This window comes from Colius striatus, chromosome 7 (genome assembly GCF_028858725.1).
Source record: "Colius striatus isolate bColStr4 chromosome 7, bColStr4.1.hap1, whole genome shotgun sequence".
Lineage (NCBI taxonomy): Eukaryota > Metazoa > Chordata > Aves > Coliiformes > Coliidae > Colius > Colius striatus.
The window spans coordinates 40,511,854-40,631,383 of record NC_084765.1 but is presented as its reverse complement, the minus strand read 5'-3'; the positions used below and the strand labels follow the sequence as shown (position 1 = coordinate 40,631,383).

The window sequence follows — 119,530 nt, the reverse complement described above, 5'->3', positions numbered from 1 at the left end:
CAGCGGCAGCAGGAGCGGAGCACACGCAGCCCCGGCCCCGCTCCCCGGGGGCGGCAGCACCCGGCTCCGCACCCGTCTTTCCCAGGCACCCACTGCCCGCGGGAGCGGGGCGGCGGGCGCTGCCGTGGGAACTGGGCGCAGAAACCACCACCCCGCCCGCCTGGTGACCCCGGGACACGGGTTTTGGTGCTGCCCGGGCCCAGCACCCCCAGCGGTTTCCCCATCGCCAACCACTGTTGCCGGGAAGGGCGGGCTGGGGCGGCGGCGGCCGCGCCGGTGCGTGCCGGGACCTGCGGAGCTGCGCGGGACGGGCCCGCACCGGCCCGCGGGGCGCTGCGCCTGCGCGGTGCGGGGCGGAGCGGGGCAGGGTGCTGCACGGTGCCCCGGCGCTGCCCGCGCTGGCAGGCTGCGTGGGCAAGCGGAGCAGATAAATGAGAGTTTGTGGTAAACAGGCCGGGCTGCCAGCAGCGAGGGGAGTGCCGCGCAGCCTGCGCTTAAAGGCGCAGGCTCTGCCCTCGCAGCGCTGCCTGCTCCCTGCCCGGCCTGCGCCAGGGCTGCGTGCCCCCCTGCCCGCGGGGGAGTCCTGTCGCTGGATGCCATCACAGCAGGGCGCTGGCACGGCACTCCCACCGCCACGGACGGGTCCCCACAGCCCCCCAGGGATCCCCGAGGTGCCGTGGGCCGGGGAGGCCGTGGTGGCAGGGGGAGAGCGGCTGCTCCCACCCCATGCAGGGTGACGTGCCTGTCTGCGTGACGCAGAGCCCTGTCCTGTCTGTGGCACTTCCCGGGCAAAGGGTGCTGATAAGGCAGATGGGGTGGAGCCAGCGGGGCTGTCCCTGGCCCAGGAAGGGACGTCGGCCACCGGCAAGCACAGGGGGAGCAGGAAGGGAGCCAGAGCTGAGGAGGGAGGAAAGGGCACCACCAGCAGCCCCCGTCCCTGAGCACCAGGTGGGCACCATCCGGGAGTGCCGAGCGGGCAGGACGTGGAAACGTAGCTGTAGCTGCCCTGGGAGCATCAGCACAGCCAGCCTGGGAGTGTGGGGAGCATTCCTCCTGGGTAGGGGTCTCACAAGGGTCCCCGCTGGTGGGTTGGTGATGACTCATGGCCAGTGCTAGCCAAACAGGGTAGCTGGGAGCTCTACCCCATATGGAGAGGGCAGGGGTGGGCAGCCTGGGCCTCAGGAGAGCTGCCTGCGGGGAGGAGAGCCCCTTTCCCCCCGTTGCCATGGCAAAATAAGCAGCTGTCATTAATAATGCGTTTCCATGGCAACCACTGGCCGAGCGGGCAGCTCTCTGGGGTCTGCATATGCTTCTGCTGGGGGCTGCAGGCTTCCCCCACACCCTCCAGCCCACCATGGGCCCAGGTAGACAGAGGGTCCTGCCTAGCGCTGCCAGCTCGATGCTGTGCCCATGCCACCCAACCTATGCTGTGTCCCCACCAGGACCGTGTCCCTCCTGGAGCCCCTGGGAGCGGGGCATGGAGCTGGCAGGGATGCATCTCCCGCACCCCGGTGCTGCCCTGTGTGGACACCAGCGCCGGCAAGCTGTGTCCCATGGTGTGGGCTGGCACAGGCTGCCCGGGAGCGCTGGGCTGTGCCGGGGCAGAGGCTGGAGGCAGAGCAGCCGGGAAGAACCTCTGCGGAGAGCGGGGATGGAGCAAAGCTCAGGCTGAGAGGCCGCGGGAGCAGCAGCGGTTCCTGCGCAGCCACAGGCTCTGGCAGCGGCCTTAGGGCCGAGCCGTCCCCGGGACAGACAGACAGACAGACAGACAGACATCCATCCCCGGGACAGAAAGACATTCCCAGGCCGGCCGGTTCTCCCTGCTGCAGGAGGAGCGCGGGTGCGGGGGAGCTGCCGGCTGCCAGCCCCGCGGCTGCTCCTTGGTGCGGGGGACGAGGCACCGTCCGGCCCTGGCCGCGTCCAGCTGCTGCTCGCAGGCTCGGGGCGGGCGGGGACCCAGGGGGCGGCGCAGGGAAGCTCGCGGCACCGTCCGCCCCGCGGGGCTGCCCCGGGAGCGGGCGGCTCGTGTCGGTACCGGGCGCGGGGGGGCTGGGCCGGGCTCCGCGCGGGTCCCCGCCCCGTCCCGCCCCTCTGCCCGGGCAGGGCGGGCAGCCCCGCGGCCGGGGCGGGCGGAGGCGGCGCCGGGCCCCGCCGCCGAGCCCCGCCGCCGAGCCCCGCCGCTGAGCCCCTCTCTCCCCGCAGGTCTGCGGCGCCCGGCCCGGCGCGGGATGGCGGCGCGGCCCGGCCTGGCGCGGGCGCTGCTGCCGGCGCTGCTGCTGCTGGCGGCCGCGCAGGAGCCCGTCCCGAGGGTCAGTCTGCCCTACGGTGAGTGTCTGCGCGGGCTCCGGCGGGTCCCCCCACCCCTAGGGAGGCTCAGCACCCCCTCCGGCCCCTGACCTCCCCGGGGCTCCCCACGCCGCGGGACGGGGCGGCCCCGCGTGGAAACGCCTTGTGACAGCCGTCGGTGCTGAGGCTGCACAACACCCTCCCAGCCAGCCCTGCAAGCCGGGGCTCGCGTCGTGCCGTGGGGCTGGGGCCGGGGCGGGGGCCGCGGCGTCTGCGCTCCCGGGACGCAGGGGCAGTGAGGGGCGCTGCTCGGACAGGCAGAGCCCCGGGGTGCTGGGGGGCTGCACACATGGCAGTCGGGGCGCAGAGAGGCTCGCTTCTTGCACTGGGATCTGCACCGAGGTGTGAGCAGGTCTGAGGCACCCAGGGGTGCTCGTGTCCCTGCACCCAGGGCAGCGGTTGCAGCTACATCCTGTGCGAGCAGCGGATGAGGTGAGCTCTGTGCCATGTGGCCTCATCCTCGTTAGGACAGCTGGGTGCCTGCAGGTCTCTTCCCCTTCCAAGCTGTGTCCCTGCTGTACCCAGCCACGAGCTGCCCTGAGACCTGCTGCAGGGCCATGAGCAGCATGGCCCCAGTAGGGTTTGGGGCTGCACTGGGGCAGGACAGCCAGCCAGAGCCTCTTGCAAGCGGGGGGCCTGGCCTGCAAACCCCTCTTGCCCTGCAGGGAAGCCCCCAGCAGCTGGCATGGGGTGAGTGAGCAGTGGGGCACGCTCCACAGGCAGCTCAGGCTCAGCACCAGCAGCTGCTGGGCTCAGCTCCATCATCTGGTGCTGGGGTTGTGGCATTGGGGGGGCTGCCCACGTGTGTCTGGGCTGGCTGTGCTGCCAGGAGAAGGTGGCTAAATCCAGCTGCTGCCGGCCAGCTGAGCTCGTCCCGTGCTGGCCGCCGGCTGGGCAGCGGGGGAGAGCGCAGTGGTTTGGGCCGGGCCGGCTCTGGCAGCCAGACACGGGCAGCTGGGAGCGCTCCCTGGCTCAGCATGCTGTGGTTCATTGTCGTGGACGTGGCCCTGCCACGTGCTCCCCACGACTGCTGGCCATGGTTGTGGTGGCACCAGTAGACCAGGGACCCACTGAGCTGGACAAGAGGCCCGGGAGCCAGCAGAGCAGCCCAGCTCGGCGTCGTGCCATGCTGTGCCACGCCGTGTTGTGCCGTGCTGCCCGGCCCCGCCTGCACAGACCGGTTCTGCCCCAGCTCTGCCCACCTGCAGAGGCTGTTTTGTTGTGGGGGCTGCACCTCAGGTTGGCTGAGAACCCAACCTGGACCCCCAGCACTACCCCAGGGAGCCAAGCCGGGGGCACGGGCTGGAGGCTCTGCCAGCGGCTCCTGGGGACCACGGCTGTGTCAGGCTTGTGGTTGGTGGGAGGGAGGAGCTGGCGAGTTGCTCCCCTGGAAGTGCTGGATGTGCCTGCAGCAGGTTTGTCTGGAAGAAGCAGGTCTTGTCCTAACAGGTACCCTGGCAGGCAGTACCGGCTCCCGGAGCTCCCCAGGCCAGGACATCTCTGCAGGGCACAGCGGCCCCCACTGCCCCTCCAGTGCCAGCACTGGGCCGTGCCCACCGCAGGCAGCATCATCCTGATGCTGGGCCATGGGACCCCTCATGGGAGGATGCGCCAGGGGGGTCAGCATCCATCCCTCTGCGCTGCTGCAAGGGAGATGGGGTGTGTGCTGGGCCAGGGGCCAGCTGAGCCCCTGCAGATAGGATCAAAGCTGCCCTGTCCAGCAGTAGCTGGGGCTTGTGGAGCGACAGGAGAGGCGGAAAGGAGCAGGGTCCAGCCCCACTGTGTTGCTGATACCTCAGTACCTTGAGCCCTCGAGGTGACTTGCACTGAGTGGGGGCTGTCGGGAGCCGCGGGGCTGTCCTGGCATGATGCAGGAGCTGGCAGGGAGTTGGGGAAGGTTGGGCTTTCCCCGGGGCGTGAGGTGTCAGGGGTGAGGAAGTTGGCAGAGTGAGTCAGCCCGACGTGTCCCGCTGACACAGCCCAGGCCATCTGATTCAGAGTGGCTGTGGGAGAGGAGAGGAAAGGAAGGGCTTCCGGGGCCAGGCCACCCACTCAGGATGGATGCGCAGGTGCTCCCTGACTCAGCTGCAGCCTCTGCCCCGATGTCCAGCATGAGCAGCCGCTGGAGCTGCACCGGGGGCTGGGGGGCAGCTGGTCCCAGCACCCCTCTGTCTTTGTTACCAGCTCAGTGTCACCATGGAGCCAGGCCAGGCTGGGCCACTCTCACTGAGCCCCAGGGGCTGGTGGGGCCAGGCGGGCACAGACATGCCAGGAAGGGCTACAGCGTGTGCCGGGGCTGGGACGAGGCAGTGGTCAGTGCCGGCAGCAGTGCGGGGGCTGCCCATGGGTGCTACCGCAGCCGTGCGTGGTTCACTGCAGTGCCACACTGCCTCAGAGCTGGATCCTGCCCTGGCAGCCCCACGCGGGGCCGGGGCAGAGGGGGCAGGAGTGAAGCGTGACGCGGGGGGCTGGGCACTGACCCACGCAAGGCTGACGCCGGTCGCTTTCCCTCTCCAGACTCAGCCGAGCGGGTCGTGCGGCGGTTCGAGGCGCCCGGCGTGTCCAACTACACGGCTCTGCTGCTGAGCCCGGACGGCAGCACCCTCTACCTGGGGGCACGTGAGCTGCTCGTCGCCATCAACACCAGCCGCTTCCAGCCTGGGGCACCGGCTCGCAGGGTGAGCCCCCGGAATGGTGCTGCAGAGCCCCCGGGGAGGGAAGGGGGCTCTGAGATGGCTCTGGTGCAGGGGGTCCCTCCCCAGCGCTCCTGGGCAGCGTTTGAGATCTGGGTAAAGCTGTGGCGTGTTCAGGAGCCGCTGGGGTTGGTGTGGAGGCAGCTGCGACAGCCATCCTGAGCACAGGGCGCTTGGCCCCAGCCAGTGGCTGCATCACCAGTGCGATCAGGATGGGGAGGACATGGATGCTTTGGGCCAGCCCTGCCAGCCTGAGAAGAGGGGGTGTGGGCACCAGCTGGGGATAGGGACTCCCAGTGACCGTCCTCTCTCTGCAGCTGCTGTGGAGTGCGGATGAGGAGAAGAAGAGACAGTGTGTATTCAAGGGCAAGGACCCACAGGTGAGGCCGGGGACTGCGGCAGGGGCAGGCAGTGCCCTGTGCCATGGCAGGGATCTGAGCTGGGTCCTCTTGCTCTTGCAGAGAGACTGTCACAACTACATCAAGATGCTTCTGCAGCTGAACAGCACCCACCTCTACACCTGTGGCACCTGCGCCTTCAGCCCAGCCTGTGCCTATATCGTAAGCGTGGGGAGCGGGGCTGGGGCTGCAGATCCTGCTGGGGTTCCCAGGCACCAGGGTGGGCGCTGGCAGTGCTGACCCCTCACAGCCCTGTCCCTGTGTAGAACGTACAACACTTCAGCCTGGAGCGGGACGCGTCGGGGAAGGTGCTGCTGGAGGACGGGAAGGGACGCTGCCCCTTCGACCCCGAGTACCGGTCCACGGCCGTCATGGTCGGTAAGGCACCCGGACCCAGCCCCACGGCCTCTCTGCACTGCCCCGGCGCTCGACTAGGCTGAGCTGGGGCCAGGCCAGCACGGAGCCTGGCGGGGAAGTGGGGCTGAACAGGGTGGTGGGGCTGAGCAGGGCTGTGTGGGGTGGTGTGTGCTGCATGGGGTGGCGCGTGCCACGTCCCAGCAGGGGTGTCTCTCTGGCAGACGGTGAGCTGTACGCTGGGACTGTCAGCAACTTCCAGGGCAACGAGCCGACCATCTACCGCAGCCAGGAGAGCCGCATCGCCCTCAAGACAGAGAACTCCCTCAACTGGCTGCAGGGTGAGAGCTGGGGCTGGCATGATAGGTCAGGGGTGCAGGGACGAGGGCTAGCGCCAGCGTCGGGCAATGCTGAGGATGCCTGTGTCCCCAGACCCAGTCTTCGTGGGCTCAGCCTACCTGCGGGAGAGCCTGCCTGCTGGCAACCCTGAGGGCGACGATGACAAGGTCTACTTCTTCTTCAGCGAGACCGGCAAGGAGTTCGACTACTTTGAGAACACCATCGTGTCCCGCATCGCACGCGTGTGCAAGGTGAGCAAGGGGCAGTGGGTGCCGTGCCCAGCGTGTCACTTGCTGCTGGGGTCAGGGGGATGAGGGACCGCATCTGTCCTCCAATTCCTGGACACCTCAGGGGAACACCAGCACCTGGGCTCCCAGACACCCAGCCCAGGACTGTGGCTCGAGCCCGCTGCTCCTACCCGTCCCGTTAGTGCCAGTGACCCTTCCCCGTCTCCTCTGCCCTGTCACCAGAGGGGACACAAGCCCCATCCTCCTCTTGGGTCATGCTTCCCTTCACCTGGACACCTTGGGCGCTGCTTCACTTGTGCCTCTCCAGCACCGGCGCTGCTCCGCCGGGCCCCTGGACAGACAGAGCCCTGTTCCAGGGCGCTCCCTGCTGCTGTGGGAGATGGCACTGCTCTTGTTGTGGGAGATGGCACTGCCCCTGCTGTGGCATTGCCCCTGACCCACTGTGCCATGCAGGGGGACCAGGGCGGGGAGCGTGTGCTGCAGCGGCGGTGGACGACCTTCCTGAAGGCACAGCTGCTCTGCTCTCACCCCGAGGATGGATTCCCCTTCAACGTGCTGCAGGACGTCTTCGTGCTCACCCCGGGGGAGCTGCGCTGGAGGGAGACGCTCTTCTATGGGGTCTTCACCTCGCAGTGGTGAGTGGCTGGCGGAGGCCTGGGAATGCTGACCGTGGTGGCACCGTTAGGCAGGGGTGGGTCGGCTCTGGCCACGCTCAGGTTCCCAGGGTGGCACAGGAGACTTGGCAGAGCTGGGGTGCCTGATCTTGCCATGGGCTTTACCTCTCCCCTGCCAGGAACAAAGGTGGCCTGGGCAGCTCGGCCGTGTGCGCCTTCACCATGCGCAGCGTGCAGCAGGCCTTCAGCGGGCTCTACAAGGAGGTGAACCGCGAGACGCAGCAGTGGTACACAGACACTGGCCCGGTGCCTGAGCCCCGGCCAGGCTCGGTAGGTGCCTCCGAGTGCAGGACACGGGGCCGTCCCCTGTACAGTGCTGGTCCTGGAACCGGCCCTGGCACAGCCAGCCCCTCATCCACTGCCCCGTGCCCCAGTCGAGCCCCCTCCTCTCTCCCCAGTGCGTCACCAGCCACACGCGGCACCTGAAGATCAACTCGTCGCTGCAGATGCCGGACCGGGTGCTGAACTTCATCAAGGACCACTTCCTGATGGACAGCCCCGTGCGCAGCCAGCCGCTGCTGCTGCAGAGCCGCCTGCGCTACCAGCAGATCGGCGTGCACCGCGCACAGGGCCTGCACGGCACCTACGACGTCCTGTTCCTGGGCACGGGTGGGTGCTGGGCTTGGGCTGACCATGGGCCGGGTGCCGGTGTGCCGTGTGCCCCAGCTGTGCTCTAACCACGGCCCTTGTGTTGGCAGATGATGGGCGGCTGCACAAGGCTGTGCGCGTCAATCACGGCGTGCACATCATCGAGGAGATCCGCCTCTTCCCCGCTGGACAGCCTGTTCTGCAGCTGCTGCTGGACCACGACCAGGCAGGGGCCGGGCATGGGGCGTGCTAGGGCGAGGAGGGGATGCTGTGGGTTCAGCCCCTGTGTGCAGGTCCTGCTTGCAGGCTGGGGACCGGGGAGCCCAGGAGGGCAGGGTGTGCGGGAGCCGACCCCATGTGCAGCTCCTGGGCTGGGGATGCCCACTGACCCTGCTGTGCCCCCTCCCACAGGGCCTGGTCTACACAGCCACCTACACGGCAGTGGCTCAGGTGCCCTTCGCCAACTGCAGCCTGTACCGCAGCTGCGGGGAGTGTGTGCTGGCGCGGGACCCCTTCTGCGCCTGGAGCCGGAGCCTCTGCCGCCGGACCACCCCGCACTCCCTGGCGCACCCCCAGTAAGTGCCACCACCTCTCTCCATCCCCCTGCGCCCTGCAGCACCCCGCTGCCCTCACCCCTCTCTGTCCCCAGGCTCTGGGCACAGGACATCGAGTACGCTGACACGGAGCGGCTTTGCCAGCGAACCAACACCTCCCAGCCCCGGCCCCGTGTCCTCCTGCCCCCAGGTGAGCTCCAGCGGCTGCTGGCCCCGAGCTTGGGGCTGCCACCGGCTCAGGGGCTCCTAGGGGCTCCCTTATGCCCCAGGCTCCTGCTCGGCACCCCTCGCTCTCCCCATGGCTTCACTGACATGCCCATGGATTGTGTCCCCGCAGCCTCAGTCACCCCGTGCCAGCGGATCCAGCTGCTGCCCAACGCGGTGCAGCCACTGCCTTGCCGGCTGCTCTCCAACCTGGCCTCACGGCGCTGGCTGCATGACGGGGTGCCCGTCAACGCCTCCTACCTGGTGCTGCCTGACGGGGCCCTCATCCTGGTGGGCAGCGCCGAGCGGGCGGGCACCTACGAGTGCTGGTCACTGGAGGAGGGCTTCCGCAAGCTGATGGCCAGCTACTGCGTGGCTGTGGACGAGCCGGCCCATGGGCCCCTAGACCCCGGCAGGAAGGTGGCCGCCGGCCGGGACGCGCTGGAGACCGTCAGCACGTCGCGGAGCACCTCGGCGGTGGGCAGCGCCGCGGCCCGGCTGGATGGCAAGACCTACTGGACTGAGTTCCTGGTGATGTGCGTGCTCTTCGCCGCCGCCGTCCTCGTGCTGGCCCTCTTCCTCCTGCACCGGCACCGCGATGGCATGAAAGCCTTGCTGGAGCCCGGCGACCCCGCACGGCACCAGAAGCCGCCCCGCAAGCCCGTGGAGAGCCTGCCCCTGAACGGCAGCAACCTGCCCACCGCCGTGCCCGAGCACAAGGGCTACCAGGCCCTGCAGGACAACTACATCGTCAGCACCCCCGTGCACGAGCCCACAGCCCCGCCCCGCGCCTTCTCCGAGTCGGAGAAGAGGCCCCTCCACGTCCGGGACAGCTTTGTGGAGGTGTCTCCTGCCTGCCAAAGACCCCGGGTGCGCCTGGGCTCCGAGATCCAGGACTCGGTGGTGTGACAGGGGCGAGAGCCGAGCCCTCGTCCATGACCGCCTCTGCTCTGCTGAGCCTCGCTGGACCGCGGCCGGGGTCCGTGTTGTCTGTGTGTGCATGCCTGGAGCCCACGGCACCCACCCAGCCTGCGGGGACGGCCCCACCACGAGCTCCCCGGGCACCGCCTCAGCTGCTCCGGTCCCACTCCTTGGGACAGTGCCAGCGGCTCCGGGAGTGAGGGCTGCCGTGTGCCTTCCAGGGACGTGCGGGACTGTTCCTCCCCCTCTGTGTCCACCCCCCCACCGTGGGGACAGACGCGGTGCCTGGTTGGGGCTGCCGGCGTGGCCCCGGCTCTGCCCGCTCCACGGGGCCCTGGCCCCTCTATGCAGAGGGCAGGAGGGGGCAGCCACAGCCCCCTTGCGCCCTGACTCACTGTGATGCCCCATGGCGGGACCCGGAGCCACGTGTGCAGCCGGGTGGTGCCGGCAGTGCCGCTGTGGCATGTGCTGTGTGTCTGTGCTTGGTTCGTTTTTAATACGTTGAAAATGTGAATCGTGTCCCGGGGAGGGAGCGGGGGCCCCGTGCCAGGCTGGGCAGGGACCTGCCCCCGCGGCCCCGTGTGCGTGTGCAGAAACGTCCGTGGTTTTTATATAAAGTCCAGGTGTCTCCTTTGGCTGCTCGTGTGCTGCTGCCTCAGGCTGGGGCTGCCCTGGAGCACTGCAGGCTGCTGCCATGGGGCACTGTGAGCTGCTGCCTGGAACCATCCCAGTGGCCCCACAGAGAGTAGCCGTGCCTGGCTCTCACTGCATCGGGCAAACCTGCCCATGCTCAGCTGCTCCTGATCCAGGCAGGGACAGGGTGAGCAGGGCAGGAGGGTTGTGTTGGTGGTCAAGTTGCTTGCAGACTGCTAAATCCTTGTGTGTTTGCCTGAATGCTGGGCAGGGGTCTGTGGCTGTCTGCCCTTGGGGTGCTGCTGCCCAGGGCTGGTGCCAGAGGGTCCCTGTGACCCCCACCGTCAGGGTGCTGTGCATCCATGGCACCGAGTCTGGGCAGCATTCGGCTGTTTTGGGACTGTGCATGGAGGCAGATGCTGTGGCAGGTAGTCTGGATAGGCAGAGCTGAGTGGTCCCCACAGCAAGGGGGGTGATGCTGCCTCAGCACCACGAGTATTGGAGGAAGGCAGAGGTGACCAGGAGGAGGAAAAGCATGTGCCTGGGTGTGGGAGCAGGGCAGCCTTGTGAGGAGAGGGGCTGTGGGAGCCCCTTCTCCAGCACCATTGTGTTGTACTGCATGTGGGTCCCTGCTGCTGGCCCAGGGAGCAGGCAGGGCCTCGTCCCGCTCGGCTGCAGGCAGACTCTGGCGCTTTGCCAGCAGGACCTGACTTGTGATGGCTGGGACCTGCTGCACGGTGCTGCTCATGAGCCTTCCCGGTGCTTGGGAAGCGCTGGCAGCAGGGCCAGGGGCAGGGGTGGGCTTGGCACTGCATTGCAAGTTGAGGCAGGCACCCCCCAGGGCTCAGTACAGCCCTGCTCCCGCCTGGCCCTGTGCACACAACTTCCTGCCCAGCCTGTTCTGGGACATCAAAAAAGCCACCGGAGGCATTGACTGGTTTGGTGCCAACAGACACGGCCCTGGGGCCACGGTGGGCAGATACCACCAGCACCCGGGGCACTGAGCTGGAGGAGCTGTGGCTGCAAGAATGGGGAGCTGCTGCGGGAGTGGGGAGCTCCCGGGGGGGCTGCTGCAGGAGTGGGGAGCTGCTGCAGGAGTGGGGAGCTGCTGTGGTAGTGGGGAGCTCCGGGGGGGCTGCTGCAGGAGTGGGGAGCTACTGCAGGAATAGGGAGCTGCTATGGGAACAGGGAGCTGCTGCAGGAGTGGGGAGCTGCTGCAGGAGTGGGGAGCTCCGTGGGGGCTGCTGCAGGAGTGGGGAGCTGCACCAGCACCCCGAGACGGCATTGCCTGCCTGCAGCAGCCCCAGCAGCGCCTCGGGGAGTGGCTCTGGCAAAGGGCTCGCAGCACAGCCCCAGCAGGGCCGGTGCCCACAGCTGGCAGCAGGCCAGGGCAAAGCCTGATGGATGAACAGACACAAAGGGCCCCGGCGCTGCCCGCGGCAAAGGTAGCTGCTCGCCTGCCCTGGATTTCCCTTTGTGCCTCTGGCTGGAGAGCCAAGGTCTTTGTGCAGCCCTACTGAGAACAGTCCCAGGGTTTGGAGGAGGGAGGTGGCCCTCGGAAAGGGCTGTCACTGAACAGGACGTGGGCCCCGTCCCCTGGAGCTGAGGCTGGCACAGGGCAGAGGAGCCTGGCAGGAGGCTGAGCCCCAGCACCCCTCATGGCACCACTCCCGGAGCAGCCCCTCACCGTCCTACAGGCGGACAAAGGCAGCACAGAATAGAGGGTGAAACCAGAGCCCTTTATTTTGTCCTCACAGGAGCAGCAGGAGGAAGAGGCCAGAGCAGCTGCTGAGCGTGAGCCAGAGGAGAGGGCAGAGAGGAAAAGTGGAGGAGGAGGAGGAGAGCAGAGCCCGAGCGTCCCTGGGGCGAGCCTGGCTGTGCAGGGCTGAGCCCCCTTGGATGGGGCAGGGAGGAGTTGTCCTGTGTCCTCTGCAGTCCTAGGGGGAGAGTTTTGCTGCTGGGTGGCACAGCTGCAGTGCCACATTTGGGTTATTGCTCAGAAACAGAGCCACATTTGGTTATTGCTCAAAGACATGGATCCACGTGGCAGCAGGGAGGGCCCCTGGAAGACGGGAGTGCTGGGCAGGGGCTGGGGGCAGGCAGCTCTCTGCGTGCTGGTGGAAGGCACAAAATTGCGCTGGGGGCAGAGAGAGGCTGTGCTCGGCAGCATGGTCCCAGCTGGGAGTATCATTGTGCACCTCCCCCCACTACAGAGCTGTCTGTGCTTTGCGTAAGGAGTTAAAATCCGATCCTGGGAGAGCAGAGCTGGGCAGGCAGGGCAGCTCCCCTGGGCCCCACCACTGCACAGACCCTGCCAGCTCGCCTGCAGGCATGGAAAGGGAGCAGGAGGGTGTCCTGCCTAAGGCACTGTGGGAGGCCAGGCTGGTGAGGAGCAGGGCCTCTCCCACTGCTGGCTAAAAGAGGAAACATTTGAGACCACAATGTTGCAAGAGCTGGAGGAGCAGTTCTGCTGCAGAGCTGTGGGGCTCTCACAGGACAATCTTGAAGGAGCTGCAAGAGACAGAACAGGTTCTGTACCTCCTCACTGGGCCACACACAAACGCTCTGTGAGTGCCCAGTGCTACAGGGCACAGCGTTCCTGGGTGCCAGAGAGGCTCTACAGAGCTAGCACAGGCTGCAGTTCCCTCTGCTGTACGGGGCAGCAGCTGCATCTCACTGCTGCCGAGGGCTCTGCCCCAACAGGTCCCCAGGGATGAGCTGTGCCACTGGAGCCACTGTACCTGGCGAAGTCTGGGGAGCGCGAGATGACGTGCTGGAACTCAGAGAGATTGATGGTGCCATCCTTGTCAATGTCAGACTCCTCCAGGATCTGGAGGGGAGGGAAAGATGAGCAGTGAGCTCGGTGTGGCCGGGACCCTGCAGAAGCCTGTGCTCCGCCTCACAGTCCTCACGTTTTGGATGAGCTGCTCCATCTCCGCGGTGCTCAGCCGCGACTCCTCGCCTTGCCCTGTCAGACAGTTCACCAGTTTCTCCAGGTCCTTTCTGTCCAGGGTCCCATCATCATCAAAGTCTTTGGGGAGAGAAAAGTTACATTTCACCAGGGCAGCAGTAACCCCTGAGTCACCAGCACCGGTGCTCAGCGAGGTGCCGGCCTGGCAGCCCCAGGACGTGGCAGCCCCCAGGCTGCGCCTCTGTCCACGTCACTGTGCCAAACCAGCGCTTCCCACAGGCACTTCCATCCCCAGGATGTTCCCACAGGCAGCTGCCATCCCCATGGGCACTCAAGGGCACTGCCAGCCCTCCCCAACACAGATCCATCCCTGTCCCCTGCCGAGCTGTGGGGACCCCGGGACACAGCACCCGTCGCCAGCCCTACCAAAGATGCGAAAGGCATAGTGGGACTTGATGTCTGAGGTAGCGGAGTCACTGAAGACGCTCAGCATGTCGAGGAAGTCTTCAAAGGACAGGCTGTCATCCCCATCCTCCGAGGTGGAGAACACGTGGCAGATGCGGTGCTGGAAGGGGTTTGCCTGCCGACACAGGGATGGCTCAGGGCTGGGCAGTGCCGGGTCGGCTGCCTCGCTCGTGGCAGACAGTGGCTGCAGGCTGCTGCCAACCCCACACACGAGCGGGTGCCCCTGATCTGGCACAAAGGACAAGGCTGTGCCTGCCCTGTGCCTCCCCGGGACAGCAGCCCCACACAGCAAGGATCTGGGGGATCATCTGTGTGGCACAGGGGGATAAGGAAGCTTTGCTGGCACAGCTGATGTGCAGTAACTGGACAGCTTCCCCGGTGACTGTTGGAGCAGCGTGTCGAGGGGAGGGCACTGGCACCGTGGCAGGTAAACAGGGCCCTGCCCAAACATGCCCAGACCCGGGGAGCAGCAGCGAGTCCCGCTGTCTGCCAGGCACCGTACCCGCAGCTCAGGCAGCGTCAGGATCTGGCTCTTGGGAACCCGCGCAGAGAGGTTCTCCCTCTCTTCCCTTGGCAGCAGTTCACTGAACCTCTTGTAGGCACTTGAAGAGGCAAGAACAAGAGATGCTCTGTGGCGTGAGCGGCGCGGGAGGCAGCCCTCTGGGCACGGGCAGCGCCGGCAGCTCTTCCCAGCACGGCACAGAGGCGCACAACTTGTTTCCCACAGCTCCCTGCCAGCTGTGCGCAGAGACGGCCCGGGTGGTCCCGCCAAGGCCGTCCCTCCACGCCTGCTCCCGGGACTCCGACGGCCAGCACCGGGGCAGAGGTGCCGGGAGGAAGGAGCGGGCGCCCGCCCTGCGGCCCCTGCCCCGCTCTGCAGGGCGTCACCGGCAGCGCCCGCAGACCTTCGTCCCCGAGGCGCGGCCGGCGACCGGCACCTCCCGGCTCCTGCCCGGCGTCGAGGAGCGGCTGTCGGACGGGAGGAAAGTCCCGCAGCGGGGTCAGAGCCCTCCGCACCCCCACCCCGCAGGCTCGGTGGTACTTACAGCAGGATCTCCTGCTTGCTCAGGAACGTCAGCTCCTGCGGGGAGAGCGCGGGTCAGCACCGGGCACCGGGGCAACCGGGCACCGGGGCAGCCCAGCGCCGGGACCCCCCGCCCCAGTCCCGCTCCCGCCCCCGGTGCCGGTGTCCTCCACCTGGTACTCGTCCAGCGCCTCGCGCGCCAGGAGGCTGCCCGAGCCCCCCATGGCGGTGCCGCGCTTCCGCCTCGCACGTCGCTCCCCGCCCCCGCTCCGCCCCGGGGCGGGCACGGGGCACCGGGAGGAGCCGGGGGGCGGCGGCGGACGTTCGGGGCTGCACCCGCCCCGCCGGGCCCCGAGGGAACGCCCGGAGCCGTCACCCAGCATGGCAGCGGCGGCGGGCGAAGAGCGGGGCGAGCCGCGCACCCAGGAGTTCGTCTATGGGGAGGAGGACTTCGTGCTGCAGGGAGCCGGCTGGGAGGCCGAGCCGGACGCCGCGCCCGCCTCCCGCTTCGACCGGGCGCTGCTGGAGGGCTGGAGCGACAGGATGGAGCGGGGCTTGTTCCGGTACCGGCTGGGCCCGCTGCCCACCCGCGTCCTGCCCGGCGCCATGCGCCTGGTCACGCAGCTCAACGTGCAGCGCGGCACCGAGCGCCGCCCCCCGCAGCATATCCGCAGCCTGCGGCAGCCCTTCGACCCCGCCGCCTTCAACTTCACCCGGCTCCGCCCCGACGAGCTGCTGCTCCGCCTGCGCAGGACGGGGACCGACTCCAGCTCCGCGCCGCCCGACCCGCTGCTGGTGGCCATCAACGCCAGCCCGCTGGAGCGGGGCCACGTCCTGCTGCTGCCGGAGCCGGCGCGGGGGCTGCCGCAGGCGCTCACGGCGCCGCTGCTGCGCGGGGGGCTGGAAGCCGCGCTGCTCAGCGCCCACCCGGGCTTCCGCCTGGGCTTCAACGGGCTGGGGGGCTGCGCCTCCGTCAACCACCTGCACCTGCACGCCTTCTACCTGGCGCACCCGCTGCTGGTGGAGTCGGCGCCCGCCCGGCCGCTCTGCCCGCAAGGCCGGCTCAGCTTCCTGACCGGCGTCCCCGCACCCGCCTTTCTCTTCTACGCCGCCGGCCCCGCCGGCCTGGAGGCGCTGGCCCGGGACGTGTGCCGGGCGGCGGAGCACCTGACCGACGCCGGCCTGGCTTACAACGTGTTCGCCACGCGGGGCGACCCGCCGGAGGGGCCGGCGGGGGGCTGCGGGGGCGGGCGGGGGCTGCGGGTGCTGCTGTGGGCGCGGCGGCCCAGCTTCGGCGCCAAGGCGGGCGAGGCGTTCAACGTGGCTCTGTGCGAGCTGGCGGGGTACCTGCCGCTGCCCGCCGCCCCGCTCTTCCGCGACATGACGGAGGACGCGGCGCTGCGGGCCGTGCGGGAGCCCGTCCCGGCGGAACCGGAGCTGCTGCGCCTGGGGCACGAGCTGGTGCGGCTGCTGCGGGGCTGAGCCGCCCCGCGCCGGCCGTCGGGAACGGGCGCGATGGAGCCGGCGGGGGCGGCCGCTGTACCGGTCACACCGGGCTGCCCGCTGCCGTGGGCATCTCCCTGCACACGCACCGCCTGCTCATCCCCCAGGCGGGATCCTCCCGGGCGCTGGGTGATGCTCAGCCGCGCCGCTCCACCTCCGCCCCAGGGAGGCTTTACAGGGACCTTCTGGGTCAGAAAATAAACAGTCTCTCCGTTAAACTGCCCCAGTGATCCCAACGCAGCGGGTCCAAGGGAGGGCCCGTGTTCAGGGCCTCTCTGCTGTGTTGCCTCGCTGCTACTGAGCCCATCCTGGCTCCAGACCAGAGTTGCCCTTAGCTCTGGATTGTGAGATGAGCCCCTCAGCACAGGAACGAGGTCGTTTCCCTCCTGGGATGGTCCCTGGTTCCTCACTGAGCATCTGTTTCATCATCTTTCTCAATTCCACTGTTGCCTCCATCAAACTGAGCAGCTTCAAGTACGAGAGCGGTAAGTCACAGCTGCTGCTGAGTGTCCATCTACATCAGCTGCCCCCAGCCCGCTCTCCAGAGCCCTGCTCAGCCCAGGACACGTGCTGCTGCCCTGTCTCCCACACAGTTGCTTTCAGTTCATGTAGTTATTGGTTGTAAGAGAGTTGGGTCCCTGTGAACAGCACAGAGTTCCCACGCTTTGGGCTGAGGTTCCCCTGCTTTAAAGAGACACAAAATGTGCCACAGCAGCAACCAGCCCCATCTGTGCATCTGCATTTGCAACACCTCAGCTAAAGTCAGTGAGAAGGGTTTAGTTGAGGATAGTTATAATGCAGGACTGGTACCTGTGTGCAGAACAATGATGGGAGAGCCCTCTGCTCTCAGGAACTTCTCCCGTTGACGTTCCTCTCCAGTGATGGAGCCTGTCCCCCTCTCCTGTCTCGCTCTTCTTTGCTACTGCAAGCTGTGAAAAAGAACAGGCTCCTGGCTTTTGATGGATGTTGTTAAACAATTTGTTACTGACTGTTCTAGCCATGCAGCCACATGTGTCTTGTTGGAGGTTAGGGCCTGGTCATGCTGTGCCAGGAACATGTTTTTATGTAGAGGGATGGGCACTGTGTAGTTTGCCTGGGCTCTGCGTGGGCAGTTTGGTGACGGGGTGGATGGGGACGTGACACAGGCACTGGAGAGACCTGAACCATTTCACACCAGTTCCTGGCATGTGTTGACCTTCACTGCCTCCCCAGCGCTGTGAGAGGCTACATTCAGAACTAGCACTAACTCTAGGCACCCCAGCAGTGACCTTCTGCTGCAGAGCTTGCATGTCCTGCTGCCAAATAGCTTTGGATTTTGAAGATGGAACTTGTACCTTCAGAAGTCTGCATCTGCCCGTGTGGCATCAGGACGTGGCCCTCAGGGGCTGGCAGCTCACAGTGCACCTGCAAGCAGGGGCTGGGGTGAGTTTAACCGAGTGAAGCTCCTATTTCTGATACCTCCCCAAGGGTCCTGCCAACACCCTTGCCTCTGCAGCTCTTGCTTTGTTCCACGCTCCGTCCCTGGTTACTCAGGGGCTTTGGCAAGCGCTGGTACTTCCACTCTCGTGCCTTGGTGCAGTGCAGTGGGCAACACAGTGCTGCAGGCTGAAGGAAGTGGCAGAAAACAAGGAGCAGGCAGTGTTGGACGGACTGCACAGTCTCTGGAGCATGTCACAGAAATGAGGCGGTTTCAGGTAAACACCCTGTGGAAAGGCTGCCCATGAAGGAAGGGGAGATGGGGGCTGTTAGTGGAACAACGTGCTACAGGATGAAACAGAAATGTCTAAACTAGCACCTATTCCCTTCCCCCCCTGCCTCCCCAGCATCGGTTCCTGAGGGTATGGGTTCACGAGCCTTTACTTCTGTTGTGTCCCTGGCAGAGTGCCATCAGCAACACAGTAGTGCGAAGTGGAGAGCTGCCAGCCCCTTTAACATAGCATCAAATAAATAGTCCTTGATGACAAACAGCTCCCTTCCTGAGGCTCTGGTATTCTGGCGGGGCAGAGCTTCAGGGCCGAGATGGATTGGGCAGATAAATCACACTGATGATGTTCAGATGAAGCAGTTGTAGCACAGTCTTGCCCCTCAGCAGATGTTCAAGGCAGCCACAGGCCCAGCTGCCTGTTCTACGTGCAGGTCTCTCAGCACACGGGTTGTCCCCAGGCCTCCAGGAGGATCCTGATGTTCTTTCCTGATTCTGGGGTGGTTTTTTTGCTAATTCTGCACTTCTTCCAGAAACCAGCCATTTTCCAGCCATGATCAAGACATGCCCTAAGGAATTACTGGCTCACAACCTGACCCGCGTGTGCAAGCTCTTCCCCCAGGAGCACAATGTCCTCCCCGCACCCAATGCCTGGCAGCACCATGTGTTGGTCACATCCTGTGACCCACTGAGGATTTTTGTCTACAAGGAGGGTCTGGCCTGCTTTGCCACCACGAGGTACATGGATCCTGGTAAAAAAGGGAGGTTTCAGAACATCTCATAAAGTATCTGTGTTAGTCCCTGGTTTGTCCTAGGGCTATTCAGACCCTGAAAAGACAGGGACTGGTGGGTTTCATGGGACCCAGCTTTCTTCTTTCCTGTTCTCTCTCTGTACCTCCTCCTCTTCCTCCTCACTGGAGGTATTTATGAGAGTTCTCATGTCCGCACCATTCCTTGTCTGCCTGTGCTTTGGACAGAAAAGAGGTGCCTGGGGATTATCTGATGGTACTGGAGCAGCCTGGGAGAGACAGGGAGGGGAACTGGGAAGGCAAGGTGCAGAGCATGGCCATCCACATCTGTCTCCAGTCAGGAGTCTGTAACCTGTAAAATCCCACCAGAGGATGTAGTGTTGGATTGCTGTGCTACGGCCACGGGCTGCCCTGAGACACCCCGGGCTTCTGGCTACTGCTCACTTGTCACAGAGCTGTGTACGTATGTGCCTTCCCTCACTCTGATGTGCACAGCGGGACAGGGCCGCGCACACCCGCGGGTACCGCGGCAGAGGGGACGCCCGGCCCCGCGGGCACTTGCCGAGGAACCGCGGCCGCCGCACAGGCACCAGCGCGGGGCCGGACTCTGCCGCCGCCGCCCGTGCTCTGCGCCCGGGCCCCGCCGCGCCCCCGGCCCGCGCATCGCCGCGCCGCGGAGCCGAGGCCCCGCTCCGCCCCGCCCCGCCCCGCCCCCGGCCCGGCTCCCCGCTCCCCGCTCCCGGCCATGGCGGCGGTGCTGCGGCGCGGGCTCCGGGCGGCCACGCTCCTCGCCGGGACCCCGCGGAGGGCGGCGGCGGCGGCGTGGCCCGGGGACTCGGAGCCGCCGGACCCGGCGCTGGAGGAGGCCGAGAGGTGCGGGGCGGGCGGGGCGGGGGCCGGGCCCCGGGGCCGGGCCGGGCCGCTCACGTCTCTCCCCGCAGGGCACGGCGGCGGCGGGCGGCGGCGCGGCTGCAGCGGCTGCGGCGGGAGCTGTGCGGGGAGCGCGGCCCCCCCGAGCGCACCCTGACCTGGCAGGCGATGGAGCAGATGCGGTGAGTGGCGGGGCCGGGACGGGCCAGGCGCTGCAGCCTTTCCCCGCTCACTGTGCCCGTGCCCGCAGGTTCCTGCGGCAGGAGCTGCCCGAGGAGTGGCCTGTGGAGCGCCTGGCCCGAGGCTTCGGCGTCAGCCCCGACGTGGTGCGGCGGGTGCTGCGGAGCCGGGGCTGCCCCCCGCCGCGCCGCCGCCAGCGGCAGGACGAGAAGGTTCTGGGCACCACCGTGACACCGGCACCGGGACCGGGCTCTGTCCGCGCGGTGCGCGCTCCCGACAGCCCAGGGCTGTCCCGGCTGCCTCGGGGGCGGGACGGGACGGGGCAATAAATGGATGGAGCGGATCCGCCTCTCCCGCGCTGCTTCCGCCGCGGCGGCCATGGGCTCGGAGGCGGCGCGGCTGCTGGAGGCCGTGAACTTCGCGGCCGAGAAGCACAAGGGGCAGCGGCGGAAGGACCCCGAGGGCACCCCCTTCATCAACCACCCGATCGGTGCGGAGCCCCCCCGGCGCCGGCACCCGCGCCCCCATCCCCGCCCGGGGAGGGCCCCTGCACCCGCCTCCCGCCCCGGGGGGACTCCCGGGAACCTCCACCTGCTGTGGACCCTCGCCCGCCCCCGGTAGCCCTCCACCCCGTCCCCTGGAGAGAGACAGGACCCCTCTCCCGTCCTCTGTCCCTGCCTCGCACCTGGGCACAGCGGTCCCAGAGCACTGGCAGCCCCCGGCCCTGTGTTCAGCCGTGGACACTGCCCACGGGAGCTCATGCCCTCACTGCCAGCCCCTAAGCCCCGCTGCATGCCCCAGCCCCAGGCTTTCACCCCGCAGGACATGCCCGTGGGTACTCCCTGCCCCAGGCACTGCCCACCTGGGGCAGATCTCCGGGGTCTCCTCAGTGCCCGGCGCCCGTCCCCGGCAGCCCCTGGCCTGGCTGTGCCCCCTGCCCACCTCCCCGCTCTGCCTCGCAGGTGTAGCCCGGATCTTGTCCCACGAGGCTGGTGTGACCGACATCGTCGTGCTGCAGGTACAGCCCAGCCGCCCACTCGCTGCGGCGGGGGCTTCCCCGGCTCCGCTTGCCCCCTCCCCAAGCTCCCCTCCTCGCCGCAGGCCGCTCTCCTGCATGACACGGTGGAGGACACGGACACCACCTTGTCCGAGATCGAGGAGCGGTTCGGGGAGGAGGTCCGGCGCGTGGTGGAGGAGGTGACAGACGACAAGAAGCTGCCCAAGATGGAGCGCAAGCGGCTGCAGGTGGAGCGTGCGCCCGGCAGCAGCCCCCGCGCCGGGCTGGTGAAGCTGGCGGACAAGCTGTACAACCTGCGAGACCTCAACCGCTGCACCCCCGCAGGTACCGCGCACCGCGGCCGCTGCCCGGCGCGGCCGCGGGGGTCCCGCGGCAGAGGGGGCGGGGGGACACGGCGGCTGTCCCTCCCGGCGGCGGCGGGACGCTGCTCTCCTCGTGACGCCCCCGCGCCCCGCGTGTCCCCGCAGGGTGGTCCCCGCAGCGCGTGCAGGAGTACTTCGCGTGGGCGGCGCGCGTGGTGCGCGGGCTGCGCGGGCGGAGCGCGCCCATGGAGGCTGCGCTGCAGCAGCTCTTCCAGCAGCGCGGGCTGGCGCTGGAGCCGCCGGCAGCCGCGGCCGACAATAAACGTGCGCAGGTCTGAGCTGAGTCGGGCGCCGCCTCCTCGCGTTTCGCAGCGCCGAGCGCTTCCGCCGCCGGGTTCCGCCGCCGGGTTCCGGCGGGGCCGCGGCCGCGTCCGGGCGTCCCGGGCTCCGCGGCGCTCCCGCCACCGCGCTATGGCCGCCGCCGGCCGCCGCGACGTGCCCGAGCCGCCCGACTTCGGCATCCTGAAGCGACTGGCGCGGGACCAGCTCATCTATCTGCTGGAGCAGGTCCGGGCCGGGCGGCCGTGCTGGGAGCGGGGATCGGGCTCGGCGCCGGGAGGAGGGCGCCGGCGGGGGATGGGGCGGTGGCGGTCCTGGGTCCCGGAGGGATCCGGCGCCGGACGCGGGGGCTGGGAGGGGGCGGCCCTGGGCGCGGGACGGGCTCGGGAGGGGTCCAGTGCCGGCGGGGTCGGCGCCCAGCCCCCGGGGCAGTCCGTGTCGGACGCGCGGGCAGCCGGAGGGTCGCCGGCCCCACGCCGCGCCTGCCCTCAGCTCCCTGGCAAGAAGGACCTGTTCATCGAGGCCGACCTGATGAGCCCCCTGGACCGCATCGCCAACGTCTCCATCCTGAAGGTACGGCGGGGCCCGGGGCGGGCGGGCGCTGCCCGCCGCCTGCTCAGCCCACATGCGCCGCCGCCTCTCCCTGCAGCAACATGAGGTGGACAAGCTGTACAAGGTGGAGACGCGGCCAGCGCCCAGCACCAGCGACCAGTGAGTCCCAGCCGCGGCCCCGCTGCAGCCGCCGGACCGGGAGGGACCCCGGAGCAGGCGGCACAAGGGGCCTCACTGCCCTCTCACTCTGTGGTGGCAGGTTCTGCTTCCTCGTCCGGCCGCGGATCAGGACGATGAGGTACATCGCTGGTGAGTGAGTGGCCCGTGGCTCCGCCTGCAGCTGCCTGATGGGGCACTGCCTGCACTGTGTGTGCTGGGGCACAGGATGGGCTTTCAGCAAAGGCTGCAGCTGTACAGACAGCCTGGGGCTTTCCTCTGCCTGGGCGATTCGGGTCCTGTGGAATGTGGGATGCTGCACATCATCGGAGGAGTGCAGCTGTGCCAGTTCAAGCAGAGTTGCTGCACTCTCTTATCCACAGATATTGTCAATGCTGACAAGATGTCAGGGAGGAGCAGGAAGTACAAGATTATCTTCAGCCCCCAAAAGGTCAGTCTGACCTCGCTCTGCTGCTGGTTGTGGCTCGCTCCTTGTCTGCCCAGCCTTTCTGCCTTCCACTCCTTCTGCAGATACCAAAAATTCTTTGTTTCTAACCCAGAAATAACTTATTAAACCCAAACGTTTCAGTGCCTGAGAATGAGCTAGTCTCCTTCATCACCACATCTCTTCAACACGCTCAGAGCCTGGCTAGGCCCTGAGGGTTTCTCCTTCTCTTCCAGTTTTATGCTTGTGAGATGGTGCTGGAGGAAGAGGGCGTCTTTGGTGGTGAGTGGGGGTGTGGTGGCTGCTCCATCCCCTCCCCAAGGGCTTCTGTAGCTCTGAACACCATTGCATCCCAGTACTGGGATCCCTGAGCCTGTGCCTGCCCACAGGCATGTGCACACCACAGCATCTGCACCTCTCCAACCTCTTCCAGAGGAGAGGGGCTCTGGCCACAGATGCCTGCAGGAGGATCTCAGCTCCCCTCTCCCCACACCCCTGTTTGTGGGGCTGTTTCTGTGGGTAACTAGCCTTTCCCTGTCCTACACTCAGATGTCACCTGTGACGAATGGTCCTTCTACCTGCTCCCTCTGGACGAGGACATCATCAGCATGGAGCTGCCTGAGTTCTTCCGTGACTACTTCTTGGTCAGTGGGACGCTGCCCCGGGGGCTGTCAGCCTTTTCCCTGGAGGCTGTCGGGCTGGGGACAGAAGGGCTGATGCGAGACATCCTTCTCCATCCCTTGCAGTCTCTTATCTGCTGTCCTGGGGTGGCTTTTGCTGGGGTTGGCTGTGCTGAGGGGGCTGTGCTTCCTTCCCCTCCTCTGCACGCAGCCCCTCTGTTCTGGCCTCTCTACTCCCTCCTGAGCAGCTTTGGGGTATTCCATCACGTTCCTGTGCATGTTCCTCCTGAAGCCCCAAGCCCAGGGCAGCTGTGTCCGTGTCTGTTGGTGTCCCTGGCACACCAGCCTTCCCCAGCCTGCACAGCCTCACTCCCAGCGTCCCGCTGTCCCTGCAGGAGGGAGATCACCGATGGATCAACCCTGTTGCTCGAGCTCTGCAGTTACTGAACTCCCTGTATGGGCCTTTTGGCAGGGCCTATGGCATCGGCAGGTGTGCCAAGGTATGGCGCCGGTGCCGGGCTCAGCCGGTGCTGGGGGAGCTTGTCTGAGGGGTGCAGCTCACTGGGAGCCAGGCCTCACCAGCACTGTAGCTGTGGGGGCTCGGTGTGGGGGGTCCCTGCTGTGGGGCCTCTGCCAGCCAGCGCTGCCCGTGCTGGGGTTGGGCAGAGGAGCCGCTGCTCGTGGGGTGTCACAGGCAGCCCCTGCCCCGAGGGGGAAGCACTGGGTCTGCTGCAGCCGGTGGTCTCTGCAGGCTCCTTGGCCTGTGTCGCAAGGGGCTGGTGCAGGGGGAGGCTGTGGCTAATCCCAGGCTCTGCCACGCTCTGCCTTCACAGATGAGCTACGAACTGTGGCGGGATCTGGAGGAGGAGAGCGAAGGTGAGAGCCAGGGCAGGAAGCCTGAGATTGGCAACCTCTTCTTCATGGACCGAGGTAGGCAGGAGCAGGGGCACAGCAGGCGAGGCTGGGGCTGCCTGAGGAGGAGCAGGCTGGGCTGGCAGCCCACCAAGGGGGCAGGGGAGCGGGGAGCAGCCTGGGGAGCAGCTTGGGCACTGTCTCTTGTTGCAGACACAGACTATGTGACGGCGCTGTGCTCCCAGGTGGTGTACGAGGGGCTGGTGGACGACACCTTCCGCATCAAGTGCGGTAGGTCCCTTGGGAAGGCGACGGGGTGACACGGGGCTCTGGGGTTGGTGGCCAGCATTGCCGGCCCTAGGCTGTGTGTGCTGCAGCTCGGGCTGTTCCCGACAGGGATGGCCCCAGCGTTGGGTGCTGCTGAGGCTGTCCATGAGGCTGGCCCTCGATCTGACCGAGTGGCTGGATGGGCACCCCCATCTCTGCTGCCCTTTGCAGCAGGGCTGACACGTGGAGATATCATGAGGGCTGGGGCAAGGCAGTTCTTCATCCTTCCCTGCAGGGAGCGTGGATTTTGGGCCAGACGTCACCTCCTCTGACAAGAGTATTAAGGTGCTGCTCAACGCCCAGGACAAAGTGAGTTGTGCTTAGGTGCCTGGGGGAGGTGATGTCCTCTGCCCTGTGCCCAGGCAGCACTGGGAGCACAGGTTAGGATGGGTCACAGTACAGACATGGAGAAGCGTGGTCTGCAGGTGCAGCTGGGCCTGGCAGAGTCCCCATGTGCAGGGGTGTGTTGTGCCAGACAGTGGTGTTTTGGGGATACCCCCTGCTCTGGCTGCTCCTCAGGAAGCATCAGTGCTGCGGTGCCAGGGGCTGTGGCTGCCTGAGCCCTGGTGCCAGCTGCTGCCGTGCTCTCTGCAGGTCTTCAGCCAGATACGGAACGAGCACTTCTCCAGCGTGTTCGGCTTCCTGAGCCAGAAGTCGCGTAACCTTCAGGCGCAGTATGATGTGAGTGTGGCCCTGGCACAGGGGGCACCCGCGGCACCGGCCCCCCGCAGCACACTCACCTCCCAATGCTCCTCCTGCAGCGGCGCCGCGGCATGGACATCAAGCAGATGAAGAACTTTGTCTCCCAGGAACTGAAGGGACTAAAGCAGGAGCATCGCCTGCTGAGCCTGCGTAGGAGCCGGGGTTGGGATGGCGGGGAGGGAGGGAGAGGCCCTTGGCTGCTGCAGTGGGTGCCTGGGCTTGCAGGGAAAGCAGGGGGTGGAAGGGCAGATGAGCGGAGCAGTGGGCAGTTAGTCTGGGCAAGAGTCTGCAGTGGGGCTGGGGGATCGAGTGATGCACTGAGCCTGTCGTGAGGTGTCTGTCTGAAGTGTCTGTCTCTCTTGGCTGTGCAGATATTGGTGCCTGTGAGTCCATCATGAAAAAGAAAACCAAGCAGGACTTCCAGGAGATGATCAAGACTGAACACTGTGAGTGCTGGTCCCTGTCCCATATCTGTTGCTACCTTCATCCCAACCCCCACTCTCCACCCAGTGACCCACTTGCCCCAGACCTGCACAGCCTCTCGCCTGGTGCCCCCTGTACAGCCACAGTCCTTCCAGGCTATTTCTGTTGGGGTGGCTCACAAGGTCCTCAATAAGGGTCAAGCTGCAATCTCAGAAGGCCAATGCATGGTGGGGTAGGCCCAGTGTCGCAAGCCTGCTCCTTCCCTGGGGCTCGGGGAGGGAAGTTGAGCCCAGACTGCAGCTTGGTTGTGTGGTGAGAGCCTTGGGATGAGTGAAGCTGTCCCTTCCCCACCACAGCTCTGCTGGAAGGCTTCGACATCCGGGAGAGCACCAGCTTCATTGAGGAGCACATTGATCGGCAGGTGAGGGGGAGCCCTCTGAGCTGGGGGGACTGCAGGGGCTGCTGCAGCTGCCCTGTCCCGCTGCTCAGCACCTGCTCCCACACAGGTGTCCCCCATCGAGAGCCTGCGCCTGATGTGCCTCCTGTCCATCACCGAGAGCGGTGAGGGCTCTGCTGGGCAGGGAGGGCGGCACTGGGGCCCCCACACGCGGCACAGAGCTCACCCTGCTGCTCCCCACAGGTCTCATCCCCAAGGACTACCGCTCCCTGAAAACCCAGTACCTGCAGGTGAGCTCTGGGGTTCACATCAGGCGTCCCCTCGTAGCTGCCGCTGCCGTGAGGTGCTGGGCTCCCCAGGGCTGCTCGAGCTGCCTCTGCAGGACAGCCCCTTTGCCATGGGCTCCACACGAGCCCCGAGCTCTGCCTGCCCCTGCCCTTTGCCTGCCGGGCTGTCTCCACAGCCTGTGCCTCCCCAAGGAGGTTGCACCCTGCTGCCTTCCCGTGCTGGCACCTGGGGCTGATCCAGCTGCCCCTTCCCCAGAGCTATGGGCCCGAGCACTTGCTGACCTTCCACAACCTCAAGCGCATCGGGCTGCTGACTGAGCAGTCGGCCGGAGAGACCCTGACTGCCATGGAGAGCAAAGTCAGCAAGCTGGTGACAGATCGTGCTGCAGGTGAGGGCCAGCCCTCTGCCCCACGAGTGCCCTGGGAGCCTGGGCTGTGGGGGGCTCTGGGTCACAGTCCTGCCCCTGCAGATGGAAGCGTGTGGCAGATGATGCAGGCACAGCGTGTCCCCAGAGCTGCTGCTACAGCCAGGGCCATGGGTTCTGAGCTGTTTCTCCTTGTCTTGTTTCCCAGGAAAGATCACAGATGCATTTAATTCTTTGGCAAGGAAGAGCAATTTTCGAGCCATAAGCAAGAAGCTGGGTTTGGTACGTCATTGTGGGGCTGCCGTGCTGCCTGCTGCTGCCAGTGGAGCTCCAGTTGGTCTGTGCCCATGCGCATCTCTCAAGGCTCAGCATCCCCAGAGACACACAATGCACAGGGCAGAGCTGCTCCTGCCACCCCAGGCAGCACAGGACAGGGGTCACTGGACTTCTGGGCTGCTCTCATTGGCCCCACTGGCCTGGCAGAGGGTTAGGTGCAGGGGCCAGGGCTCACCGTGCCCCCACAAACACTCCTGCTCCCCTCCAGCTGCATGCAGCTGCCTGTCCCTGTGCAGGGAGTGCAGCTCTCTGGCCTTGCTCCAGGACAGAGGGGGAGCTCCAATGATGCACAGCCCTCCCAGACACCGTGTTTGGGCACTGGGCCGTGGGATGGGCTGCAGCCAGGGGTTTGCTCTGAGGGTCTGCCCCTTTTGGGGGGTCAGTGAAGCCCCGAGTGGGCTGGTCCTGCAACCCCCAGCACTGCCTGTTCCTGCAGATCCCAAGGGTGGATGGGGAGTACGACCTGAAAATGCCTCGGGACATGGCTTATGTGTTCAGCGGGGCCTACGTGCCCCTGAGCTGCAAGATCATCGAGCAGGTGAGCCCCACACATGGCCCCCCAAGCCCAGCCTGCTCACAGGGGCTGGTGGGGTCCTGCTGCCCGGGGCTGGGGCCAGGGCTGGCAGTGTTCTGCAGCTAGTGGGTGCCTCCAGGGTCTTGCCCCTGAGCCCTGCCCCACAGCCCCAGCCTGAGCCCTGCTCTGTCCCTCAGGTGCTGGAGCGCCGGGGCTGGCTGGGCCTGGAGGAGGTGGTGCGGCTGCTCAACGGCAATGAGTTTGCTGTGTCAGGTAGTGCCGGGGCCAGGCTTGGGGCAGGGGGGGCCTAGGGCTGCTGGGTACAACAGGTCTGTGCCTTGTACAGACAGCACCGTGGAGGACAACCCCTCCTGGGAGTCACAGCGTGTCATCCTGGCCGTGTTCCTGGGGGGCTGCACCTTCTCCGAGATCGCTGCACTGCGGTTCCTGGGGAAGGAGAGAGGTAGGAGCTGCGGGGCAGGGGGCGGTGCTGCGGGGCAGGGGGCGGGCAGGGGGCAGTGCTGCCGTCCAGGATCACGGCTCCAGTCCAGCAGTGGTCCAGGGCCGTGCGGCTCGGGGCTGCACTGGCAGAGCCTCTCCCGCAGGCTGCAAGTTCATCTTCCTGACCACGGCCATCACCAACAGTGCCCGCATGATGGAGGCCATGATCGAGGCCAAGACCTGAGCCGCGGCGGGGCGGGGGGCTCAGGCGCCCCCCCGCGCCAATAAAGCTGTGTCCTGGCGCGGATGTGGCCGCTGCTCGTGCTGGCGGGGCGCGGGGTCTCGGGGGGGCTCCCGCGCGCTGTCACGTGGCCGCTGCCAAACACCCGTCGCGCGCCGGGCGGTTGCCGGTTTCGCTTCCGATTGGTTAAAAACCCGCGAGGCGTCTCGCCGCTATTGGCTGGCGTCCGGCTTGGGGCGGGGCCAGCCGCGAGAGCGGCGGTTGTGGGCGGGGCCAGGCGGCACCCAATCAGCGCGCGCTCGGAGGAGAGTTTGAATCGGCGGAGCGGCTGCGGCGCAGAGCGGAGCCGCCGCCATGAGGAGGAGGTGCGGGGCCGGGGGCCGCAGCCGGGGCCGGGGGCCGGGCGGGGGGCTGCATCCGGGACTGGGGCTGGGCCTGGGCCTGGATCCGGGGCCGGGCACTGGGGTGGCGGGCGGTGGGCAGCCGGGGCTCATGCGCCAGCCCCGCCCGGCGGCAGCCCCGCTGACGGCTGTTGGTGCCGCTGCCCTCAGTGAGGTGCTGGCGGCCGAGGCCGTGTCGTGCCTGAACCGCGCCATGGTGGCCCTGCGGGACATCTGGGAGGAGATCGGCATCCCCGAGGAGCAGCGTCTGGAGCGCACCGAGGTGGTCAAGAAGCACATCAAGGTGAGGGGTGGTCGCCCGGGGTACCGCTGCCGGGCTCCACGCCCAATGGACGCTGGGCCCGCAGCCGCAGCGAGAGTCCCCCCGGCCCGGGACCGCGCAGCTCGCCCGGAGCCTCGGCTCAGGCTGCGAGTGCGGGGCCAGCCCAGTGTAGCGGGAGCCGCCGGGGGTGTGTCCGAGGCCCGTCTCGGCCCTGCCGGGCACCTGCAGTGGGCACTACGCTGTCTGCCCCATCCGCAGCCCCCGGCCGCAGTTCTCCAGCTGCGGCCCCGCCGCCGTTCCCGCTCTCCCTGCACCGCCCCTTCTCGCTCTCCATCCCTGCGGGCCGGCCCCCTCACACCCTGACTGTGCCGCAGAGCCTCCTGGACCTGATGGTTGCGGAGGAGGAGCGTCTGAAGGAGCGTCTCCTGAAGAGCATCGCGATGTGTCGGAAAGAGCTTGACACCCTCTGCAGCGAGCTCCAGCTGGACCCCTTAGAGGTAGGATGTTGCTTTTCACTTCCCGGATCCTGCTGGCAACAGGCCTCTGCTGCTGCCTGGTGCCTGCCCGGGAGTATCAGCGAGGCCAGGGCTCACAAGGCAAATACCTGCTCAGAACCCCTTTACCAGAGGCTTGAGACAGATGCAGGCTTTGTGACAACTCGCAGGGTGGGTGCTGAGGGTGACTGTGAGGAGGACAGGAATGTTGCAGCACCTCATCTTATGTGCTGCTGCTGTGTTTGTGCCTTCAGGGGAATGCCTTGCTCAGAACTAGGGTCTGTGTCCCAGTCTTTGTTTCATGAGCCTAAACATGAGAGTTTGGTCTGCATGGGTTGTGAAGAAGAGAACTGACTTCTGGGCTTTTCCAGGTAGAGGAAAAATGCAGCATTCTCCAGATGGAAAAGAACTTGCGCACTCACGTGGAATCAATGTTGAAGCAGAAAAAAGACAGGAAGCAGGAGCTGAAAACCCTGCAAGAACAAGACCGAGACTTGTGTGACATCCTTGGCGCAGATCCCTTCTCCATCGACAGTGTGGCCGTGCCCAGCCTGGATGACCTGGACCGGTACCGGCGCCACGTGGCAGCCCTGACGATTGAGAAGGTGAGCAGGGAGGACCAGGGCTGCGGCCGTGCCAGGGCAGTGCCTGCACTTGCCTGCCAATAATGCTTCTCCGCATCTCCAGGAGCGAAGGAGAGAGGAGTTTGTCACCGTCAGGCGGCAAATCATCCTGCTGATGGAGGAGCTGGACCACACTCCAGACGTGAGCTTTGAGCAGGACGTGGTGTGTGAGGATGAGGAAGCCTTCTGCTTGTCTGAGGACAACATGGCAGCCCTCCAGAGCCTGCTGCAGCGGGTGAGTTGCAGGGGCTGGGCAGGGCTCGTGGTGAGGCTGTGTGTGTTAAGCACCCTGGCAGCGGGGAGAGCCGGGGGGCTGAGCAAAGGGGGCCCTTGGGGCTGTGCTGACCGTGCTCCCTCCCGCAGCTGGAGGCCCAACGAGCCCTGAACGAGGCTGCGTGTGCGGAGCTGCGCTCCAGGATCGTTGCGCTGTGGGAGAGGCTGCAGGTTCCTGTGGAGGACAGAGAGTCTTCTGCAGTGCACATCGCTGGTTCCAGAGCCAAAACCAGGAAAGCTGTAAGGACCATCTCCTGCTCTTGGTGGGGAGGGCTGCAGAGTGGCGGCTCTGGGGTTCCTGCTCCCGTTTGCTTGGAGCAGAGGAGCTGCTTCCAGCTGTCAGGTGCAGGGCGAGCAGCCCAGAGCCTGCTGTTGTGGCTTGAGGAGCTGGAAGCGGTGCTGGCTTTGAGTTAGAAAGTAGTTTAGACAGAGGACAAATCCTGTTCTGTTGCCTTCTCTGAGTCTGTGCTCTGATCTCCTTTGCAGCTGCAGCTGGAAGTGGACCATCTGGAGGAAATGAAGCTGCAGAACATGAAAACTGTGGTCCAGGCAATCCGAGTAGAGCTGGCTGACTACTGGGACAAATGCTTCTACAGTCAGGAGCAAAGGGAAGTCTTCAGCCCTTATTACGATGGTGGGTGCTGGCTCTTCCTGCTCCTTGGCTGCCAAGAAGGGTTGCCCTGGGCTCACAGAGCCCTGGGGTTCCTGGTTGTCTCCTGAACGTGCTGTTTATTGTACCCTCTTCAGAGGACTATACGGAGACCTTGCTTGAGCTCCACGATATGGAAGTCGGGAAGATAAAGGGCTATTATGAAGCACATAAAGAGCTGTTTGAGGCTGTCCAGAAATGGGAGGATAGTTGGAAGCTGTTCCTGGAGCTGGAGGTAGTGTCTGGGCAGGACTGTGCTCTGCCTGGCTCAATGTGGGGTCACTGGGCAGCACATGCTCCTGCTTGCCTGTGCAAAGTGCTGCTGGGAAAGATCAGGAAGGCAGCAGGAACCTGCTGTGGGTGGGCGAGGAGGTGGGATGCTGGATCAAGAGCACTGGTGTGGTTTGCAATAGGGCTGTGCAGTGGGGATGGCCCCTCTAGGGCTGTATCCTGTGGGGTGTGTTGGGCTGTGAGAGTGGGTGGTGTTTGGTTCTTCTCTGATCTCCCTTCTGTGCTAGAGGAAAGCAACTGACCCCAGTCGCTTCACCAACCGTGGGGGGAATCTGCTGAAGGAAGAGAAGCAGCGAGGAAAGCTACAGAAGACTCTTTCCAAGGTAGGTTCAGCCCTGGAGAAGGAGCTGCAGTCCTAGATAGGTCTGTGTAGCACTGAGAAGCGCAGCCCACAAGGCATCTCTGGGTGCAGAGGTGCTGTGTTCAGGAGGGCAGCCTCTACACTGCCCCCCTGTCCTCAGCTGCAGGAGGAGCTGGAGAGCAGGATCCAGGCCTGGGAGCAGGAGCACAAGGGGGCTTTCCTGGTGAAGGGGCAGCAATTCATGGAGTATGTGAGGGAGCAGTGGCAGCTGTACCACCTGGAGAAGGAGAAGGAGAAACAGGAGCGGGTGAGTGTGAAGCTGAACTGTCTCCTGGGCTGCAGCAGCCTCTGCTGCCATGGACTCCAGCCTGGGATTGGGGGGAATGGCTCCTGCCCCGCTCGCGTTGGTAAGAGCAGATGTCTCGCAGCACCTGAAGAAGAGCCGCCAGATCGAGACCGAGATGATGTACGGCAGCACCCCGCGGACACCCAGCAAGCGCCGCGTGCTCGGCCCCCACACGCCCGGCAAAATAAGGAAGGTAAAAACCCTGCCAAGCAGCCCGGGGGGTGCTGAGCCCTGCCTGGACTTCCACCTGGGTTTCGCTGGCGTGGGGCAGCCGCCAGCTCTTGTCTGACACATGCTCTGCTTTTGCCCTCAGCTCAACGGCACGACCCTCTCCAGCGCCACCCCCAACAGCACGGCTCGCTCAGGTTTTGGGGGAACCATCTACCACTCGCCAACAGCTCGGCTGCCGCCTTCCGGAGGGAAGGTCAGGAGCCTCCCAGGGAGTCCCTACCTGTGGGGTGGGCTGGGAGGAGAGGGCAGAGCTTGGGCGGACACAGCTGCAGCAGCCCTCATGCTGTGCTTCGCTGCCTCCCCTGCCCAGCTCCTGGGGTGGAAAAGCACCTGCAGGGCCCTCAGCTGCTGCCATCCTGACCAGTATTTCTGGGACTTGAGGGAGGGTTGTAGGTGTAGGAAATCTTCTCCCAGCCCTGATCATCTTGAGCATTCCCCTGTGCTGAGCCTGCAGCTTGGGGGGCTCTCAAGAAGCAACTGCTGTGTGCCCAGGCTTTGGCCCCAGACCCCAGCAGGCTCCTGGAGCTCAAAGCTACTGTGGCTCTGCAGAGCTACAGAAGCAAAGCTGTCATAGCCCCCTGGCTCTGCCTGCTTCTCACACCCTGTGTGACTCTTGTCCCTGGGCCAGGCTCGGACCCCCAGCTCCGCGGCTGTGAGACCCCCCCATCCCAGGCACAAGGAGCGGAACAAGGAGAACATCTCTCAGCTGAACGGAACCACCCTGAGCGGTGGGTGCACCCCCACAGCCCCTGCCCAGCGTAACCACAGCGTTAATTCTGTTGCCAGCACCTATTCTGAGTTTGCGGTAATTCACCTCTTCTAACACCCCTCCCCTCAGGGGGCTGCAGCCCGGGGCCCCCACGGCCCCACACACAGCTCCTGCCCCTGCCTAAGGCAGCAGAGCTGTTGGCCCGCTGGGAGAGCACGGGATGGAGGTTTGGTGGCTCAGGAGGGCAGGCAGAGGCCCCGAGCAGCCCCATGGGGAAGGGGCAGCACAGGGAACCGCTGATGGTGGGGGCACAGCCATGCGTGTCCTGGGCCCTGGGCACAGTCCCGCTGCCGTGACACAGCCATTCTCCCAAGCTGGGTTTGTCTCCAGCTGCTTGAGCAAAGTGTCCCTCCAGCCCCGAGGTCCAAGGCCCTTGCTGCAGTGTGTTCTGGGCCTGCAGCGTGGTGCCCTGGGCAGCTGTCAGCAGCAGTGCTCTGCTGTCCTAACCCGCTTGGTGGGAGAGAGGAGGGAGGGTCTCCCACTTCCCAGGGAAGGAGAAGCCTTTTCACAGCCCTTTCCTGCTGCTGTGTGGGCTCATTCTGGTGCAGGATGCGGCTGTACCTCCCAGGCTGAGCCCACAGCAGCCCCCTGCCCCACCTCTTTGGGGGGGGATTCAGAGCAGAAGGGGAGCTCTGCTCTCTGCTGATGGCTGGAGCTTTGCTGCCTGTGGCTGGCAGGAGGCCCCTCAGTAGCCTCTGCCCTCCCATCATGATGGGCCGAGCCCAAGCTTTAACATCTTCCCACACCAGAAAGCCATGGGCATCCCTTCCTTGTGGCAGCTTAAGCCTGTGTGTCCCTGGGGCTGTGCCCAGCATTTCCCTGCAGCCGGGCAGTGCTTCAGCCTCAGGCAGGGGAGTGTGATGGAGGCTGTTTCCATGCCTCTCCTATCACCTCCTTGCCCTCCCTTTGTGTGGGGCAGCTCCTCTGCTTCAGGATGGCGCTCTTTAGGCACCAGCTCTTCCTGCTTCTTGGGAGCTGATGGGATCAGAGCTCTTTCTCAACTACTCCATACTAACACTTTCCTGACCCTTCTGAAGCAAGAGGGAGTGGGGAACCCCAGCAGAGGCAGAGCAGCCTGGCCCTCCCCTCCTTGATGTCCTGCAGCAGCTCCTGCCACAAACAGCTCTCTCCCCTCATCCCAGCTCCTGCTTCTTGTTTCCACAGCGAGAACTTTCAAAGGCTTCCCGCTGTGAGAGCAGCTCCCGCATCCTCAACTCCACCACCACCACGGCCTTCTGCTGAGCAGCGCCCACTGGCTGCGTGCCTGGCCCGGAGTGAGTGGCTGCCTGCACTGCCCCCTCAGCTTCCAGCCACGGGCTCTGGGGTGGGGAGTCTGTCCTGCTGCTGGGGGGGGAGAGGGGCACTTTTAAAATCTTTCTTTTATTTGGGGAATTCTTGCAAATGTTTGTGATTAAAGGTTTGTGTACGTGGCCGTGTGACGGTAGCGCAGCGGCTCCTGCCGCAGCCCCCGGGGCTGGTGGGGGTTGGTGTTCAGCAGCAGGGACTCTGTCCCCTGAGCTTGCTCTGGGGCAGATGGGAACTATGTCAGACCTCGGGCCTTTTCCTCTTTGTGGCTGTAGCAATTGTTTATCAGTGTCTTGCTTTCTCAGCACCCAGCCAGCGGGTGTTAGTGGGGGCTGCTCAGCACCCTCACTGGGCCAGGCCCAGGGCACTGGGCTCCTCTCCCACCCTCTTTGCAAGGCTGGAGGGAGGGTGGAGGAACCACAGGGTCCTTCATTGCCAGCAACCCTGACCTGGAGCCCTGAGAGCTGTGCAGCTGCTCTCCTCTGTGCCCTTCTTCCCAGGCAGGGAGGGCCTGACCACATGAAGCAGGACCAACCTGCTCCCTCTGCCTCGGGCACAGAGGACAGCTTCTCCTCCTCTCAGACCTGCTCTGCACCGTCCAGCAGTGCCTGCTGCCCTCCCTGTGCTGGATGAGGATGCCAAGCCCCCTGCTTCAGCACTGTGGCAGTCCCAGGCAGGGCTTGGGCCCCCCTTTGTACGTTGGTTAATGAAGCTCTGTGCCCAATTACAATTGATCTGCACCTTGTTATCACTACACTTCCCCACTGCTTGCTGTTATTTATTCTCCAGGTTCTGGCCCCTTGCTCTGTACCTCTGTATATACTGTTTGTAGGAATAATACATGTCTCTGGATGCAGCTGCTGCTCTTGTTGTCTCTGGGGGGGGGTCTGAGGCTCCCTGGGCCGGGGGGGGGAGGATGGGTGGGCAGGGCTTTAATCCAGGGGGCAATGCTAGACTCTGGCATTGTTCTTGTCCTCACACCAAGCACCACCACAGCTGTTATGGAAAAGCAAATGTAATGTTTGTCCCTGCCCTTAGTTCTTCAACCATCAGGCACCGGCCTCACACTGGGTGTGAGTTGAGGTCACCGGCGCTGAACCCCTCCAGGTCCTGCCCAGGGGCTGCCTGCCCCAGTGCTGAGGGCAGAGCCTGTCCTGCAGTTAGGCAAGAGCAGAGCTCACCTCTGTCTCAGTCCAGGCAACCATGGTGGGGGTCTTCAGGGCCCTCATGGCTCCAGCACGCAGATGTAGGTGGTCCAGGGCCCGCACACCACCTCCTCTGCCCGCAGCCCCTCGGCCACCAGGTACTCAACACGGCGGGGCTGGTCAGAGCTGGCCGTGTCCCCGTGGCCCAGCTGCCCATATTTACCTGCAGACACCACAGCTGTGTCAGGACGGGGCCCGGGGGCTCCCCAGGCCTTTGTGGGGAGTGGGGAAATGTGAGAGCAAGAACTCAGGCTGTAGGAAACAGCAGCCAGCAGAAAGGGAGCAGAAAACAAAAGCTGTTTGGGGGTGCTGGTTGTCCCGAAGCGCAGGCGCCACTTACCCCAGCCCCAGGTGTAGAGCTCACCGCCTCCTGCAGAGGGACAGTGCCCGTCACCTGCTGCCTGTTTTACCCAGCCTCTGCCCACCAGCCCCTGCCCCGGGGGCTGCCCAGGTGCCGCCAGGCACTCACGTGTGAGAGCGGCCGTGTGCCGGGACCCGCAGCTGACGCTGCTGACCTCCGGGTCCTGCGGCAGATCCAGCAGCGCCGGCAGCGCCTGGATGGAGATGAACGCGGCGTCCTCACCGTCCGGCTGCTCCTGGCGCGGCCGCAGCTCGGTGTCCCCTGGGCAGACACGGCTCAGCTCCTGCCAGCAGCCGGGCTGTGCCGGGCTGCCCGTGGCTGCACAGGGGCCCAGGCAGCAGCACCCTCACCTGCACCCGCGGCCTCATCCCCTGCCCGCTCTTCCGCCAGCGCTTTGGACGGCAGCGCCAGCTGCCCCGACTCGTTCCAGCCCCACACGTAAAGGTCTCCGGCCTCTGTGCGGGAGAAGCGCAGCAGGGGTGGGTCCAGGGCACAGCTCAGCCCTGACCCACCTGAGCTCCCCGAGGGCACCAGCACCCACCACACACAGCAGGACCCTGCACTGGCCCCCTGGGTGTGGGGCACGGCCCGTGTGCTGCCGCCTCGACCCCCCGCCCCGGCACAGCCCCTCACCGCTCACGCTGGCCGAATGCCAGCCGCCGGCCGCCAGCGCCTGCATGGCCACGCCGGCCAACGCCTCCACCAGCCGCGGCTGCTGCTCCGGCTCCAGCGTCCCGTGGCCGAGCTGCCCATGCCTGTGGGGACACAGAGACAGACAGCTCCTGCGCCCCGCTGCCCTCCAGCCCCTGCATCTCCCTGTCCCACTGTGAGCCCACAGTCCTCTGCTGCTGCCCCAGACCTCCAGGAACGCCCCCCACAAGCTCCAGAGCCACGTCCCAGTGGTGGGGGCTGCAGCAGGGGCACAGGGCAATCCAGCACCAGCTGCCCACACACAAGAGCCCATGTCATGGTGCAGCAAACAGCACTACACTGAAATGCTCCATGTGCTCATGGAGCCCATCGATCATCTCATTGTCTGTTGGCCTACATAGTGGCAGGATGGGGACCCACACGCTGAGGGGTGTGGAAGGGCAGCCCCTCCCAGCTGCCCTTCCACAAAACAGCTCAGTAAAGGCAAGTACACAAGTAAAAGCAGTAAAAGCAAGTGAACAGCTCAGTCAAGGCAGAAGCCCATAGCACAGGCTGAGCATAGGCTGATCCATGCTCTGGTGAAACGAATCTTACACTGCTGAAGAAATGACTACGAGATGAGGACCTGAAGAGGCTGTTGAAACTAGCCCAGGAGAATGGACAAAGAGCTCTAATTATTGTCCATGATGGTGTGGAAAAAATACACCAGGTGCAGGAAAGTGTTGAGACAGAGACTGTAAATAGTGGGATGCTCTGGATGGTTGCCAGCTGCTACTTCAACAAAATGCTTCACCCTGTTGTTGTTTTACTAATACTCACCCTAGTGAGTTTTCTTTTGCCAGTTGCCCTTTATGTCAGGCTTTGGATGAAACACTTAACCCACACAATAGAGTACTTGTACTCCACAGTCCTCACCACGAGAGTGTGAGGGATATTCCCAATGCCGTTCACATGCCGTGAGCTCCAGTGACTACAGGCATGGGGTGGAATAATCACTGGAAATAATTTGGCAATTAAAGTTCTATTAAAGATCTGGCATCTTTCACACTTTAAGGAAAAGTAGAAGATGGAAAAGGGTTCCAGGGAGCAGTGCAGCTGTGTGCAAGAAATTCATCCCACAGCAGTTCCCTGGGCACCCAGTGCCAAGGCTGGGACAGACGGGACACTCCACAGCCAGGTTGAGAGTTACTGCAGGAGAAGGGAACTGCATGGTACCACGGAACTGATAAGCTGCATGTTTGGTACCCTGAGATTGTCTTTTTTTTTTACAAACTGATGACCTTTGAACTTTGCTCATTATAATCTCATTACAATCTCAGGACATACCTCCATCCCAAAAGCCACCTGCCTCCAAGGTGCCACCACCCCTCACTGCTCTGCTCCTCTGCATTTCTATTAACCTATACCTTTAAAAGTGAAGTGAGATGATTTTACACCAATCCTAAGGAAGGTCTGTATGACCAGAGTCACTCGAGCTCCACCCTGAAGGTAAAAACACTATAAAATTGGAATAAGGGAGGCCGTTAGGGAAGACACCATTGTAAAACTCCATCACTGACTGCCTCTGACTCCTGGGATCAGTCCATGGCCTCCACAGAGATGCCTTTGGGTAAGACCTGGATTATACCAAGTGCTCACTCAGGAAACTCAGAAGCCTCTCTCTGGAGTCACTTCTCTGATCTTGTGCTGCATTAACCATCACCTCCACGAGCTTTTGCACAGTGCACCAACTCCCAGTGGTCCATCAGCACCTGTATGACCTGTGGCCTCAATAAGCTGCACCACTCGTTCAGCTGGGCATACAGGCCTGTGCCTGGGTGCCCCCACACTCCCTGTGTGAGCCCATGGAGCGACTGAGCTGAGCGTGCAGCAAGTGCACCGTCAGCACAGCCCGAATCGGGTGAGGGTGATTGCCACTGGGCTAATGGTGCTAATTGGGCATCACTCAGGGTCTAAACCCAGACACTCCCAGTCCCTCTGACACCTGAGGAGGAGCTGGAACACAAGGTAGGTATTGTCTGCCAAATTACCTTTTAATGCAACAAGATCAGCCCAGGTACACCAGGCTGAGGCTGCTTAGTGGTGCTGTGAGAAATGCTGGGTTCAGGTACAAGTTGCATAACTTGGACCGATGGAGAAGTGTGAGGATGGCCCAGTGCCCCTCCATCGCTCTGCTCCCCCTCCTCCCTATCACACCATTGGCCTGAGCGTGGTGTAGGAGAGCCAAGCCAAGGGAAGCCCCCCTGGGTGCCCCTCCAGGGGATGTCCCTGTCCCTCGGGGTGCTCCCCTGCCCTTGGCAGTGCTGGTCCCCCACACTCTTTGCTGTGCCCCCACTCCCCCAGCACCAAGCAGCATGGGAAGGCACGGAGGGACAGACCTTTACAGAATCTTAAGAATCACGGAATCTCAAGGGTTGGAAGGGACCTGGAAAGCTCATCCAGTCCAACCCCCCTGCCAGAGCAGGACCCTCTAGAGTAGGTAACACAGGAACCCATCCAAGTGGGTTTTAATGTCTCCAGAGAAGGAGACTCCACAGCCCATGTGGGCAGCCCCTTCTAGTGCTCCCTCACCTCAACAGGGAAGAAATTCTTCCTTGTGTTTCTTTGACATCTCTTCTGTTCCAGCCTGTACCTATTGTCCCTTGTCCTATAATTGGCCATCACTGAGAACAACCTGGCTCCAGCCTCCTCACACCCGCTCTTTATGGATTTGTAAACATTCATGAGGTCTCCTTCAAGCTACAGAGCCCCAGGTCCCTCAGTCTTTCATCCACTCTATCACCTCTAAGGCCCTGTGCTGAACTCTCTCCAGCAGCTCCCTGTTCTTTTGGAACTGAGGGGCCCAGAACTGGACACAATATTCCAGATGTGGTCTCACGAGGGCAGAGTAGAGGGGGAGCAGAACCTCTCTCCACCTACTGCCTGCAGCCCTTTCAATACACCCCAGGATGCCATTGGCCTTCTTGGCCACAGGGCACATTGCTGGCTGCTGCTCATCCTGCTGGATGCTCATCCAGCATCCTCAGGTCCCATTCCCCCCTCAGGCACTGCAGAAAGGCTGTAGCTCAATGGCAGTTGTACCAATACAATAACCAAAATGCCTTGTCATTAATTGTAGCTCAGTAATTATATGCAACACAATGAATAATAACTGGATCAAAAAGCAAGTATGCTTACCAGTCAATTAGTTTACTGATCATGTAATCCCTTTATTATTGTTCTGTGCTGACTGATCAGTCAACACCACAGAGACTTAAAGTGAGCCTGTCCTCCACATGCAAGCTAACCGAGCCCTGAGATCACATCCCCTCTGAAATTCTCTCACTGCATCCCCTCTGTGCTCTCCACATCCTCCCCAGCATCCCTTTGACCACCCCCAGCCTTCTCTCTCCGAGCCTCTAGCACATGCAGCCCCTGCTCCTGCGCAGACCCAGCACACGCAGCTCCCGTTCCCGCGCAGCCCCCGTTCCCGCGCAGACCCAGCACACGCAGCTCCCGTTCCCGCGCAGCCCCACCACACGCAGCCCCCGTTCCCGCGCAGCTCCCGTTCCCACGCAGCCCCCGTTCCCGCGCAGCCCCCGTTCCCGCGCAGCCCCACCACACGCAGCCCCCGTTCCCGCGCAGCTCCCGTTCCCGCGCAGCCCCACCACACGCAGCCCCCGTTCCCGCGCAGCTCCCGTTCCCGCGCAGCTCCCGTTCCCGCGCAGCCCCAGCACACGCAGCTCCCGTTCCCGCGCAGCTCCCGTTCCCGCGCAGCTCCCGTTCCCGCGCAGCCCCCGTTCCCGCGCAGCTCCCGTTCCCACGCAGCCCCCGTTCCCGCGCAGCCCCCGTTCCCGCGCAGCCCCAGCACACGCAGCTCCCGTTCCCGCGCAGCCCGCAGCACACGCAGCTCCCGTTCCCGCGCAGCCCCAGCACACGCAGCCCCCGTTCCCGCGCAGCCCCCGTTCCCGCGCAGCCCCAGCACACGCAGCTCCCGTTCCCGCGCAGCCCGCAGCACACGCAGCTCCCGTTCCCGCGCAGCCCCCGTTCCCGCGCAGCCCCCGTTCCCGCGCAGCCCCCGTTCCCGCGCAGCCCCAGCACACGCAGCTCCCGTTCCCGCGCAGCCCGCAGCACACGCAGCTCCCGTTCCCGCGCAGCTCCCGTTCCCACGCAGCCCCCGTTCCCGCGCAGCCCCAGCACACGCAGCTCCCGTTCCCGCGCAGCCCGCAGCACACGCAGCCCCCGTTCCCGCGGCCGCTCACCTGCCGCTGCCCCAGGCGTAGACCTCCCCGCCGGCGCCCAGCGCCAGGGCGTGCTCGTGTCCCAGGGCCAGGCGCCGGGCCCGCAGCCCCGCGGGCAGAGCGCCGAAGAAGGGTGGCCGCGGCGTGGCGAAGCCGTCGGGCAGCAGCGGCAGCGGCGGGGCCGGGCCCGGGGGCAGCGCGCGGCTCCAGGCGGGCGGCCCCCGCAGCCCCCGCGGCCCCCGCACCGCCGCCTCCCGCCGCCAGGCCCCGGCCGCCGCCGCCCGCCGCAGCACCAGATGCGTCTCCGAGGGCAGCGCCTCGGACCAGCCCCGAAGCCGCCGCCGCCGCCCCGCGCTCCGCAGCTCCAGCCCCGCTCCTGCCGCGGCGGCACCGTCAGCGCTGAACCGCTGCGGCGGGGGAAGCCCGGGGAGCCGGTCCCGCGGGGCTGGGAGGATTTGGGGACGGGGACAGCCCTGACGGCTCGGCACTGTGCGGAACAGGACACCCCGGGGGCACCGAAACCGCCGGGGAGCTTCGCGGGGGCACTGGGAGGAGGAGGGGACGGGGACAGCCCGGGGGAACCGGCAGCGACGAGGAGGGGAGAGTACCCGAGGGAACGGGACACGCCGGCGGGACCGGCTCTAGCGGGGATGGGGACGCCTGGCAGCGGGGACCGGGGCAGATAGGGCAGCCCGAGGGGAGCGGAGCCGCTCGGGACCCCGCAGCCGGTACCGGCTCCTCGGACGGGCACGGAGCCGGGACGGGGGCCGCGGGCGCTCACCGGTCTCCACGACCACGTAGCTCCAGGCGGGCCACACGCGGCGGATGCTGCCGGGACCCGGCTCCAGCCGCCGCGGGCCCGGGCCCGGGCTCGGCTCCCCCGCCGCTTCCTCCAGGCTGAAGCCGAACACGAGCCAGGCGCGGCGCGGGGCCGCCATGGCGGGGCGGGACGGGGCGGGACGGCGGGGCGGGGCGGGGCCGGGGCCGCGGCGGCGCAGCGACGGACAGAGGCGGAGCCGTGGTCCAAGAGCAGCTTTAGTGCGGTGTCACCGGGCGGGCCCGCCGCACAACCGGGCGCAGCGGGGCCCCGGCGCCGGGCCGGCCCCCCCGGGTAAGGCAAACGGTGGCGGAGGCGGCGGAGAGCCCCGTCGTCCCCTGGCGCGGGGCCCCGGGCGGGGGCCGTCGAGCGCAGCCGCAGCCCCCGGCAGCAGCGTGGAGCCCCGCGGGCGGCGGAGCCGCAGCAGAGCAGCGTGTGCGGGCAGGCTCTGCCTCCTCTCACTCCTGGCCCGGGCTGGGCTGGATGAGGCCGTAAGCCACGGCCTGGGCCAGGCTCTCCTGGGCTGCCTGTGCCACGCGGGGCTTGTCCTTCTCCTTGGCGAGCACGGAGAGGATCTCCAGCGTCTCGCTGGCGATGAGCTGCTCCGCCACCTCCCGTTCCGCTGCCATCATGTTCATCACCACCACGGCCCCGCGGTGCTGCAGCTCCGTGCTGGGGCTCAGCAGCAGGGCCTGCAGGATCTCCAGCCAGTGCACTGTCTGCAGCGGGAGGAGGGCTGCCCTCAGCACTGCCCCGAGGGGCCCTAGCACGCCCCCGCCCCAGGAGCTGTAGCTCAGAGCCAGGCTGAGGCCAGGAGATGTTGCCCAATCTCACCAGCACAGAGCTCTGGGACTATAGAGGAGGGAAGGTGGGAGAGTGGATGCTGCCCCATAGGGCCCTTTTCCCCATTCTGGGCACTCACCACCTGAGGGATGCGCTTGCAGATGTCAGGGTGCAGGGCTGTCAGCATGGCCAGAGTCCCTGAGGCTGCCCGGCGCAGCTTCTCATCCTCCTCCCCGCTGTACAGCACCATCAGCTTCAGCCGGTCGCTGCCCTCAGCCAGGAACAGCTCCTGCACCTGCAGGAGAGGAGGGGGGCAGGTTTGGGGCAAGGGGAGCACGTGGGGTGGTAGCCCAGCACAGCTCCCAGCCCAGCTCTCACCTCCTTGCTCATGGCCATGTTGCACATGCACTCGGTGGCAGCCAGCCGGATCAGCTCGTGCTCCTCAAACATGTAGCCCTCGATCATGGGCACAGCCTTCTCCTTCAGGATCTTCTGCCTGAGGGGGAGTGTGTGTGAGCTCTCCCTGCCCCAGCTCTGGCCCCTGCCCCGGCTCTGGCCCCGCAGCCCCTACCGCAGCCTCTCGCTGATGCCAGCCAGGTTTGTTAACGCCATCAGCCCCTCGAAGTTCTCCAGGCCCGTGCGCTGAAGGTGCAGGAGGCTCACCAGGGGCCGGACCACCTCGTAGATCTGTGGTCACAGCAGTACAGGCCTCAGATGCTGAGCAAGGGGCAGGACTCTGCCCCTGCAGAGCAGCAAGTGCAAGGAGCCCTGGGCTTAGCCCCAAGGCAGAGCTGTTCCCACGGCCAGGCTGAGGCCAGTGGGCCATTGTGGGGAACACCAGTGGCCTTGCCCTTTCCTGTGCCTCAGGGAAGGGCAAGTGCATGCTGGCAGTTCCTGTGGCACAGATCACCTCAGATCAGCTGCCATGTGGCCTTTAGTCCCAGGGGTGAGGGGGAGCTGAAGCCCACCCCAGATGCTACACACAGGGACTGGCACAGTTCCTGCTGGGGCAGCTGCTCCTGGTGCTGCTCAGCCCAACGCCTCCTCAGAGCAGACACAGGCCCCAGGTACACGAGGGGCACGTCCGTACCCAGTACTGCTGCCCTCGAGCCCCTGGCACAGCCCTGGGGCCAGGCCTGGCAGAGCCATCCCCGCAGAAGCCACTCACCCGCTCTCCTGGGAACGCCATCTCAGGGTTGGAGGTGATGGTGATCTTTGCCAGGGCCTGGGCTGCCTTGGTCTGCCCCACCTCAGTGCCCTCCAGGGACAGGGGGATGAGAGCCTACAGGCAGAGACACAGCAGCCAGCTCACCACAGCCCCAGAGTCCCCATGCCTGCAGTGCAAGGGAGGCAGTGCCAAACCACAACCCCTGCCCAGAGCCCCAGCTGTCCCCAGAGCCCCTGGCATGGCCCAGGACAGCACCACCGCAGGCCTGTGCCCTCACCTTGCCTCCTCCCTGCGCCACCACGCCGCCCCGGTCCTCTGCCTCCTCCACCAGCGCCAGGAACACTCTGGGGACATAGTGGGAGCAGCTGGAGCACCCCGAGACCTGCAGCAGGCCCAGGCCACGCCAGATTCACCAACCTCCCCTTCCTCCTCCCAGGAGCCTGTGTTCACCCCAGGCACGTTTACCAGCAGGACGCTGGCAGCTGCCTCCGTGCCAGCCCCCGCACGCCCGCACCTGGAGATCAGCTCCCGGCAGGAGCTGGTGAGCGCCGGGTTCTCGCTCTTCACCATGGAGGCCAGGGCCGACACCACGCCAGCTGCCAGCAGCTTCCGCACCCGGCGCTTCACAAACTCAGGCTTGTCCTGTGCCAGAGGGAGGGTCGGTGCCAGCCCCGGCAGGGCTGCCAGCCTCAGCCCCGAGGACGCCCTGTGCCCTCGCGGGGCCGCAGGCTCTGCCCCCGCACGCTCCCCGCCGCAGCCGTGCCCCGCTGACCTTGGGGTGCTGCTCCGGGATGTGCTGCTTGGCGTACTTGGCCAGCTCCAGCATCTGCGGGTCCGGCTCCTCGTGGTCATAGCTGTTGGTGCAGTTCACCAGCGTGGAGGCGACGGCGTAGAGCACACTCCTGTCCTCGGACTGCAGCGGCAACAGGCGCCCGTCGCAGCTACCGCGGGGAGCTCCAGCCCACCCCCTCCACGCACCCCAGCCCCATGGTGCGAGCCCCACACATCCCTCCAGCACATTTCCCCAGCACACACCTTGGCCAGGTGGAACATGGCCTGCATGGCTGCCTTGTCCTCCACAAACTCCTCCTTGACATCTGCATCAAAGGTGAGGTAGGCCAGCCCCTCGGCCGCCCAGCGCCGCGTGCCCGTGTCCATCGCCTCGTTGCACAGCCACCTGGGCAGAGGTGGGTGAGCTCGGGCTGGGGGCACCCTGCCCGCTCCCCCCGCGCCCCGCAGCACTCACTTGCGGCACTGCTTGGCCAGCTTCATGGTGGAGCCCTCGGCAAACTGCTTCATGCTGAAGTCGGTGCCTCCTGCGGAGCCCAGCTTGCAGAGCCCCTGCAGCCAGAAGCAGTGTCAGGGCAAGGGGATACAGGCCCCCCCAGAGCCCCCAGCAGGCCCATCCCGCTCACCACCAGCGCCCGGATGCGGATGGAGTCCCTCTCGCTGTGCTTGTAGATGTCCTTGAGCAGGCTCACGCCGTTGGCCGTGATGAAGGAGGCGCGTTTGGCCTTGTCGGCCGCGTGGATCAGCGCCTCCACCGCCACCAGCTGGTGAGCCTCGCGGGACGAGGCGCAGAGCGACAGCACGGCCTCCATCATCCCCTCCAGCTCCAGCACCCGGTTCCCGGCGTCCGAGGGGCCCTGCAGCAGGCATGACACTGTCTGGATGGCCCGCAGCTTCCCGGACAGCTCCTGCCCCTCAAACCAGCTCCTGTGGGGGAAGAGCACCAGGACAGACATGAGAAGCCCGAAGCCCTGCACAGCCCATCTCTGGAGAAGCTACCGTCTGCTTTGAACACTGGCAGCAGAAAGGTCTGAGGACTGCAGGGGGGACCCTGAGTACCCCATGCTCACCTGACATAGTCCTCACACAGGTGGTGGAAGTTTTCCCTCTCGGCATCGCATTTGAGGTCATCGTACAGCTTGCTGAGCAGCACCGAGGCGCTCATCCGGCTGTTGTCCGTCACGGGCAGGCTGCCCACCGCACCGCACACCGTGCTGCCCACCTCCAGGATCTTCTTCAGGCCTGGGAGGGAGGAACCATCCAGTGAGGACAGAGGCAGAAGCGAGGCGTGTGGCACCGCAGGGCAGAGGGGTGTGATGCCCTGGCCGGGCGCTGCGGGCCGTTCCGCTCACCCTGGTCAATCACCCAGAGGCTCATGCTGTTGTTGGTCTCCTTCGGTGACTTCCTGGGCACCACCTTGATGAGCAGGTTGAGTGCATTGTCACGGCCATGTGCAGAGGCCCCTTCCAGCGCCAGCAGCTCCAGGAGGTGCTTGATCAGCAGTTTCAGGTCCTTGGAGGAATCTTCCAGAAAAGATGGTGCCAGCAGTCAGTGCCTCACCCCCGCCATGGTAAGGCTGGCAGGAGATGCTGCTGGGACCAGGGGCTCTGGCCTCTCAGCTCAGCCTCCCATTAGCCCCGGAGCAGAGCCCCAGCCATGAGGGACCCACTGCAGCTCAGGGACTTCCCCCAGCCCTGCGGGCACTCACCCAGCACCACAGCGTCCTCCTTGCCGCGGAAGTCCTTCTGCAGCCCCTCCTTCAGGGAATCGAACATCACATGCAGAAGGTTGCAGGCAGCCAGGGAAACCTGCTCGTGCTCCACACCCAGCACCGCCGAGAGACGAGGGGCCCCCAGCTCCGCCAGGATGGCCATGGTCTGCAGGACAAGCACAGCTGGAGGCTCCAGGGAAGCCCAGGCACTGCCCCACACCTCACCGGGACGGTTCCCAGACACAAGAACAGCTCTGACAACGCCAGGCCTGGCAGGTGTGAGCTCAAACCCTGCCTGACACGCTTTGCAGCCCCCTATCCCCATCCCCTGGGCCAGGCCCCATCAGGCTCTGGTGGCACCTACCCGGGAGCGGTGCCCCGAGCACAGTCCCACCAGCGTGCGCAGGGCTGCCAGCATCAGGTCGGCCTTGGCCGTGTCCAGCAGCTGCATCAGCAGCCGCACGCCATCGCTCTGGAAGATCTTCTCAGCTCCAGCCTCCTCTCGTGCCAGCACTATCAGGTTCTGGGCAGCCTAGGGGAAGAGGGTCACGTCTGGGTCACCTGCCCACCAGAACACAGCCACTGTGTGCCGGGAACCTCCCCAGCAGAAGCCACTGAGCAGCCACAGGCACCTGCCTTCCTCCCCATCTCCAGGTTCCGCTGTCAGGAGGCCCAGGAGGCCCCTCGGCCAGCAGCGCTGACCCAGCACTGCCTCATGCCCTCACCTTCCAGACAAGCTGTGTTGCCCTCCCTTCCCCAGAGCTCACACCTTTTGCTTCTTGTCTGTGTCCTTTTCCTCAGGATCCAGCAAGATCTGGAACATCTGCTCTACCTTCGAGTCCGTGCAGGACATGGTCTTCATCTGAAACAGAACAGAAGCTGCAGCTCAGCCCTCATGGCTTCCCTCGGCCCCCCACGCTCACGGGGGGTCACAGCAGTCCCCCACACCGCCCCCCTGCCCACCTTCTCATGCATGCTGCTCCCCAGGGCACGCAGGGCCTCCTGGAAGGCCTTGTTCTTGGGCTCCAGGCTGAGGCAGCGCTGCAGGTCGCTCACAGCCTGGTCCAGGCGTCCCAGCTTCTGCAGCGCCTGGCTGCGGCGGAACAGCGCCTTCACGTCCCCCCCGTCGGCCTCGATGGCTGTGGATGGGTCAGGGATCTGCCTCAGAAGCCCCTGTCCGGTTCCCGACTGCCCAGACGGGCAGCGCACAGCCCAGACCCCTGCCAGCCTCCCCCAGCGGTACCTTTAGATGCATCAGCCTCTGCCTTGGCATAGTCCTCCTGCAGAGAGAGACGGGAGAGGGGAATGCCGGTCTCGCTCAGCCCAGCCTGCTGCAGGCACAGGCAGCACCCGCTGCTTCAGAGAGGAAGGGGAACGAGCTGCGAGGTCTGAGCACGGGAGCAGCAGCACCAAGGACAGTGAATCACCCCAGCAGGGCATCCCACCCCTCCCAGGACACAACCCTGCTGCGGTCTGCGAGCAGCCTTAGGGACACTGATGTTTCTCATGGGCTCCCAGTCCACTCGAGCCCCAAAGTCCCCCTGGCCCCAGAGACACTGTGACTGCAGGGGAGCAGCCCCGGAGCACGAGCACAGCCCCGGCCTGACAGCCCACCCGGCAGCAGGGCAGCGCGGGCGGCGAAAGGGAAGAGTGAGCAAACACCCGCAGCCCGACGTTGCCCGGGGCGCGGGCGCGCAGGGGGCGGGGGCGAGCGGGCCCCGGCAGGCCGGGGCGGCCGGGCCGGTTCCCACGGGGACGCGCCCCGCCGCTCTCACCAGCTTCAGGTGGCAGGCGGCGCGGTTGCGGTGCAGCACGGCTCGCTCCGGCGCGGCGTCGCACAGGCTCAGCGCCCGCGTGTAGGCGGCCAGCGCAGCCGCGGGGTCTCCCGCCTGGAACAGCGCGTTGCCGCGCTCCCGCAGCTGCGCCGCCGTCACCTGCCGACGGGCACGGGATGGGACACGGGCGGGACACGCGCGGGGCGGGCGGCGGCCCCGGCTGCCCGTGGGATGGGGCCCAACCGGACCCCCGACGTCCGCGTCTGCCCCTGAACGGCGCCCGGGCACGGCCGCGGCACCCGCGCCCCGCTCTGCTCCTCTCTCCGTCCCGGCCCCGCCAGCCACGGCCTCCGAGCCCCCGCAGCTCCGCCTCCGGCAGCAGCCTCCCCAGCAGCCGTGTGTCCCCCCCCAGCAGCCTCCCTGCCCTTCCCGGCCACGACAGCTACTGCTCCCGAGCCACCGGCAGCCCCCCTGACCTGTCCCATCCTATTCCCGGCAGCCGCCCCGTCCCATCCCGTTCCCGGCTGCCGCCCCATCCCCAGCAGCCGCCCCGACCTGTCCCATCCCATTCCCGGCAGCCGTCCCGTCCCATCCCGTCCCCAGCAGCCGCCCCGTCCCCAGCAGCCGCCCCGACCTGTCCCATCCCCGGCAGCCGCCCCGTCCCGCCCCATCCCCGGCAGCCGCCCGATCCCCTCCTGTCCGGTCCCCGGCAGCCGCCCCATCCCTGTCCTCCCGCCCGGTGCCCGGTGCCGGGTATCTCACCGGCTCCTCCATCGCGGTGTCTCCGCGCCCGTGACGTCACCGCCGGGGCGCGCGCGGAACGCGGCCGCCGCCCGTGTCACGCGGAAAGGGGCGGGGCGGGCGCGAGCCTGTAGCGCCGCCCCGCGGCCAGGCGGTGCCGCCACCGGCTCCGCGCGACCCCGCGCAACCCCCCCCCGGCCCCGCAGTGCCCCGCGCCCCCCCCGCCCCGTGCCCCCCCTCAGCAGGCCCGGCCGGGGGCCGGCGGCGGGGGCCCCCCGCGGGTGCGGGGCGGGCGGCGGGCGCAGGGAAGCAGGCGGCGGCTGATGCGGCGGCGGCGCGTCCGGTAGAAGTGGAAGAGGTCGAGGGCCATGAGGAGCACGATGAGCAGCCCGTAGAGCCCCACGAAGGGCAGGGCCAGCGGGTTCCTGCGGAACACAGCTCAGGGGAGGGCGGCCGCGGCCCCCCGCACCCCCCTTCGCGGGGCGGTCCCCGCAGCTCCCTCCCACCGCCCCGGCCCCGCGCACCGGAGGAGGCCGGGCCCGGCCAGACTGGAGAGGTTGACCCCGGTGAGAGCCTCCAGGGCCAGCTGTGAGCAGCAGGACTTGAGTGGGCCGGGCCGGCAGCAGTAGCGGTGGCTGTCGGGGTCTGTCAGCCGCGGGCAGGAGAAGCCGGGGTGGTAGCGGCCGTCGGCGCCCGCGTAGCCCTCGCAGAGGTGCGGGTTCGGCACCGGCCCTGCGGCGGGAAACAGGCGCTGGGCGAGCGCCGGGGCTCGGCCCCGCTGAGGCTGCGGGCGCTGGGCTGCACCCCATGCCCAGCCGGCCTGGTGGGTCAGTGGGTGCTGGCTGCACCCTGTGCCCAGCCGGGTTCGTTGGTCGGTGGGTGCTGGCTGCACTCTGTGCCCAGCCGGGTTCGTTGGTCGGTGGGTGCTGGCTGCACCCTGTGCCCAGCCGGGTTGGTGGGTCGGTGGGTGCTGGGCTGCACCCCATCCCCAGCTGGGTTGGTGGATCAGTGTGGCAGCAGCCAGCGCCGTGCCATGGGACAGCTAACGGCTCTGGCGGGGACACAGCAGAGCGGAGCCTTCCCCTTCACCCAGTCCCCATGGCGGCTGCCTGACGCGGCACAGGAGCCTGGGCTCTGCCCTCAAGGTGGGCTCCAGCCCCGGGGCACACGGGCTGAGCATGGCCCCTTGTGTGCTCTGACCTCCAGCGCTCGCCCTGGCCCCAGCAAGGGCAAACCCGGGCAGTGGCTGTGATGGTGGCAGAGGGGAGAGGAAAGCTCCCAGCCCAGTGGGTCAGCCCTGATCTCCCCATGCTGAACCCCCTCCTCCCCATTCCCCACCACCCCACAGGGACAGCACTTCTCACCCCACAGATGTGCTGCAGCGGGATCAGCCCCGGCATCACCACGCCTGAGCCACCAGCCCAGCGCAGACCAGCACTCCCAGCAGCTGCCCCAGCCTTCATTATGGGCTGTCAGGGAGCAGCCCCCCACGGATAAGACCCCAGCAGGGATGGGGAGGATGGGCTCAGGGAGCAGGAGGGATGGCAGAGGGGCTGTACCTGTCGCGAGGAGGCTGGGGCACAGAGCCGTGGCAAGGAGCAGCTGGAGCAGGAGCCCACCCGGCATCTTCCCAGCCGACCCTGGGCAGAGGCAGCTCTGGCTGCGGCAGAGGCAGAAACCACAGCCCCTCCTGCCCCCGCCTCCATCACGGCCCATCAAGAGCTCTTGGAGCCATTAGAGCCTCCTGCACTCGCTGCCCGCTCCGCAGGGACCAGGCCAGGAGGCGGGAGCATCGATAATGAGCTTCTCGGGCCGGTGCGGGACGTTGAGGCGCCTTCCCCAGCTTCCCACCATCCCCACCCCCAGCGGGCACCGGCCTCGTGCCCTGGGATCCCAGTGCCATTGTGAGGGCCACAGGCCAGGCTGGGGGCAGGCAGGCTGTTAGCCCCTGGCAGCCCGTTCTCAGCCCCTGGCAGCCCAGCCCGGTGGGCAGGTGCCCTGTGCCAGCAGCCTGGCCTCTTGCCAACCATGCCATTAGCTGGGCTCTGCTCCCCCCCACCACACTGCCCCATGCCAGGCCCCACAGGGCACTGCAAGCTGCTGGGGCTAGTCCACGCTGGCTCCCTGCACTCAGCCTGCTCTTGGGGCTGTGGGGTTGTGGCTGAGCCTGTGGGATAACGGGATGCACTGGAGCCTGCAGGAGCAACAGCAACAGAGCTCAGCCAGCACCTGCTCCTCACTCAGCCCTCCCCAACGGGTGTCGTGGCTCCCTCTGCTCACACTCCACAGTAATTAGCCCTGGGGGCAGGGGAGCACGGCAGCCTCTGTGATCCCCACAGCAACCGGGAGGATGCTCCTGGTGAGGATGCTCCTGGTGACACAGCTTCCTGCAGCCCTGCCAGGGCTCAGGCACCAGAGCATCGCTGTCGGGCCAGGGCTTCACACCACTCCCTCAGCCTGCTCTGGCAGCTGGGCAAGGCTGGCAGTGCCCCACAGCAGTGCCCCATGGCCCTGTGCATAGGGGCATGCTCTGGCTCTCCCAGCAGCTGCTGGTGTTTCAGCCCTGGCACAGCCAGTGCCCACAGCCCTGGGAGGCTACTGCAGGAGCCCTCCCCCACTGCAGGGGCTGCAGCAAGCAAGATCCTCCTCCTCTACCCCCATCTTCCCTCCCTGCAGGGACTGTCAGCACCTTGGCTACAGAGACCAGGCTGCCAGACTCACACCAAAAGGTGCTGAATTTGGGAGGGTCTGTTAACATGACTGTGCCACCAGCCTCTCAGACATGCCCAGAGCCACAGGCCTGGCTCAGCCCCAGCAGCCCTGTCAGGGCAGGGGCCCCATGGAGCAGAGCATGGTGCAGCCCCCCCAGCACACCCAGACTGGCCCTGGCCACGTCTCCGAGCCTGCCCCAGGGTGCTGCCCTGTCTCCCCGTGGAGTACCATTTTCTTTCCCCAACACAGACAGGACAAGAACCACAAACCAGACACAGACCAGGGCCCTCAGAAACAGCCTCGTGTTTCCTACAAGCTCCAGGCGAGCTCAGTCTCCAGCCCGCAGCACTCCCTGGCCCAGCGCCTCAACCCCACTGGGCTCCTGGCAGCCTGGTGCTGCCCCGTGGGCTGGGGGAGCCCAGCAACAGCCCCTGCCCCTGCAGCCGGAGTGGGCAGTGTCTGGGCAGCCGTGTGAAGGCAGCAGGGCAGCTGTGCCCACCCACAGCAGCAACTGAGCCTGGCCCCAGCCCCAGCCTCGGCCAGCCCTGAGCAGCGCCTGCCCCGTGGCCTCCATGCCCAGCCAGCGTCCAGCCGCACAGACCTGCCACAGCAGTTCTCCTCTGAAATCTATCTGAGAACACAGCACTAATAAATTAGAAGGCAGCAGCCTTGGAGAGTCCAGCAGCTCCTGCCCAGCGCCCGCCGGCCTGGCGCAGCCCCACGGCCCCGCACCGCGCCGGCACCGCTCCCACGCCGCACGGCCTCTGCCCTGGCCCCCTCCAGCGGCGCTACCCCAGGCGGATGCGGAAAGTGGCGATTTCCATGGGGTCCAGGTGGATGGTGCTGCTGTTGGAGGCCGTGCCCAGTGGGTACATCAAGGTCAGTGATGTGGGCTGCAGGGAGCCCAGCTCCAGCCCCTGGAACAGGCTGCCCAGGGCCAGCTGGGGAGAGACGAGAGAGTGGGGTGGCCCCGTTGAATGAGACGTGGTGTCTGTGTGGGGCAGCCCCACACGCTGTGCCAGGAGCCTGTAATGGGGACACGCAGGCCCTCCCCAGCACACAGCCTGGCCGAGGCTCTGCCCTTCCTCACTGAGTCAGACTCGCTCTGTGAGAAACCCACATCCTCCAGCTTTGCCTGGGCAAGAGCAGAGCAGGCTGCATGCTGCACCCACGGGACTCTCAACTAGCCCCTGGGACGCTGGTGCTGGGGGATCTGGGACCCACTGTAGCCTCCCTCCTGGCTTGCACGAGCACAGATGGCAGCACGGTCCTACCTTGCCTTGGCTGGTGGTGCAGTTAAACCCCAGGTTCTTGGCCTCCAGGCTGCAGTCAAAGCCTTTGCGGTGCAGGATCAGGGCTGCCTCGGCCGAGGGCAGCGAGTCCTCCTGCCAGGGAGCCGGGGTGTGAGATGCAGAGCTGCAGATAGAGTCCTGCTGCCCCCAGGCCACGCTGGCCCTGCTCCCAGGACACAGCTCACCTCTGCCTGCAGCGTCCGCAGGTTAAGGATGTGAAAGTCGCAGGGGAGGGTGGCGGCAAGGGGCATGAAGGAGCGCAGGGCTGGCGGGGCCAGCTTCCCCTGGGCCACGGGCATGACCAGGACCTCGGCGTTCAGGTGCATGGAGGTGATGTGGCTCAGCAGGGAGGGGAAGCTGATGGGGCGGCCGTCCTGCACCTGCCAATGAGCAGTGGGGTGAGCGGGGCCGGGCACCGGCGGGGCGAGGCAGAGCCTGGACGTGGCCCATGGGACCCCCTTGCTGCTTGCAGCCCCTCCAGCAGCCCCCAGGGAACAGCCCCCTGCCAGAACGGGGCACCCAGAGCTGCGCCCACCCAGGCTGAGCCCCCTCCCCAGAGCCCACACAGCGCGGGCAGCTTACAGAGAGCTTGGCAGCCAACGGTGGGACTGAGGCCTGCACAGAGCCTGGCTACACCAGTCACTATCAGCTAGTGCACGAGACAGGGAGAGACAGTGAGGCCAGGCCGGCCGTTACCTCGGGGCTGCCAGTGCCGGCGCCGGGGAAGCCCAAGGCTTTAAACATGGAGGTCAGTTTGGAAAAGAAGCTGGAGCTCTGAATGGGTGACAGGACGCATGCATAGAGAACAGCGAGGGGGCAGGACAAGACACTGTGATTATGAGGGCAGCATAGCTCTGCTCCCAGCCTGTGGGACAGGCCCCGCTCCACGGCCGCAGCCTCCCCACACCCCCTCAGGGACTGGGGGCAGCAGCAGGGAGAAGCTGCCTTGTGTCTGGAGAAGCCAGTCCATGCGTGGCTCCCGCAGCCAGCTCCCTCTGCCCTGCCCCGGGGCCAAGCTGGGCTCTCCCCGTGCCCGCCCGGCGCTGCAGCCCCGCGGTCACACACCTTGTTGGCAGTGGCGCGGCGCTCCAGGAGGAGGCGGAACCGGTTGCAGGTCCGTTTGTTGTCCTTCAGCCCCTGGCCCAGGCCCCGGTTGTCATCCTGCATGAGACGCCGGTCCAAGATCACCTCCAGCTGCCCTGCAGAGAGCGGGTCCCAGTGCCACGGGCTTTAACGGGAGCCCCATGCGGCCCCTCTGCCGCTCCCTCGGGACGGGGGGCAGCCGGAGAGCCCGCGGACACAGCGGGACTCCGTGCCCAGCCTGCAGCACTCTGCTCCCAGCATCCCCCACCGAGGCCCAGACCAGGGCTCACCGCTGCTGAGGCTGGTGACACCTAGAGCCTGGGCTGTGTGCAGTGTCAGGCGGCTCCGCGAGTCCTGGATGTAGGCCATGGTGGGCATGGGGTAGAAGTTGGCCTGCAGCGGCAGCTTGCGCTGGTACCGGCGGGGCTGGATCTGCCGAGGGACAGAGCTCAGGGCTGGAGGTGGCTGCAGCGGTGCCCGGTGCCAGCTGGCAGGGCTCTGTCCCCCAGGGCAGCCGCTGGACCTCCCCAGGCCGCTGGATACCTGGAAGCCGTTGAGGTCAGTGAAGAAAGTGTCATCGCTCTCGATGTCGGTGCTGAAGCGCAGGGCCAGCTCCTTGTTGACGTGGTCACGGATGTCGACCAGGCAGGACACGTCCAGGGCCAGGCCATCCACCCCTGCGGGCAGGCAGTGAGGGGCTGGGCCCCGCGGGAACACCGTGCCGTGGCCCCAGCCTCCCCGGCACAGCCCCGTAGACTCACCTGGCACCTTGTACAGCCGCACCACGGTCTGGACGTGCTGGTAGTAGCTGGCGACCTCTGAGAACAGGGGTCCCTCCGTCACCCGCACCACTGGGGGGTCTTTGGGGGCGTAGGGCTGTGGGGGAAGGAGCGCTGCGTCACACAGCCGTGGGCACAGCCATCGGCTGCTTCAAGGAGCTGCCCGTACCTTGGCCTCGCCATCGGGGAGGAAGAGGTAAGCTCCGCTTTTATCCTTGGAGGTCCTGGTGCCGTAGACGAGGAACTCGCTGCTCACCCTCTGCTCCCGCTCCTCTCCAGCTCGGCGGATGCTCTGCGGGCAGGGCCGGCGCAGCGGTGAGCACACCCTGCGCAGGGAAGCGCTGAGCCGCTTCCCCTCCTCCACCCCACGCTGCCCGCCAGACCCCGCACTCACCTTCAGCAGCCCCGAGTGCCCCCAGAAGCAGGCCTGCAGGTGCTGGTTCTCCAGGCAGAAGTCCTCAGCAGCGGCCGGGAAGACACGCACGGGCACGGGCTCCTGCTTGCGCTGCGGCACGTCCCGGCCAGGCAGGTGCAGGCGCACCGAGGGCAGCGGCGCGGTGCGGCCGTCCACGGGCCTGTGCAGCTGCAGCACACGCAGCCCTAGCGCGGGCAGGCGCGCCAGCACCGACACCTGCAGGCAGCACCCACACCTGAGTGGCCCTGGCACGGCACGGCAGCCAGCGCCAGGGGACCAGCCTGCAGCAACCCTGGCTCAGCACTCCTGTGGCTTCTGCAGAGAGGGGAGGGGGCCTGGGGGCTGTGAGCAATGGGAGCTTGTGTTGGGGTGTGGGGACACTTGATAGGACGGAGAGGGGCTCACGGGGTGAGAGGCTCATGGATTGGTGTTGCAGCTGTGGAGCATTGTGCGAGGCTGGGAGTGTGGCTCATAGAGGCCGTGCAGCCGAGGGTGGGGCACGGGGGCACCCCGTACCTGGTAGACGTTGGGCACCGTGTCAGTGGCAGAGCCCCAGTGCGCAGTGAGCTGGGAAGGCAGGGGCTGCCCTTCCTCAGAGAGCACATGTGCGTGTGGCGAGTCCACCAGCACCGGCACGACGCTCAGACGCTCCTGCTCCAGCGGGTTGAACACCACCAGGAACCTGCACACAGGGTCACACAGGGAGGGTCACACAGGGAGGGTCACACAGGGAGGGTCACACAGGGAGAGTCACACAGGGATGGCCATGACAGCCCTACAGCGTCCTGAGCCAGCCCCCCAGGTCCTGTGCACCCACCCCTGTCCTCCACCGAGTCCCAGGTACCCCCTCCTACCCCAGAAGCTCCAGAGCAAGGTGGGCAGTTCCTACCGGGGCGAGGCATCGAGTTTGACCACCGTTCTCTCAGGGAGAGAGTCCTGGTTGGGGCGTGTGTCGTCCTGGGGAGAGGAGTGGTCAGAGCCACGGTGTGCCCAGCAGCCTGGCCAGGCGCAGGCTGGGCCCCCTCGCTGGCTGCCCCTCACTGAGCGGGCAGGGCTGTGCTGCCAGGGCACGGGCACAGGGCCTGGCTTAGCTCAGCGTGCCAGGGCATGGCGTGTTGCTCACCATGCCGAGGAAGGGTGTGGTGGGGTCGTGCTGGTACGTGTCCCTGTCCCCCAGCACCAGGTAATGCGCAGCATTGATGATGACACGCTTGAGGTTGGTGAGGGACTGCAGCAGCCTGGGGCACAGGCAGAGTGAGACTCCCCACTGGGAACAGCCCCAACTCTGTCCCAACACCCTCCACCAGCCCCCAGGAGAGGGGCCCCTCAGGATCCCCATGCCCAGCCACGCTCCCGGCCCCTCAGGGCTGCACCCAGCCCCTGCACGCACCGGACTCCGTAGTCAACTGCTACGGCCTCCTTGGCGGTGCCGGTGATGGCGTCGTGGTGCTGGAAGAGGCCCAGGTTGCGGCGGGCGTTGCTCAGCAGCGCATAGTCAGACAGCGGGTACCGGCCGTCGGCGCCGGCGTGGCGCGTGTGGGCGAGGGCCAGGCTGTACAGGATCTCTGCCCCCCTGTACAGGCACAGGGTCACCCAGAGCCCCTGCCCAGTGCTCAGGGATGAGCTGTGCCAGGATAGAGGGCTGGGAGGGAGCAGCCACCCAGCCCATGTGGTCCCCATGCACAGGGACACAGGCTGCCCTGGCACTAGTGAGGGGCTGGCACTGCCTGGACCACGTCTGAGCCACCTCAGCGCATTGCTGCAGACCCCGGGGCACTGCCAGGGCTCCTGGGTGCTGCTCGGCTAACCCCACACACACAACCCCTGCCAGGGCCCATCCCTCTTCCCTCACCGCAGGTGAGCCTCCAGCACGCGGTCCATGCTCTTGTAGAAGGGCCGGGAGGTGTAGTAGCCCGTCCAGTAGTGATCCTCCCGGTCCGCGTAGGAGAAGAAGTCTCCCGTCAGCACCGGGAAGCCGGGCGGCCGCATCCCCGGCACGATGCCCACCCTCTTGTACAGGGCATCGAAGTAGTCAGAGAGCGTCCCGAACTGCGCCTGCGGGACGGCACCGCAGCCCTGAGCACGGGGCAGAGGCCACGGCTGCCGCAGACGGGGCTCCCAGCACCCCACAGCACTGCCCACCCGACGGCTCCCAGGGGCCCTGAGGGTGCCTGTCCCACAGCCCACACACTGCCCCTGGCCCCCTGCACATACTTGGACGTGGAGGCTGGGCCGGGAGTTGAGGAAGTCGAAGATGCGCTGGTAGTTGAGGAACTGAGCGTCCCACTCCTGCGGCTTGTCGTAGCGGAAGTCGTCTCCCAGCGGCACCAGCAGCACCTTGCTGCGGAACAGCTTGGACTTCTTGCGGTACTGGTCCAGCAGCAGCTGTGCTCTGCCGTGGGGGCCGGGGTGTGAGGGTGGCTCCTGACCAGGGCCACAGGGCTCAGAGCCGCTGCCCCACGCCCGCAGCACTCACCGCTCCGCCACGTTGGAGTCGGTGATGGCTCGGGGAGGCACCTTCCACGGGCAGTTGATGCGGCCACCCGGCAGGCGCTTGAAGTCAAACTGGCAGCAGATCTTGGGGTCCGGCCCACAGGTGTGGGGCACGTCGTAGCTGTAGAAGGGCATCATGTGGCAGAAGATGTCGGTGCTGGCGTCTGGATCTGCAGGAACAAGGATGGTTGAGCAGCAGCAACAGCTCTCCCTTGCCTATATCTGAGCAGGGGCTGCCCATGGCAGGGGCATTGGAACCAGATCAAGGTCCCTCCCAACCCAAACCACTCAGTGATGCTAGGGAGAGCCCATGGGCACGTGGAAGGCTGCTGGGGCAAACCAGATCAAGGTCCCTCCCAACCCAAACCACTCAGTGATGCTAGGGAGAGCCCATGGGCACGTGGAAGGCTGCTGGGGCAAAGCAGACCTGGCACATAGGCTCACCTGCATGGAGCCCAAAGAGCACAGCAGCCTCCCCCAGCACGCCAGGCACAGAGGCAGGTGGGGGATCAGGGGGTTAATCACCCTCAGGCCGTCCCGTGCAGGGCAGAGGCATCGCCGCCCTGTCACCAGCCACACAGGAAAGCTGTTCCCTGCAGCCACCTGCCCTGACTAGGCCCCTCCGCAGCCCCCTCCCAGCAGCCCCTCACCCCACGTCTGTCTCCACATGAACTCCAGGTTCTGGGTGGCAGCAAAGTGCTTCTTGATGGCATAGTGCACGCGTTGGATGAGCATGGCCGTCAGGTTGGAGCGCTTCAGCAGGTAGGGCATGGTGGAGCTGTACCCAAAGGGGTCGACAGCCCAGCCGGACCGGGGCATCACGCCTGGGGGCACAGACACCCATCAGCCTCACAGGAGGGGGCTCCTGCCAGGGCTGGGGGTGCCCCCAGCACATCAAACAGGCCCCTAGCCCGCACCCTGCCCCTGCTGCCCGGCATCGTGCCCACTCTCACCGATGTTCTTCTCCAGCCACTGGTGCCCCTCGATCAGCTGATCAATCATAGCAAAGTAGTGGGAGTTGGCCTCGTCGGGCATCACCCAGCCTCCCGTCACCATCTCCAGCTGCCCGTTGCCAACCAGCCTGTGAGGGGGACACACAAGATGTGATCTGCTCTGGGCAGGGCCTTGGGGTGAGCCATGTGCCCGTGGCAGAGCCGCCCCTGCCTTGCAGCCACCTGGGTCCCACCCGCAGCCTCTGCAGCCCCTGCCCACAGCGGCCCTACCTGCGCACCGCAGCCCGCTTCTGGGCGCTGATGTTGTCCCACCACTTGGAGAAGAAGGAGATCTCGGACCAGATGAAGCGGCGGCGCGGGTCCTCCTGCATCTTCAGCACCATGCTGTTGAGGATGTGCTGCGTCTGGTCGTAGTAGTACTTGTCGAAGGTCTTGATCCACCCTGGCAGCAGCAGCGGGGGGTCAGAGCGCAGGGCCCAGCGACGTGGGGACAGCCCTCCCCTGCCCTGCCCACCCGCGCCTGCCGCTCACCCGGGTCGTTGTGGGAGTGCGGCACCACAAACACCTGCAAGGGCTCCGTGTCCCACTCGTTGGGCTCATAGGTGATATCGAAGCCCTGCTTCCACACGCCACCGTCCTGGTTGTCAAAGGGCAGCAGGGAGTACACAGCCAGCATCTGTCAGGGGGAGACGGGGCTGAGAGCAGACAATGGACTGGGACACCCGCAGGGCAGTAGGGCGAGGAGCCCACGGACACGTCCCTCACGCCAGCAGGACAGGCCCTGAGCCACTGGGCCCACACGCCAGCCCCTCACCTGCAGGTCTGGGTTCTGGCCCTTGCCCCCCAGGGCAAACTGACAGTCCTGTGGTGAGACCGAGAGGAAGCTCGGGCGGTTCTCGGGGGGCAGCACCCAGGAGCCATTGGGCGTGTGGTGGGGCAGCGCCGGCTGCCCCTCAGCGTGGGCTGTCAGCTCCAGCACCGAGTCCTTGATGTGGCTGATGATCTCGTGGTTCTCCTCCAGCAGCTGCTCCAGCTGCTCGATACGGTTCTGCAGCACCGAGATCTGACTCTGGGGACACGGAGACCACAGTGAGAGCCTCCGATGTCCTGGTCCCTCCCCCGTGCCCTGACAGCAGCAGGGAAGAAGCCCTGGCCCAGCTCAGCCCCATGCTTAGCCTCCCGGCCCCCAGCAGCCCCTGACACCAGCCCCCGACACCCCCCCTCGCCTGGCCGCTCACCCTGGGGAAGTTGCCCCCGCTCTGGTGGCGTGTGGGGTCGTGCTGCACCCGGTCCAGCATCAAGTAGAGGGAGAAGACGGCCACGCAGAAGATGGCTGCTCCACACACTGTCACCTGCTTCTTCAGCTTCATCCCGGAGGGCCGCAGGGACGGACCTGCAGCGGGGCAGAGCGGCGCGGTGCCCGCCAGCCCACCCGCGGCTCGTGGGACGCGGGACGCGGGGCGGACGGACCCGGACGCCGCGTCCTCCCGGGGGCCGGTGCCCTGACCACCCTCCCGTGACCCTCCTCCTCCTCCTCCTCCTCGCCCCCCTCGCGTCCTACTTCGCCTAAGCCGGCGCCGGGTATTTATAGCCCGGGCTGGAGCTGCGCGGGCCCGGGGGCAGCTGGAGCCCGGCCCGCCGCGGGGCTGGCGGCTGCTGGGCCGGGCAGTGCGGCCGGGGCCGGGGCCGGAGGAGGCCGCGGCGGCTCCGCCGAGCCGGGCAGCACGGGGCCGGGACGGGGAGGGCCCGGACCGCCCACCGCGGGACGGCTCCGGGGCAGCGTAGCCGCTCCGCTCTTACCCTGGGCGGCTCCGCGGCCCGGCCCGGCCCGGCTCTTCACATCGCCCGCCCCAGGCCCGCCGGCTGCCGCGGCCGGGATGGGCCAAGCCCCACCCGCCGGCCCGTCCTGTGCCCGCCCCGCGCCCGCCCCGCGCCCGCCCCGCGCCCGCCCCGCGCCCGCCCCGCGCCCGCCCCGGCCCGGCGGGAGGCGGCTGCGCCAGGCAGCGCGGCTGGGGTGGTGCCGTCTCGGCCGGGACACCGGGCAGGGCCCCGCCATCGGCGCGTAGCTGCTGGCACCGGCCGGCACAGCCCCGGGGACGGACCCCGCACACCCCCGGCCTCGTCCCGAGTGCGTGTCGCGGGCGCGGGGTCCCGCCGGCCCCCACGAGGTCGGCACTCCCCAGACCCCACAGACGTGGTGTTGCAGAGCTCGTGCCTTTATTACACAGCGTGCAGCCCGGCGGGAGCTGCGGCCCGGGCCGGGGCTGGGAGCGGGCGCAGCCCGAGGGCCGGGCGCTGCTGGGGCCACCCGTCACCGGTGCCGCTTGCGGAGGGCGATGAGCTCCTGGTGGATGGCACCGAAGCCGGGCCTCTTGCGGGGGTCGTACTCCCAGCAGCGCTGCATCAGCCGGTACACGTCCTCGGGACACTGCTCCGGGGGCTCCAGCCGCACGCCTGGCGCGGAACGGACGGGCACATGGCAGCCCGGGCCCCACGGCCCCATCCTGCCCATCCAGCTCCGTGGTGGGGACACAGCGTTGGGCCCACGACCCCACAGTAGCCACCGAGAGCCGGATGCTGGCCGCATCCCTTACCCTGCTCCACCGCCTCTCGTGTCTGCTGGTTGCTGAGGTTGGCGTAGGGGACGGCGCCCAGGCTGAACGTTTCCCACAGCAGTATCCCAAAGCTCCAGACATCGCTCTCGGAGCTGTATCGGCCTGGGGACGTGGAGCAGGATGGTGGCTGGGGACACCCCTGGCACCGCTGCCCTGGCTGTGCCTGTGCTCACAAGGGCTGAGGTGCCCCAGCTGTCTGCCTCCCTTCCCCAGGCCAGGAGCACGGAAGCAGCACAGAGTGCCGTGGACCCCTGTCTCCCAGCTGTGTCACTGCCAGGCTGTGCCCAGCTCCATCCCATACCATAGTTGAGTGCTTCAGGGGCTGTCCACTTGACAGGGATCTGCTTCATTCCCCCTGTGGAGGCGTAGATGCCATCCTCCTCCTCCCGCGACATCCCAAAGTCACTGATCTTCAGGGTGTTCTTCTCTGTCACCAGGCAGTTGCGAGCGGCCAGGTCCCTGTGACAGCCCAGAGCCATCAGCCACGTCCCAGGGGTCTCATCCTGGCAGGAGCCAGGGGGCAGCGAGGGCGCTGGGCTGGACCCCGCCATGCCCAGAGCCCCCGAGCTGCTGGAGCCCACCTGTGGATGCAGTGCTTGCTCTCCAGGTACTCCATGCCAGCCGCTGCGTTCTCCATCATCTTGAGCAGCTCCTTCACGCGCAGCTGGGGCCCCTCACTGCGGAGGAAGCTGAGGAAGTCGCCCCCTGCACCCAGGGTTGTGGGGTTGGTGGGTGGCTGCCCTGGCACACTGCGACGCTCGCGCATCAGGCAGTTGCTGTGCCGGGACGGGGCCGCTCACCCTGCACCAGCTCCATCACAATGTAAATGGGCTGCTTCTGCGTGCAGACACCGATGAGCCGGACAATGTTTGGGTGGTTGTACTGCTTGAGAATCCTGTAAGGACGAGAAGGGGCAGGATGAGCGTGTCAGCTCGGCTGCCCCGGGCACAGGCCACCTCCACGCTGTCCCCAGGACGCTCTGCCCAGCCAGCCCAGGGACCCATCCCTCAGGACGAGGAGGTTGCAGTCCCAGCGCCGCTGGAACAGCCCCATGTTCTGAGGACAGACAGATGAGCCGGGACAAGCACAACCTGGCTTCCTGCAGGAACTTGGCCTTGAGTTCGGGTGGGAGGGCTTCCCGGCACGACTTCACCGCGACGGGGGTGTTGTCAGCACGCAGGCGGCCACTGAACACCTCCCCGAAGTTACCCTGCCAGGAGACACGGGTGCAGCAGCACAGCTTGCTGTGGCAAGGCCCAAGGCAACCCTTGACCTCCTGCAGATCCCCCAGGACGGCGTTGCCATCCCACAGACCCAGCACTGGCAGGGACCCCGACTCACCCGCCCGATGCGCTCCCCCAGCAGCACATCCTCATGGTTCAGCACCCATTTGTCCTGCAGCGAGCAAATATCAAAGGTGGTGAGCTGTCTCCAGCCCACCTCAGGCACACATCCCACCTGCCCCTGCAGCTCCCTCCCAGATAGCCCTGCAGAGGGGTCCCCAGCCCTCAGGATCTGCCCAGGGATGAGTCACCGTGACTGGTGGGAGAAGCGTGCTGGAGCTCCCAGCCCAGCACAGGCAAGAGAAGGGCCATCCCATGTGCAGGGGACTCATCCCACTCCCTGCTGCCTGCCCTCACCTTGGGCACAGCCCTGGCCAGGACGATCCCACTCTTGCGGGTGATGGGCTGCTGGCTCTGCAGGAGGTGCTGGATGAGCAGCGGGATGGTGGGGAAGCCCTCCCCCTCCAGCCGGTACATGTTCTGTGGGGAGGGGAGGCTGAGGGGGTTTCCTGCAGCCACGCAACCGTGGGCACTGCCAGGGCCCCATGGCTGCAGAGCACAGGGCCACCCCGGCCACCTCTCCATGCCCATGGCCACTCACGTCAGCAGCTTGGATGATGAAGTGCCGGGGCTGCCCGTCCCACAGCACGCTCAGCACGTACTCCTGCTTCCCCTGGCTCTCCCGCACCAGGAAGTCACCGCTGCTGCTCAGCAGCTCCTGCACCTCGGTGCGTGGGATGGCCCCGTGGTACCAGACCTGCTGGCACAGTGGCTTCTGCACCTCGGGGATCAGGGGCACGGGGGGCGGCAGCTGCATGGAGACGAGAGGGTGAGCCCCCTGTGCCCCCAGGCTGTGCCAGCAGCAGGGGCAGCCACGGCGCTCAGAGCTGTGCTGGGGCAGAGCACGGGCTGGAGGAGCTGCGGCACAGAGGGGTCTGCGAGGCTGGAGAGGTGAGGGCAGGGGTGCCAGGAAGCTTGGCAAGGCAGTTGGGTGCGAGGGCAGGGAGGCAGGATTTGCCCAGGGACTCACCGAGAACTTGGGGCTGAAGATGCCCGAGATGTGGTTCTTGAGGGTCTCCAGCGCGGTGGCCCCGCTGCGCTCCTGCTCCTGAGGGAAGGAGTGAGCCGAGTGCTGGCTGAGGGCTGCCCAAGCCCCGCGTACCCCATGCCAGTGGCTCCGGACTCACCGTGGAGGAGGTAGAGTGCCGGTCCTCCTGCAGAGGCAGGGCGGGCAGCGGCTCGCCAGCGCCCAGCACCGACAGCTTCCCATCCAGCAGCTCCCGCTGCGCCTGCAGCTTGGCCTGGGTGCAGATGCAGCCCTCGAGCTGCTGCTGTGCCTCCTGCAGCCCCTGCCGCCTGCCCAGCAAGTGCACCCTGGGGAGGGGCCGTAGCGGTCAGCCCCCGCCGCCCCAGCCCCTTGCCCCCCACCCGGCCCTCCTTACCGCTCCCCAGGGCTCCGGCCCTGCTCCTCGCCCCGGATCTCTGCCTGCAGCTCCTGCACCCGCTGCTCCTTGCTCCTCACGGCCTCCGTGGCAGCCGCCAGCTCCTCCTCAACCGATGTCAGGCTGTGGGAGACGCGGGTGCCAGATGGTGCTGAGCCCCACTGCCCACGGCATCGGCCCCCGCGCATGGCCCAGTCCCACTCACACATGCTGTACACTCTCGATGGTCAGTTCATTCAGCTGCAGCTCCCCTGGCACCAGGCCCTCTGTCTCCTCCAGCAAGCTCTCATCAAAGGACACGGCTGGCGGCACCTCAGGGCTGTACCTGTGGCACCCAGAGCAGCTCTGCCTCCTGCCTGCCTGTGCTGGCCACGGGGCCATGGGGCTGGCAGAGCAGCTGCAGCCATGCAAGGCTGTACCTGTGGCTCTGGATGAAGCCGCTGTACTCTGTGGCAGAGTCGATGGCCTGGATGGCATCAACCATTTCCTGGTGTGTGGCCAGCACATCCTCCTGCACCAGGCTGCTGATGCTGTAGTACTCCCTGAGGATCTCCTTCCTGCGGGGACATGGGCGCTGGGGGCTGCCAGGTCCCTGTGCCCACCATTCCAGGGCCCCTGGGCCAGCAGCCACCGGTCCCCACATCCCACTGCCTTGCTCCCTCACTCCCACATCTCATGGGGTTTCATGGCAAGGGCTGTGGTGCGAGGGGTAGGGGGTGCGTGGAGCACGTGGCTGGTGGGGCTGTGGCAGGAGGAGGGAGCACTGCTGGCTCTCAGGGCAATGGGGGGTCACAGGGACGGGTGATGGGATGTGGGGCAGGTGGAGGCATCTTACAGAACAAGGACCATCTCCTGCTGCAGGCTGTAGAGGGATTGGTGGAGGCTGGGCAGTGCCCGCTGGTAGTGGTGGTGGTGGTGGAGCACAGCTGCCTGCACGGCCAACACGTACTGGTTGTGCAGCGCGTGGAGCTTCCAGAGGCTGCGCACATACTTCTCCTTTGCCTTGTCCCGCTCCTTGTCTGGGGGAAAAGGCCATGGAAAACACCTCACCCCACACGCTGCCAGCACCATGCAGCCGGTGGGGCTGGGCAGGGGCTGAGGGATGAGCTGGGAGGGAGTCCTGGGGCCAGCAGGGAGGTGGGGGCTGGAGCCGGGGCCAGGGCAGTCACACACCTCCCAGTGCACAGAGGTGCCTCTGACCCACAGCACAATGTCCCCAGGCTGTAAGCCACAGGAGCTTTGCCTGGCTTCCTGCGGGCTGGGCTGGGCTCTCCCCACAGCCCCAGAGCCGTCACCCAGTCGAGGCTGTGCTGAGAGTCCCGCGGGCCACGAGGTGCTGTGGCCACCCCTGAGCCACGAGGCGAGCCAAAGGCACACAGAGGAGTGGAGGGTCAGGGCAGGGGCCGAGCTCGCAGGCACCTTTGCTGGCCTCTTGGTACTTGCGCTTGGCCTGGGCGCTGTCACGTGCCAGGCTGCGGTACTGTGCCTTCAGCTTCTCCATCTCCTGCTGCGTGGTCTGGGGGCAAGATGCCGTCAGGGGAGCGGGGCCGGGCCGGGCCCTCCCACCCCCACCACGACCCCCGTACCCGGGTGTACTCCTGGCTCAGCTGCTGCCAGTGCTCGCTGAAGGCCTTGCGGAGATGCTGCTTGTCGCGGATCAGCAGGCTCAGCTTGGCCAGCGGCCCCGCCACCAGCTCCTCCGCGTGCCGCCGCAGGATGTGGCTCAGTGTCTCTGTCCGGCTCGCCAGCACCGACCAGGACTGTGGGGACATGGGGCGTGAGGGACGGCGCGGGCGCTGCTGCCCTCCGCCGCACCGTGCTCCCTACCTCGCCGATGCGGCCGCCGTGCTCACGGAGCTGCCCCGTGCCCTCCTGCTTCTCCACCTGGGAGAACATGTGGTGCAGCATCCCCGCGTACTCCCGGTCGCTCTTGGCGCGCTGCGACATCCACTTCTTCATCAGCTCGAGCAGGCGCAGCTCACCGTCCTGCAGCCGCAGCAGCGCGCTGTGCCCCTGCGGGCACCACAGCTCCGGCCCGAAGCCCATGGCACCGCGCCGGCACGAGGAGGCTGCAGAGCAGCAGCACAGCCTCAGCCACCGCTGCCGTCCCGAATGTGGGACCTGGTGCCTGTGCCAGCCGGCGGCGGGGGGGCCGAGTCCTCCCCACACCATCTGCCTTGCAAAGCACTCTCAGAGCAGGTGGCAGGGCTGAGTGAGCCCACAGCAGCTGCGGCCGTGGGGAGGAGGAAGTGTGGGTCAAAACCAGCAGCAGCGGCACCCCAGCGTGTGCACAGGGCTGCTCCCCACAGGCAGCACAGCAGCCGGGCCCCTCACCCTGCCCAGCCCCCGGCCCCACGCGCCCTGGCAGCCTCTGCCCTGTCCTGCAGCCGCCTCTGTGCCCGTGCAGCCCCTGATGGCCGCGGCACTGGCTGGGACACTGGCAGGAAGGGAACAGAGTGCCGAGCCCTGGAGAAAGGTGCCAAGCCTTGGCACATCCCAGCACCTGGGACTCCTGCATAGACTTTGGGAGCTGAACTGATCCCAGCCACAGTCCCAAGGTGCCCTGCCCCACAGCAAGGGCAAAACAGGGGCAGGAGAGTGCTGGGCCACATGTCTGTGCATGGCAGGATGTCCCCTGGCACAGCCCCCCATAGACTCCCCCAGCCTCACAAAGGGGTCCCCTGTCCCCCCACTCATGTCCCACTGGGGCTCGGCCCCTCTGACCTGCCTGTGCTGTGGGGTCGCTGCTGTGGGGCTGCTGCTGGCACTGGCGTCCTCCTGGGGCTGGGGCCGGCACCGTCTGGACCCAGCGCAGCTCCTGGGGAGGAACAGGAAACCCGGCGCTGACCATACAGCCATTGCGAGATTTCCTGCACTTCCTCCCCTCCCTGCCAGTCTCTGCGCCCTGGGCCAATGCCAGGCCTCGGCTCCACCGCAGCTGGGCAGCCCCGAACCCCGATGCCCCTCCCGGCTGCCTCGCCTGGCACCAAGGCCTGGCACAGGCCAGCGGGTGCCCAGGGCTCTCCCTGTGACTCACCGCCCCTGCGGAGCCTGAACTTGGCCCCAGCCTTGCAGGGGTTTCACTCAGCAGAGCCCAAACCCTGCCTGACCCCAGGCAGAAGCTGGGGGACACAAATCACCCCCAGTCACTGCGGCCCCTTGGAGCCAGAGGAGCCTGGTTAATGCCTCATTCGGCACCTGCCTGCACGAGCAATTCAAGAGCTGCCACGCACTGCTGGGGACCCCAGTTGCCCCTGAGCTGGACTCTCAGTAACTGGCCCTAGTCCCAGGGGGTGCTGCCTGCCTGGGGGCTCTGCTCTTCCTGTGCCCTTTGCAGTTGCCCAGAGCTCTGGGCTCCACGGCTGCTCCCTGGCATTGCCAGCACCAGGCAGGGTTGCAGGTGGGAGCAGCCCCTCTGGCACCCGCAGCAGCGGCTGGGCTGCCTACAGCCCCTCGGCCCAGCAGCAGTGCTGTGTCCTGCCCGAGCTGTGGGTGCTGCTGACAGCGTCCACACGCCCCGTTGCTTCCAGGGACACTAGCAGCACTGTCATAGCTTAGTGAGTGTTTTGCAAGCCAGGCTGAGGGGCTGCTTTTCCCCACCATCCCTCAGGCATCCTCTGACACCCAGCAGGCAGCGCAGATCCCTCCCCTGCACCCCTTGCCTCCACTGCCTGTGGGCCATCCCTTGCCCACTGTTCCAGGCTGGGCAGGGCCATGCTGTGGGCTCAACAGCGGTTGCAGCAGCTCTTCTTCCCTGGAAACCGTAACCACAGCGTGCAGCAGTAAGGTTGCAGGGGGACACACCACAGCTCACCCACTTTCACATCCTCTGTCCACTCTCCTGCAGCCTGCAGAGCCTGGTGGGTCCCATGAGAAAAGGAAGAGTGGGCTGAGAAGTGCCTGCAGCCGCCTGCGCACCACAGCAAACTGCCTCCTGATCACAGGAAGCTGCCATGGGCACAGTGAGGCTGAGGGGCTCTGCAGATGAGCTGCCTGTGCGAGTGAGAGCAGCCCCACAGCCACTCCTGAAGGGGGCCAGGGCTCTGCGGGGGGCTCGTGGGGCTGGGACAGGCTCTGCCTGGGGCTTGGCCATGGCACGAGCAGATCCTGGGCCCAGACGGCTCTCGCTGCCCCAGGGCTGCCCTGAGCTCCTGCTGCAGGGTGCTGCTGGCTGCCGGGAGGCTGCAGTGTGGGTGCCCAGGCTGCGGTGCAGGGGCTCAGCCCACACGCCCTGGGAAAGGGCTTTTGCCCCACCTTTCTCACCGCAGCCGCAGCCTGTTCCCTAATTAGCTCCCCTCTTCGAGTTCCTGAGAAGCAGTTGGTGCCCAGCGCTCAGGTGAGGGGTCGGTCTCTGCCCGTGTGAAGTTTGCGTCACGTACCCAAACAGCAGTCCCTGCCCCGCACTGCTCCTGCCCGCAGCCCGGCCGGGGCAGCCCCTGGCTCTCGGGGACTCTTTACCTCGCGGGGAGCATCCCCGTCCTGTCCGGGGGCTGTGGTGGGTGTGGGGTACCGCGGCGGGCGGTGCGGCAGCCCCCGACTGCGCAGCGGACAGACCCCCGGCCAGGTGCTCCGGCCGCGGGCAGAGCTGCGGGGCAGAGCCGGGCGACCCCTCGGGCAGCTGCAGGGCAGAACCCGGCGCCCTGGGGGCTCAGCAGCCCCTCGCAGCCGCGGCACACACAGCACAGGCAGCGGAGCTGGTTTGCATAGTTCTGAACATTTAATAACTCAGTCTCTCTAGCGTTATATCCACATCCATTAAATTAAAAACGGGCTCAGGAGGCAGCTCCCGGCTGATTAAATTACAAGAAAAAATTACTGTGCACCAAAAAGTTATTATAGAAAAATAGTCCTGTGGCCCCCGGCCGTGGCAGCCGGGGCTGGCGCGGGGCAGCATGAGCCCACGGCACGAGCCCACGCCACGGCCCCGCCGGGCGGCTGCGGGCGGCCAAGGGAGCGCGGCACCGGCCTCTGCCCACGGGGAAGGGGCGGCGAGGGCAGGCGGCACCCAGAGGGGCTCCGGCAGGGAGCGGAACGGATTGTCACCAAGTGGGGCAAGGCACATCGGGGGGCAGGGACACGCCAGGGCTGGGGCTGCCGGGATGCTGGGCCCTGCCCGGGGGCAGCGGACAGGGGGGCCCGGGGCAGCCCCCCAGCCTGGGGGCTGTGCGGGGAGTCCCTGCCTGCGCTGGGGGCACAGGGGAAGGCGCTGCCCCATCCCACGCTCTCAGCTGCAGGGCGGCTGCTGCCCAGGCCGGGATGGGCAGGCAGCGGGCAGCAGAGGCTGAGGCCTGGCCATTATTGCTGTTGAAGGGCACAGGTGGAGGTGGACAGGCCCTTGGGAGCTGGTGGGGAGCTAGGGGGCCGGGGTCAGGGTAGGGGGGCAGCCAGAGGCTGGCATGTGCTGAGCACAAGGGGACACCGTGCTGTGGGTCTGGCTCAAGGCAGAGCTGCCCCCAGCCCAGCCAGCCCAGTCTGAGCAGCGACAGCCCCAGGACCCTGCATGCTGCCATCCTCCAGGACCCCCAGCAGCAGCCCCCCTGCGGGACCCCCGGCAGCAGCCCCCCGCTGTGTCAGGAGACACAGCTGCCAGAGCAGGGCCCGCCAGTGCCAGGGGCCCCACCGCCACCAGACACTCGGGCGTGGGGCACAGGATGGACACAGGGCCAAGAGAGATGGTGCAAGACTGGGACAGTGCCGAGCTGAGAACGGTGCTGCAGCCCCGGCCAGGGCCCAGGGCCAGCGCCAGCAGGGGGAGCCCCGGGCTGCTGTGGGGCGGGAGGGGGACGAGGGCAGAGTCTGGGGCCCCTCGGCCTCACCTGCCCCGGCCCCGAGGTGCTGGGCAGGGAGGAGGGAGGGGCGGGAGGGCTCATCAAAGGGCACTTTGGTCTCTGATGAAGGCAGTCCTCTCGTTGTGGGCCTCGTACTCCTCACCGTCCGACTCCGAGGGGCCCTCCTCTTGCCAGATGTCAGAGGGGAGGCCCTTGTAGGAGATGATCCCACTGTCCAGGGCGTAGACCTTCACGCCCCGCAGGCTGAAGCCTGAGCGCGCCTGCAGCACCAGGAAGATGGCGACAAAGATGACGACGATGAGGACGCAGCTGAGGCTGGCGATGAGGACGGGCAGGTTGGCTGGCGCGGGGGCCTCGGCCGGGCCCTCGCCCTCGGCCAGGGCAGGGGACGCGCGGCTGCTCTGCGTCTGGTGGGAGCAGGAGAGGTCCAGGCTGCTGAAGTGGGAGTGTGCGGGGCAGGTGAGGCACTGGTTGGGGCCAGGCCCCGCGCAGGTGGCGCAGGAGGGGTGGCAGGGCAGGCAGAGCTGAGGTGTGATGGGCTCCACGCTGTTCTCCAGGCTGTAGTGTGTGCTCTGCACGCCGGGTGCGAAGCCGGGAGGGCAGCGCTTCAGGCAGCTCTTCTGGTGCAGGTAGTACCCTTCCTCACAGACTGCGGGAACGGCAGGGTCAGCGCAGGCTGGGGGCTGCCTGCTCCCCGTGCCTCCCTCCCCACCGGCCCCACACTCACCCACACAGGTCTGACTGGGCGTCAGGGTCTTGCAGCCGCTGCTCTCCAGCTGGTTGGACAGGCTGGGGGGGTCGGTGGCCGTCCCGTACAGCACGAGCGTGAACTTGGTCAGTGTGCCTGCAACGACAGAGTGAGGACCACCGATGGACTCCCTGGCACCACCGACGTGCCCACGGCACAGGCACAGGGAAGGGGCTGCCACTGGTTCCAGCCCTGGGCTGTCAGTGGGCCATGAGGCTGTGCCCACCCCTTGGAAGAGCACCTGATGTGAGACCGTGCCCCCTCCACAGGGCAGGGGGTGACCAGGGGCACCTACTGCCCCAGCCCCCCACTGCCCCAGAGCAGCTGCATCCTCTCCCCGCAGACCCAGCTCCAGCCTCTCCCCAGCCAGGTCAGCACAAAGCATCTGAATTCAGTGTCACTGGCCCCTCTGGTCAGGGGACAACGGGCACCCACTCTGCTCCCCACCCCCCACCTCGGGCTTGGAGGGCACTGGGGGGCTGAGGACAGCCCAACCCTACCGTAGTTGTTGGCGTCACTGGTGTTCTCAATCTCCAGCACCCACTCCCCAGAGGGATCCTCGTCCCAAGAGTGTGTCGTCATGAAGGCCCAGTCGTTGAACCCATCAGCTGAGAAGTCGTGGGGCCTGGGGGCAAGGGGGGCACGAGGTGGGTGCCAGTGTCCCACAGACCTACCGGTGCCGGCCCGGCCGGGGCTGCCCGGCTCGTACCTGGCGGCCAGCAGCGTGGAGCGGGTGCCCATGGGGCTGACGAGGTGGATGGCCAGGTCTCCTCGCCGGTTGTAGGACAGCGTCAGCCGGGCCTGCGCGTGCTCCAGGCGGCTGATCCAGTTGGCCTTGCCCAGGCAGGCGTCCACCTTCCGCCGCACCTCCAGGCGCTTCCCGATGTCCCTGCCGAGCGCAGGTGCAGTGAGCCCCGGGTCAGTCCCTGTCCCGGCCCGGGGCAGGCAGAGTGAGCCCCAGGTCACTCCCACTCCCAACCCGGGGCAGGCTCAGGCAGCCCCAGCCTCAGCTCCTGCTGCGGGACGTCACAGGAGCCGCGCCAGCCCCACAGCGGTGCTGGCACCTTCCCCCCTCGCACAGACTGCCCTGGCTCCCCAGCATGGAGGGGTCTGCGCTGCCCGCTGTCACCTCCCCAGAGGCTGCTCCTTTGAACGAGCCCTTTCTTCACCCTCCACCCACCCGGCTCCAACAGCACTGAGACGGACACAGCCGCCACCGTCCTACTGCCGGCGTGTGGCCATTGCCCCCATGGCCACGCGCGGTGCCAGCCCTGCTGCCAGCACAGGATGTGGGTGCCAGCACCGGCCCCGGCTGCGCAGGGCTGGGCCCCAGGGGAGCAGGGCAGGGCAGCAGGCAGAGCTCAGCCCTGGCTCCTTCCGTGACCACAGACACCCCCGGGGAGTGCTCCAGCCACACACAAGACTCAGCACATGTTGTGCTGCGGCAGCAGCGGCCAAGCAGGAGTAAAAGGAGCTTCTGTCTGACTCCTGAAAAGCCCCTGTGTGTGGGGCCGACTGGCGCTGGCTGCTCCCAAACCGCAGCGCCCTGCCGTGCCCGGCCCTGCCCGGCAGCAGCAGGCAGGCTCAGAAGCCAGAGCTGGGCACACCAAGGGCCTTTCCTGGCTCTCCTCACATGCTCTGGCAGTTTGATGGCCTGGGGGACTCAGGGCAGCTCAGCAGCAGAGATCCCCCCCCCAGTCCCCACCCCAGACCCAGAGGCGCTTGGCCCCCTGCGCAGAGCCATGCAGGCGGCAGATACCAGCATTGCCCTCCTGGGCTCAGCAGCCCTTACTTGGGCTCTGTGAGGATGTCGATGACACACTTCCTCTGCGGTCCCACCGTGGTCCAGTTCTTGGCCAGGCTCACCATGGCCCCGGCGTCCAGCAGGCCGTAGCCATAGGAGTGGCTGACTGTGGACAGAGGGGGTGTCAGCACTGTGTTGGGGGTCCCAAGCAGGGGACATGTGCCCAGCCCCACTGTGCAGCTCATGGGGGCCGCCGCACCCCCAGTTCCACAGGGCTGCCGGGGGGCTCTGCCCCAGCACCCCCAGGCTGGCTGTGGAAACGGGGGCCCCTGCTCCAGCCCCGCTGCCACGGTACCTTTGCGGCCAACGCCGTTGGTGACCCAGTCGTTGGCATTGAGGTGAGCTGGCTTTGACGTCTGCACCACCAAGTGTTGCATATCCCGCCAGGTCAGGTTCTTGCTGTGGGGAGACACGGGGTTGAAGCACTGGCACCGGGCTTCTCCTGGCCCAGGCTGGTCCGTACTGGGTGAATGGCTGCCCCCAGCCCAGCCCTGCTGTGTGCCCGCCCTTACTTGGCTTCCAGGGCGAGGGCGATGATGCCAGCGGCCAGAGGTGCTGAGGCCGACGTCCCCGTGTGTGATTCTGTGCATTTCTGTCTGAGGTCTGTGGTCACCTGCAGGGAGGGGTGAGGGATACCGGGGTGACAGGTGCTGTGGGCACTGGCCATGGCCAGGAGCCGGCATGGGAAACAGAGAAGGAAAGGCAGAGCCACCACTCCTGGGGCAGCTCAGCTGATGTGCACATCCTGCCCCGAGAGCCCGTGACCTGCAGACACCCGCAGCCCCGACTCACGATCTGCTTCTCGTTCTGGTTGCCGCTGCTGTAGGTGGTGGCGAGGGTGGAGGAGCAGGCCTCGCTGTACCAGGGCACGTTGCCGTACTGTGTGGTGCTGCTGATGGACAGCGTGTAGATGCTGTTGGTGTAACCGTCACAGTTGCAGCTGTCGTGCTCACGGCCCCCGTTGCCAGACGCCCAGACGAAGATGGAGCCCAGTCCCCCTCGGCCCTGGCAACAGAGGCAGGGTGAGGGCCGGCACGGCGCTGCTGCAGGATGCAAAGCCCCAGCCGGAGCCGGGACCGAGCGGATGGTGCCGACCCCGAGGATCTCACAGGCTGAGTGAGATCAGCCAGCCCCACTCACAGTGTGTGACAGAGCTGGTGTGGCACAGAGGGCGGCTGTGCAGAGAGCCCCAGGCAGAACACGGGGCACAGCCAAGCACAGACTGCACCATGGCACATGGGCACAGTGCAGGGAGTGAGGGCGAGCAGCTGGCACGAAACCAGGCAGGAGCCAGCACTGGGTTCCAGAGAGCAGAGACCGTCCGGGCACAGGCTGCTCAGGAGCCCTTCAAGTGGGAGGATGGCTGCTCGAAAGGGAGATAAGCACCAGGCAGGGGAGGAGCCCTGACTCAGCCATTGCATAAGAACAGGAAAAACCAACAGAGCCTGATCCTGGAGATGGGCTGGAAGACAGCTCATCCTGGGCCGGGACACCAGCAGGGCAGGCAGAGTGAGGGAGAGCCAGGGGTAGGGGTAGGAGCTCAGCCCAGAGAGAGCCAGGGGAGGGGGCAGGAGCTCAGCCAGTGCTGCCCCTGCCAAGTCCTGCTCACCTGGCTGACCCCTCGGAAGAAAGCCTCCTCTGCCAGCCGGGCCGGGCCATCCACAGTCTTGCCATCGTCCTCGGGGCCCCAGCTGGCGCTGTAGATGTGGATGTGGTTGGGATTGAGGCCCAGGGAATGGGCCTCCACAGCGTCCGTCACCTCGCCATCCAGCATGCGCACGCCTAGGGCCAGAGAGCGGGCGTCAGGGCCGGCCGTGTGCTCGGGGCAGCGGTGCCGCTGCCGCGCTCTGCCAACATGGGGCTGCCCCGGCTGGCAGCGCCAGATCCCCGGCACAGCCCACCACGCTGGGCACAGGGCAGGGGGCACCCACCTCCAATCCTGGCGTTGTACGCCACGCCGACACCACAGATCCCATTGTTGGCCACCGCGGCAACTTCCCCGGCGCAGCGTGTGCCATGTCTGCAGCCAGAGAGACCCAAATGTGCCCAGGCCCGGCGAGGGGAGCACAGGGCTGGGCACAGCTGCGGCATGGGACTGGAGCCCAGGCTGCTCCCCGTCCCTCCTGCCCCAGGCAGCCCACAGAGGCCTCGCAGGGCTCCTTCTGCTCTTCTGCTCCAGAGCAGGGAGTGCTGAGCAGCCAAACACAGTGCTGCTCCCATGGGAAGGGGAGGCAGAGGGTTTCTCCCCGCGCCATGCCGCAGCCCCTGGGGTCCCTGCCACCCCCTCACCTGTTGTCGTTCATCTGTGTGTAGCGGGGCTGCGGGTCTGGGTCCTGGTCGTTGACATCAAAGCTTGCCCCTGGATCCTGCAAGACAGATCTGGCAGGTAGAGACCATCTACGCTGCCCACCAAGACCCAGAGGCCGGGCTGAGTGGGCTCCAGCCCCACCTCCGCCACAGCTGCAGCGGCTCCGGGGCTGTGTACAGCTGGTGCAGCCGCCCCGACGTGCTCCTGTGGCACGTCGCCCTGCAGCATCGCCCACACTTACATAGTTGCCCTCCAGGTCAGGGTGGTTCTTCTCAATGCCATCATCCAGGATGGAAACCACGATGCCCTTGCCCGTGTAGCCCTGCGCCCACGCCTGGCGCACGTTCAGGTCCCGCTGGTTTGTGTTGTACTGCCGAGAGAAGCCCTGGGAATAGGAGCTGTGCCCCGGGGCTGGCACGGCAGCGGCGGTGCCCACAGCCCTCCCTGGCCCAGCTGTGGGGACAGGCAGAGGCAGCCCCCATCCTGCTCTGCTGTGTGGGACATGGAAACCCCAGCAGATGGGCAGCCAAGGAGAGACACTCTGAAAGGCAGCAGAGCCTCAGGCTGTGTTTGGGCCCCAGGAACACAGCTCTCTTTGCAGAGATGAGCCTTGTGCCCAAGCTCGATGGCACAGATACACACAGACATGGACCCTAGGCCAGGAAAAAGGCTGCTTTCCCCCTGTTCTACCCCAGGCTCTCCCCAACCCCACCAATGGCCTGGCAGGGAATCACAGCTCCATGAGCACAGCCTCTTTCCTGGGTGCCCCTGGACACAGAGCAAGGGTGACTACCTCAGGCCTTCCTCCTCCTCCCCCCTGCCAGCCTATCTGGCAGCAGCAGCCAGCTGAGACCCATCCCTCGTGCCTAGAGCTCCCTCCTCACCCAGCACTGCACAGCCCCCATGGCACTCACCAAATACCACTGCTGAGGGAACTTGGGGTCTGTGGGTTCCATGAAAACATCTCGCTTGGTCCTGCGCTTTGCCACCTGCTGCTCCAGCCACTGCACCTGCAGGCAGAGAGGGCATGGGGTCCCACTGCCCCTCAGCCCCCTGCCCCAGTCCACAGCGCTCTCCCTGGGCAGCTCCCACCCAGCCCTGGGCTGGGTGAGCATCCAGCCCTGCCAGAGCTGCCGCAGCACCCACATGGTTCCTCCCAGCACCCCCTGCCCAGCCATGCCAGGGCGGCAGCACCGCGCGTGACACCAGAGGCTCTGCTCCAGCAGCCGGGAGCCTGCCAGATCTGTGCCCTGCTGCACTGCCAGCATCCTGCCACGCTGCACACCCTCCTGCACTGCCAGCACCCTGCCACGCTGCACACCCTCCTGCACTGCCAGCACCCTGCCATGCTGCACAACCTTTGCACTGCCAGCACTGTGCCACACTGCACTCCCCCTTGCACTGCCAGCACCCTGCCACACTGCACAACCCTTGCACTGCCAGCACTGTGCCACACTGCACTCCCCCCTGCACTGCCAGCACCCTGCCACACTGCACAACCCTTGCACTGCCAGCACTGTGTCACATTGTACACCCCGCTGCACTGCCATGCCATGCCACATTGCATGCCCTGCTGCACTGCTGGCATGCCAGGGCCTGGGCTGGAGCCAGGGCAGGACGATCAGGGCAGCCCTGCCACACCGCCGTGCTGGGATCTGTGCTGCACTGCCCTGCACACCGTGCCCCACACACCAGGACACAGAGCCCTGCAGGGAGCAGAGGCTGCCCCGTGCCCTGGGATCACAGCAGCGCACAGGATGGTGACACCGGCTCCACCAAGCCCCTGCCCTTGCCAGCCGTGTGTTGGGCTCCTGCCCCGCTCCACCAGGATGCCAAGAGATGGTTCAAGCTGCCCCAGCCCCATCCTGTTCCCAGCGCTGGGTCACAGCAGCGTGAAGTGAGTGGCACCAAAGCCAGGCCCCGCAGGCAGGAGGCAGGGCCCACCCGCTGCACCTACCTGTGGTTCCCTGGCCAAGCGCTGGTGCCAGGGCTGGTGGGGCGAGAGGGAACGCTTCACCACGCCGCGGTGCCGGAAGTGGTAATAGTCACCAAAAATCTGCAACAGAGGAAGCAGCTGGATGCACAGGAGAGCACAGCACCACAGCTCCCTGTCCTCCCACCTGCAAGCCGCAGCCCCCCCTACTCCAGAGCGGCCGATGGAGCTTGTTTCCAGCTACAGGGGACAGGACCTCCTGCGAGGGGCTGCGGCAGCCGCTGACAAGGCAGCTGCAGTGACCCTGGAGCCACAGCAACTTGGACTCTGCCCCCCTCACCCTCCCTGAACAGCAACAAGTCTTGAATGGTCCAAGAGAGCTGCTGTCCTGGCAAGGAGCCCCACACAAGCAGTGGCAGAGAAGGACAGGCATTTTGGAGCCAGCCTGGAACAGGCACCAACCTCAAGAGATAAGACCACCACTCCTCTCCCAGCACCAACCAGCATCTCCTGCTACTGGTGAGGGGGCTCCAAATGGCTCTAGGCCCAGCTTCCCAGGCAGCCCCAGCCAGGACAGGGAGGGTGGGGGCCAGCCTCTGCTCCTCAGGACAGGGCACTCACACAGTCCCTGTCCACACCGGCGCTGGGCTCTGCCTCGGGGCACAGCCAGCACCAGCACAGTGAAGCCAGGGGCACAGGGCAGCTGTCTCAGCAGGGCAGCCATGGTGCGATGGCCCCGGCTCAGCTCCCACAGCTGGGGCACAGCCGTGCTGGGGCAGGGCAGGAGGGGCTCCAGGAGGCCGTGCAGCTGCCCAGATGGCTATTTATAAACCCCAAACCCTTGCCAGGGCTGTCATTTCCTCATCCCCTCCTGCATGTCCCAGAGGCCCAGGGCTTCCCAGCCCCACACCCACCCTGCCCCGAAGCCCGGGCAGTGGCTGCAGGAGTGTCCCACTGCCCAGCCTATGCCGTGGGCTGCAGGGCTGGGCTGTGGGAGCACAGAGGAGGGCATCTCACCTTCCACTGCCCCAGGCTGACGCAGAACAGTTTGACTACAGTTAGGAGACTCCCAGGTTTATCAGAGCTCTGCAGACGTGCCCTGGGCAGCCACGCAGCCAGCTGCAGTAGGGGCACAGAGCTGCCCCAGGGCTCACAGTGGGGAGGGATGGAGCAGAGTGCCAACCCTTATCCAAGGACTGTGCCAGCCCCCCAGGCCTGGTGCATGTGACTTCCCAGTGCCAGTGGCAGCTCCTGCCCTGGGCTGGTGGAGGAAAGGCCAGGACTTGGTCTGCAGCTCAGCACTCTTTCCTTGCAGGGCACGGGCAGGTGGCTGGAGCCCTGGCACAGCTGGCTGCAGAGCTGTAGCCCTGACTGCTACACCAGCATCACACCTCCAGCGCTGCCAGAGTCACTGGGGACAAACCCCAGACCTGTTCCCTGTGGCACATCACAACCCCCCCAGCACAGCCTGGTGGGCCCAGCAGCTCAGAGCATTTGGGGAGGTGCCGAGGTTAGAAGACTGCACTGGGCTGGCAGAGGGGAAAGTGAGCTGCAGCCTTGCTGCCCTCCCCCAGCACCCCCTCACCCCTCCAGGGGTAAGGACAGAGACCCAATTGTTCCTGCATGCAGATCGTGGCTCTGCCTGGTCATCCGACTGGATTAGATCTGCACAGACACCGCCAGCCCACACACTTCTGCCCTAATCCCCACCGCCCCTGTCCTCAGCAAGGGCAGAGCCATCCCCAGCCCAGCCCTGATCCCACTCACTGCTCCTGCCCCCACCTCCCACCACAGCTCGTGGTCTCAGACAGTGAGGGGGCAACAGGCTGCCTGTGCTTCCCGTGTCCCTGGGAGCAGGGCCCTGTGCCGGGCAGCAGCGGGGCGAGCAGGGACCTGCAGTCCGTGGCACAGGGGGTGAGGCACTGCCAGGGTGGGCAGTGCCTGCGCCCCTCCTCCACAGCACAAACCACTGTGCTTCTGCCCCGCTGCTGCGCCCGCCGCTCTCCTCTGATCCCCACCCCAACACTGTCCTGTGCGTCCCCTCCGAGGCTGCTGGCAGCAGACGCAGGCCCTGGCAGGGCTCGGCCGGCGCCACGGCCGGCACAGGGAGTGCTGCCGCGGCGGCTCTGCCGGCAGCGGGGAGCAGGGAGTACACCAGGGCAGCACGGCTGCGAGGACAGTGTCCAGAGCCCACGCTGCGGCTGGGATCCGCTCAGATAAGGACCCTGGGGGCCTCTCACTGGGGCACTGCCAGAAGCACCCAGTCCCCTCCCCGTTCCAGCCTGGCTGCGCATCCTGTCCCAGCAGCACAGGCTCCCTGAAACAGCAGCCAGCAGCGTGCCGGGACGCACAGCCCAGCTCCTTCCAGCCCTGCTCTTCCCACCAGGCCAAGCCGCCACAGCCCCTCTGCGGGAACAGGCTGCCCAGGCCAGACAAGTCTCGTCCCACAGCACAGACACCAGGATGGGCTCCAGAAGGGCAGAAAATGTGCCCAGGCCAGCAGCTCCTGCCACAGCCTGAGCTGACCCAGCCTGGGGCTCTGCCCACAGGTGCTGCCTGGCTGCTGCCCTGCAGGCAGCTCCGTGGGCTGGCACAGCAGGGCAGAGGTGCCACAATGCACGGCGTGGGGAGAAGATGAGTGCTGCTGGGCAGTGCTGGCACAGAGCCTCTGTGGTTCACAGGAATTGATCCCAGGGGTCTTGGCATCCTGGGACGCTCTGGCAGCAGCCCTGGCCTGACATGTCCTTTGCCCTGACATTGGCTCTAACACATTACCACGCAGACCTGTGTGAGGCTGCCCCATTGCCCCACAGTGCAGACACCCTCCATGGGGCCTAGACCAGCCCCTGGAGCTCCCCCTTCCAGAACAAGTCCCTGAGGGCCTGGGGCTCCCTGTCCCCAGAGCACTGCACACCCACCACACCATACACAGCTCCTTTTGGGGGGCAGGACAAGGCACCCGTTGGCTCCAGCAGCAGCCACCTTCCCAGCCTGCTGTGGCAGCTGCTCACAGTGAGGTCCTGACACTGCAGCCACAAGTTGTGCAACTTCCTCTGGGATTTCTCCTCTCTTTCCTCCCAAAGAGCCAGTCGAGCCCAGGACACAGTCTGTTCTTGGGGCAGCAGCCCCCCAGCACACAGGCAGCCCAGGGGCTGGCAGAGACGCCAAGCTCTGCTCTGCCAGCACCAGTTTCACCTCACCACAGCAGCACCAGCCCAGCTCTCGGTGCCTGTGTTGCGGGGCAGAGGGCAGCCCTCTGCCCCAGCCCTGCTGACCCACTCCCCTTGGTTGTGGCAGCCAGGCTGGCACCTGCTCCATCAGCAAAGCCCTTGCCTGCCACTGGCCTAGATGCCAGCACTCTGCCCATGGTGCAGGGCAGGAAAAGGCCCACAGACCAGCCCGTGCCGAGAGCACGGGGCAGATGGCACCATGAGAGCAGCGCAGCATGAGGAGCACTGGCTGCTGGTGGATGCCAGCAGAGACACATCCTGCCTGCAGCACCCGCTGGACCCTGGGCTGAGCCAAGGCATGGCTGTTACACCACCGCCCCAGGCCCATGAGCACCTCACTAGCAGCGAGGGCACAGCCTGCAGCCGGGCACAGAAAGCAGAGACAGCTGCCTGGGGCCTGGAGCACGGGGGAGCTAGGCCCTGCCAAGGCTACCAGAGGAGCATCACAGAGCTCCCTGTGCTGGGGACAAGGCCAGGAGCAGCCAGGACTGTGGGGAACACAAAGGGCCCCGTTTCCTTGGCTGTGACCCCACACGGCTGCCAGGAGGGTGACAGAGGTGACAGTCCCATCCCAGCCGGGCTGAGCACAGACAGCCAAGAGTGGCTGAGGCCTGACAACTGACACAGGGTTGGGGCCAAGGACATGTCCCTGCTGCCAGACTTGCAGGAAGACCCCGTTGCTGCCCTGGCTGAGCTGGGGCTGTGCCGTGCTGGGCCAGCTCGCTGCCAGGAGCGCCCTCAGGAACCGGCAGCTCTCCCCTCCCTCTGCAACCGCACAGCATTCCCCACGTTTTCATGCTTGGATGGGCTCTTCCTCCTTCCCCTTCCAGCAGGCAGTGTGCTGTGCCATGTCATGCCGTGCTGTGCCACCAGACCATCCTGCTGGTGCGAGGAGGCCCTGTCCCCATCCAGCTAATTACCACCTGAGTCAATGCAGCGGCTGCTGGGAGGTGCAGTGAATGGGCACGAACACAGCAGCCTCACTGCCAGGTAGAGCAGCCCCTGAGCTGGCTCCTGAGCCCAGAACCCACCCAGATGGCAGCACACGACACTTCTTCCAGAGGGAGAGGGAAGCGGGGCACTTACCGGGCCCAGGTTGAGGAATCCATGCTTCCTGGCCAGCCGGTCAGCCTCCCGGGGCCCCGCGGGGACGAGCACAGCCCACGTGTTGGTGTAAATATGCTGGGCCAGCACCTCCTGGGCCAGGAGAGCAAGGGCAACCACCAGAGTCCAGAGCAAGAGCAGCGAGCAGGGTCTCAGATCCATCAGAGTATCAGGGTTCCTCGCAGCGGGGAGCAGGAGGGTCCGGGCGAGGGGGATGCAGTGGCCTCCCCGCGTCAGCACCCCGAGGCGCGCCGGCCCCTCTGCACCGCGGGTCCCCGTTCAGCCCCTGCGAGCATGGGGCCGGGCCCCAGCGCCAGGCCCAAGAGCGGCAGCAGGAACGGCCTGTCCGGGACAGCGGCTCGATCTGCAGAGAGGTAGGAGAGTGGTCAGGTCTGGGGCACCTTTCCTCACACCCAGGGAGAGCCCGTGGGCTCCCCAGCCCAGGCCGCGGCTCCAGCACCAAACACAGGGGCCTCAGCCCCTGGCACCCACTGCCCACCACAGCTGCCAGAGCTGCCGGGCCCCAGCACTGAGCAGCCACGGTGGCCGCCGGCATCACAGGGCACCCAGCCGCTGTTTACCTTCTGATTGCCCAATGTGTACTTAGCCTCTGCGCTTACAAGCACGGGAAATGAACTGCGAGGGGAGAAGGGCACGGAAGGAGGGAGAGGCAAGGGAAGGGAAGCCATGCCTCTGCAACCGGGGACAGCAGTCCCTGCTCCAACCAGGACAGGCCTGCCTGGGAAGGCAGCCTCTCCAGTCCCAAAAGGAGATGCCCAGATGCTGTGCGAGGAATGCCAGCTAAACAAGAGACTGGAAGGAGGGAAGCTGGGGAGAGCCCCATGCCCAACACCTCCAGGCTCAGTGATCAACCAGGCAGTGCTGACCAACCAGGACCATGCTGCCCATCACCATTAGCAGCTCTGCCCTTTCTCCAGAGAGTGACGTGGTGACACCGGTGTGACTCATCTTCACCACTGAAAGGGAACCGGCACAGGGACCGGGAAACTTCCAGCACCCACCCACGGAGGCCTGGGAAGCTTGTACCATGTCCCAGGGAAAGTGCAGGAAGCTGGGAAGGCAGGTGGGGAACCGAGCAGGGAGCGACCCGCTCAGCGCAAAGGAGACCGCGACACGCTGATGCTGGTGCAAGCTCCACACTGAGCTGCACAGGCACCCTGAAACAATCTAGCTGTGTTCCAGAGACAGCAGGAAAGGTGAGAGCTGGCAGTGCCCCGAGGAGCCCCATCCCCCTCCAGCATGCAGCGGCCACCGTGAGCCGGGAGCCTGCGGCGCTGCCAGGGGAGGACAGCAGCTCCTGGCAGCCGCCTGAGCCCTCACCGCAGGCTGCAGCACAGACAGTGCCGCGATTCAGGCACCCTGCAGCTCCCCCACAGCTCCCAAACCTCTGCCGGCCGCGGGCCCGGCCGCCCTGCCAAAACGCCCAGATCCACCAGCACCCGCCGAGGCCAAACGGGAGCCCCGGAGCCCAGACTGTGCCAGGGCCCAAATGACAGTTTCCAGTACAAAAGGCTCCCGGAGCCCCCGGGGAAGGGGAAAAGCTGCCACACGAGCAGAGAGAGCAAGCAAGCCCAGCAAGAGGGCACAGGGTCTCCACCGCCGACCTCTGCGCCAGCACCTTGCCCCACTGCGGGTCCCCAAGGCTGTGACAACCCCGCTGCCCTGCGATGCCGGCTCCACGTGGGCCGTGGTGCCTGCAGTGGGCCCTCACACACCGGGAGCAGAACGCGGCCCGCCACGGCCCTGGCTCCCCGTGCCCGCTGCCCCAGCACAGCCGGGCGGGCTGGCTCCCTCCCAGGGAGACCCCGGCGGCGCGGCTCCTCGTCCCCGGCCCTGCCGCAAACCTCCGGCCTCCTGCCCCGGGCGCAGACGGAGAAAGAGGAGGCACAGGGACAGCCCGGGCCGCCACAGGCCGGCCCGCGCGGCGGGGAGTGAGCGGGGCCGTGAGCCCGAGGCAGCCCGGGGGCCGAGCCCCGCTCCGCGGCCCCGCATCGGGCAGGCGCCGGGCAGCGGCGGCCGGGACCCGCCCGGCGTGGCGGACATCGGCGCTGCCCCGTCGCCCCGGGCCCGCACTGGGGGCTGCGAGGGCAGCCGGGCTCGGCCGGAGCCGGCCCCGCGGGTGAGATGGGACGAGGCCTGGTCCCTCCTTGCCCTCGGCTCCCCGCGACGGCGGCTCCAGCCGTCCCCGCCGCCAGCCCCGAGCGCGGCCCCCGCCCGCTCCCCCGCGTCCCCAGGTGCCGCCGGGCGCACCGGCGCTTGCCCCGCAGGGCCTGCCGAGCCCGTGGCGCCGGGGAGCGCCCGCCCGGGGGTCTCCGGGCCAGGCACGCCCCCGCCCGCGCCGCCGCCAGCCCCGGGGCCGCCCCGCGCCGCCGCCACCTCCCGGGGTCCCGCCCGGCCGCGGCCGGCCCAGCTGTCAAACCGCCGGCGCCGGTGGGTCGAGCCCGGCCCCGGCCGCGTCCCCGCCGCCGTCCCCGCGCCCTTACCGCGCGGCCTGCCCGCTCCCGTCCCGCCGCCGGCCGGGCCCGTCTGTCGGCGGCGCCGCGTCACGCCGCGGGGCGCCGGGAGCGCCCGCCCCGGAGCCGGGCCCGGCCCAGGCAGGGGCGGCCGGGGCGGCCGGCGGGGCCGCTTGTTTACGCCGAGCAGCTGTCAGCGCCGCCCGCCGCCCCGCCCCGCGCCGACCGGCCCCGCGCCGACCGACCGGCCCTGCCCCGCTCCGCTCGGCTTGGCCCGGCGCAGCCCGGCCCGGCTCGGCGCGGCACGGCCGCCGCTCCGCCGGGCGCCGCCGGATGCCGTCACCGCCGCCCGCCCCGCCCGCCCCTCCGCCGCACCGGCGCCGCCGAGAGCTCCGCGCCCCGGCACAGCCCCCCCGCGGCCCCCTGCGCTGCCCCGCGCCCGGCCCGGACCCCCCAGGGCACCGCGGCAGCCGGGGCCGCCGCCCTTCGCCCCGGCCCCAGGAGACCCTCCCTCTGCCCTGCGGACTCCGGGCACGGCCCGGGCCTCGGCGCGGCCTCTCGCCCGTCCCGGCACGGGGCCGTCCCTGCCCGTACCCACCGAGGGGCTGCCCGCGCCGGCCCCAGCGGGAGATCGGGGCCAGCTCCGCGAGAGCCCGGACGCACCGCGGGTCCTGGGCACCTGGGCTGCGAGGATGCCCGCGGAGAACGGCACTCGGGAGCCGCCTCGACTCGCGGGTCCCCGCAGCAGCCAGCAGCTCGCTCTGCCACGCGGGGCCGGCGGGACACGAGCCCACCCGGAGCGGCCCGCGCCGGCTCCCGCAGCCGCCGGGTCAGGGGCTCGTCCAGCAGCCTCCCCGCGAGGGCCGTACCGCCGGGGCTCCAGCCCCAGGCCAGCGAGCAGCAGCTGGAGGGAGAAACTGTCTGGAGAGCAGCTACACAAGGAAAACTCATCAGCCCCGTTTCAGGTTTCAGGACTCAGGCTTCCACCGGGGAGAAAAGGTGAGAAGTGAATTACGGCTCGTCTCAGCTCCGGTCATTCGTTGAAAACAACACACGCTGGTCCCTTGCCTGCACGGGACTGTGTCAAGAGGAAAGCAAAAGCCGGGTCAAGAGGCCAAAGCGAAAGCAGCAGAACCCCAACTGACCTGAATCCTCCGCACCTCAGCAGGAGTCTGTCAGCCCCGGGCAGGAGCCGGTCCCACAGCTCCTCACAGGGAAAAGGAAGTCACTCAGATATCAAGATCGAGATCATGAAGCATTAGCAATCGCACAGGAAACAGTCACCTTGGTAACTGAGATGCTGAGAACAGCCCAGAAAATCTGGCACAGGGCAGACTTCTCTCTGAAACTGGGTTAGTTTTGCAGGGCAGACACCTGGCTGCAGCCCTGGCCAGGCCCACCCCAGCACGCGGCCCCCAGAGCTACAGAGCACCGAACACGGGGGCTGCGGGACCCCAGGGCCACCCTCTGGGGCCACAGTCTCACCAGGCAGCCCGTGGACACACGGTGCTCAGCATCCCCCCTGTGCACCCACAGCCCGGCCAGGAGCTGCCCCTAGCAGCCAGCAAGCCCAGGCCAGCCCTGCACACACAGCAGAGCTGGGCCCCACGGAGCTTCACATGGGACACACGTGCTGGGGCAGCTCTGGAGCCAGACTCTGGCCCGGTGCTGGGAGGAAGGGAGGGCAGCAGGTGGGCTGACACCCCCCTGCCCACACACCTTATGTTCAGATGCTCATTTAGGCGCCGGTGCCCAGGCAGGTGACAAGTTGTAGCACTGGGCCCCTGTGACCTGTCACACCGGGGAGAGGAGCTGACAAAGGGCCCTTGTCACCACTGGGTTTATCTCGGTGCCACGGGGCAGGCAGGAAGCGCCTCTCTTACCAAAACCACTGGCTTGGGACCTGTGCACTGACCTGCACCCTGCTGACTGCAACGCCTCTCACCAGGGAGCACGTGCCTGCAGCAGGAGCCACGGAGGTGAACGGGATCTGCTCTTCCACAGCCCCCCAGGGCCAGGGGCCGGCTGCAGGCAGGGCAGAGAGCAGGGCCCTTGCACAGCGAGGGAATGAAACAGCTATGGCAGCCATATCTGTCAGGACCATGAACCCTCCTTTTGCATGTTTAACTGGAGGCCACGGCTTGGAGACATCAGCACATCCCAGGAGACAGCCAGGAGCAGGCTCCCTGGCACACTGGCTCCCTGCAGGGTCTGCCCTGCCAGGTCGTGTCCCACGGCTTCCCTGGAGCCCACACGGTGTACAGCAGGGCCCAACTGCTCACCGGGGCCTGGGGAGCAGCCGTCTGCTCCTCCGCACCAAGCACTGTGTGCTGTGGCCCATCAGCACGCACAGCCGATACAAACTCACTCTCACGGAAAAAATCAGCTCAGGTTCTGGCTTCCAAGTTGTGGAGATTGCACAAGTCCCAACAATGATGCAACTGCCCACCTGCCTGAGCTTTCTGGGAACCACAGACTGTTTCTCCCTGACTTACCCCCCCCTTTCACAGGGCTGCTCTGCTGCCCAAGGGGAGCTCAGGGATACAGCAGGACTGCAGCACTGCCGCTCCCCACAGCCCCCACAGTGCAGGTGGGAGCAGACCGAGCAGGGACCTGGCAAGGGAAGGGCAGAAGGCCCTCACAAACAGCAGAGAAACCCAAATACCAGTCAGCAACAGCAAGCAGAGGACATCCAGAGGGACCGAATCAATAACCGCTGTTCACCTGGAGCACAGCACTCTGTTCAGGCTGGTGCGAGCCCCCAGCCCCTCTCTGTGCCCCTTCCCCAGTCTGTGCCCTCTCCCAAAGCTCAGGCCACAGTCCCATTTCCCTGGAGCCTCTGCAGCCCCTCTCTTGCCCTCATCTCCCCTCCCCGCAGGACCTTACCGTCAGGCTGCTGGGAAGGCACTGGTGTCCCCGGCGCTGGGACTGCCGAGGCTGGTGCAGCACTGCAGGGTCCCGCCAGCTCAGGAGGCTGTTCACAGCCAGGCTCCCAGACACAACATCTCGCTGTGGTCACAGGCAGAGGACTCAAAGCCCAGCCCTGAACAGCCTGACCTTGCCCTGCGGTGCAGCTGCAGACACAAACAGCAGCAGCTCAAGGTGGTTCTGTAACTTTATCTTCCTCTGACTTTGTCATCAGCAGCTGTAACGCTGCCAAGATATCGACCCACTGCCTGTCACATCGCTGCTCTGGCTCTGGGCCGCGGTGCCTTGCTCCCTGCCATCGCCTGTGCCCCTACAGCTGCAGCTCTGTGGGGGCAGGGACGCCCTTGCCCAGGCCAGGCACCATAAGCTGCCAGGCTGTGACAGCACTGCCCTGTTTACCAAGGCCTCCAGTTTTGTTTCACCTGAGCAGGACATCATGTGCTCTGTGTGCAATTCCTGAGCTGTACCCGGTGCGTCTCATTGTTTCACCAAGCCCTGTGTCAAAGCTCTCTCCTTGCCACAGTGACACAGGTCTCACTCGGTGGGAACTATGATAACCCTCAAGACTTAATATCTCGTCAGATGACCAAACACAGAGCAGGAGCTCCAATTGTCATCTGGGTGTAAAGGCCAGAAACACACAAACTCTTGCGTATTCCTGGGCAAGGCTGGGGAGGACCATTGGTTACTGTAGGACTACAAAGCTACTAATCCTTGGTCACCAAGGCAGGCCACAAGCTACAGGGCACCAAGAGAACCCCAGGGTCTCACCACACACCTCATCCCTCCTACCTGCTCTGACGGGGGTGTCCTGGGTCCTCCAGCTGCTGCAGGGCCTGGGAGAGCCCACAGCTCAGAGATTTCTGTGGCAGGTCCTGCAGGGTGCTGCAGAGCCCTCCCCAGCACCACAGCAAAGGCTGAGCCTAGGGCAGCTGTGAGGGGCTGGGACCCCCAGCCCTTGGCACCTCTGCAGCCAGCGCTGGGCCCATGCTGGGGCTGCACAGCCCTGACAACATCTGCGCTCCCAAAGACTGTCTGAGCGAGACCCTCCCTGGAAGGTGTCTCCCACATGGGAACCCATGACAGCAACACAAAACACCCCCCTGCACTTTGAGGTTGTGCTCCAGTACTGCCCCTCCTGCTGCAAAGCCTCTGCAGGGCTGCCTGGCTGCGGTCCCCGGTGCTGGGCTCACCCTGCACAGCCCCCACGGCACAGCCACAGCGGCTCCCGCTCTGTGGAGGGCACAGAGGGCACAGTGCTGCCCCCACGCCCTCCCAGGAACCCCTGCCGCAGGCTGCCAGCACACAGGCTTCCTGGAACATCAAACCTCTTCCTTTCTGTCGAGAAAGCAGCAGAGGACAACAGCCACAACAGTGGCTTGTGACATAGTTTTGCCCAGCTTCAAGAGAAGGTGTTGCCTCCTGCGGCTGGATGCCGGAGCAGGGCCACCTCGTGCACGTCAACCGCTCCAGCTCTGCCCTCGGCTTTCCTGTGACACCTCACACCTCGGAAGCTGCTGTGGGCAGCCCCCGGGTGCTTGTGGAAAACCCCTCGTGCCTGACATCAAGTAGCTGTGTCCCAACACACACGTCACTGCTGGTGCCACTGGGAAGCCCAGGGACCCCCCAGCCCTCCACTGTGACATGGCTGTCCCGAGGGCCACGGGAGGGACGGGGCTCGGTGGGGCTGGCTGTCCCGGGCAGAGTGGGTGGGATGGCTTTGGGCCTCTCCACCCAGCCCAGCGCTGCCGGAGGGGCTGTGCCGCAGGGTGCTGCCATGCAGAGGGAGCTGCAGCCTCCCCGGCTGAGTCTCACCGTGCACAGGGCGCAGCCAGAGCCCAGCCAGGCCCCGCGGGTGGCACCGAGTGCTGTGTCGGGGTAGCTGGACTGGCAATGGCGAGCACAGCCGCTGCGGCTCGTCCCTTCCACACCAGCCTCGCTGGGCCGCTCCCTGCCCCAGCCAGGGGCCACAGGGGCCCTACAGCCCGTGCCGGCGGCCCCTGCGGCACTGCTCAGACACGGATCGAACCCAGCGGCCACGGCCTCTGCTGTGGAAAGGCCGGAAAAGACCCCATGGCCGGCGGGGCTGAGCGCAGACACCCTGCACACACACCCCACATATGGCACAGGCACCACACACACACACCCCGCACACACACACACCCTGCACATGGCACAGGCACCGCACACACACACACCCCGCACACACACACAACCTGCACATACACACACCCCGCACACGGCACAGGCACCGCACACACACAACCACTGCACTCAGCACAGGAACCAAATACGCACACACCATGCACTCAGCACAGGCACCGCACACACACACACCCCGCACACATACACACCCTGCACACGGCACAGGCACCGCACACACACACCCCCCACACACATACACACCCTGCACACGGCACAGGCACCGCACACACACACACCCCGCACACATACACATACACACCCTGCACACGGCGCAGGCACCGCACACACACAACCACTGCACTCAGCACAGGCACCGCACACACACACACCCCGCACACATACACATACACACCCTGCACACGGCACAGGCACCGCACACACACACACTCCGCACACATACACATACACACCCCGCACACGGCACAGGCACCGCACACACACACACCCCACACACATACACACCCTGCACACGGCACAGGCACCGCACACACACACACCCCACACACATACACATACACACCCCGCACACGGCACAGGCACCGCACACACACACACCCCACACACATACACACCCTGCACACGGCACAGGCACCGCACACACACAACCTCTGCACTCAGCACAGGCACCGCAAACACACAACCTCTGCAATCAGCACAGGCACCGCACACACACACACCCCGCACACGGCACAGGCACCGCACACACACAACCTCTGCACTCAGCACAGGCACCGCAAACACACAACCTCTGCAATCAGCACAGGCACCGCACACACACACACTCCGCACACATACACATACACACCCCGCACACGGCACAGGCACCGCACACACACAACCCCTGCACTCAGCACAGGCACCACACACACCCCGCACACACCCCCCCGTACCCCGCACGGCCCCGCCGCCGCGGGCCTGACCCCGCGCCCAGCGGCGCTTCCGGTGACGCGGCGGGGGCGGCTCCGGGCGGAAGCGACGCCGCGGTTCCGGCTCCGGGGCAGCGGCTGCGCGGAGCCGTTGTCGGCGGCGCCGTTGGATCCCCGCAGAGCCGGCCCCGGGCCCGGCTGCGCTCCCGCCGCAGCCATGGCGGTCCCCAGCGCCCTCATGAAGCAGCCGCCCATCCAGTCCACGGCAGGCGCCGTGCCCGTCCGCAACGAGAAGGGTGAGTGCGGGGGGGCTGCGGCCGGGCCGCGGCGGCGGGACCGGACCCAGGCCTGGGCCCGCGCCGCCGGTGGTGCTGACGGCCCGGGCACCCGCCGGTGGTGCTGACGGCCCGGGCACCCGCTGGTGGTGCTGACGGCCCGGTCGCCCGCAGGCGAGCTGTCGATGGAGAAGGTGAAAGTGAAGCGGTATGTGTCCGGGAAGCGGCCCGACTACGCGCCCATGGAGTCCTCGGACGAGGAGGACGAGGAGTTCCAGTTCATCAAGAAGGCGAAGGAGCAGGAGGTGGAGCCCGAGGAGCAGGAGGAGGAGCTCGCCAACGACCCTCGGCTCCGGCGCCTCCAGAACCGCATCGCCGAGGATGTGGAGGAGCGGTGAGCGCTGGGGAGCTGCTCCCTGGGTGGGCAGCGCAGGCCCCGCTCTGCGCGATGGGAGCAGCAGCGGCGGCAGGCAGGCTGGGAAGGCCCTGGCTCTGCTCACATCTGTGCCACACCGTGCCCTGCCGGGAGCAGCCCTTCCTAGCCGGCATTGCCATTGCCCAGGGCACAGAGCCAGGCCTGGGTGCTGCTGCTGGGGTGCAGGTGGGAACAGGCTCCCAAGTAAAAATTAACAGTGTGCTGAAGCTTCGGGTAGCAGGAGAGGACAGTGTCACGTGAAGTGTAGTCTGGGCAGGGAGTAACCAAGTGCCATTTGCCTCTCCCATGGAGCTGATGCTGCTTTTGGCTCCAGTAACGGGGAGGCTTCCCCTGGGAGCTCTGTTCCCTCTCCGAGCGCAGATGGGGAGCAGGTGCCAGGGCTGGACTGCCGCAGCCTCCCGGGAAGGGACCAGCGCTCACTGCGGCCTCACTGGGGATGGTTCAGAGTCGTTTCAGCCTATCTGTGTTTGAAGCTTTTCCTTTCACTGGGGTCTGTTGCAGGCTGGCGAGACACCGCAAAATCGTGGAGCCTGAAGTGGTTGGGGAGAGCGACTCGGAGGTGGAGGGGGATGCGTGGCGCCTGGAGCGGGAGGACACCAGCGAGGAGGAGGAGGAAGAGATCGATGATGAGGTGCGCTGACAGAGCTGAACTCAGGGCACAGGCTGGAACTGCCTTTAGCACAGGCTGTCTGGTGGAGCTGGACAAGTGTCACAGCTGGTTGGGACTTCCCTCCTGGGTTCCCATCCTCTTGAGTGGGAGAGAACGCTGGAGAGACCACCCTGCCTCTGGAGGGACTGGCACATCCTCTCTCAGCTAATGCTCCAGAGGTTGTGCTCGTTGGATAGAAGAGTGAGAGGGAAGCAGGAGCAGGGCTGTACCTCTGCCTGACGAGCTGGGGCTGTTCATTCTGCCTGACTACCCTGAGGCTGTGCCTCTGACTGCTCCCTGTCCATCTCCATCAGGAGATCGAGCGCCGGCGCGGGATGATGCGGCAGCGAGCACAGGAGAGGAAGACGGAGGAGATGGAGGTGATGGAGCTGGAGGATGAGGGTCGGTCCGGAGAGGAGTCTGAGTCAGAGTCCGAGTACGAGGAGTACACAGACAGCGAGGACGAGATGGAGCCACGCCTCAAGCCCGTCTTCATCCGCAAGTAGGTGCCGCGGGGCAGCCCTGGGCAAGATGCAGCTGCCGCAGGCCCCTCACCTCACCTGGCTGGGCACAGCTGGGCAGCCAGGAGCCCTCAAGGGCCAAAGTCACGGAGGGAGCCCTAGGCAGGCACTGTGGTGGCAGAGAGCAGCTGTCAGCGGGACAGCCTGGTCCTTCCTCCCACAGCTGCGGCTGCAGGGGAGCGGCGCGGAGGCCCCAGTGAGGGGGGAGCCCTGGGACGTGCCGAGGAAGGCAAAGGCTGGACGCGGCTGTGGTGCAAGAGAGGGAGGGTCTGCACTGGCTTGTGGAAGGGCTGAAGGCTGTTGTGGTCCCTGCCTGCAGGAAGGACCGGATCACAGTGCAGGAGCGAGAAGCAGAAGCCCTGAAGCAGAAGGAGCTGGAGCAGGAGGCAAAGAGGATGGCGGAGGAGAGGCGCAAATACACACTGAAGGTGCTGCAGGATGGGCTGAGGGTGGGAGGGGGCAGCGCCTGCAGCGTGCTCAGCTTGGCCCTTGCTGCAGATCGTAGAGGAGGAAGCCAAGAAGGAGCTGGAGGAGAACAAGCGCTCACTGGCAGCCCTGGATGCACTTGACACGGATGATGAGAATGACGAGGAGGAGTACGAGGCCTGGAAAGTGCGTGAGCTGAAGCGCATCAAACGGGATCGTGAGGAGCGGGAAGCGTAAGTGTCGTCCAGCATGAGGCCGAGACCCCTGGGCAGCTGAGGCTTCCTCCTCAGCCTTGGCTAGGCCAAGTGCCCTGAGCCCCTCCTGCCAGGCCTCGGGGGCCTTTGCTCCTGCACAGTCGGGACACGGAGGGGGCTGTGGAGATGGGGAGGGTCTCAGGGGTTTCTCTCCTGCCCAGCATGGAGAAGGAGAAGGCAGAGATCGAGCGCATGCGGAACCTGACGGAGGAGGAGCGGCGTGCTGAGCTCCGGGCCAACGGCAAGGTCATCACCAACAAGGCCGTGAAGGGCAAGTACAAGTTCCTGCAGAAGTACTACCACCGCGGAGCCTTCTTCATGGTGAGTGCTGCTGTGAGGGCCTGGGCAGGGCTGCGGGGACAGCTGCTCCCTCTGGGGAGAGCCCCCACGCTTCTGCCTGCTGCTGGCGCCTGCTGGGAGGGTGCAGCCTGAGCAGCCATGTCCCTCTCCTGCAGGATGAGGACGAGGAGGTGTACAAGAGGGACTTCAGCGCCCCGACCCTCGAGGACCACTTCAACAAGACGATCCTGCCCAAAGTGATGCAGGTGGGTGTACTGGCTGGCAGGGGAGCAGTGGGCACCTCCAGCATCCCCGGATGGCTCCTCACCAGCTTCTCTGCTCCCCAGGTCAAGAACTTTGGGCGCTCAGGACGAACAAAATACACACACTTGGTAGACCAAGACACGACCTCCTTTGACTCAGCCTGGGGCCAGGAGAGCGCGCAGAACACCAAGTTCTTCAAGCAGAAGGCAGCAGGCGTACGGGACGTCTTTGAGAGACCCTCAGCCAAGAAGCGAAAAACCACTTAAGACAGGGGCAGGAGGGGGCTGAGGGCGGGCAGCAGCACGCTGCCAGCAGCCTGGGCACAGACAGACACGACACAGCGCTGTGCCGGGACTTGTGTGGTGACAGGAGCCCTCCCTCTGCCCTGTGCCACCCCTGACTGCCTGCAGAGTCCTGCTCCGCACGCTGCAGCGGCCTCGGTGGGCCCTTGCCCAGGTGCCACAAGGGACAGTGGCCTGCCCATGCTGGCCAGGCCTGTGGCCACATTGCCACCACCAGCAGCTGCCCCGAGAGCCCAGCAGGGTTGGGAGTAAGCACAGCAACATCCCCTGGCTGCAGTACCCGCCTTTGGAGGATCCGATGGACTTGTGTGTACCTGTCTGCTCCACAGCATCTCCCTACAGCTTGTCCTTTCCCTGTTGTCAGCTCAGGCCCTTTTTGGTGACCATGGAGCAGTGCTGGCCCTGTCTGCTCACTCTGCTTCTGCAGGGACGGGCTTTTCTACCTGGGGGGGTGTGATTAAAGTGGTCGTTTTCTTACAGGTTCTGGATGTGTTGTCTGTGGAATGCAGTCCTCCTTCTCCTGTAGGCCAGGCCTCAGCCATAGAATCACAGAGTCATTTCAGCTGGAAAAGCCCTTGAAGCTGCTGCAGTCCCAGCCCTCCCCTCACCCTGCCAACCCCAGCACTAACCCAGGGCCTTCAGACCCATGGTTTTGGGATCCCTCCAGGGCTGGGCACTCCCCCAGCTCAGAGGCTGACAACCCTCTCGAGGAAACAGTTCTGCCTCAGCTCCAGTCTCAGCCTCCCCTGGGCCAACTGGAGCCCATTTCCCCTTGTCCTGTCATTCATTCCTAGGGAGCAGAGACCAATGCCCCACACCTCAGCACAATCTCCCTTTCGGGGAGTTGCAGAGAGTGCTCATGTCTCCCCTCAGCCTCCTCCAGGCTGAGCATCACCAGGGCCCTCAGCTGCTCCCCATCAGAATCGTGCTCCAGCCCCTTCCCCAGCTTCATCAGCAGCCCCGTGGGCAGACACCCAGCACCACGCAGACCACAGTGATAGCCCACTCGCACCACTGCTTTTATTGGGGAAGGACACACCAGGGCTGCAGCCCACGCTCTGTGCAGCGCTCAGTTGGTGAGGGTGATGAGGGCCTCCACCACGTTGCCCATGTGCTCCCGCAGACTGCGCTCGGCAGCCGCCCGCGAGATCTCCATCTCTGTCATCTGCAGGGAAACAGCCACAGCCCCGGTCCAGCGGCTGCTGCGGGGGCCGGGCCCGGCTGGGGTCCCCCGGCCATGCACCGTGTGGCCCCAGCACTGCAGCAGCAGCCATGCAGCAGCAGCCTCTGCGCCAGCTACACTGCTGGTGACCAGACCACAGCCACAGTTGGGGTTTAGGACACGACCCCCAGCACCGCGCCCCTACTCACGATCAGCTCCAGGTCCTCCTTCTTGATGGTCACCTTGGCGAGCTCCTTCTCCCTGAGCCAAGAGCAGACAAAGCCCCAGTGACCGCCGGGCCCCGTCGTTCAGTGGCACAGCCAGCGTGTGCCGGGGCCGGGCCCGGGCCGCTGCCGGAGCTGCGAGCGAGCGAGCACGGGCGGTTACCTCTCCTGCTTGGCTTTCTGTTCCCGGGACCTCCGGTCTCCGATCACCGACATGGCCTGCCAGGACGGGCGCAGTCACCGCGCTGCGCAGCACCGGCCGGGTCAGCGCCGCGGGGCCCCGGGAGCGCCCCGGCCCCGCCGCTGCCCGCCCCAGCCCCCTGCCGCCCCCCGACTTGGCCCTCCGCCGCCCCCCGGCCCCGCCGCTGCCCGCCCCAGCCCCCTGCCGCCCCCCGCCTTGGCCCTCCGCCGCCGCCCGGCCCCGCCGCACCGTCTCCAGGTTGGAGCTCTGGATCTCCTTCTCCTCCGCGTAGTCCGTGACTCGCTCCAGGTCCGCGGCGCCGCTGTCGTGTTTCCGCGGCTTCTCGGCTGCGCGCCCGCCCGCCCCATCGCCGCCGCTGCCGCCGCCGTTGGGCTCCGTCTCCAGCTCCAGCTCCACGTCCCCCTCGGCCGCCATCCCGCCGCCCGCCCGCTTCCGCCCACGCGCCGCCGCCGGAACCAGCGGCACCGCGCCGGGGGACAGAGCGGCAGCGGGGGCGGTGCCGGGCCCGGGCCCTCCTCCCGCGGTCCGCCCGCTCCGCCCCGGGCCCTCCTCCCGCGGTCCGCCCGCTCCGCCCCGGGCCCGGCCCCGGGCTCTTCTCCCGCCCCGCTGCCGCCGCCGAGCCGGGTCGGAGCGTGACGGGTCCTGGTTTGGATGTAACCCGGGAAGCGAAGGGGGAAAGCCGCCGGTGTCTCCCCCAGTGCCCAGCCAGTCGCCCGGCAACAGCCTCGCTGGCCGCCGAAACTCTGCCCCTGGCTCCAGGCTCGCTGCTGCCGGCAGCCGTGCGGCGACCGTTGCGCCCGCCCCTGCCCCGGGGGTGTCCCGCATCCCTTCAGCCCTTCAGTGCCCCCACGAGCCCCCAGCCACCCCGCTCAGCCCCGCAGCACTGCTCTGGGACCGTGCAGCTGACGACACACCACAGAGCCCACGAGCCCCACCAGCCGGCCCGCGCCCCAGCCCAGAGAGGGGACGGGGCCCAGGCAGGGGTCCCCACGGGCGCGGTTCACGGGGAGACCCCGGGCAGGCTGCTGGCGGAGCGCCCTGGCAGCAGCTGCCAGGAGGAAGCAGCGAGCAGATGGTGGGGCGGGACGAGTCGAAAATCCCCCTAATCCCATCAGGGCAGCGGGGGCTGAGCAGAGCTGAGCCAGGCCATGGCGGGCACACGGGCACACGGCCGCCTCCTGCACTCGCTGCTCTGCCAGGTGGGACCGGGGGAACTGTCGGGGCCGGGGGCAGGGCTGGAGCAACGGGGGGTGCTGGGCCAGGCCGGGGGGCAGCTCTGGCCCGGCGGGACCCCCACTGACCGTGATCCCCCCAGCTGTGCAGTGGCTGTGGCTGCAGCTGCTGCCGTGGGCTCCGAGTGTCCACCAGCACCCGCGTCCTTTACACACTCCTGCACGTCCTGGCCTCTGCCGTGTGCTGCCTCATGCTGTCCCGCACTGTGGCCCAGGTTGTCAGCGAGAAGGTGATGGCAGGAGCTGGGACACGCAGGGTGCAGGGGGGGCCAGGGGTGCCATGCATGCCGGGGGGTGCACGGGGCGCTGCGTGTGCTGGGATGCCAGACATCCTACGGGCACTTAGGGGTCCTGGGAGCACTGACGGTGCCACAATTGCCGGGGGAACCAGGAGTACTGGGATACTGGGGATACTGGGGATACTGGGAGTAACAGGGCTGCTGGGAGTGCCAAGGGGAGAGGGATGCCAAGGGTACTAAAGATGTAGGACCTGCTCTGCATGCTGAGGGCGCTGAGGGTCCCAGGGTCCTGGGAATGGAGAAGGTATTGGGAATGTTGGGGCTGTGAGGATAGGAGGGGTGTTGGGCACACCAGCAGCCCTGTCCCGCTGCTCACCGTGCCTGCAGGTGCCCTTCTCACTGGTGGTGTGCAAACACCTGCCTGGGGCCACAGACTGTGAGCGGCTGGTGGGCTCCTCGGCTGTGTACCGGGTCTGCTTTGGCACCTCCTGCTTCCACCTGGCACAGGCTGCTCTTCTCCTCAACGTGCGCTCCAGTGCTGACTGCCGTGCTCAGCTGCACAACGGGTACGGGGCTGGGGCAGGGGGCTGCAGGGCACGGAGGCTGCGGGGGGCTGCCAGGGGCCCTGACACTCCCTGCCCCGCAGGTTCTGGCTCCCGAAGCTGCTGGTACTGGTGGGGCTCTGTGCCGCCAGCTTCTTCATCCCCGAGGACGGCTTCATCCAAGGTACACCCCCCACCCTGCCCCAGCACCCCGGGCTCACACACGTCCCCCGCACTACCCTCACCTCTGCCCTCTCCCCCCAGCCTGGCACTACACGGGCGTCTGCGGGGGCTTTGCCTTCATCCTGATCCAGCTGGTGCTGATCACCGCCTTCGCGCACACCTGGAACAAGAACTGGTGGGTGCCGGGGTAGGGGCGGGCTGGGGGCTTGCGGCCGCCGCTCACCCGCTGCCCCCGCAGGCTGACGGGCGCGGCGCAGGACAAGCGCTGGTACCTGGCCGTGCTGCTGGCCACCGCCGCCTTCTACACCCTCGCCTCCGCCGCCTTCTCCTTCCTCTACAAGTTCTACACCCACCCGGCCGCCTGCCACCTCAACAAGGCGCTGCTCACCGTCAACGGCAGCCTCTGCGGCATCATGTCCTTCATCTCCATCACGCCCTGCGTGCGGCTCAGTGAGTAGGGCACAGCGCAGCCGGGCACGGGCTGGGGGCAGCTCTGGGGCTGGAGGCTCGGCTCTGGGGCTGGGGGCTCGGCTATGGGGCTGGGGACGGCTCCGGCTCCCCGCTCGGGGCCAGCACCCGGCTCCGCTGGGCTCCCGCCGGTCCGTCCAGCCCACGGTGCAGGGAGCCGGGCAGGGACGGGGGCTGCCGGGGCCCACGCGGACAGAGCCCACGGGTTGCCTGGTGGCACTCCCGAGGCTCCGGCGACACCCCTGACCCCGTCCCCGCAGGGCAGCCGCGGTCAGGGCTGCTGCAGTCCTCGATCATCAGCTGCTACGTGATGTACCTCACCTTCTCCGCGCTGTCCAGCCGTCCCCCGGAGAGAGGTGGGTGCTCCGTGCCGCGGCCGCCCGCACCGCGCTGCCAGTGCAGGCACCGCCTCACCGCCCCCTCCCCGCAGTGCTCTACCAGGGGCAGAACCTCACCGTCTGCTTCCCGGGCGTGCGGCAGGACGAGCTGCAGACTGAGGACACCACGGTCGCCGTCCTGGGGGCTGCCATCATGTACGCCTGTGTGCTCTTCGCATGGTGCGTGTGTGCACGGCCGCGGTGGGTCCGTGGGGCGGGCTGGGGGCTTGGCACGGGGCGGGCTGGGGCTTGGCACGGGGTAGTGCGTGCCCCTCTTACCTTTTCTCCCTCTCCTGGGCGCAGTAATGAAGCCTCCTACCTCGCTGAGGTCTTCGGGCCCCTGTGGATGGTCAAAGTCTACAGCTTCGAATTTAAAGTGAGTGAGGATGCTGCCTCCCATCAACTGTGCCCTCCTTCCACAGGGACACCCAGACCCGCTGCTCTAAGCCCCCATCCCAGCCCCCGGGGCTTCCGCTGGTGGGGGCAGCCCCAGGGCTGGATCCTGTGGCAGGGCTCAGCCTGGCACTGGTGGCCATGGGGTTGGGCTGCCAAACCCCAGCAGCAGGTGCCACTACCCCAAGTCTCTCTGCAGAAACCTTCCTGTTGCTTCTGTTGCCCGGAAAAGATGGAGGAGGAGCTGAGAGGTGAGTGCAGGGTGGGTGCTGAGCGGCAAACGTCAGCCTGGGGATGCTGGTGAGGGGAGGGAGCAGAAGCTGCCAAGCTCCTGTGTTCCCCCAGGCACTGAGGCACCGTGTGAGCAAGTCGAGGAGCCGGCTGGAGGACAGTGCATCATCCAGGACGAGCGAGACCGGGTGGTCTACAGTTACTCAGCCTTCCACTTTGTCTTCTTCCTCGCCTCACTCTATGTTATGATGACCCTCACCAACTGGTTCAGGTAGGGCTCTGTGCTCCTTCCCAGCCCTCCTGGCTCTCACTCCCCTTCCCTTCTGCTGGTACACCCTGGATTGCAGCTCTGCCAGCGTGGTCATCCCCTCAGCATCACCACCCCTGCCAGCTCTGACCTGCTCCCGGTATGGGGCTCAGGCTGCAGCGTTGTGCTTGTCACCCTTTGCTCCGGGCCATGGGGCATCAGCAAGTTGGTGCCCACAGGGCTGCGGCAGATCCATGGCAGCTGGGATGTGCCCAGGGCCATGTGGCTGCTGGGACATGGGGTGACCTGGCAGCTGCAGCTGGCACCAGGACACCCTGTGTCAGTGTTCCTCAGGCACCCAATGCCTGCCCTCTCCCACCAGCTATGAGAACGCAGTGCTGGAGACCACTTTCACACATGGCAGCTGGTCAACCTTCTGGGTGAAGGTGTCCTCATGCTGGGCGTGTGTCCTGCTCTACCTATGGCTGCTGCTGAGCCCCCTCTGCCTGCGTGGCACCCCCCAGCACCGGCGCAGCAGCTCTGCTGTGCGAGTCCTGCGGCGACGACGTGCCCCGCAGCGCGTCAGCGTCTCCACGTAGCCCCTGCTGAGATGGACTGTGCCCAGCCCCACACGTGGCAGCAGCCAGGGCTGGTGCCTGCCGTGCCCCGTGCCTCTGTCCCGGCCTCCCCGGGTCCTGCTGGCCCCCCATGACCCCCTGTCCTGGGACACAGTGGCACCTGAGAGCTTCAGGGGGATCCAGGAGGCAGCTGCTCCCCAGGACCCCCGAGGGGCTGGGCTGGTGGGAGCTCAGCCCTGGCTGCTGCAGGGTTCCCTCCAGGCAGGGAGGCAGCTTCAGCCACACACTGGCTACCAGCCTGGCCCAGGGCCTGCCAGGGCAGGAGGGCTCTGCTCTGGCTGCCTCTGCGCCTCAGCCCACCCACCAGCCCTGTGCTTGTTGTAAATAGCTCCTTGAATACATTTTTATATGAAACTCTGAGCTGAGCCTGTGCCACCTGCCCCATTCAGGCTGCAGCCGTGGGGCTGAGCATGGAGGTGCCTGCAGAGCCCCAGAGCGGGTCTTGTCCACACAGCTGGTGTGGCTCTGCTGAGAGAGGGGGCAGATAGGGGCTGAGGCAGAGCAGGGAGCGCTGATGGGGGCCTGGGGCTCGAGGAGGGTGTTCAGCCCATGGTTAAGTGCCCACACCACCCTCCCACCTCAGCCCCTGGAGGTGTCAGCACCTCCTCGGGGCACAGAGATGGCTCTGGCATGCACTGGCCGGAAAGGTCTGATGGCCTGGGAGCTGTCAGGACACCGTCCTGGTCTGGCAGCAGGGCCAGTGGAAGCACAGAGGCCCCAGACAAGCAGCTGCCCAGGCAGCAGTGACTGCTTCGAGCCCAGGACCTGCCCCAGGACACTGGGGTCCCACAGGCACCATGCCCAGCCCTGGATCCAGCCCATCCTGTCCCATCCCAGCACCGCCAGCTGCCTCTCTGCCTGGCGACTGTGCTGACAGCACCCCCAGACCTCCCCCTATGCTGTCAGGTGAGCTCAGCCCTGGGGAGGACGCAGGGACCCGCAGACAGAACCTCCCATGCCCCAGCAGCCCGGCAGGAGGGGAGACCTGGGGGAGCCAGAGGCAGTGGGTCCTGATGTGGGCAACAAGAGCCTGGCCCAGCTGCAGAGGGCACAGCACCAGCACCGCTGCAGGATCACAGCCCAGCCCCGGGCCCCCACCCACAGAGCAAACACGGTGTGGCGGCTCCAGCGGCCCGACCGTGCCGTGGGACCACCCTCAGCTGCACCCAACAGGCTGCCGAGGTGGCTGGCACTGGATGGGAACCCACAGCCAGGGTTCCCTCGAGGCCCTGCACCCACCCACCTCCTATGCCAAGGGGGATACGGTCCCAGGCAGGTGAGGGGGCACCCGGGGGTGGGAGGTGAGGGGTCCAGCCTGGTCCCTGTCCAGCAGTGCAGCCTCCACCGGGAGCCCGCAGCAGCAGCAGTGGGGGCTGTGCTGGGAGCAGGGGGTGTCTGCAGTGCCCCAGGGCTGCAGCTCACACCTCTCCCTCCCCAGGACATGGAGGGACCCCTGTGGGAGTTGGGGAAGGGAGCCCGGTGTCAGCAGCGTCAGCCTGGGGACACGGCCCAGGTAGGGCTGGGCAGGGGTTGCTGAGCCCTGGGAGCTGGAGGGCTGCCCTGGCCCTGGCACAGAACGATGGCTGCGCTGCTCCCTGTGTGGGGGCACCTCTGGCAGCGGGCCCAGCACCAGGGCAGGGGGGGCACTTCGGGGGAAAGGACCGGCAGGGCCAGCAGTGCTGCTGGGGCGTACCCTGCAGAGCCTGGCTGCAGGAGGGGGGTCTCTGCCAGCCCTGTGCGCTCCAGCCTGTCCCGCAGCCATGGGGAGGGCCAGGCACAGGCAGGGACACGCTGTCTTGCTGTGCTCTGTCATGGGCAGCTGGGAAGCCTGCCCAGAGCTGCTGGCACAGCCCTGTGACAGGCGCTGCGTGTCCTTGGGGCTCCTCAGCTGTCCCAGCACCTCCTCAGGCAGCTCTGTGCTGGGAGCAGCCCCGTGGCAGCCAAGGCCACAGGTCCCCACAGGGTCCTTGCAGGGAGCATCCAGACACACGGGAGCTGCAGAGGAGAACCTGGCATGAGAGCCAAGTCAGGGTGCTGCAGCATGTCTCAGCATGGCCAGGCAGCAGCCACCAGGACAGCCAGGGATGTGCTCCAGCCTGGAGGGTGCCCTGGCTCTGGGTACAGCCTCCTCTGCTGCCCCCACACCTCAGGCTGCTCGCTCCTGCCAGGACCATGCACAGGAGCTGCTGGGAGAGCAACAGACGTCTGTGCTCAATGGATCCCTGGCGGGTGAGCCCTGCAGCCCCTGCAGCCCTGGGGGGAGGGCAGTGTGGTGGGATGGGGGCAGGGGCAGACTGGCTCAGCCGCCCATGCTGTCCCTAGCAGCATATGAGCTGGGTCAGGCTCATGGGGACAGAGGACACAGGCTGCTGCCAGCACTCTGGGACCCAAACAAGCCCCTGGAAGTAGAGATTACAGACCTCCAGTAGTCCCCCAGGGTGCATTTGTGCTGAACACCTTCTGCCCCACAGCCACCTCCCCTGTCTGGTCACTGAGCCCCCTGGTGCCCTGCCCAACAGGCACCCAATGCAGGTGAGTGACAGAGGCTTGCAGGGGCAGCTTCCCCAGCACTGCCCTCACACAGGATTGAGGGGAGCAGCTCCCGACACTGGCTCCTGGGCAGGTGGAGCCTGGGACTGCAGCACTGCCACGAGCACCAGAGCTCAGCCTCCAGCACAGACACGGGCTCCTCACTCAGCAGCACAAGCAGCTGCAGCTCAGAGGACAGGTCTCCCCACAGGGCACGAAGGTGAGGGATCTGTCCCCAGCCTGGCACTCTGGGCTGTGGAGAGGAACACAGTTCTGCCTGCCACAGCTCCAGGGCTCAGGCCCCTCACCACAGCACATCACCCATCAGGCCCTCAGCCCCCTGACAGGCAAGACAGAGGGGTCCCACAGCTCTGCCAGGTGCTGCAAGATGAAGCTTCCCGCCTTTGTGCTTGAGGTAACCAGCACCTCCCCCTCCAGCACCAAGGGCCAGGCTGGAGCAGGGATCCAGGGCACCTGCAACCCTGCACTGGCACCCCACGAGCTCTGGTCTCAGCAGGGGTGTGAGAGGAGAGAGGAGCCGTGTCTCATGTACCGGCTGGTGCTGGCGGGGGACAGAGGCACAGGGAAGTCCAGCTTCTTGCTGCGCCTCTGCATGAATGAGTTCAGAGGAGACATCTCCAACACCCTCGGTACCTACACGCCCAGCACCACTCTCAAGCACCCCTCCAGGCCGGGGCAGAGCCTGATGGTCCCTCCTCACAGGGGTGGACTTCCAGATAAAGCAGTTGCTGGTGGATGGGGAGCAAACCACCTTCCAGATCTGGGACACAGCTGGGCAGGAGAGGTGAGAGCACAGGGGCTGCTGCCAGGCAGGGCCAGGCTCTGTCCAGTAGCTCCCCGAGCCAGCAGCCCCTGCAGCAGCAACACTCTGGCCCCAGGTACCGCAGCATCGCCTGGTCCTACTTCCGCCAAGCCCACGGTGTGCTGCTCCTCTACGAAATCAGCTCCCCGAGCAGCTTCCTCAGCATCCGCCAGTGGATGGAGGACATCAAGGTAGGAGACACATCCAACAGGCCCCCAGCTCCTCAGGGAGGGGTGGGCTGTGCCGTGCTCCAAATGGGTCCAGGGGAGCAGGGGTGAGGGGAAGGAGTTGGGCTGCTTGCTGAGCCAGGCAGGGGCCAGCCCCTGGGAGCAAGGGGAATGCTTTTCCCCAATTTCTCCCTTTCAGAAGTGTTGGTGTGGAGTCTGGAACCCCCCTGCTCCCACGCACAGCCCAAGCACAAGGGGAGGCAGAGGGTGTGTGTGGCAGAGCTGTGTGGCTCCCAGAGATGTGCCATGGCTGGGCAGGAGGCTGCCAGCCCCGCAGAGTCCTGAGCCACTCTTCCCTTGCACAGGCCTGCACCAGGCCGCAGCCACTCATGCTGGTGGGGAACAAGACGGACCTGCGGGCCGGGCTGCCGGAGGCCATAGTGGTGGGCACGGCCCAGGGCCAGCGGCTGGCGATGGTGAGCAGAGCGGGTATTGCCAGGCCCGGGGTAGCGCCAGCCCCGCCAATACCTGCTGCTCCCCCAGGCCCACAGCGCCCTGTTCTGTGAGACCAGCGCCAAGGACAGCAGCAGCGTGGTGGAGGCGGCCCTGCACCTCGCCCGGTGAGCAGCCCTGGCATGGCCCCGGCCGGCAAGGCCAGCGGCAGCCCCGGGCTCTGTCCGGGGAGCCGCGGCACTGGCTGACGCAGCCGCGGGCCCTGCAGGGAGGTGAAGCGGACAGCAGGCCAGAGCCAAGCCCCCCACGCCGGCCCAGACCGCGGCATCACCCCGAGGGCAGCCCCACGCTGCTGCCAGACCTAGCGCAGGGCAACGCCGGCTGCAGCCTCCGTGTGCGCTCCCCGACAGCCCCGCGGAGCCGCCGCACCTGCCCGGCCCAGCCGCCATCTCCCCAGCCCGCAGCCACAGTCCGCCCCAGCCGCACCATCCTTCCCCGCTGCCGTCCCTGTGGGCTGCCGGCGATCCCATTCACTCCTCTCCCTACGCCCGCCCCTCGCCCCCCCGGGGCCCCCCACCCGCCCCAGTTGTACCGGCGTCTCCCGGCTGCTCCGCGGGGACCTCCCAGGCCCAGCCTCATCTTTGTTCCTCACCGTGAAGATGCAGCCGCTCCACACCACAACAGCCGCGCCGGGTCCATCGCTCCTCTCCGCCGGCACAGCCCCCGGCCGCCGCCACTCCCTCCCGGCCGGGACACGGCCGCGGTGCCCCCGGCCGCCCCAGCCCCCCCGCCCGAGCGCACGGAGGGAGGAGACAGGCCCTGCAGGGCTGCACAAGCTACTTTAATAGGAGACGGCCCCGACGGAGGTGCAGGGCGCTGCCGGGGGCCCCGGTGGGGCGGCCCGACCCCGGGGCTGCGCTGGGCATCCTGCCGGCGGGCGGCCCGGCCCCGGGGCGGCGGCAGTCCGGCTTGACCGCGGGCTACTTGGCGCCCTCCTTCTTCTCGTCGGCTTTCTTCTGCTTCTGTTGCATGATCTCCGAGTCCCTGCGGGAGAGCGCGGCGCGGGGCTGGCGGCGGCGGCACCGCCAGCGGGACGCGCGCGGGGTCGGGGAGCGAGGCGGGGGGGCCGGCAGGGCCGGCCCGGCGCTCACCTCTGCTTGCGGGCGGCGGCCGAGAGCCCGTCGTCACGCCGCTTGCCCTTGCCCGAGTCGCTCTGCTTCTTCAGGTTCTTCTGCCGCGCCAGTTCGCGCTGGTTCCCGCCTGCGACGGCGCGGTAGCCTCAGAACAGGCCAGGCCCGGGGCCGGGTCCCAAGGCGCAGGCCCAGCCCCGGTCGCACGGCCCAGCCCGCGCCCCGGCCCCACGCTCGCCAGCCCCAGCGCCCCCTACCCCCACCCCCCGGGCGGCTCTGGCCGCAGAAGAGGCCCCGGCGCGGCGCGGCCCGCACTCACGGGTCATGGCGCCGCTGCCTCCCGCCGCCGCTCCGCCGCCACGTCCCGCACCGACCCCCTCCACGGGCTCCGCCCCGCCCCGCTCTTTAAGGACGCGGCGCGGCCAATCGCCGCGCAGAGCCCGCCCCCGCCTCCCGCCCATTGGCGCGCTGCCGCGCCTTGGCCCCGCCTGATTGGCCGCGGGCTACGGCCGCCGTGCTGCCGGCGGGGGCGAAAAAACCGGAAGCTGGGGCGCAGGCGCCGGAGGCGCGCCCACGCGCGGGGGGGCGGGGCGTACACGGGCCACACCCACTCGCTCGCGCTGTGGGCGGGGCCTCGGCCGAGCGGGTGCTGCGGGGCGCGCGCCTCCCGTGGGAGCGGAGCGTGCCCCCCGCGGCCCCCGCTCCGTCCCGTCCCCGCTCCGTCCCGTCCCCGCTCCCACCGCCCCTCCCGCCGCCCCGCGGGGACGGGTCGCCCAGGACAGGCAAATCCAGCCCCGCGCCCCGCATCCCGCGCCGGCCCGGCCCGCGCTGACGGCGCGCACACGCACCCGGGGCTCGGCGGCGGTATCGGGGTGCGGGGCGGCTCCTGCGGGGCGGTGAGGGCCGAGGGGCTCTGGCGCTTCACCAGCCGCGAGAGCTCGTCGTGGATCACCTGCGGGCGGCAGAGCGGCTGCAGCGGGACAGCGGAGCCCAGGGCCCCCCCCCCCCCCCAGCCGCGCTTTTGCGGGATCCCGCCCGGCCCGGCGCCCCCGCACCCCGCCGGCCGGACCTTGCTGGCCGGGTCCAGCTCCAGGGCTCTCTTCAGGACGAGCGCGGCCTCCGCGTCCCGGCCCTCCTGCGCCAGGAGCTGCGGGGAGAAGAGCGGGCGGGAGCGGGCGTGCGGCAGCGGGCGGGCGCGGCGCGGGGCGGTGAGAGGCGTTGCGGGGCCCACCTGCCCCCGCCGGAGCAGCGCCCGGCCGTTGTCGGGGCTGATGCGCAGTGCCGCCTCGCAGTCCTCCAGCGCCTCGGCCGTCCGCTGCAGCTTTATCTCGGCGGCCGCGCAGTTGTTGAAGCACTTGACGCGCTGCTCCCGCAGCTCCTCTTCCTCCTGCGGCCCGGGCGGAGCTGCGGGGCGAGGGCGGCCTCAGTGCCCCCGCCCCGCAGCCCCGTCCCTCCCGCCTCCCCGCCCGGTCTCACCGGCGGCGGGGCCGTCGAGGGCGAGCAGGGCCAGGCGGTACGAGCGCAGCGCCGCCGCGAAGTCACCCCGCGCGAAGTGGAAGTTGCCACGCTCCCTCCGCTGCGAGCCCAGGCGCAGGCGGACAGCGGGCGGCAGCGGCTGCGGGTCGGAGCCGTCCCGCACCTCGAGCAGCGTCACCTCGAACAGCAGCGGCGCCTCGGGCGGCACGTCGGGCTCCCTGCGGGCACAGCGCCGGCTGCCCCTGCCCGGCCTCTGGTCCCCTGCCCCCCCCGGCCCCCCTGCTCGCCGAGCCCCCCGGACCCTGCCCGCCCGCTCTACCTGCCCGGGTGGCCGTAGGCATAAGGAAAGGCGGCGAGGAAGAAGGAGACCTCCCCGGGCTGCATGGTGGGGACACCCAGCTCCAGGGCCTGCGGACACGGGCACCGTCGGGGCTGTCCAGGCGCGGCACTGAGCAGCATGCAGCCCGCACCGCGCCCCGGCTGGGACTGACCTGCACGACGTCGCCGTGGCCCGGCACGAAAGTGAGCCGTGGGTCCCGTTCCACCAGCCCACCGTCCTCCAGCGCGCCCAGCACCTTCACTGATACCTCCTGTCCTGGCCCGGGCTGCGGCCCGCCCTGCCCGTCCCGCACCACCCGCTTCCGCAGCAGACGGTCCTCTGCGGGCGGGGCCGGTCCTGAGCGCCGTCCCGGGATCCCAGGGCTCGGCACCCCGGTCCCGGCTCTCCCCGCCGACGCTCACCCGTCAGGTCGCTCCAGCCGTCGGCCGTGAAGAGCGGCCCGAAGCCACCGGGGCCCGGGGCCGCCAGCGCCTCCAGGCGCCGGTAGAAGACGCGCTCCTCCTCGCGCACCGACGGCAGCGCGATGGCGGTGTGGGGCAGGCGGAACCGCACCCGCCGGCCCCGGCCAGATCCCCTCGGCCGCCCTCGGGCCCCCGCCTCCCGCTCCGGGGAGCCGCCGGGCGAAGGTCCCGGCATCCCTGCCCCCGGCCCGCCTCGCCGCTACCAGCCGGCCTCGGTCCGGGCTGCCCCGGGGCTCGGCGGCGGGCGCCCGCGGCCCCCAGCCCTCACCGGGCGCGTCGCCGGTGCCACCGCGCCGCGACTGTCCGGGCCGCGGCCGCCGCCGAGAGCATCCCGCCGCGCCGTTATCTAACGCCGGGAAGCTGCTCAGGGGATTAATGCGGGCCGGCAGCAAAAATAGCCTGCTCAAGCTCGGGGCTGCAGCCGCCGCCCCGCCCCGCCGCTGCCCCCCGGCACGGGCACGGGCACCGACACGGACCGCGCCCCGCGGTCCCGCACTCGGGGCCGTGCTGCGGCCGCGGGCAGAGCTGCGCGGGAGGCTCCGGGACCGGGGCTGCTGTGCTCAGCCTCCTGCACGTGCGAGTCCCGGCGGCGCGGACAGCCCGGGATGGCCAGACGACACGGAGAGACGGGCAGGTACCGGGGTACCCATGGCGGCCACGGCGTGGCGGGGACCGGGGAGATGCGTGGAAGGGAACCGAAGGGTGGTCGGGGGAGGCGGGGAGGCCGGGGCTGAGGGGATTGGGAAGAACGGAGGGATGGGACATGTCGGTGGCGCCGGTGCTGCTTCCAGCGGGAGCCATGGGCAGCGGGGGGTGGATCAGCCACACTCCGGGCTGGGGGGAGTATGGCCCTGACGGCCCGTCCCGCTGGCAGTGCCTGAGAGCCCTGAGACCCCAGGACCCCTCTGTGGCTCTTTGCCTTCTCCCTCTCCCACTCCAGGCGGAACAAACCAGGGCCCAGCTCAGAGTGTGTGCAGCTGGTGCTGTCCCAGCGAGCTGCTGGGTCACAGTTCACGTGCCCTACACACCCCCAGCCTCCCAGGCTTCCCAGAAGACCCCTGCAGTCTCTCCCATGGGCCAGGGGCTCCATGCCCACCAGACCCCTGGGACTGCACAGGTGGCTTTGGAGAGGGGGCCCTCCGGTGAGCCTGGGCTGGGATGTGTCCTGGCCATGGTGGAAGAGATGTGCTCCAGCGAGCTTTAAACCTCCTTGTTGTCTGCCAGGTCCCAGGCTGGCAGCTCCTCCTTAGCAAGTATCCCAGATTACTTGTGGTAAGAGAGCTCAGCCCTCACTGCCACAGGGCTCCCTCCTGCCCAGTGTAACCTGGCCCAGCCACTCAGTATTGGGCAGACACAGAGAGAAGCTCCCTGCTGCACCCCTAGCAGCACAAGGGCTGCCAGCCAGGCCCTGGGCACAGCCAGGGCACAGCCCTTGCCGCTTGATGCCCTTTGTGCCAAACACCTCAGCAAGACAACCTAGCACCATCAACTCCCACTACACCCAGAGCAAGTGCTCTGCTCTGCCACACAAGTCTTATTGGCCCAGGGAGAACAAACTTCTGGTCACGGCAGGAAACACCATCCATCTCTCAGCAGAGCGCATGAGGCAGCATTTAGTGCAGACTACAGGGAGAACCTCAATCTGCACACTCTCATTAGTAACACAAACCAGAAATTCATTCAACTGGGAGCCAAAAAGAAGATGCTGAAACAAGGAACAGAGGAGCACAAGGCAAGCAGGAGATGTGGGGCATGATGATGGCTCAATACAGCCATGTTCCACTTCTTCTCACCCACTTCTTTTGGGTTTCGGGCGCTTGAAGCTGCAATTGTGCAAGAGTATAGTCATTGCAAGAAGGTGAGGCTGAATACAGAACAGGGACTGGGTTCCCTCCTAGAGGTGATCCATATACATTGGCTTTTTTCCCCCACCAGACTTATCCCAGCTACCAGCAGAACCACTGTGACTATCTCCACCACAAGCTGTCCCACATCAAAAGTCTCATTCTACAGTTTGAAGGAAGTGAGAGCTCATAAGCACACTGCTGCTGCAGCTCTGTTTGCTGTGTATATCAGGACCTATCCCCTGACGTGGTGGAGGAAGATCCCTGAGGGTGTATTAGAATGAAGATAGGGTTCAAGAGTGTCTCCCAGCCCAGGAGTGGCTGCTGGGGGGCTCCTCCCCCTGCCCTGCATTGTCTGGGGCTGGCTGCAGGTAGCCGTGGCTGCAGAGGAGGCAGAGCTGGGCACACTGGGACCCTTTGCTGAGGCCTGAGCCAACCCTCATGGATGCATTGCTCTCTCAGAGTTGGGCCAGCTTTCCACACAGGTCTCTTGCTGAGAGCAAGGCCCATGTCACTCATGTTTGCTGAGTTAACCTGCAAATCCTCAGATGTCTGTTTCTCCTCCCCTGAAGCCTCATTAATTTCACGTTAATGGCAGCAGAAGGCACCATCATTCCCAGCACAACGCCCTTTCTCACATCCTTTGTCCCTCTTACCAGGAAGCTTCACCAAGCCTCTGCTCACTGCACCCTTGCTGCTTCAGGCACCAGCACTGAGAGGGCTGAAGAACTTACCTCGTAAGTTCTGAGAGGACTGAAGTTACAGGCTATGAAGCTAACCAAGGAGTCAGAACAGCTTTCCCTGGCCCTCCCTGCCTGACGCAGCGCAGTGCCCCATCTGTGAAGGAAGCAGTGCTGCAGTTTGGTTTTGCAGAGGGTAGTCCAGCAGTGCCAGTTGTGTTCCTGTTCCTTACACTATGCTGCAGGAGTCCTTCCAGGCTGAGGTGCAAGGACCACTCAGTGTCACAGACACGCTCCCCCTGAAGTGCCTTGGTGTCTGCTCTGGGACAGAGCACTGGCTGCCCAGCAGCAGAGTGCTGAAGGCAGGTGACTGATGTGGCTGGGGAAGAAATTCTCATACTGCTGTAGACAGAACCATGTGCTCAGCACTGAACAATCTCCTGTACCTGGAGAATTCCAGGAGCAATAAATAATTGGCACACAGCCTTTGGAGTTGTGGGGGAGGAATCCACAGAGAAAATGAGCACTGGCTCTTGCCATGGTAACAGCAGTGCCTTAGGAGTCTGCTCATCCTCAGTTCAACTCACATGCAGCCCAATAATTCAGAGAGACAACAGCCCACCTCTGTTTACCCACCATCTCCCTCTCCAGCCACGTTCTGGGGCAAAGGAAGTCAGGTCTGTTTGTACCCTGAGACTGCTGGTCCCAGCCCACACCACCCACCTGCAGCACAGCATCCTGCTCCTCTCCCTCCTGAGGCGAAAGCAACAGCTACCAGCCTGCTTTCTACTCAAAGGAGTAATGACCTTACAATTAACTGGTCTTAACTGTCCTAACCACACCAAGCCACAGACAAGCCTCCTGGCCGTGAGAAAACCCTCAGCACTGGCCCCTCCTGCAGCTGGGCAGAGTCTGGAGTGAGCAGCGCTCCTCCCCTACACGTGACTACTTCTGCACCAACTTGGTGATTTATTGCTGCTGCTTGTATGCTGCTGAGCAAGCCCTGTGGCAGACTGCTCTCTGTGCCTGCACCAACAGTTGCATCGAGTGTTACTCTTTCTCTCCGAACCTGCTGGGGCAATACAGGGACAGCAAAAGCATTCAGAGTCCCCAAGTCCAAAATCTGCGTCAATGTAGCACCTGAAACCCAGCACACTGGGACAGCTGCTGCTGCTACATTCTGGAAGGAGTCTGGTTGGCTAAGGAAGGGCAACAGGCTGAAGGCTGTGCTTAATATTTAGATAGTTCTAAAGGCTCAGTGAAGGAAACCAGATGCATGGTAGGAAGTTGCTGCCAGGGAAGAGCAGGATCCTGGTGTTCAGTTGGACAGTCTCCACAGGACAGGGACTCTGGGTCTCAAGGGGGTCATTTTATTGTTTCACTTCTCCAAATGTACAAAAAAAATTAGAAAATAACCCTACCCCCCACCCCCTCCCAAGCCACAAAACAAACCAGTCTGGGGAGCCCCACAACAGTGCAGCTAAGAGACGGCAGGAAATGAAACAGAACTAGATACAGCAGCTGGGTCCCCTCGGCCCACATGGTCACTGGCTTGCCACCACCCAGAACTGGCCCCAGTCTGCCCCGTGCTTCCCCGATTCACACAGAGCTCATCCTGACAAGAGGCTGAGTGGGTACTTTACAAATCCTCCTTCACCTTCTTCTTGGATTTCTTGGCTTTATCTTCCTCCTGCAGCACAGGAGTGTTGGTTGCCTCCCGCTTCAAGTAGCTGATGAAGTCACTCACTTCTCTGCCCCCCTGCAGAAAGCAAAGATGGTGAGGCAGGGCTGTGCTCCCTGCAGGCTGCCCCGTGGCCAGGGCAGGACAGCAAAGGGACTTTAAGCAGAGCTTCTCCCCAGGGGCTCCCAGCAGATACCACTGTCTGCGCTCCCAAGGTGACAGGACAGAGCCCACAGCTCCCACAACCACCTGCAGCTCCAGGGCGGCCTTGGACCCCTGGATGATGGCACCACTTCTCTACACATTAGCAAGAGAAGCAAAATACCCACCTCATACTTCTTTGGATTCTGCTTCTTGCCAGCTGGAGCAAAATAGATGGTGGGGAAGCTGGGAAGAGAAGACACATCTGAGCTGCTAATGTGCTCGTTTTCTTTCAGAGCAGCAGGCTGGCCCTCAAAGGGACTGGCACCCTGCACCCCCTGCTTTAACATGGGCACAGCTCTCCAGCCAGTAGCTGTGGCCTCCAAGGCTTGGCCCAGCGTTGCTCTTACATAGACAAGAACAAAATCACAACAGATTCAAAGCCAGCAAGACAGGCCTCCAGGCACAGCCAAGACACCACCATCCCAGAGAAGCAAGGCAGATGAATGCCCTTTGTTTTCACTCTTGATTTCTTCACCCTCAGCAAATGCTCAGCCCTAGCACACTAATCCCACCCACCCATTCTTCCTGTCAGACTCTTTCAGCTCTTCAGATGTGGTTTCTGGACAGAGACAGAAGCCTGAATTCCCCCACTGACACAGGGGTGTAACAACAGTAAGACCTACCCTCTGACTTCATATGGAGAAGGCACATCATTGGCTGTAGCATCCATTTTGGCAATGATGATATTGGGGTCTTTACTGAGCTGTTGGTAGAAAGAGTTTGTTAGTAACCAGAGCACAGCAGTTAACACCAGGAGCTCACTATTGACACAATCTGAGGCAGTGACATCAGAGAACAGCACACACAGGATGCCAAAAGGGGAGCAAACTTCTGAGCCTTTTACTCCTGCCTCAGCAGGGGCACAGGGAACAAAGTCCCTCCTCATCCATCCACATCTCCCAGGGGCACCTGCTGAACTGGGCTGGTGTAACTTCTGGAGTGCCTACCCCAGAGTAACTGCTTACTGTCCACCTTGAAGTGAGGAACTTTGGCAGTCGAGAAATCAGGGAGTATTTATGTCCCACAGCAAAGGGGACAGATAAACTTGCAAGTGTGGTTGTTACCATGCTCCAGATCCTGCTAATGTATTGCTCTGATGTACTCCTGCACTCACAGGAGATGCCAGAACCCACAGTCCTTGGGAAGGAACAACTATGTCCTGTTATCACAAAGGCTACACAGACAGAACCTGCAGGATTGTTTAGTGCTGCAGAATTCAATTTGAATTTGCAACAGAGTCCCAGACCTACCTTCTCCCCCAGTTCTTTGTATTTGGGCTCCAGGTTCTTGCAATGGCCACACCAGGGTGCATAGAACTCTATCAGGACATCTTTGTCTTCTGCATTAACGATTTCATCAAAGTTCTCAGCAACCACCACCTGATAATGTGTGATCATAAAAGTCAGGTTTCTTCTAAGAGGGAGGCTGTAACATGACAAGCTCCACACACTCTGCCAAGAAAGTCTGCCCTCCCACCCAGTAAGAGTTGCACTGCACCTACACAGCAAGCAGCAAAATGACCAAACACCCAGCTCTTCACCGAGCTGCAGCACGCTCAGCTTCCAGGTAAAAACCTGCCATAAGGCATCAGTGTTACCTGCCAGTGAGGTTTGCATCTGGTATCCTTGCAGGAGGAGGACAAAGTAATTACTTCTAATCCCAGCAAGCCCCAGGATGAGGAATCAGCCTAGCAAGACTGATGGCTGAGGCCATCCCACCCACACAGAAACAAGCAGTGATGTTGTAAGGCCACTCCCTTGTAAGGCCCTTGTGAAGTTGGGCCATGGAATGCTTTCCATTCAGGGCAGAATTATGGGCAGCAGTGAGAGGCAGGAGCTCTGCCACCCCCACCCAGTGAGATGAACGTGTAACTCTTTAGGAATAGCACAGTCATGACCAATGTGAAGGCCAGGCCGTGACGGAGCACGAGCCAAGACAGCAGCCCTTTGCATAACCCCTGTAAGTCTGGATGATCCTGCACTTGTAAAGCACATCACTGGCATGCTCGAGCAGCAGCTACTGTGCTGAGAGCACAAAATGAAGTCAAAACTGCAAGCTGCATGTCTCCCTTGGCTCCGAAAACCACGAGATGGCAAAGGACTGAACTCTTGTATCTGTCACAGCAGAGGCTTCTCAAGCTGCCACAGGCAGCACTTGCAGCACACAATCCTAGCATCAGATTAGGAGCTGTTCTGAACAGTGTCTCCAGATGTGCTTGTCAGGAGCTGCTGCTGTGTGATGCTGCACTCACCTTCACGGGGCCATCGTTGCTGTCAGGGATGGGCTCTGATTTCAGATACTTTTTCAGGTTTCCATCGAAGTAATCTTGCAGGAATCTCTCCAGAGCCTTCCCATCACGGCTGAAAGCGAAGTGACGTTTTACAGCCATCATCACACACACAGCATGAGAGAAGAAAACTTCCAAGGCTGATTTAAGCTCCTTCCACCCACAGAACAGATGCCACTTTCATGTCTGAAAGCATCGGTCTGGGGCTGGCTTGGAGGACCCCACAAGTGCCATGATGCCTTTAGGAGTTTTGACAGGAGGCTGGATGCACATCCCATTCTGAGTTCTAGACTTTCCAACACCCTTAAGGTTCTTTTCTCAAGAAGAAAGGTACAACTATTTCCTGTGCCCTTTAATGCACCTCAGCACCTAATCAGCACTAAAACACCTGGAATTAAATTCTCCACTTTATCTGAAGAGGGGCTGCAAGCTCTCCAGAGGGCATGAAAATACTGGGCAGGAGCCATTTTGACCCAGAAAACATTTTTTCAGCTGAAACACCCAGCTTTCCCATTTCCTCCAAGCTAAGAAAGTACAGTCTGGTCTCAGACCCCAGACCAAAGTCCATCAAGCAAGAGGCAACTCTGCCAAGTTCAGAAACTTACGAGAATTCCTCCTGCATGACGTATTTTTCTCCTTTAGCAGTTCTGATGGCAACCACTGGAGCCTCACCCACGCTGCTGTCCAGACCAAACTCTGACAGCTCATGGGCAAAGGTTTTCCGACTAGCAACAGCAAAAGACAGTTTGTGGCCAGCATCTAAGAACTTCTTTGCAATCATCATAACTCTGAGGGAGAAACACAAACAAGCCACAAAACACTAAGTGTGATTCCGTGGAACATTTTCTTCGATGACGTGAACAGCTTTTGAGTTGGAGTGTACACTGGACAAAGGATTCAGTGGGGTGATGTGTTCTGCATCAGCAAGTCCTAGAGAAACGCTGTTGAGAAGCACAAGAGCAAGCTTGTGTCTGTTGTGAAATGAGGCCTGTGCAAATGTATGCTTCCACTCTCCCCGTCAGCATAGCTGCCAGGGTCTCGGGCAGTGGGGAATGCAGAGGCCAGGATCCCACACAGCATCAAGAAGGAAGTTCATGCCTAAGGTCTAGGAATCCAAAAGCAAGCAGGTGGGGTTTCAAAGGACATACATTGCATGCTCTGGGCTCTGCAGGAAACTCACCTGGAAGCTTTAAGAGACAGAACTCATGTATCATCAATAGGAGGAACTTTGTCATCTGAGCTATGGAGCAGCAGGGAGAGGGGCAGCAGGGCAGAGCCCTTCCCTACATACCTGTTGCGCCAGTAGTTGGAGCCCTTGGCGTTCTTCTCATAGTCCACATCATAGTAGGCCACCAACAAGTCCTTTCCTTGGATCAAGTCTTTGTTGTCTTCAGTCATGTGTGGGCAGATGCCAAAGCTGTCAATGAGATGGATGTTGTCGGCTTCACTTGCACTGCCCAGAACTCGTCACCTCCCAGGAAGAGGTTTGATGCAGCACACTCATGTTTCCCATCCAAGAACATGACGTGCCAGTGACCAGCAAGACCCACGGAAGACACACTTTACCCATTCACATCCCACATAATTCTAAGCCAAATCTCCACCTCTAGCCATGTCACCAATGGCTGCATCTGACCTAAGTAAGGCCAAAGCTGGCACGCTTCTGAGGAAGCTCAGTTTTCAAATGGAAGTGTGGTGGTTACAACATGGAGTGTAAATGCCAACAGCCATGCCAGGATTCCCCCCACGGGAGATGGTGTGGGCCTGACAGCAATTTTGGACACTGAGCAGGATGTGGCAGCAGTACCAGCTAGAGGAAGCGAGTTCTGATAAGGCTGAATGCAACTAGGGCCAGTCTGTCACGGTCTCTGGACAGGAATCACTCACATGTTCTCCTGGATGAATTTCTTTATCTTTCCACTGGTGACTTTGTCTTCTGGGTACTTGATGGAGCTGTCCTCAAACTTGTTTGCCAGGCGTGGAGGCCGGAATAAGACTATACCCCTGAGGGGAAGCAGGTGTTGTGAATTAGTTCAATGCATCCCTGGACTTCCAAGGACGGCAGCTGGATGAGGTCAGAACCCAATCTCCAGTGACTACCCACATTCACAGTTCATAGCTTCAACAAGACTGTCTGGTTTCTCGGTGGGATTACTGCTTTAGACCTACCTGTCAGACCCCTCTCCATTTTCAGGCAGGCCACAAGATAAAATAAGAAATCCCACCACACCAAAATGCCTCAGGTGAGAAACCTCCCAGCTGGAGGCCAACACTGACCCTCCAGAGCCAGCCACCATTGGTACCTTCCCATCTCAGCTTAAAGACACAAAGCCAGACAGGGCTCTGGCAGCTGGGAGAGGAAACACAACCTTCAGCTACGTTCAGAAAGAGAATCCAGTGAACAATGGGGATCCATTAATTTGTTCCAGATGTCTCCATAACAAGAAATCTTTGTGTTAAGTAACTTACTCTCCATCTTCCTCGTACTTCTGCACCAACTGCTCCTCACTCGTGTGTGCGAAGCGGTAGTTATCTCGTAGGTTGTTGGCAGCTTTCACGAACTCTGAGTATGCATCACCAGAAGCATCTGCAAAGAAGCCTGCAGCAGAAACACAGATGGTGACCCTAAACCACTGTGCAGCCCTCATCATTTACCTCTACTATGCACTGAAAGATCTCCCCTGAATCAGGTCCTCCGGTGTGTCTTTGACATCTTTTCTCCCATTTTTAGTGGGGCCTTTCTATATTCCCTTCCTTCCACCAGCAGGAAAGTTACTCAGGAGCCTGCCCAGCTTAGTCATTTAAGCAAAAGGCAGTTGTCCTGTGAGCACCAAGAAGCCCCTTTGTAACCACATGACACTGCCAGAGACAGCAACTGCTGCTAGTGCTCAACAGATATGGGCTTGGGAACACTGATGGACACTCAGCCAGGGACAGCTGTGAGACAGCACCTGATCCACACAAAGGAAACCTGCTGCTGCCATGGGCAAACTGTGTCCAAACCACACGATGCTCACAGCTTCCCAGTGCCATGAGGCAGCCCTCTCCAGCAACCCAAAGCTACCTGCAGTCAGGCACCCAGAGAGATACGCTGTGCTGGTGCCAGGAGGTCTGACAGGCAGCCAAACACTGACAGGGGAGGACAAAAGAAACCTGAAGTTGGAAGGGATCTCCAGAGGTGCCCAAGTGCAACTTGCTGCCTCACAGTCAGATCAGGTTGCTCAGGGCTTTGTCCAGCTGGGTTTTGAAAATGTGCCTGTTTCCCAATCCCTCTGGGACATGTTCCAGCACCTGATCAGTCTCAGGATGAAAAACTGTTCTGCTCATGTCCAGCTGAACTTTCTCTTGCTACAGTTTGTGATGCTGCTTCTTACCCTTCCAAGGTGTAGGGAGAGTATCTCTCAGGTGTATGCCCTGAGGCACCTCCCAGAGCTGTTTCAGTGCTGCACAGGAGCTACTCACCCACCACTGAAGCATCTTTATCACCGATGAACTTCTCAAAGTCAGCCACAGAACTGAGAGCCACTGAAGCAGGTCCTGCCTGTTTCTTGAGATGACTGACAATCCCATCTTAAATGAAAAGGTAAATGATTAAAGCAATCTAGGGAAAGTTCTTTTGGTCAAACTTCCCAAAACAAAAATTGCCGCAGCAGAAGCCGTTTGTTTCTCCCACACAATAAATACGATGTGACTCTAAAGGATGCTCTCCAGTGTCTCTCAGATCCTGTCTATCAAGGGTACTGGGAGTTAAAAGATAACATGGAAACCTTCACCTTTAAAAGACAGTCTTAAGGGATCATAAACATCCAGGGCTCTGCCAGTACAAAGAGTTCTGGAAAGGGCAATGCCTGGGGAAGGTGTGTGGGTGGGAACCTTCTTTTTATCTCTCAAGACATGTAACATTCCTGCTATGAGCCTGCAACGCATGGATCTGCCCTCCAGCACCATTTCAACAACCCAGATGCTTGCTGACAAACTCTTACCCGCTGTCCTGGGTCCGTCATAGGTTCCTGCCTCTTCTCCATCTCGAAAAATCTTTAAGGTGGGATATCCACTGACTCCATACTTATTACAGGTGTTCGAGTTTGCTGTACAGTCAACCTAAAAGAAGGGAAACAATGCTACTCCGTGACCTAGAAACCTGTGCTCACAAAGGAAAGCAGCTCTGCTGCTGCCTGCACTGTCACACAAAGTCTAGGGAGTCTGAAAGATCTCAGCTGCCTTTACTGAGGCTGGATTCCTTTCATATAGAGTCTAAGGATCCACAAAGCATCTACGAGACTGAAAGGCAGACAGTAAAGAAGGGGGTAAGAGGCAGCATGGGTGTAGTCACAGCCCCAGAAAAGTATGTGAGGAAATACTAGAAAGATTAAGTAATTGTGAGCTTGGCCAGGCTGCACACAACAAACTACTAGAAATCAGCCCTAAGGTCTGCACAAGGCCTGTGGGAGACAGGCTGACCTCAGCTGGTAAGGTGGCAGCCGTGTTAATGATGCTTCCCAGAAAGGAAGAGCCTGATCTGGGAAACACACAAGTTTTCTGGCAGGAAAGGAAGCTCTCAAGACAACAATCCTCACTTTCTAAGCCAAAGGACGACATGGTCAAGTACAGAACCAGGGTATTTCTCAGAGCAGACTGCACAGCTCAAAGGTTGCTCCTTCCCCCCCTCCTTTGTGCACCCACCGTTCACACCGTCTGTGCTGCTGCACCCTGCCAGAGCAGCCGCAGCCCCTGTGGGGCCCCGGCTTCCAGATCCTTCCCTGCCGTCTACGTCTTCAGAGGCACGAAGCCCATCAGAGCCCCGAGGAGCTCCGCAGGGGATCGTGCGCGCCCCAGGAGCCGGCTACAACGGCAGAGCTCGGATGTGACCGAGGTCTCCCCGCAAGCCTCACCCGGGGCGGCCCATGGGGGCGGCCAGTCCTCACCTTCACGAGGGGCACGATCCCCTTCAGCCTGGTCGCCGCCGACTCGTACTCCGGCGCCAGCCGCTTGCAGTGCCCGCACCTGGGGGGATGGGGGAGTTTAGTCCAGCAGGGAGCCCCGCGCCCGCCCGGTCCCTCCCGCGCCCGCCTTCTCCCGCACCCGCCGCCCGGCCTCTCCCGCACCCGCCGCCCGCCTTCTCCCGCACCCGCCGCCCGCCTTCTCCCGCACCCGCCGCCCGCCTTCTCCCGCACCCGCCGCCCGGCCTCTCCCGCACCGGCCGCCCGGCCCCTCCCGCACCCGCCGCCCGGCCTCTCCCGCACCCGCCGCCCGGCCCCGCCGCGCCCGGCCCCTCACCAGGGCGCGAAGAACTCCACGAGCACCAGCCCCGGGCGCTCGGCCAGGCCGCTCTCGAAATCGGCATCGCTGAGCTCCACCACGTCGGAGGCGCGCGCGGCGAGGGCGAGGAGCGGCAGCAGCAGCAGCGCGGCGCGCAGGGGCGGCGGAAGCGGCGCGGACATGGCGGGCGGCGCGGTCGGTCCCTGCGCGGCGGCGGCGGGCAGCTCAACAGGCGCCGGGGCCGCAGGCCGGAAGTCCCGCCCCCGCAGCCGGATCTGCCGTGTGGCAGCGCCCCGTTGGGCGCCGAGCGGAGCGTCACGACAGCTGCGGCCAATGGGATGCCTCGGGGGGCGGGGACAGCGGCGGTGACCACGCCCCCTCCGGCGGGCGGCGGCGCGGGGGCGGGATCGGGCTCCGGGATCGGGCTCCACGGGGCGCAGCGCCCGCTGCCCGCTGCCTGCTGCTCCTCACTGCCCGCTGCCCACTGCCCGCTGCTCCCCGCTGCCCACTGCCTGCTGCTCCTCACTGCCCGCTGCCCACTGCCCGCTGCTCCCCGCTGCCCGCTGCCCGCTGCTCCTCACTGCCCGCTGCCCACTGCCCGCTGCTCCCTGCTGCCCACTACTCACTGCCCGCTGCCCACTGCCCGCTGCTCCCCGCTGCCCACTGCCTGCTGCTCCTCACTGGCCGCTGCCCACTGCCCGCTGCTCCCCGCTGCCCACTACTCACTGCCCGCTGCTCACTGCCCGCTGCTCAGTGCCCGCTGCTCCCCGCTGCTCCCCGCTGCTCCCCGCTGCCCCCTGCCCGGTGCCCACTGCCCGCTGCTCCCCGCTGCCCAGTGCCCACTGCCCGCTGCACCACGCTGCCCATTGCCCACTGCTCCCAGCTGCCCAGTGCCCACTGCCCACTGCTCCCTGCTGCTAAGTGCCCACTGCCCGCTGCTCCCCGCTGCCCCCTGCCCGGTGCCCACTGCCCGCTGCTCCCCTCTGCCCCCTGCCCGGTGCCCACTGCCCGCTGCTCCCCGCTGCCCGCTGCCCACTGCCCGCTGCTCCCCGCTGCCCAGTGCCCACTGCCCGCTGCTCCCCGCTGCCCAGTGCCCACTGCCCGCTGCTCCCCGCTGCTAAGTGCCCACTGCCCGCTGCTCCCCGCTGCGCACTCCCCGCGGCAGCGGGCTCCCAGGAGCCCGGCCGAGGCTGGGCGTCTCGCACCGCGTCAGGCTGCGTTTGCAGCTCTCACTTGCGCGGCAGCACGGTCAGCGGGCTGTGGGCTGCTGGGAACACGTGTTGCAGCGTACAGCGGGCGCTCCCTGCTTCCACCTCACCTCCGTGCCCGGGGAGCACCTCGGGTCCTGCTGTTCCTGTACCAGTAGTACAACGTAAGAGCTACATGAAGCAGCCCACTGTTGCAATGTTTGTGAGGATGGCCACCGCAGAACAGTTCCAGATCCATGTCGACACACGTGTTCTTGAACCACAGGGGGAACTGCAGTTCCCCACACTCCCAGCAACGGGAGAAGACTCTATGGTTAGTACTTCAATCTGAAGGGCTGAAAACCTCTCATCTTCCTCCTTACAGAAACAAAGTAATCACCTGGGGGTTGAGATTTTTGCTGTTAAAGGATCCAAAACCAGATCAGGCTGGCAAGAGGTCAGGAAGGTGCAGAAGAAATGTTGGATGAGCTAGCGGTGGGCTGAGAAACACAGAAGGTGATGCAGGAACAAAGGACAGGAGAGAAGGGGACAGCGGTGCCTGCACAGGCACAGCGAGGGCTGCCGGCCCGTCCTTCCATCTGCATCCAGTTCCTGAGCAGGCCTGCGGGAGCACCAGCACCAGCACCCGCTGTGTCCCCGCACGGATGGAGCCCGGCCGAGCTCCGGGAGCGGAGGGGGGTCAGACACGGGCTCCGTGTCCCCGCGGCGCTGCCCCCGAGCGTTGCCGTTCACCGCCGCCGCTCTGGGAGCTCAGCAGGACCCGGTACCGGCCGTGTGCTCCTGCCCTTACCCCGTAACCTGGTCTCGATCGTTTCAGCAGCCGCCCCTTGTGCCCTCTGGAGCCGCTGCCCGGCGCGTTCGCCACCGTCCCGAGCCGGCCGCGCCATTGCCGCATCTTCTGCGGGACGGGCTCGGCACCGGTACCATCGCCGGGGAAGCGCTGTACGGCCCCAGCCCACCGGGACCATCGCCGGGCAGGAGCTGTACGGCCCCAGCTCACCGGGACCATCGCCGGGCAGGAGCTGTACGGCCCCAGCTCACCGGGACCATCGCCGGGCAGGAGCTGTACGGCCCCAGCTCACCGGGACCATCGCCGGGCAGGAGCTGTTAGGGCCCCAGCTCACCGGGACCATCGCCGGGGAAGCGCTG

The 119,530-nt window shown here is 65.6% G+C and overlaps 19 protein-coding genes across 32 annotated transcripts; 9 read left to right on the top strand and 10 right to left on the bottom strand.

Moving 5' to 3' along the window:
• The first annotated feature begins 782 nt into the window (after positions 1-782).
• On the top strand, positions 783-9,954 carry SEMA4B (semaphorin 4B). 2 transcript variants are annotated; one of them, XM_062000298.1, is made up of 15 exons: positions 867-948; positions 2,203-2,325; positions 4,864-5,024; positions 5,357-5,419; positions 5,501-5,599; positions 5,704-5,815; positions 6,016-6,132; positions 6,224-6,381; positions 6,832-7,013; positions 7,172-7,322; positions 7,451-7,661; positions 7,751-7,866; positions 8,052-8,215; positions 8,290-8,384; positions 8,532-9,954. In XM_062000298.1, the coding sequence occupies exons 2-15, from the start codon at positions 2,229-2,231 to the stop codon at positions 9,305-9,307; spliced, it is 2,502 nt and encodes an 833-aa protein (XP_061856282.1). In that variant the 5' UTR covers positions 867-948; positions 2,203-2,228; the 3' UTR covers positions 9,308-9,954. The 2 variants fall into 2 exon arrangements, with proteins under 2 accessions (XP_061856281.1, XP_061856282.1); XM_062000297.1 differs by lacking the exon at positions 4,864-5,024 and having other exon boundaries at positions 783-948.
• A 1,716-nt stretch (positions 9,955-11,670) lies between these two features.
• Positions 11,671-14,819, bottom strand: CIB1 (calcium and integrin binding 1). The gene is made up of 7 exons (XM_061999575.1): positions 14,526-14,819; positions 14,375-14,409; positions 13,831-13,930; positions 13,290-13,443; positions 12,865-12,983; positions 12,694-12,782; positions 11,671-12,463 (listed from the first exon to the last, which is right to left on the bottom strand). The coding sequence occupies exons 1-7, from the start codon at positions 14,733-14,735 to the stop codon at positions 12,442-12,444; spliced, it is 729 nt and encodes a 242-aa protein (XP_061855559.1). The 5' UTR covers positions 14,736-14,819; the 3' UTR covers positions 11,671-12,441.
• On the top strand, positions 14,734-15,834 carry GDPGP1 (GDP-D-glucose phosphorylase 1). The gene has a single exon (XM_062000442.1). It carries the CDS (start codon positions 14,734-14,736, stop codon positions 15,832-15,834), a length of 1,101 nt encoding a protein of 366 aa, XP_061856426.1.
• A 3,217-nt stretch (positions 15,835-19,051) lies between these two features.
• On the top strand, positions 19,052-19,699 carry NGRN (neugrin, neurite outgrowth associated). The gene is made up of 3 exons (XM_062000441.1): positions 19,052-19,179; positions 19,248-19,358; positions 19,427-19,699. Exons 1-3 carry the CDS (start codon positions 19,052-19,054, stop codon positions 19,683-19,685), a joined length of 498 nt encoding a protein of 165 aa, XP_061856425.1. The 3' UTR covers positions 19,686-19,699.
• HDDC3 (HD domain containing 3) lies at positions 19,690-21,050 on the top strand. Its single transcript, XM_061999576.1, has 4 exons — positions 19,690-19,846; positions 20,319-20,374; positions 20,458-20,698; positions 20,842-21,050. The coding sequence occupies exons 1-4, from the start codon at positions 19,690-19,692 to the stop codon at positions 21,012-21,014; spliced, it is 627 nt and encodes a 208-aa protein (XP_061855560.1). The 3' UTR covers positions 21,015-21,050.
• Positions 21,051-21,097: 47 nt separating this feature from the next.
• VPS33B (VPS33B late endosome and lysosome associated) lies at positions 21,098-27,739 on the top strand. 3 transcript variants are annotated; one of them, XM_061999572.1, is made up of 23 exons: positions 21,098-21,243; positions 21,508-21,588; positions 21,665-21,726; positions 21,827-21,876; positions 22,107-22,174; positions 22,405-22,450; positions 22,718-22,812; positions 23,184-23,288; positions 23,622-23,664; positions 23,854-23,931; positions 24,203-24,276; positions 24,562-24,648; positions 24,729-24,819; positions 25,041-25,115; positions 25,449-25,513; positions 25,599-25,653; positions 25,733-25,779; positions 26,033-26,165; positions 26,350-26,423; positions 26,914-27,015; positions 27,189-27,264; positions 27,338-27,454; positions 27,597-27,739. In XM_061999572.1, exons 1-23 carry the CDS (start codon positions 21,148-21,150, stop codon positions 27,674-27,676), a joined length of 1,800 nt encoding a protein of 599 aa, XP_061855556.1. In that variant the 5' UTR covers positions 21,098-21,147; the 3' UTR covers positions 27,677-27,739. The 3 variants fall into 3 exon arrangements, with proteins under 3 accessions (XP_061855556.1, XP_061855555.1, XP_061855557.1); XM_061999571.1 differs by having other exon boundaries at positions 23,622-23,718; XM_061999573.1 differs by lacking the exons at positions 21,098-21,243; positions 21,508-21,588 and having other exon boundaries at positions 21,688-21,726; positions 21,827-21,865; positions 23,622-23,718.
• Positions 26,226-41,002, bottom strand: RCCD1 (RCC1 domain containing 1). The gene is made up of 8 exons (XM_061999577.1): positions 40,837-41,002; positions 40,077-40,431; positions 35,818-35,939; positions 35,509-35,639; positions 35,293-35,416; positions 35,164-35,193; positions 34,800-34,986; positions 26,226-31,244 (listed from the first exon to the last, which is right to left on the bottom strand). The coding sequence occupies exons 1-7, from the start codon at positions 40,991-40,993 to the stop codon at positions 34,844-34,846; spliced, it is 1,062 nt and encodes a 353-aa protein (XP_061855561.1). The 5' UTR covers positions 40,994-41,002; the 3' UTR covers positions 26,226-31,244; positions 34,800-34,843.
• On the top strand, positions 27,856-34,470 carry PRC1 (protein regulator of cytokinesis 1). 4 transcript variants are annotated; one of them, XM_061999568.1, is made up of 14 exons: positions 27,856-28,038; positions 28,225-28,357; positions 28,711-28,833; positions 29,202-29,435; positions 29,518-29,688; positions 29,817-29,966; positions 30,213-30,360; positions 30,474-30,610; positions 30,894-30,989; positions 31,128-31,274; positions 31,396-31,506; positions 31,627-31,737; positions 32,173-32,349; positions 33,478-34,470. In XM_061999568.1, the coding sequence occupies exons 1-14, from the start codon at positions 28,028-28,030 to the stop codon at positions 33,553-33,555; spliced, it is 1,827 nt and encodes a 608-aa protein (XP_061855552.1). In that variant the 5' UTR covers positions 27,856-28,027; the 3' UTR covers positions 33,556-34,470. The 4 variants fall into 4 exon arrangements, with proteins under 4 accessions (XP_061855552.1, XP_061855554.1, XP_061855551.1 ...); XM_061999570.1 differs by having other exon boundaries at positions 32,173-32,272; positions 33,478-33,598; XM_061999567.1 differs by lacking the exon at positions 27,856-28,038 and having other exon boundaries at positions 28,143-28,357.
• Positions 41,003-41,072: 70 nt separating the features above from the next.
• UNC45A (unc-45 myosin chaperone A) lies at positions 41,073-47,996 on the bottom strand. The gene is made up of 20 exons (XM_061999566.1): positions 47,861-47,996; positions 47,099-47,257; positions 46,567-46,603; positions 46,287-46,462; positions 46,093-46,185; positions 45,688-45,855; positions 45,321-45,489; positions 44,965-45,135; positions 44,683-44,854; positions 44,239-44,539; positions 44,070-44,164; positions 43,859-44,000; positions 43,596-43,736; positions 43,338-43,465; positions 43,101-43,167; positions 42,824-42,937; positions 42,227-42,342; positions 42,034-42,151; positions 41,795-41,950; positions 41,073-41,591 (listed from the first exon to the last, which is right to left on the bottom strand). The coding sequence occupies exons 1-20, from the start codon at positions 47,870-47,872 to the stop codon at positions 41,331-41,333; spliced, it is 2,796 nt and encodes a 931-aa protein (XP_061855550.1). The 5' UTR covers positions 47,873-47,996; the 3' UTR covers positions 41,073-41,330.
• Positions 47,997-48,077: 81 nt separating this feature from the next.
• Positions 48,078-49,239, bottom strand: LOC133625838 (protein shisa-like-1a). Its single transcript, XM_062000440.1, has 3 exons — positions 49,204-49,239; positions 48,364-48,659; positions 48,078-48,264 (listed from the first exon to the last, which is right to left on the bottom strand). Exons 1-3 carry the CDS (start codon positions 49,237-49,239, stop codon positions 48,078-48,080), a joined length of 519 nt encoding a protein of 172 aa, XP_061856424.1.
• Positions 49,240-50,837: 1,598 nt separating this feature from the next.
• Positions 50,838-59,456, bottom strand: MAN2A2 (mannosidase alpha class 2A member 2). 5 transcript variants are annotated; one of them, XM_062000093.1, is made up of 24 exons: positions 59,367-59,456; positions 58,805-58,959; positions 58,381-58,635; positions 58,098-58,242; positions 57,837-58,008; positions 57,567-57,694; positions 57,264-57,437; positions 56,597-56,783; positions 56,335-56,512; positions 55,973-56,175; positions 55,511-55,693; positions 55,244-55,358; positions 55,010-55,077; positions 54,637-54,802; positions 54,100-54,336; positions 53,875-53,997; positions 53,688-53,802; positions 53,470-53,603; positions 53,217-53,358; positions 52,909-53,042; positions 52,540-52,617; positions 52,029-52,223; positions 51,826-51,936; positions 50,838-51,492 (listed from the first exon to the last, which is right to left on the bottom strand). In XM_062000093.1, the coding sequence occupies exons 2-24, from the start codon at positions 58,934-58,936 to the stop codon at positions 51,340-51,342; spliced, it is 3,528 nt and encodes a 1,175-aa protein (XP_061856077.1). In that variant the 5' UTR covers positions 58,937-58,959; positions 59,367-59,456; the 3' UTR covers positions 50,838-51,339. The 5 variants fall into 5 exon arrangements, with proteins under 5 accessions (XP_061856077.1, XP_061856078.1, XP_061856079.1 ...); XM_062000094.1 differs by lacking the exon at positions 52,540-52,617; XM_062000095.1 differs by lacking the exons at positions 55,010-55,077; positions 55,244-55,358.
• Positions 59,457-59,766: 310 nt separating this feature from the next.
• FES (FES proto-oncogene, tyrosine kinase) lies at positions 59,767-65,738 on the bottom strand. 2 transcript variants are annotated; one of them, XM_062000565.1, is made up of 19 exons: positions 65,635-65,738; positions 64,734-64,975; positions 64,493-64,666; positions 64,326-64,422; positions 63,742-63,925; positions 63,326-63,463; positions 63,112-63,231; positions 62,907-63,029; positions 62,652-62,838; positions 62,495-62,572; positions 62,066-62,275; positions 61,822-61,944; positions 61,523-61,576; positions 61,273-61,391; positions 60,982-61,076; positions 60,763-60,886; positions 60,483-60,640; positions 60,161-60,283; positions 59,767-60,020 (listed from the first exon to the last, which is right to left on the bottom strand). In XM_062000565.1, the coding sequence occupies exons 2-19, from the start codon at positions 64,950-64,952 to the stop codon at positions 59,878-59,880; spliced, it is 2,469 nt and encodes an 822-aa protein (XP_061856549.1). In that variant the 5' UTR covers positions 64,953-64,975; positions 65,635-65,738; the 3' UTR covers positions 59,767-59,877. The 2 variants fall into 2 exon arrangements, with proteins under 2 accessions (XP_061856549.1, XP_061856548.1); XM_062000564.1 differs by having other exon boundaries at positions 65,631-65,727.
• A 1,863-nt stretch (positions 65,739-67,601) lies between these two features.
• FURIN (furin, paired basic amino acid cleaving enzyme) lies at positions 67,602-82,409 on the bottom strand. Of its 3 annotated transcripts, XM_062000566.1 has the most exons (16): positions 82,327-82,409; positions 79,805-80,186; positions 75,513-75,611; positions 74,470-74,565; positions 73,797-73,925; positions 73,537-73,613; positions 73,179-73,267; positions 72,857-73,029; positions 72,040-72,252; positions 71,760-71,860; positions 71,543-71,646; positions 71,236-71,353; positions 70,153-70,332; positions 69,944-70,068; positions 69,423-69,539; positions 67,602-69,344 (listed from the first exon to the last, which is right to left on the bottom strand). In XM_062000566.1, exons 2-16 carry the CDS (start codon positions 79,982-79,984, stop codon positions 68,776-68,778), a joined length of 2,370 nt encoding a protein of 789 aa, XP_061856550.1. In that variant the 5' UTR covers positions 79,985-80,186; positions 82,327-82,409; the 3' UTR covers positions 67,602-68,775. The 3 variants fall into 3 exon arrangements, with proteins under 3 accessions (XP_061856550.1, XP_061856551.1, XP_061856552.1); XM_062000567.1 differs by lacking the exon at positions 74,470-74,565; XM_062000568.1 differs by lacking the exon at positions 69,944-70,068 and having other exon boundaries at positions 69,256-69,344.
• LOC133625837 (basic proline-rich protein-like) lies at positions 80,117-85,410 on the top strand. The gene is made up of 4 exons (XM_062000439.1): positions 80,117-80,196; positions 81,209-81,962; positions 82,284-83,295; positions 85,175-85,410. Exons 1-4 carry the CDS (start codon positions 80,117-80,119, stop codon positions 85,408-85,410), a joined length of 2,082 nt encoding a protein of 693 aa, XP_061856423.1.
• A 2,979-nt stretch (positions 85,411-88,389) lies between these two features.
• On the top strand, positions 88,390-92,180 carry MFAP1 (microfibril associated protein 1). Its single transcript, XM_062000294.1, has 9 exons — positions 88,390-88,591; positions 88,745-88,964; positions 89,508-89,637; positions 89,970-90,157; positions 90,496-90,604; positions 90,675-90,835; positions 91,018-91,177; positions 91,312-91,401; positions 91,483-92,180. The coding sequence occupies exons 1-9, from the start codon at positions 88,513-88,515 to the stop codon at positions 91,663-91,665; spliced, it is 1,320 nt and encodes a 439-aa protein (XP_061856278.1). The 5' UTR covers positions 88,390-88,512; the 3' UTR covers positions 91,666-92,180.
• Positions 92,181-92,699: 519 nt separating this feature from the next.
• HYPK (huntingtin interacting protein K) lies at positions 92,700-93,768 on the bottom strand. Its single transcript, XM_062000037.1, has 4 exons — positions 93,518-93,768; positions 93,251-93,306; positions 93,073-93,124; positions 92,700-92,866 (listed from the first exon to the last, which is right to left on the bottom strand). The coding sequence occupies exons 1-4, from the start codon at positions 93,701-93,703 to the stop codon at positions 92,771-92,773; spliced, it is 390 nt and encodes a 129-aa protein (XP_061856021.1). The 5' UTR covers positions 93,704-93,768; the 3' UTR covers positions 92,700-92,770.
• A 622-nt stretch (positions 93,769-94,390) lies between these two features.
• On the top strand, positions 94,391-97,800 carry SERINC4 (serine incorporator 4). The gene is given in 12 exon segments (XM_061999789.1): positions 94,391-94,488; positions 94,605-94,751; positions 95,148-95,326; positions 95,407-95,486; positions 95,567-95,660; positions 95,724-95,935; positions 96,214-96,309; positions 96,384-96,510; positions 96,634-96,706; positions 96,923-97,002; positions 97,004-97,225; positions 97,584-97,800. Coding segments are annotated over 12 exon segments (1,578 nt in total). The 5' UTR covers positions 94,391-94,437.
• A 4,831-nt stretch (positions 97,801-102,631) lies between these two features.
• Positions 102,632-103,357, bottom strand: SERF2 (small EDRK-rich factor 2). The gene is made up of 3 exons (XM_061999972.1): positions 103,261-103,357; positions 102,963-103,071; positions 102,632-102,855 (listed from the first exon to the last, which is right to left on the bottom strand). The coding sequence occupies exons 1-3, from the start codon at positions 103,265-103,267 to the stop codon at positions 102,792-102,794; spliced, it is 180 nt and encodes a 59-aa protein (XP_061855956.1). The 5' UTR covers positions 103,268-103,357; the 3' UTR covers positions 102,632-102,791.
• A 5,733-nt stretch (positions 103,358-109,090) lies between these two features.
• On the bottom strand, positions 109,091-117,404 carry PDIA3 (protein disulfide isomerase family A member 3). The gene is made up of 13 exons (XM_062000091.1): positions 117,192-117,404; positions 116,840-116,918; positions 115,898-116,015; positions 115,377-115,484; positions 114,384-114,513; positions 113,802-113,918; positions 113,206-113,331; positions 112,520-112,702; positions 111,879-111,987; positions 110,878-111,006; positions 110,251-110,330; positions 109,753-109,810; positions 109,091-109,501 (listed from the first exon to the last, which is right to left on the bottom strand). Exons 1-13 carry the CDS (start codon positions 117,353-117,355, stop codon positions 109,382-109,384), a joined length of 1,521 nt encoding a protein of 506 aa, XP_061856075.1. The 5' UTR covers positions 117,356-117,404; the 3' UTR covers positions 109,091-109,381.
• Positions 117,405-119,530: the final 2,126 nt, after the last annotated feature.

Excerpts from the sequence above, each read along its gene's own strand:
- SEMA4B (XM_062000297.1), top strand. The coding sequence starts at position 811 with ATGGGGTGGAGCCAGCGGGGCTGTCCCTGGCCCAGGAAGGGACGTCGG. Across the intron at positions 6,382-6,831 it reads GCATCGCACGCGTGTGCAAG|GGGGACCAGGGCGGGGAGCG; the intron begins GTGAGCAAGGGG and ends TGTGCCATGCAG. Across the intron at positions 7,014-7,171 it reads GGGGTCTTCACCTCGCAGTG|GAACAAAGGTGGCCTGGGCA; the intron begins GTGAGTGGCTGG and ends CTCCCCTGCCAG.
- GDPGP1 (XM_062000442.1), top strand. The coding sequence starts at position 14,734 with ATGGCAGCGGCGGCGGGCGAAGAGCGGGGCGAGCCGCGCACCCAGGAG.
- CIB1 (XM_061999575.1), bottom strand. The coding sequence starts at position 14,735 with ATGCTGGGTGACGGCTCCGGGCGTTCCCTCGGGGCCCGGCGGGGCGGG. Across the intron at positions 13,931-14,374 it reads AGCAAGCAGGAGATCCTGCT|TGCCTACAAGAGGTTCAGTG; the intron begins GTAAGTACCACC and ends TGCCTCTTCAAG. Across the intron at positions 13,444-13,830 it reads TGACGCTGCCTGAGCTGCGG|GCAAACCCCTTCCAGCACCG; the intron begins GTACGGTGCCTG and ends CTGTGTCGGCAG.
- NGRN (XM_062000441.1), top strand. The coding sequence starts at position 19,052 with ATGGCGGCGGTGCTGCGGCGCGGGCTCCGGGCGGCCACGCTCCTCGCC. Across the intron at positions 19,180-19,247 it reads GCGCTGGAGGAGGCCGAGAG|GGCACGGCGGCGGCGGGCGG; the intron begins GTGCGGGGCGGG and ends CTCTCCCCGCAG. Across the intron at positions 19,359-19,426 it reads CAGGCGATGGAGCAGATGCG|GTTCCTGCGGCAGGAGCTGC; the intron begins GTGAGTGGCGGG and ends CCGTGCCCGCAG.
- HDDC3 (XM_061999576.1), top strand. The coding sequence starts at position 19,690 with ATGGAGCGGATCCGCCTCTCCCGCGCTGCTTCCGCCGCGGCGGCCATG. Across the intron at positions 20,375-20,457 it reads CCGACATCGTCGTGCTGCAG|GCCGCTCTCCTGCATGACAC; the intron begins GTACAGCCCAGC and ends TCCTCGCCGCAG. Across the intron at positions 20,699-20,841 it reads CAACCGCTGCACCCCCGCAG|GGTGGTCCCCGCAGCGCGTG; the intron begins GTACCGCGCACC and ends GTGTCCCCGCAG.
- VPS33B (XM_061999571.1), top strand. The coding sequence starts at position 21,148 with ATGGCCGCCGCCGGCCGCCGCGACGTGCCCGAGCCGCCCGACTTCGGC. Across the intron at positions 22,813-23,183 it reads TCTTCCGTGACTACTTCTTG|GAGGGAGATCACCGATGGAT; the intron begins GTCAGTGGGACG and ends CTGTCCCTGCAG. Across the intron at positions 23,932-24,202 it reads CACCTTCCGCATCAAGTGCG|GGAGCGTGGATTTTGGGCCA; the intron begins GTAGGTCCCTTG and ends CCTTCCCTGCAG.
- PRC1 (XM_061999567.1), top strand. The coding sequence starts at position 28,166 with ATGCGCCAGCCCCGCCCGGCGGCAGCCCCGCTGACGGCTGTTGGTGCC. Across the intron at positions 30,990-31,127 it reads TACAGAAGACTCTTTCCAAG|CTGCAGGAGGAGCTGGAGAG; the intron begins GTAGGTTCAGCC and ends CCCTGTCCTCAG. Across the intron at positions 31,507-31,626 it reads CGCCCGGCAAAATAAGGAAG|CTCAACGGCACGACCCTCTC; the intron begins GTAAAAACCCTG and ends TTTTGCCCTCAG.
- RCCD1 (XM_061999577.1), bottom strand. The coding sequence starts at position 40,993 with ATGGCGGCCCCGCGCCGCGCCTGGCTCGTGTTCGGCTTCAGCCTGGAG. Across the intron at positions 35,194-35,292 it reads GCACACGGCCGCTCTCACAC|GAGGCGGTGAGCTCTACACC; the intron begins GTGAGTGCCTGG and ends GTCCCTCTGCAG. Across the intron at positions 34,987-35,163 it reads GCTCTACACCTGGGGCTGGG|GTAAATATGGGCAGCTGGGC; the intron begins GTAAGTGGCGCC and ends TGGTGTCTGCAG.
- UNC45A (XM_061999566.1), bottom strand. Across the intron at positions 43,466-43,595 it reads TCCCGGAGCAGCACCCCAAG|GACAAGCCTGAGTTTGTGAA; the intron begins GTCAGCGGGGCA and ends CCTCTGGCACAG. Across the intron at positions 41,951-42,033 it reads ACATGGCCATGAGCAAGGAG|GTGCAGGAGCTGTTCCTGGC; the intron begins GTGAGAGCTGGG and ends CCTCTCCTGCAG.
- LOC133625838 (XM_062000440.1), bottom strand. The coding sequence starts at position 49,239 with ATGCCGGGGCTGATCCCGCTGCAGCACATCTGTGGG. Across the intron at positions 48,660-49,203 it reads CGCTGCAGCACATCTGTGGG|GCCGGCTGGGCATGGGGTGC; the intron begins GTGAGAAGTGCT and ends CTGACCCACCAG. Across the intron at positions 48,265-48,363 it reads GCCGGGCCCGGCCTCCTCCG|GAACCCGCTGGCCCTGCCCT; the intron begins GTGCGCGGGGCC and ends TGTGTTCCGCAG.
- MAN2A2 (XM_062000093.1), bottom strand. The coding sequence starts at position 58,936 with ATGAAGCTGAAGAAGCAGGTGACAGTGTGTGGAGCAGCCATCTTCTGC. Across the intron at positions 55,694-55,972 it reads GTGCTGGAGGCTCACCTGCG|GGGGGCAGAGATCCTGTACA; the intron begins GTGAGGGAAGAG and ends GTGCCTGTACAG. Across the intron at positions 54,337-54,636 it reads CGGTGCCCAACGTCTACCAG|GTGTCGGTGCTGGCGCGCCT; the intron begins GTACGGGGTGCC and ends TGCTGCCTGCAG.
- FES (XM_062000565.1), bottom strand. The coding sequence starts at position 64,952 with ATGGGCTTCGGGCCGGAGCTGTGGTGCCCGCAGGGGCACAGCGCGCTG. Across the intron at positions 63,926-64,325 it reads GTACCAAGAGGCCAGCAAAG|ACAAGGAGCGGGACAAGGCA; the intron begins GTGCCTGCGAGC and ends CTTTTCCCCCAG. Across the intron at positions 63,464-63,741 it reads CAGGAGATGGTCCTTGTTCT|GAAGGAGATCCTCAGGGAGT; the intron begins GTAAGATGCCTC and ends ATGTCCCCGCAG.
- FURIN (XM_062000566.1), bottom strand. The coding sequence starts at position 79,984 with ATGGATCTGAGACCCTGCTCGCTGCTCTTGCTCTGGACTCTGGTGGTT. Across the intron at positions 73,268-73,536 it reads ACACAGATGAACGACAACAG|ACATGGCACACGCTGCGCCG; the intron begins GTGAGGGGGTGG and ends CTCTGGCTGCAG. Across the intron at positions 70,069-70,152 it reads TCCACGCTGCTGGCCGCCAG|GCCCCACGACTTCTCAGCTG; the intron begins GTACGAGCCGGG and ends CCTTGCCCCCAG.
- LOC133625837 (XM_062000439.1), top strand. The coding sequence starts at position 80,117 with ATGGGGCCGGGCCCCAGCGCCAGGCCCAAGAGCGGCAGCAGGAACGGC. Across the intron at positions 80,197-81,208 it reads GCGGCTCGATCTGCAGAGAG|CTCCCCCACAGCTCCCAAAC; the intron begins GTAGGAGAGTGG and ends GGCACCCTGCAG. Across the intron at positions 83,296-85,174 it reads GCTTCCACCGGGGAGAAAAG|GACCTTACCGTCAGGCTGCT; the intron begins GTGAGAAGTGAA and ends CCCTCCCCGCAG.
- MFAP1 (XM_062000294.1), top strand. The coding sequence starts at position 88,513 with ATGGCGGTCCCCAGCGCCCTCATGAAGCAGCCGCCCATCCAGTCCACG. Across the intron at positions 90,605-90,674 it reads GGCGCAAATACACACTGAAG|ATCGTAGAGGAGGAAGCCAA; the intron begins GTGCTGCAGGAT and ends CCCTTGCTGCAG. Across the intron at positions 91,178-91,311 it reads ACCGCGGAGCCTTCTTCATG|GATGAGGACGAGGAGGTGTA; the intron begins GTGAGTGCTGCT and ends CCTCTCCTGCAG.
- HYPK (XM_062000037.1), bottom strand. The coding sequence starts at position 93,703 with ATGGCGGCCGAGGGGGACGTGGAGCTGGAGCTGGAGACGGAGCCCAAC. Across the intron at positions 93,125-93,250 it reads CAGAAAGCCAAGCAGGAGAG|GGAGAAGGAGCTCGCCAAGG; the intron begins GTAACCGCCCGT and ends CTCTTGGCTCAG. Across the intron at positions 92,867-93,072 it reads AGGAGGACCTGGAGCTGATC|ATGACAGAGATGGAGATCTC; the intron begins GTGAGTAGGGGC and ends GTTTCCCTGCAG.
- SERF2 (XM_061999972.1), bottom strand. Across the intron at positions 102,856-102,962 it reads GCCGCCGCCCGCAAGCAGAG|GGACTCGGAGATCATGCAAC; the intron begins GTGAGCGCCGGG and ends GCTCTCCCGCAG.
- PDIA3 (XM_062000091.1), bottom strand. The coding sequence starts at position 117,355 with ATGTCCGCGCCGCTTCCGCCGCCCCTGCGCGCCGCGCTGCTGCTGCTG. Across the intron at positions 116,919-117,191 it reads GTGGAGTTCTTCGCGCCCTG|GTGCGGGCACTGCAAGCGGC; the intron begins GTGAGGGGCCGG and ends CCATCCCCCCAG. Across the intron at positions 116,016-116,839 it reads GGATCGTGCCCCTCGTGAAG|GTTGACTGTACAGCAAACTC; the intron begins GTGAGGACTGGC and ends CCCTTCTTTTAG.